General features: G+C 41.5%; 2 protein-coding genes across 4 annotated transcripts; both read left to right on the top strand.

Moving 5' to 3' along the window:
* The first annotated feature begins 48,029 nt into the window (after positions 1–48,029).
* On the top strand, positions 48,030–114,547 carry LOC135554385 (protein shisa-6-like). Of its 3 annotated transcripts, none has more exons than XM_064986669.1 (8): positions 48,031–49,020; positions 55,025–55,173; positions 65,661–65,753; positions 66,552–66,623; positions 107,159–107,224; positions 108,361–108,381; positions 109,294–109,461; positions 112,697–114,547. In XM_064986669.1, the coding sequence occupies exons 1-8, from the start codon at positions 48,476–48,478 to the stop codon at positions 113,323–113,325; spliced, it is 1,743 nt and encodes a 580-aa protein (XP_064842741.1). In that variant the 5' UTR covers positions 48,031–48,475; the 3' UTR covers positions 113,326–114,547. The 3 variants fall into 3 exon arrangements, with proteins under 3 accessions (XP_064842742.1, XP_064842741.1, XP_064842743.1); XM_064986671.1 differs by having other exon boundaries at positions 48,032–49,020; positions 109,294–109,434; XM_064986670.1 differs by lacking the exon at positions 108,361–108,381 and having other exon boundaries at positions 48,030–49,020.
* Positions 114,548–140,211: 25,664 nt separating this feature from the next.
* LOC135554384 (phosphoinositide-interacting protein-like) lies at positions 140,212–142,456 on the top strand. The gene is made up of 2 exons (XM_064986668.1): positions 140,212–140,730; positions 141,342–142,456. The coding sequence occupies exon 2, from the start codon at positions 141,367–141,369 to the stop codon at positions 141,769–141,771; it is 405 nt and encodes a 134-aa protein (XP_064842740.1). The 5' UTR covers positions 140,212–140,730; positions 141,342–141,366; the 3' UTR covers positions 141,772–142,456.
* The last annotated feature ends 1,723 nt before the right edge of the window (positions 142,457–144,179 follow it).

The raw sequence follows: 144,179 nt of genomic DNA, 5'->3' as shown, positions 1-144,179 counted from the left end.
TTTGTCTTATTTCTTCTTTGTTTCATCCCAAACAGATTTTGCATCTTTAAAGTGGTAGGCATGTTGTGTAAGTCAAATGATACAACCCCCAAAAATCTATTTTAATTCCAGGTTGTAAGGCAACAAAATAGGAAAAATGCCAAGGGTGGTGAATACATTTGCAAGCCACTGTACTTTTACGAACTCTCTCTGTCCCTCTCGTCGTTGGGTTGTGTAGGCCTACATTCCTCTCTCATGTGGTCTATGCGGTCTGTGTGTATCTAACCTAATGTGCAGGCATAAAAGTGTAGGCCTATCCGTCCAGTGATCTGTAGACAATGATGAGATGCTCATGTCTATGCTTTAACAATGTTAGTCGTTGCCCAAAAGGCGGGAAGGCAGGCTTTGTACACAGAGACGCGTACAAAGCTCTACCTCGCCCTCCATTTGGTAAATCTGACCACAACTCTATCCTCCTGATTCGTGCTTACAAGCAAAAATTAAAGCAGGAAGCACCAGTGACTCGGTCTATAAAAAAATGGTCAGATGAAGCAGATGCTAAACTACAGGACTGCTTTGCTATCACAGACTGAAACATGTTCCGGGATTCGTCCGATGACATCAGTAAGTTCATTGAGGACGTCGTCCCCACAGTGACTGTACGTACATAACACAACCAGAAGCCATGGATTACAGGCAACATTCGCACTAAGCTAAAGGGGAGAGCTGCCATTTGAAGGTGCGGGACTCTAACCCGGAAGAAATCCCGCTATGCCCTCCGAACCATCAAACAGGGAAAGCGTCAATACAGGGCTAAGATTGAATCATACTACACCGGCTCCAATGCTTGTCGGATGTGGCAGGGCTTGCAAACTATTACAGACTACAAAGGGAAGCTCAGCCGCGAGCTGCCCAGTGACACGAGCCTACCAGACGAGCTAAATCACTCCTATGCTCGCTTCGAGGCAAGCAACACTGAGGCATGCACGAGAGCATCAGCTGTTCCGGACGACTGTGTGATCACTCTCTCCGTAGCCGACGTGAGTCGGGTCAACATACACAAGGCTGCGGGGCCAGACGGATTACCAGGACATGTGCTCCGGGCATGTGCTGACCAACTGGCAGGGGTCTTCACTGACATTTTCAACATGTCCCAGATTGAGTCTGTAATACCAACATGCTTCAAGCAGACCACCATAGTCCCTGTGCCCAAGAACACAAAGGCAACCTACCGAAATGACTACAGACCCGTAGCACTCACATCCGTAGCCATGAAGTGCTTTGAAAGGCTGGTCATGGCTCATACCCTCAAAGCTCATCACTAAGCTAAGGATCCTGGGACTGAACACCTCCCTCTGCATCTGAATCCTGGACTTCCTGACAGGCCGTTGTTGGGGGAACATACATGTATGTATGTTGGGGGAACATACATTTCTGATTTCCCATTAGTTCCAGGAACGAAGCCATAAGTTTCCTGACACTTAAAATTGTATGTTTTTTAATTTGCGGTGAGATTCTGAAAATGTTTAACTATTGTTCCCAAAAAAGTTTTCCTGGGAGGTTTAATTAACATTCTGAGAATGGACACTATAAGTCATTTGAAGGTAATAAAATAACATTCTGAGAACATGTTTCAGCAAGACTTTTAATAACACTGCTAGCTTAGTTTGGGTTAAATGTTTTGAACTCCAAGCACAGATAGAACACATGCAAATTAATTTGCATAGGCATTAATCATGCAAACATATTTCTTTTTTATTGTGGCACAGCGTCAGGGATATTGAAACCAATGATCTTCTGTTCTATTTCCATGGAATTAGTCCACTGTGCCACCAGTATGGAACTAGCATACCATGTTTTCTTAACTCACACAAAGCTGTTCATTTTAGTCTATTCAAACAGACCCCATTTCAAAGGAAACAATCACTCATTAAGATCAGATCTGGCCAATTAGTGGGCACAGCCAACACACCTGAACATCGCAAGATTGAGGATAGAGAGTTTTGTTGATGCTGAGAACAGATTGTATATGATTTTAAATAACATTCTTAGAAGGTTCTCTGTGCGTCACTAAAGTTTTCTTGTGGTTTTTACGGAAAGTTTTCTTATTGTTCTGAGAACCGAATGTATGTTTATAAATTACTTTCTTAGAAAGATTACAAACATTACAAAACTTTTGGGTGGTTATTATGGAAAGTTTTAACGTTCTCGGAACAACTTGAGAACATTATTTAAAAAGAACTATGAGGAAACCTGTTGGAAATGGTACTGAAATTCTCAAATAAGTACGTTGCTTCTTAACATTCTCAGAACAATGTGAGAACATGACTTCAAATAGAACCATTGTAGTGGAAGAATGAAAGAAGGTGATACTCGCGAATAACGACTTGCTGGCGCCGAGGCCCAACATGATGACTCAATCACAATTTATGACATTGTTTGGATGGCTGACCATTTGTGGGCTATCACGGGGGTCAAACACACCTTATGTGTGGTTTTCTCCTGGGAGGGACCTTCCCACAGAACCCTGGGAGCAAGGACACCATTGGAGGTGTGAAGACAGATGAAAACTTGTTACTGTGAATTAACATTTAATGTTTGGATTGTTTTAAGAGTTCATAAAGAGCTATAAATGTTGATATGTTTTATTGTACTGTAAGTGCTATGGATTTACAGGGAAATTGTGTTATTTTGCGGACAGTTTAAAAAATAGCAACACTGGTGCGCTTTTATCATTTAAATTGAGTTGATTAGATTAGAATCTGGGTGTGTTTTCCGGTCTTTTGTTTTTACTAGCAAAGTCCAAAGAAATGTTAATTCAGGTTGGGGGTGAGTTTCTGCTTGAATTTGATTAAAAGGACAGTGAATTTGTTCGTACTTTGAGAACTTGCTACCAAGCTCCTGTCTGTATTACGCACATCATTTTTTTTCTCTTCAAGATCTTTCTGAATTGAAGAAACGTGTAACCACGTTAAGTCTTAGCCTATTGGTGATCATTTACTCTGAGTAGTCTGTAATGTATCATGTATTTCATGTACACTGTAATTGTTTGAGTGTTAATTCTATCGTGACTAATAGATTCTGTTAGTTGAATTGAGTAAATTCATTCCTCATTTTACAGAGTAATTCTTTGATTGACTATGCGTTCATAATTTAGTAGGTCTATTGGTAGTTGTTATATAAACTACTTGGGTACCACCTTGACATCTCTGATTTGCTTGCCTCAATAGATTAATGCTAGAACATTGGTCGTAAGGATAACCATTTTGTATCTAGTCTCTTGCATAACGGTGCAAGTTAGACACATTCATTACAATCATACTGAGAGGTGATGCAAGGCTCCCTACCTTGACTAGATCCTCCAGAGACACACAGGGCCTGTTGCATTTATTCACGTAATAAAGGAGTCAGGTTGATAAATGTAGTTTATTATTATATTTAACATAATGTCTACACCCCTACACAATGAGCAAACCTGTAGGAAAAACATTATGCTGAAGTACTGGAATTCCCACAGTTCTCAGAACAATGTGAGAACATGACTTTAAATAGAACCATGAGGAAACCTGTAGGAAGTACTGGAATTCCCACAGTTCTCAGAACAATGTGAGAACATGACTTTAAATTGAACCATGAGGAAACCTGTAGGAAGTACTGGAATTCCCAAAGAAGAACATTGTTTCTTAACCTCTTGAAACTCCCCATCCCGGATCCGGGATTGTGACTAAGCCTCAGGCTCATTAGCATAACGCAACGTTAACGATTTCTGAAAATCGCAAATAAAATTAAAATAATGCGTTTGCTCTCAAGCTTAGCCTTTTCTTAACAACACTGTCATCTCAGATTTTCAAAATATGCTTTTGAACCATAGAAATTGACTAATTTGTGTAAGAGTATGCAAAGCTAGCATAGCATTTTGTGTAGCATGTAGCACGCAACATTTTCACAAAAGCCAGATAACCAAATAAATAAAATCATTTACCTTTGAAGAGCTTCTGATGTTTTCAATGAGGAGACTCCCAGCCACATACCAAATGCGCAGTGTTTCCTGAAAGCGTCTGTGTGTAGGAGAAATCGTTCCGTTTTCTACATTGCGCCTGGCTACCGAAACGAACCGAAAATGCAGTCACCTACAACGTGAAACTTTTTCCGGATTAACTACATAATATCGACCGAAACATGGCAAACGTTGTTTGGAATCAATCCTCAAGGTGTTTTTTCACATATCTCTTCATTGACATGCAGTTCGTGGAAGCTTGCTTCTCTCTCTGTGCCCCATGGAAAAATACTGGCAGGTGACTTTTGCGCACCAATTTCGGCGCAGGACACCGGGCGGACACGTGGTAAATGTGGTCTCTTATGGTCAATCTTCCAACGATCTGCCTACAAATACGTCACAATGCTGCAGACACCTTGGGGAAACGACAGAAAGGGCAGACTCATTCCTCTTGCGTTCACAGCCATATAAGGAGATCATTTTTACATTTACATTTAAGTCATTTAGCAGACGCTCTTATCCAGAGCGACTTACAAATTGGTGAATTCACCTTCTGACATCATGAAAGTCAGAGCCTCAAAAATCCTTGTCATTTCCTGGATGCCAAGTCATCTTGGTTTTGCCTGAAGCTCACGTTAAAGGGCACGCACAGAGAAGATATTTGTATTTCTGGACACGTCAGAGTGTTTTCTTTCGAACAGTAGCAATTATATGCATAGTCGAGCATCTTTTTGTGACAAAATATCTTGTTTAAAACGGGAACGTTTTTCTTCCAAAAATGAAATAGCGCCACCATAAGTGTAAGAGGTTAAAATATTTTACTGCAGTGGGCTAAATCAGGGTCACACCGTGTGTTTCTTGGTAATCTTAAACAAATCTGCTTTGAAACAAAAGTATATACCTCACACACATGGTTATGGGCTTAAAAAAAGAAGACAGAAGACATGTCAGATATAGAGTTGTAAATGTATTCATTGTTGAGTTTGCTTCCCAAAACTTAAACTTGATATACATCACAGAAGACTGAAATACCATTTGACATAGAAATGTCAGATTTTCGTTGGTAAAAAAAAAATACTGTTTATTAATTATTCAATTATGAGTGTTTTTTAATAACATTCCACCAATGAGGCCGCTACCTATTTGAGAACATTCCCAATGTCAAACCAGTTGGAGAATGTTCCTAGAATATTAACTACATTTAAATGAAATGTAACCATGTTTGAACTTTTAGGAAACGTTCTGCTCAAGTAATGAAATACCAAGAAAATAATGTTTTTTTTTTTGTCAAGCTCCTTAAATGTGCTGAGTATGTTCCAAAGCCAAGCAACTATCCTGCACCATTCCCACCAAGCTCTAAGAAACATAGGGTTCTCAGAACGTCATGTACTATCCGGTCTACCACCAACTGGCACTCTCCCAAGGTGCACTGAACAAGTGTGGACCCTGGACAGGACAGCAGCAGAGGACCCTGGGAGAGAGAATGCTGAGGCGGCCACTGTGGTGCCTGCAACTGATTAACTCCATTTCAGGAGTCATTAACATTCCTGCCGGATCATCACACGCACACTTGTTGATGAAAATCACTACTGACAAGTCTATAATTATGGGACACTTTGGAATTGGCCTGGCCGACCGACTCCTTTCAGACTGGGGCCGAGAAAGAGAAAACCAGCGGCTCAACAAAGAGAGAACAAAAATGACATTACAGACGTGGGCCAATTTGCATTGATTGCTTGTCAACACATAATCTCAATGTGATATTGGAAGAGGAAGGTCGTACGTCTGTGAGGGCCCGCAAGGAAATCTCAGAAATGTAGGTAGCGTAGGCGACCACCACAGAAACGTAATGACGGAGGGAACACAGCCTTTTTCTCTCCTCTCTTCCTGGTCCTTACTCCAGTGCCCTTGTCTTCGCCTCTTTTCCCTCAGCCTTTCAGCATGGCCCACTTTCACAGTGGGCAAGATTTACCCGTTTTTAAATGAGGAGAGAGCACTCTCACTGAGATGAAGGCTATTTATTTCCCCCCTTCAGTGCGTGGCAGATTGAGAGCTTGATATACAGGTTATCAGTGGTGTATCTAGGTTTCCTCCGCTGAGGCTCACAGCCGCATACTGTACTTTAGCCCAGTTCTATCCGGGGGTTGCACTGCCTGGCTACACGCCACCATACACGTGACTTGTAAAGTTCTCTCTCTCTCTCTCTCTCTCTCTCTCTCTCTCTCTCTCTCTCTCTCTCTCTCTCTCTCTCTCTCTCTCTCTCTCTCTCATTTGCAGAGGTAAAAAAACACAAGTTGAGTGGCTGCATGCGAGGCAAGGGAAGAGTACAACACAATGTCAGTCTAGGAAATATCCCACTGGGCACAGATGTTAATTCAACATCTGTTCAACGTAATTTAATTGAAATGATATGGACACAACGTTGATTCAACCAGTGTGTGCCCAGTGGGATTTGTCTGAGTATGACTGGAGTATGTGAAGAAGCTATTCCAGTCAGCTACATATAGTCTCATTGGAATTACCATTCATGTCAAGTGGGAAAGAGATACCTTTCATTTGGGAAACCTTGACTAGCAGATGTCCACTCTGACTCCCAGGCATGAGCTGGAGGATGAAACAGATGCCCTGGACCTTGTCTCACATTGGGCACTCTGAACTGTGGCATGCTCACACATCCTGTGTGAATTTAGCACATGCACAACCTACAACCTACAGCTAACAGCCACTGTTGGAGGCTGTTTGAATTGGAATCTACACAACCCTGACACAACTTGACCAAATATCAATCCTTTCTGCCCGTGAGAGATAATAGCAACTCTTAACTGAGATTTGGCTTGAGGTTTCTTTGTATTCAGAGCAGTGACTGTTTCTGCTTTAGCTCATCCAAGCTCTCCGTGAGTGAGCTGGCATCACCCAGAGAACACAAGGCCAGACACCAATCAGCAGAAAGCGCCATAACAATATCCACTACAGACACTTACAAAGCTCAAAGGAGGGGAAAAACACTTCATTTGGAGTGTGATCTGGGCAGTGTCATGAGAAAACCTAGCTGTGACTGAGAATTAAGATTCATTTTCAAACAAATGGATTACAGACATACCAGCGTTTCTGGATATATTCTTAGAGGCATTATAGATATAGGAAGACAGATATGTTCCAGCCTTCTGAATAGTGTGATTTGTAACTGATAATAAAGACGGTTGGGAGGTCTATAGTACCTGGCAACAGAGAAGACAGCTTTATAAGAGGAAGTAAATCTTTGTGATGATGGAGAACTCAGTTGTGGGTGACTGGAGTGGAAGCCTTGAGGTGATCCTGTATTTTCCTGGATCTACACAGTGTGGCAAGACAGAAATATGAATGGCATCAGTGGTTGTGTGGTGTATCGTATTAATGCAGCACCTTAATGCATCACACTGTGGCCCTCTGGACTGGACCGCTGCCCAGAACAAAGTGATTGAAAGTAATTTGGATCCATGGTGCGAAGCAGAACTTATATGAAATGAATGCTTGCAACTGCACCATCAATGAATACTAATGAGGAAGGCCCGGACGTGCTGTTGAAGGTGGAGAGAAGATGCACAGCGTCGTTCTTTTGGAACTGCAGCTGTGATTGGGTGTCGATGCATTCTGTCTCTTTCTGTGATGTGTGTGTCCGGTACAGTGCACCTGTAATAACAACAGAGACAGACTACTGTACTGTACTGTATGTGTCAAATTTGTTAACAGTGTGAAACGGACCAGAGACACTGTACACAGTGGGCTTTTATCTCTCTCTTACTCTTGGTGTGTTTGGCAAACTAACAAATGTTTCTGTGCTAATTGAATGTTGCCCTCTGATAGATGTCTAAAATAATGAGGCCTATTTTACTCTCATTTTCTCCCTGTGGAAGGATCCTCTCTTCCACTTTGGTCCACATCAAAGCACCTTATCAGCATGGAATCTGGGTCTGAGGCAATTATTGATCACACTGAGTGCCCAGGCCTCCATTTTCTCCAGCCCTGCACTGTGTGACATTATGATGATGTGGACAAAAGTGACTGGACCACAGAGATACTCTCATCTAAGCTAATTCAAGGATCTATTACATCACAGGAGTCATAATAGTCCGTGCAAAGAGAGTAAATAGACTCAGGTAGAGACTGGTAGTCTCTGTTTGTGACACTTGTTTTTTTAATCAACAGTGAAAGGAGCAGAAATTCAAAGTTAGTTTGAATAAGCTCTTGACAATAAGGCTAATAACAGTTGACCTTATGATTGTAGCAGGCAGCCTGTCTTGAGAATGATCAGCACTCTACAATGACTTTGCTTTACGGCACCCGGCTTTCTTAGAGATTTGCAATACTACTTTTTAAAGGTTACTATACGTCATTGCTTGATTCTGTTTAATATTTTAGCTAATTTGTTCATGTTTACAGACTGCTATTACCAAACGTTGTTGCAAGGACAAATAGCTGGTGAGGGAGAGTAGAGAGCAGGTCACCACTCATGTTCCTGGTAGATCTGGAGCCTCAGCCTGATCTGTTGGTGTCTGTTAGCTCAGGCAGGGAGGGAGGGATGCTCTGGGGTAATGACCTATTTAGTGTGACTCACCTAAAACACCATAATGAGACTGATGGATGATTTACTGGGGCCACAACTACTGTCTACTGATGTAATTTGTGTGCATGGGGTATTACTCTCTGAAATAGATGTAAATAGTCATTCAGCAGGCCCTTGACACATGGAATTATGGAAATGTAATTGTTTTTAGATGATGAGCTACCTGGAAGCAGATCTCTGGCTGGGTGATACAGAAAGAAAATGTAGTCAACTAAATGGGATGGGGATTCTCCAAATAGGTTTATATAGGTTGATAGTGTTAGCACTACAGGATCAATAATGAGACACAATAACACATTGGGTAAAATTGTCTGCTAGTAAATTCCCAACATGAAAAGTTAGTTAAAATTACGTCATTACAACCTGTTTACAATCTTGTCATTAGAAATATTTTGCCGGTTGGGTTTTGGCTGGCTAAATAGCCATATCATCATCACAGTGAAGTCGAAGAACAAACAATAAAAAAGCCAAATTCTAGCAGACAGAGATCATGATAGAGGGCACAGAGATTGACATAATAGGACAACACAGGCTGGAAAGAGCAAGAGACTAATTACGGCCATGCAGAATAGGCCTATAAATAGCTCTGAAGTCAAAACCAGTATGACGCAGGTAGATATGAAGGAGGCACAATGGAATGCATTAATGAATGAGTAAGTGGAGGTTCTGAGCACCCAATCATACAGGCTTTGAGAAGGCTGTATCTCCATCTCCTATATTCCAACCCATTTCACCATAATCCAAGCCATCCCGAATGGCACAGCGGTCTAAGGTACTGCATCTCAGTGCTAGAGGAGTCGCTACAGACCCTGGTTTGATTCCAGGCTGTATCACAACCGGCTGTGATTGGGAGTCCCATAGGGCGGCGCACAATTGGTCCAGCATTGTTTGACCGGGGTAGTCCATCATTGTAAATAAGAATTTGTTCTGAACTGACTTGCCAAGTTAAATAATTAAAAAATATATATTCTGGCCCAAATCCCTCACTGTGTTTGGCTACAACTGGCTGTGGAGCCCCTTCATCCTGTGGACTATGCAGGGAAGGATAAGGAGTGTTTTTGGGATGTCAGTAGAAAACCGCAGCGAATCAATGCGGTCCATTTGGAGCAGAATGTCAACCACTGCTCTGCCGTCTCCCAATACTCTGTCTAAGTGTATTGATGTACACCCAGGACACAAGGGACTTACACCATGACAAATAACCCTTGTGCATTTGCCTTAAAACTTGAGAAATGTACCTGTCAGAACCCAGGGCACTGAATGGCTCACATCAAAGAGTACATTTGCCAAAATGCACAATGAAATGTGTGACGTTTTAGAGCAGGAGTAAATATCTTAGTATGCTGATCCATCAGTTATATTTAGCTGTGTTCTGTTGTCTTACCCAATCGCAAAACTTTTGCTTTGGTCAGCACCAATGCATCGTCCTTTCAGTCTCATTCAGTCATACTCAGGGACAGCATCTTTCATGTGCTGTTGTGTGATTGTTGATTACCTTTCCCTCTCACTGAGATAACTCTCGCACTGCAGAGAACGGAAGTTATTGAAGGGAAATGGAAGTCAGCCACTAGAGAGAGAAAAGTATAGAAAATCAAGTACATGTCTGCAAACATGCCGCTGAACTTTTTAAAAGTAATTCATTCAGCAGACAGGAGCTGAACAAGATTGATGTTCATATTTCACCCATCAATGGTTTTCATAATTCAGTACACTGGTGCGTTGGGCAGTCAGAGCTTGTCATTAACTATACCAAGTAGATTGAATAGCTGGCTTATTGACAACCAGATGATACAAATAAACATGCCTAGTGGCATCAGCTCATGATCAGGATAAAACCTCTGGCCTGGTGGACATGGGGCCTTGGATCAGTGTCTAAAAAGGGAATGATGTGATATCCACGCTAGCTGACAATGCTAGACAATGCTTTCTCCACTATCATGTATAATGTACATCTCAACACTGCTTACATATAGTAATAACACACAGTCGCCAAACCTCTCTAGACAGACTTCTTACTGCATTCAGGCCTTACTGCATACAGGCCTCTGCTATCCACAGATACAGGCCAGGGATACAGGCCTCTGCTACCCACAGATACAGGCCAGGGATACAGGCCTCTGCTACCCACAGATACAGGCCAGGGATACAGGCCTCTGCTACCCACAGATACAGGCCAGGGATACAGGCCTCTGCTACCCACAGATACAGGCCTGGGATACAGGCCTCTGCTACCCACAGATACAGGCCAGGGATACAGGCCTCTGCTACCCACAGATACAGGCCAGGGATTCAGGCCTCTGCTACCCACAGATACAGGCTAGGGATACAGGCCTCTGCTACCCACAGATACAGGCCAGGGATACAGGCCTCTGCTACCCACAGATACAGGCCAGTGATACAGGCCTCTGCTACCCACAGATACAGGCCAGGGATACAGGCCTCTGCTACCCACAGATACAGGCCAGGGATACAGGCCTCTGCTACCCACAGATACAGGCCAAGGATACAGGCCTCTGCTACCCACAGATACAGGCCAGGGATACAGGCCTCTGCTACCCACAGATACCGGCCAGGGATACAGGCCTCTGCTACCCACAGATACAGGCCAGGGATTCAGGCCTCTGCTACCCACAGATACAGGCCAGGGATACAGGCCTCTGCTACCCACAGATACAGGCCTGGGATACAGGCCTCTGCTACCCACAGATACAGGCCATTGAGCTCCTTCTGTCAGTGAAGGTAGAGCATGAACTGCTATCCACAGATACAGGATGCTTCTTACGTCAAGAGGTAGAGCACCACCGTCATCCAAGCTTATCATCCAGCTTTTCACAATCTCTGCTTGCAGGTCAATTGTTCAGGTAATGATGAATTCCAAAACTATGGAAATGAATTCCGCTTTTTGATTTGCATTTATTTGAAATGTACTTATTGGCACACGGTAGACTGTTTGTACTAACCACCTACAGTGCATCTCCCAGAAATAAATATCTAAATAATAATCATTAAAATGCAAGGGAGCTCTGGACAGTCAGTTAATATTTAATGAGCAATACGCAGCCTCGCTCAGAAGAAAATGGAATTATTGATGGAATTATTTTCTCTCTCTTAATATTTTACGGAATGACAAAGAGGACATGGTGTGCAGGAGTCTCTCCTAAACAGAACCTTAATGTTTTAAATATGAGAACTTTCTCGGAAGTTGTACTTTCAAGAATGACTTAGAAATGTCAAAGGTCAGCAGCAAAGCGAGTCCTCAGGGTTTTGGCATTGTCCCAAAGCCTGTCTGGAGAATGTGTTACATGCTTTCCAGCCTATTTTTTCAGTTGTCTCCTTTTGTAGAGACCAGCAGGGTTCTGTCTGACTGGGGGATTCTGGAATAACTTGTGTCATCTCTTTGTCTCTCTTTTCAAACATTATTTTCATCTTGTGGACAATTAATTGCCTAAACCAACGTCAGGTATTTTTTTTATCATAAAAAGCCTTCACACATCAAATATGCAAATGAGGAGTTATGCCACAATGTTTGCTTTTTTCCAGTTATGCTCAGGCCTGTCAACTCCTCTCTATTCAACCCTGAGATGCCATTACCTGCGGATGGTTCAGGCGATTTATCACTTTCCACAAGTTCCAGTTGTTTTGTTGAATGGATGTGCGTATAAGACAAATGATAACAAATTACTGGCATCAAAACTGAAGATCTATATTCTTGGCAACTACTTGCACTTCTGTGGAACTCATACCAATACATTTAGCTTAATTTTCTCTGACATAATTTCACCCCCTTTCGGAGATAAATGACAGTATACGTTCACGTCTTGCCAGTTATAGTATTCGGCAGTGAAAATACTTGGACCTGCTGTCTCTATTTAGATATATACTTCTGTTACACTCCAAATGGTCCACTGCTGATTTGCTTACCACTAAATCTCTCCATGCCGTCAATCTTACTGCAAGTTTGTTTTTCATATATATTTTATCCTAGGCAACCATCGTAATTACGATACATATCTAATTCACTTCATCTTCTCAGTGCCTAGATAACAGCCTATCTGGAGAAAGTATCCTTAGGTAGACAACTTATGAGTATCCAAGATTGTAAAATTATACCAGACCGTGGAAAGAAACCAAACTCTTTCCTAATGAGGAGAAAAGGCCACTCAGGGCAGAGCTTCAGTGTGAAACCCAGGGAGGGAGGAGAGGAACTACTGGTGCATGCAGCAGCACGGTGGTCTAGTGTCTCCAGGGCCATGCAGTCTGCGTGCCTCCTATCCCGATCACTGGATGCAGCTCTGTGGGGCCCATCTGTATCTGCTGAAAATAATTTGACGTTGCAGATCATGATATACTGTAGAGCCGCTTTCACATCTGTGAGAATGTCATGAACTTTAAAAGGGAGTACATTTCTGTACTGTACATTTCCTATTGGCAAGGTATCACTACTATGTAACAGGATGTCAATACTGTCCTGTTATATCCCTTTCATACACAGACTAAAATCCCACAAATGTATCTCGCCTGCTTTTTTATACCAGATTTTTTCATACAGTATATCATAAGGGGTGGGTAAAAAAGTGAATCAATTAAAACATGCCTTAGGGAGACTGTTGTGGTGGAGTACTGAGTAGGCAGACAAGATGCTGCTAGTGCAATGCCCAGGATGAGGGTGAAGGAGAAGCTGACTGTACACTATATAGCTGACTGTACACTATACATATCACAGGAGGTTGGTAACACCTTAATTGGAGAGGATGGGCTTGTGGTAATGATTGGAGCAGAATCAGTAGAACGGTATCAACTACACCATTCCATTTGCTCCAATTTTATGAGCCGTTCTCCTCTCAGCAGCCTCCTGTGGAACATACAGTCATGTCCATAAATATTTGACCAGGTTATTATTATTTTAGCTGTTTACAACAGCATATTGTAGTTGAAATTAAATAATGAATATGAGCTGAAAGACTTTCATCTTTAATTTGAGGGTATTGTGGCAAAGAAGGGGGTCGAGTGATAAATGGCAGATATGTGAGAGCAGAACAGATAAACGGGCTCTGCCCGATCACTAAAATGGCCACCCTTATCAGAACTACAGATCACAAAATGGCCGACCGCCAAAACTACAAGTCCCAGAAGCAAGGGGAACCCTCAGAAGGTGGAGCCGACCCACAGATAAAGGGTCAAGAAAAAACAGGAAGAGGGAGAGAGAGTGCTGGAAGGATCTATGAACAATAGAGAAAGAGATTGGCTGGATTTACCGTGTATGAGCTGGATTGTTTTGGACTTACCTGTTGGCGTTTGGACCTGGACCTACCGAGAACCCGATTTGTGTCCTGTTCGAAAGAACTCTCATTCTTGGGTGATTTGATGACAGTTTACCACTTAATTTGTGACAAATGCTCCTAACTTTGAAGAGGTGGAGAATGCGGGCATGGACTAACCATACCGCTGGTTAGGTAGAAGAAAAAGAAAAATGTTCAGTTAGCACTCCAAAGGGGAGTCAGTTTTTTTTGTGGCTTTGTTTGGTTAGGACAGTTTCTCAGGAAAATGAGTATGGAGGGAGCCATACAGGCCCTGTTACAAGCGGCGGCCGCCCAACAAGAGGCAACTAGAGCTCAACAAATAGCTCATCAGGATGCAATGCGAATGTATCAGGACACGTTACAGGTCCAGCACCGCACCAACCAGCTGCTCAGAGAAGAGCAAGAGAGAAACACCCGGGAGTTAAGAGAAGGCCTGAAGGGGCTAGCAGACCAAATTGGGGCTCAATTACCAGCTGCAAATACCCAGAGGAGGGCCAATCATTTTCTTCAAAAAATGACAGCACAGGATGATGTGGAAGCATATCTTACCACCTTCGAAAGGACGGCGGAGAGGGAGAAGTGGCCGGAAGAAGAATGGGCAGGGCTTCTGGCACCATACCTGGCAGGGGACGCTCAAAAAGCGTATTTCGACTTGCAATTGAAAGATGCACAGGATTACAATAAACTAAAGAGAGAGATTCTGACTAGACTGGGAGTGACCAATACCGCGTGGGCACACCGCTTCCACCAGTGGTCCTACCGACTTGGACAACCCCCACGAACACAGACGTTTGACTTGATTCACCTGGCACGGAAATGGTTGCGACCAGAGACCCGTTCATCCGCCGAGATCATCGAGACCATCGTACTCAACCAGTTTCAGCGAGGTCTACCCCAAGAAGTGAGACGATGGGTTGGCCAGAATGAGGTACTTTCCGCCGACCATCTTGTGGGCCTGGTTGAACGGTATTGTAAGGCAAGAACAGCTGAGCAGGCACAGGAGGAAAGATTCCCGTTCCCCAGGCCTGGGCGAACCAGTGGACAGGGTAAGGCTGTCCCAACATATGGAGGGGGAAGAGAGCAGCGTGGGGTCATGAGGAAAGAATCAGAATCAGGCCAAGACACTAAGGGAAAAAACGGAAACCGGGACCAGGTGTCGAGGGGGTCTCCCCCCCGAACCCCTATTATCTGTTACAATTGTAATCAACCGGGACATATTGCAGCCTACTGCCCTATTAATGAAGAGCCAATGCAATGTAACCTCGATGAAAATGAAGATGATATATGGTATGCATGTCCTGTTGTAACCACTGTACTTGAAAGATCAAGAAACAAACATATGTGCAGGGTGAAGGGTGAAGGGAAAGAGGTTGAAGCACTGCTGGATTCAGGCAGTATGCTAACCCTGGTCGTTGCAAGCCTAGTGCCGAATCATAAACTGGATACAAGACAGGATATCAGTGTTACATCTATTCATGGGGATACCCGTCTGTACCCCACGGCCTTAGTGAGCATACAAACAGAGGACGGTGTGCTGGATTATGAGGTAGGCGTGGTCCCAAAGATGCCATTTAATGTAATATTGGGTAGATACTTTCCTAACTTTGCAAAGTTAGGCCAAAATAATGGCATATTTGAGAAGCCAACATCCCTGACCAAGCAGGAAGAAGCATGGGGCCTTCAACCAAAGCCAAGAAAAGAGGTCTCCCAGGGGCCAACATCACAGGTGCTAGTAGGGGAGGAGGATGAAGTGGCAAACCTCGTTGATAATGAACAGCCCAGTACTAGTGGGGCTGGGGTCGATCTGAATCCAGAGGACGACGATCTACAACCAGCAGACCTGGCAGGGTCCTTGACTAATTTCGGGACGGCCCAAAACCAGGATCCAACCCTGCAGCAAGCCAGAGCAGACGTGCAGGTCGTAGATGGTACTCCCATAAATGATGGGATGATGCCTAATAGTTTTCCCCACTTCATCATGAAAAAGGGTTTGGTGTACAGAGTCTCGAAAATAGGGGGTGATGTGGTGGAACAGTTGTTGGTCCCCACCCGGTACTGGAGGACAGCACTGGATCTAGCTCATGGGCACCTTGGTATCGATAAAACCCGAGACCGGATTGTAAGGAGATTTTACTGGCCAGGAATTCAGGCTGAAGTGGCTCGGCATTGTGGAGAGTGCCCGGAGTGCCAGTTAACAGCTCCCCGACCAGCTGTTAGAAGCCCATTAGTTCCACTCCCCATAATCGAAACGTCATTTGAGAGGATAGCGATGGATATAGTGGGCCCACTACCCAAATCCGCCAGAGGGCACCAATACATTCTGGTCATTCTAGATTATGCCACTCGCTACCCAGAAGCCATTCCCCTTCGGACGATGGTTTCCAAAAATATTGCGAAGGAATTAGTGCTCTTGTTCACCAGGGTAGTGGTTCCAAAGGAGATCCTTACCGACCAGGGGACCCCCTTTTGTCCCACCTTATGGCGGACCTTTGTAAACTGTGGCAGGTGAAACATTTGAGGACATCAGGTTACCATCCTCAGACGGACGAGCTGATTGAGAGATTCAACCGGACCCTGAAGTCAATGCTCAGGAAGGTAATCGATAAGGATGGGAAAAACTGGGATTGCATGTTGCCGTATCTGATGTTTGCCATTAGAGAGGTTCCTCAAGCCTCGCTGGGGTTTTCTCCCTTTGAGCTGGTATATGGGAGGCATCCCCGGGGAATCTTAGACATCGCCCGGGAAACCTGGGAGCACCAATCCACCCCGTATACTGGTGTCATAGAGCACGTGATGGCAATGCAAGACCGGATAGCCACAGTCATGCCCATCGTCAGAGAGCACATGAGACAAGCACATGAGCACCAGCGGCACACTTATAACCGGCAGGCTACCCTGAGGGAATTTCAACCGGGAGATAAGGTGTTAGTGCTGATCCCCATGGTAGAGTGCAAACTACTAGCCACATGGAAAGGACCATATGAAGTACTGGAGAGAATAGGAGAAGTAAATTATCGGATCCGACAGCCAGGTCAACGGCCCCAGGAACAGATCCATCACATAAACCTGTTAAAATCATGGAGAGAGAGAGAAACACTAATGGTCACATACCCCACACACACTCAGGAGACAGCCGAAGTAAATATTTCACCCACTCTGTCCCCAGCACAAGTACAGGAAGTAAAGACCCTGATCCAGAAAAACAGGGATGTGTTTTTAGAGGTACTTGGCCGAACTGAGGTTACGGCTCATGATATTGTTTCCCTACAAGGGAGAAAAGTGAGCATGAGGCCATATCGGGTACCCTAGGCTCGACAGGCCGCGATTAGAGCAGAGACGGAGAAAATGTTGACAGCTGGAGTGATCGAATAGTCACATAGTGAGTGGTCTAGCCCAATTGTGATGGTCTCCAAGCCTGATGGGTCTTTTTGGTTCTTTCGCAAGGTAAATGAAATCTCCAAGTTTGATGCCTACCCCATGCCCCGAGTAGATGAACTACTGGAGAAAATTGATAATGCTCGGTACATTACGACCCTTGACCTGACAAAAGGGTACTGGCAAATTCCTTTGACCCCCAGGGCCAAAGAAAAAACAGCCTTTGCAACACCTGACGGTTTGTTTCAATACACCATCATGCCATTCGGCTTACATGGGGCCCCAGCCACCTTTCAACGGCTTTGTGCGGTTTCAACGGCCAAGTCAAAGTCCAGACCTGAATCCAACCGAGAATCTGTGGAAAGAACTGAAAACTGCTGTTCACAAATGTTCTCCATCCAACCTCACTAAGCTCGAGCTGTTTTGCAAGGAGGAATGGGAAAACATTTCAGTCTCTCGATGTGCAAAACTGATAGAGACATACCCCAAGCGACTTACAGCTGTAATCGCAGCAAAAGGTGACGCTACAAAGTATTAACTTAAGGGGGCTGAATAATTTTGCACGCCCAATATTTCAGTTTTTGATTTGTTAAAAAAGTTTGAAATATCCAATAAATGTCGTTCCACTTCATGATTGTGTCCCACTTCTTGTTGATACAGTTTTATATCTTTATGTTTGAAGCCTGAAATGTGGCAAAAGGTCGCAAAGTTCAAGGGGGCCGAATACTTTCGCAAGGAACTGTATTTATTGATGATGAGACTGCTGACAAAAGCAGGATGAATTCTGAAATGTTTAGGGCTATATTATCTGCTCAGATTCAGCCAAATGCTTCAAAACTCATTTGACGGCGCTTCACAGTGCAGATGGACAATGACCCGAAGCATACTGCGAAAGCAACCCAATACTTTTTTAATGCAAAGAAGTGGAACGTTCTGCAATGGCCAAGTCCATCACCTGACCTGAATCCAATTGAGCATGCATTTCACTTGCTGAAGGTATAAGAGCTAATGGGCGTGTTCAAGCGGATACATGTTGCAAAGTCCTTGACATAGTCTGTAGCATTATGAGGATACAAATTGCCCGACTTTCGCCTACATGTCGACTGAATGAACATTACAAAAAACGTGAAGAAAGGTTATCAAGTCATTGCAGTTTCTTCTCACCAATTGCACCATTGCAGCCATTACCTGCATTTTGGGAGCCACTATTTGTCAACCAATCATTAGTGTTTTTGGTCGACCCACACGAATGTGACCAAAGACATGACTGGAACATGAACCAACTTTGCCGCAATTCTAAAGCTACAGTGGATACAAATGAAAGTGATATTTGAGACCTCTTTCTAACAAATTAATTGTACAGGCGTTATGCTTTCAGTTTGAGTGCGTGATATGGGAGTATAGAGAAGTTAATTTTGACATTTATAAAGACAAACTTTTATAAACAATAGCAGATATGTTGACACTGAGATTTTGATCTGAGCCTTGCTGTTTGGAAAACCACTACCATGTCTGACTTTTGGCTGTCACAGATGTGCCTCCTCCGACTTCTCTCGCCAATTTCCATTTATAGTCGGTATCGTTAGCCTTTCTGCTAAAACACACCCAATATTAGCAGAGCAACAAACAAATAGTTTGCCACTAAAACAAAATGAATGTTGTCATGCCGACTACATACTTCTAAAAAGCCCCTTTGGATAGGCTACTGGGGAGATTTACCTTTGTGAACTCTATACTTAATAAACTTTATTTACATAATACTGTATACAGTAAATGTTTTCTTAATGATCCAGAGTGCTCTCCAGGATTAACTCACGGACCCACACATTTATAAGTTGATGTCAGTGCTTGTCAGGTGGGCTGCGGTTTCTTTAGGATAGAAAGCCCATTTATTCAATACTTTGACTTTTTAAAGAGTTTAGGATTACTTTCCTTGGCCTTTTACTTAGAAATGCAACACTAGTGGCCTGTGTTGTCCAATGGCTAGTTCCGCATAACCTGGCACACATGTACAGGCTAGGCTACCAGAGTTTGAATCTGCCCTAAGCCCTTCTGACTCACAATCTATCTTACCATTCCTGTCTCACCTTTCCTGTCTCTTCTTCTTCACTGTCCTATCTTCATAAAATACATTAACATATACAGTACATACACTGTCTGTACAGTGCCGTGAAAAAGTATTTGCCCCTTTTCTAATTTACTCTACTTTTGCATATTTATGATACTTAATGTTATCAGATCTTCAACCAAAACCTAATATTAGATCAACAGAACCTGAGTGAATAAATGACACCACAATTACATACTTATTTCATGAACAATGTGAAAAAGTAATTGCCCCCTTACACTCAATAACTGTTTGTGACACCTTTAGCTGCAATGGCTGCAACCAAATGCTTCCTGTAGTTGCTGATCAGTCGCTCACATCGCTGTGGAGGAATTTTGGCCCACTCTTGCATACAGGCCTGCTTTAAAGACATTTGTGACTGACCGCTTCGTTTCGGTCTTATGTAGCAACATTTGAAATGGTATTTTTTACGTTGGATAAAAGTAGAGCTAAATGGTATATCATACACTTCAGTTGAGGAACAATGGGAAAGTAATTCTGCTTTGAATGTTGATAAATTTGTAACCACTTTTGAGAAAATGGCCCTTAAAATATTTGGTACACATGCTGAAGAGGTCTTCTTTGTCTACACCCATTCAGCATCATTCACTCCTCTTAAGCCTTAGCCCCACCCATCTCTTTAAGGATTCACATGTGAGGCCATGTGGTAAACACGAGCTATATCAAATAAAATGTATGTTTATTTGTCACATGCACAGGATACAGTAGGTGTAAACAGTACAGTGGTAGTACTTGCTTACTTTCATAGCAGCAATATAAAAAACAGAGTGTACAGATGTTCATGAAATACAATCAATGGCCGTAATCACCCCCAGACACACGTGTTAATTTGATGGGTCATGTAATAATAATTTGGCCGAAGTGGAGTCTTTTGTTTAGACATGTAGCAAACTAGGTAGCTAGCTAGCTAAACAATGAACTGGCATAACCCCAACTCATACAACTACCAATGCAAAAATTGTCATAGCTGTAGTGTGAATCTGCAGGTAGCTAACGCTAACAAACTCGGTTCAATGTTAGCGAGCTAACATTAGACTATAATTAGCAATGCAAATTAATTTCTGATTCAAATAATATTACTACACAGATTATATGGGCGGCAGGGTAGCCTAGTGGTTAGAGCGCTGGACTAGTAACCAGAAGGTTGCAAGTTCAAATCCCGAGCTGACAAGGTACAAATCTGTCATTCTGCCCCTGAACAGGCAGTTAATCCACTGTCATTGAAAATAAGAATTTGTTCTTAACTGACTTGCCTAGTTAAATAAAGATAAAAAATACATGTAATGTAAGCCAGCAAGCTAATGTTTGCTAGCTAACTAACAGCACGCTTTAACTTGCAATAAAAACAAAACTTAAATCTGGAAAATGTAGGTAGACTCTTACCTGTATACATAGATGATCACTTCACAGCAGACTGGAACCATTTAACTCTGTTTTGTTTGAAGCTACATATTGTTTGGCCAGCTTTGTGTCAAGTCACTCCGGTTCACACTGACCGTGGCGTGTAGCCCATCACTTTTTTTCCTACTGATCTGTCAAAAGCGCTGCTAAATTAAATGTTGCTGAGAAAAGTAGCAAAACCTTTGTAGTTCTCGATGGCTAACATTATATCTTTCAAAAACGGCATGGTAGAAAGGACTGTCAACACATACTGAACAGTTCAAGTTATAGACAGAAGCATGCTACATGGCAGGCCAATCCAAACTCATCTACTGACATGTCCAGCCCATACATTATCTCAGCCAATCATGGCTAGTTGGAAAGTTCCTGCCTTTTCCATGGCTAAACCAAGTAGGCTTGTAATATAACAGTTGTATTTATGGATGGAATATATGTTTGTTATTAAGGCACATTACGGTTCACATGTTCCAGAAGGAATTTCAGCCCAAAAACAAATGTTGATAAAAAAACAAATGTTTACATTCAAATGCTGCTCCTGTGAAATACTGTAGTGACATACTGTATTCCTAGTTTCCTGAAACAAGTCACATTTGAGGTTTTCCAAGCATGAACTGCTCGTTTCAAGGCCTGCTACAACATCTCAATTGGGTTAGGTCTGTACTGCTTTTAAACCATTTTCATGTAGACTTTATTGTGTGTTTTGGATCATTGTCTTGTTGCATGACTGCTGCGCTTCAGCTTCAGCTCCAGCTCACAGCTGGATGACCTGACATTCTCCTGTAGAATTCTCTGATGCAGAGCAGAATTCATGATTCCTTCTATTAAGGCAAGTCGTCCAGGTCCTGAGGCAACAAATCATCCCAAAACCATCACACTACCACCACCATGCTTGACCGTTGGTATAAGATTCTTACTGTAGAATGCAGTGTTTGGTTTTCGCCAGGCATAATGGAACCATTGTCATGGATGATGACTATGCGAATGCACTGTATATACCATATATATAAAGTACCAGTCAAAGGTTTGGATACACCTACTCATTCCAGGGTTTTTCTTTATTTTGACTATTTTAAACATTGTAGAATAATAGTGAAGACTTAAAAACTATGAAATAACACATATGGAATCATGTAGTAACCCAAAAATTCTTAAACAAATCAAACTATATATTTTATAGTTGAGATTCTTCAAAGTAGCCACCCTTTGCCTTGATAACAGCTTTGCACACTCTTGGCATTCTCTCAACCAGCTTCATGAGGTAGTCACCCGGAATCCTTTTCCAACAGTCTTGAATTCCCATATATGTTTATCACTTCTTGGCTGCTTTTCCTTCACTCTGTGGTCCAACTCATCCCAAACCATGTCAATATAAAACATTAGGAACAGCTGCTCTTTCCATGACATAGACTGACCAGTTGAATCTAGGTGAAAGCTAAAATCTATTATTGATGTCACTTGTTAAATCCACTTCAATCAGTGTAGATGAAGGGGAGGAGACAGGTTAATAAAGAATGACATTTAAGCCTTGAGACAATTGAGACATGGATTGTGTATGTGTACCATTCAGAGGGTGAATGGGCAAGACAGAAGATTTAAGTGCCTTTGAATGGGGTATGGCAGTAGGTGCCAGGCACACCGGTTTGTGTCAAGAACTACAACACTGGGTTTTCACGCCAAACTGTTTCCCGTTTGTATCAAGAATGGTCCACCACCCAAAAGACATCCAGCCAATTTGACAGAGGTGTGGGAAGCTTTGGAGTCAACATGGGCCAGCATCCCCGTGGAATGCTTTCAACACCTTGTAGAGTCCATTCCCTAAAGATTTGAGGCTGTTCTGAGGGGAAAAGGGGGTGTAACTCACCATTTATGTTTTGTACACTCAGTATATAAATATAAAGGATTGCAACAGTGTATGCACTTACTCTAGAGTGTAGGCCTACTGTACACCAAGCAACTGTAGGCAATGATGAAATAATTATTTGAAATAATTGCAATACATTTACACTGAATCAAATCAAATACAAGTGTATTGGTCACGTACATACACTTTTGCAGATGTTATCTCAGATGCAACGGAATGCTTATTTTTCTAAGTTCAACAATGCAGCAATATCTAGCAATACAATAACAAAACACACATAATCCAAAAAGTAAAAAAAATCATATATATAATTTTGACAAGACAGAATGAGCAATAGCAGAAGGAGCAATTACAGAGTACGGAAACTAAATATACATGCATGTGAATGGTGTGTATTAACAGAATGGACAGTATATGAATAGAAAACGTGTGTACAGCAGTAGTTATATAGGATGAGCCATGACGAGATTACAGTATATACATATTAAGTGCTATATAAACATTAAAGTGACCAGTGTTCAATGACTCCAAGTACAAGGATCATGGTAGGGTACTGGGCGGAAGCCAGCTATTGCTGGCCTGGAGATGATCAGTCTCTCTGTCCCAGCACTGATGCACCTGTACTGTCTCCGTCTTGTAGATGGTAGCGGGGTGAACAGGCTGTGGCTCAGCTGACTGAGGTCCTTGATGAGCGTCTTGGCCTTTCTATGACACTGGGTGCTGCAATTTTGTTCTCACAACATCTACAATATTAGGGTATTATAATGTTGTTATTGCATCAAATCGTTATTTTATGCAACAGAATAAGGGGTTGTTAGAACGCTCATCTGTGTGTGTTCTACTGAGAATGGGCCTCTGGAAGATTTACGATGTCTTTGGGTGATAGCGCATTCCAGAGCATGAGTTAATGTTTCTGTACTCTGGTACCAGGGGGAGATGGCTCCAGTATAGAGTTGGGTGTCTCCACACAATGAGGACAGTTTTTACAGCAGATCCTTGTGACCCATTCCATACATCTGATGTTTGTCATGTCGACTGAAGGAGGATTGACTTTGCTATAAAATGCTGTGGCTCAAACCAGCTCGTTGAGTTCTCAGTGATCACCTCCAGGGGGATTACTGACCAGCTCCATTACTGCAGTAATTAAATAATAAAGTTTGATTGTTTTGAAAAAATCTAAAAGACTCTCCTTTTGATTATAATAATTCCAGCACAATGTCCCGGAGGGCAGGTAGTGTGCTTCCGGTGATGGGTTGGGCTGACCGCACCACCCTCTGGAGAGCCCTACGGATGTGAGCCTTGCAGTTGTCGTACCAGGCGGTGATACAGCCCGGTAGAATGCTCTCGATGGTCTCTGAAAGACACGTGTATGCAGTCACTCAATCTTTCAAGTAGTGACAGAAATCCTGTAATGCTTGTGGGGCCTACTGCAGGTAATGCTTCATAGTTACAGTATAATGATTACGACTTCCTGTACAGGTTAGCCTGTAAAGAATAGCCATTTTATTAGCCCTGATTATTCAGCCCATGCTTTTCGCTCCTAATTAAACTGCATATCTTTAAGTTCCACTGCATTGTCTTCCATTGTCTTCGATTACTTTTACATTCATGGTTTTTCTTTCTTTCTGATTCAATACTAGTTTAATTGACAGTTTCGTGAAGGCAGCAGAAACTTAGGATGTATTTTTAACAAGAGAGAGAATGTGAAATAGAAAGGGTCAAAGCTAATTGAGTAATTTGTTATGAAGTGTTGCTCATCATGAAAGGATCTGTCTTCCTGTGTCCTCTGGATGTGTGGTGTCATGAAGTACTCAAAGGAAAACCCCATTGTTAATATAGTATTTGGCGCTGGAGGATTCCCCTTTATTTCTGTATACTTAAACATTTATCTCTCTGTCTTTGTGTCTGCTCCAAGCTGGATAGACTTTGCCCAGCATCGCAACTGGCGAGCTAACAGTCTAGCTCTACATATGAATATAAAACTGGAATAGAGGTAAATCCCAAGTTTCTGCTGCCTTCAAGAAACGGTCAATCAAACTAGTCTTGAATTTGAAAGGAAGAAAAACCATGATTGTAAAAGTAATGGAAGACAATGGGAAACAATGCAATGGAACTTATAGAGATATGCACTTTAATTAGGAGCATGAAAAGCATGGGCTGAATAAGCAGGGCTAATACAATGGCTATTCTTTGCAGGCTAACCTGTACACGAAAAATGAATCATTATACTGTAACTATTAAGCATTAACTGAACAAGCAAGACAGCATTACTGTCATACTTGTTAGATCAAGTGGCTGTATAAATCAAATCACATTTTATTGGTCACATACACATGGTATGGGGCGGCAGGGTAGCCTAGTGGCTAGAGTGTTGGACTCGCAACCGCAAGGTTGCAAGTTCAAATCACTGAGCTGACAAGGTACAAATGTGTCGGGCTGCCCCTGAACAGGCAGTTAACCCACTGTTCCTAGGCCGCCATTGAAAATAAGAATTTGTTCTTAACTGACTTGCCTAGTAAAATAAAGGTAAAAAAAATGTTTAGCAGATGTTAATGCGAGTGTTGCAAAATGCTTGTGCTTCTAGTTGTGACAGTAATATCTAACAAGTAATCTAACACATTCACAACAACTACCTTGTACACACAAATGTAAAGGGATGGAATAAGAATATGTACATATAAATATATGGATGAGCGATGGCCGTGCGGCATAGGCAAGATGCAATAGATGGTACGAAATACAGTATATTTACACATGTGAGATGAGTAATGTAGGATATGTAAACATTATTAAAGTGACTAGTGATACCTTTATCAAATCCATTCAGTATGTATACACGTGTCCTTCAGTGTAAATGTATTGCAATTATTTTTTAGCCACTATTTAATCCTTGTCTACAGTTGGTTGATGTAGAGTATGTGCATACAGGGTTACATTCGTTATAGATTTATACAGTATCTCACATTTGTAAATGTATCGAATGCTCCCTTAGCTCTGTTCCACCATTTATGAGTTCAGTCTATGGGAAGTTGCCCTTCAAAGTTCTCCTGAGGTAAAGCTGAGAATGTATGCAGTTGATAAAGACAGTGGGCCTATTGCACTTGTCCTCCACACCATCACAGCCGTGCTTCTTGTTGCAGAGATAAGGAGGCGGTTGCCTTGTGAGATCAGACGCCGTCAAATCACAGATCAGGAAGAGGCTGTCGAGCAGGAAGAGGAAGACAGGGCAGGGAGTGTGTGTGTGTGTGTGTGTGTGTGTGTGTGTGTGTGTGTGTGTGTGTGTGTGTGTGTGTGTGTGTGTGTGTGTGTGTGTGTGTGTGTGAGTATTCACTCTGGTAATCATGAAGAGACACACCTATTGATAAGCTGCTGTCCTTGTCCACTGACACTGAACATCTGGCCTGACCTAGTATCCCCCAGCTAAGTGAACAGGGCTGAATGATAATCATGTTTTACCAGCCTCCCCACCCACATTAACCTTTATGAACAGGTGTTTGTACAGACCTCTGTTTGTTTGTCTATCCTTCTGCATTGTCGCTAACATTGTTCTACGAGGTCTAACTGCTGTCTGGGGGCATTTTTTTAGTACGTACTGTGACTATTAAACTCTCATACTTAGTGAGGATGAATGGAATTGTAGTACTTAAATAGGATTATACAAGTAAAGAGGAAATAGCTGTAAAATATGATCTTGCCTATTGTTTTTCATGGTGCAGCATGTTGACAGAATGGGCCAGAACAGGAGCACCTGTAACTTGGCAGCCGTGGAGGAGAGGTTTAAAAGAGGATGGTCTGGATGTGCCTGTCCTGGTTCTGCCAGCCTAACAGTGACGAACAGCTACATTAATCAACCCTGTCCAGCAGACAAGGGGTGAGTCCAAAATGAACACCACCAAATTTAGCCGCTACTGAAAGGTTGCTTCCGCCTCCCCAGGAATACCCTGACCCACTTCTCCCTCTCCCTCCATATGTTTCCCCCTGCAATCTCCCTCTCCATTCTCTCCCCCTGTTTCTTTATTCAAGAGAATCTTCCCTTTGTTGATATTACGGTTCACTTCCCTGAACAGTCACTATGGGAAAATATGAAGTTGGTTTTGGCAGACTGAAGCACTATATGGTACTGTTATGCTGATGACTTTGTCGTTGGATTGATTACACAATCTAGGCTACTTTGCATTGCTGCTTGTCATATCGAAATAATAGAGACTACATTGCCAGGGTCAAAATACTTAACCTGTAAACAAGTGTATAGAAGAAGAGGATCTGATTCACCAATAGGATGCCATTTAGAGTGTAAACACATTGGGTAGGTTTGGTGCTGCAGAGCCTGGCTCCAGAGTGATGGGCCTGATTGTTCTGGGGAGATAAGACTCAGGCTTCTCTGATGTAGACAGCTTCCTTTCACACAAAGACACAAAGAAGTGGACTGCATTGATTTAGTATCGATTCAAGGACCCAGACTTTGGCGATCTCTTCAGTTAGTTCTCGTCTAGCTGGGAGTGTGTTGAAGGAAGCAGATAATATTGTGAGAGAGTGAGACAGCCAGATAACACAGTTAGAAAGCAATAGAGAAGAATTATATTATTGTGGAGCTATGATTTTCTCGCCCATCTAAAGGCTCCTGGTAGCGTCCCAATGGCCAATGAGATGTAATTTTGTCACGGTAGAATGAGCACCTGTTTGTTGAGCCTACAGGCTGCTGGTGGCCCGCTAGTTATGGTGAGAGAGAGTATGGCCATTTATCAGCTTGGGCGATTTCTTAAATGAGCACATATTGGGGCAGGTGACAGAGCAGCACGAGAGGAGATTAGGCCTGTAAATCGGCTGTAGCCAGAGAGCCGAAGTGACAGCAGGCATCTCCCCTGGATCTAATAGGAGCTAGGCTGTCTGTCTGTGGGCTCCTACTGCACAGGGTCTGTTCCACTATTCACAGTCAATTCCTGGTGCACTGGAGAGCAAGGTGCTGGTATCACGTTCTGAGGTATGACCCAGGTGCAGACAGTGTTGAAGAAACAGCTTATTCTTTAAACTGGGGCAGACAAATGACAGGTCAAGGAAACAAAACGCTGGTAGATTCTACAAACTAAAACAAATTGGCAACAGACAAACAGAGAACACACGTATAAATACACAGGGGATAATGGGGAAGATGGGCAACATCTGGAGGGGGGGAGACGAGCACAAAGACAGGTGAAACAGATCAGGGCGTGAGAGCTGGAGTACCTACGGTATCCACGATAGGGAAAACTGGGGACAGAAGGAAGGGAGTTGTCGCTGTTGTAATAATGGCATGCATGAAGGGGCCCTGGCAGAATTTTTGTAATGGTTTCTAATGCTAAATCAGAACAAGGGAAACAGACAGTCCATCATGACAATGACCCAAATATAGAGACTTTAATTCTGCACAACTTGGAATTCAAAGAACTGTGTATCCCTAAAAACAAATGCAAAAACAGGAACCTCATTGTATAATGGATGTTTTCATATTGCCAGTTTTGTGACTGTGTCTGTTTACAGATGATAAATCCCACACTTGTATTTTGAGTATGACTGCAGTCAGCCTGTTATTAATTGGCGTAGGTTTTGCTAAATGGGGTTACTTGAAGAACAGCACAGCCTTGGCCATGCAGAGCATAAGAGATGTGACAAGGCCACTGATGAATTTAAAACAATAGAGTCGACCAAGGAAAGAGGATCATATATTAAGTCATACAGACAAGATAAGTATGGGGGATCAATTATATTTGCCGCAGATAAAAAGGTTGATGGATAATGGCTGTTCCCAAACAGTAAATTAAAATGCAATATATTTACCTCTCCAAGTGCCTCTTCTGCAAAACATGTGATTGGGGCAGTCAGCAGGATGGAATTATGTGTCTTTGGCGGTTGGTTAAGACTCATTAAAGAGTTCCATAGTTGGGATCCTACTGAGTCTGTGTGCTTCTGAATAGCCCAGAAAATAAATATTGTGTTTCACCCATAATTTTTTTCTCTCCCAGGGATTTATATTAAAGAGAAAGTGGGCGTGCGGCAATCAGCTAATGGCTTGGCTGGCCGCAAGCTGAAGGCTATTAGCTGTGGTGTTGCACGGCAATTAGCTTGTGATTGCAAGAGACAGCTGAGACATGGCTGGTTTTCTCTGTGGACGATCTACTGTAGCGTTCCACTTAATGGGATGCTACTTAAAATGTTGTCCTTTATTTTTACGAGTAAAACTTTCCCAAACGCCATAACATGGACAAAATGTGTATTCCTTCACAGCTCAAAGGGATATTTGCAGATCTATTTCACAAAACAGCTATGAATTGGCAGTAATCATTTAGAACTGAAAAAACATTCCCTGATAATAGTATGTTGTTGACCTCCCCTGGTTCATCATGACTCTGCCATCCATATGGGTCATTCATGTTCACTACTCTCCATTCTCCCCCTGCTCTCTCCTTCTCTATGCCTCTGAACATAACATGTTCTCTGCCATCGAGTTGTCACCACTCAACTGTAACCATGAAACATTGCAATTTCTGCCTTTTAGAAACGTGCAAGCGGTTAAAAAAATATATATATATACATATGTATATATTTATGTGTATGTATGTATGTATGTATGTATGTATGTATGTATGTATGTATGTATGTATGTATGTATGTATGTATGTATGTATGTATGTATGTATGTATGTATGTGTGTGTATGAATGTATGTGTGTGTGTGTATGTACAGTTGAAGTTGGAAGTTAACATACACCTTAGCCAAATAAATTTAAACTCAGTTTTTCACAATTCCTGACATTTAATCCCAGTAAAAATTCCCTGTTTTAGGTCAGTTAGGATCACCACTTTATTTTAAGAATGTTAAATGTCAGAATAATAGTAGCGAGAATTATTTATTTCAGGTTTTATTTCTTTCATCACATTCCTAGTGGGTCAGAAGTTTACATACACTCAATTAGTATTTGGTAGCTTTGCCTTTAAATTGTTTAACTTGGGTATAAATGTTTTGGGTAGCCTTCCACAAGCTTCCCACAATAAGTTGGGTGAATTTTAGCCCATTCCTCCTGACAGAGCTGGTGTAACTGAGTCAGGTTTGTAGGCCTCCTTACTCGCACGCGCTTTTTCAGTTCTGCCCACAAATCTTCTACAGGATTGAGGTCATGGCTTTGTGATGGCCACTCCAATACCTTGACTTTGTTGTCCTCAAGACATTTTGCCACTACTTTGGAAGTTTACTTGGGGGCATTGTCCATTTGGAAGACCCATTTGCGACCAAGTTTTAACTTCCTGACTGATGTCTTAAGATGTTGCTTCAATATATCCACAGAATATTCCATCCTCATGATGCCATCTATTTTGTGAAGTGCACCAGTCCCTCCTGCAGCAAAGCACCCCCACAACATGATGCTGCCACCCCGTGCTTCACGGTTGTGATGTTGTTCTTTGGCTTGCAAGCCTCTCCCTTCTTCCTCCAAACATAACGATGATCATTACAGTTCTATTTTTGTTTAATCAGACCAGAGGACATTTCTCCAAAAAGTACAATCTTTTTCCCCATGTGCAGTTGCAAACCGTAGTCTGGCTTTTTTATGGCGGCTTTGGAGCAGTGGCTTCTTCCTTGCTGAGCGGCATATCAGGTTATGTTATGTTACTGGATATAGATATTTTTGTACCTGTTTCCTCCAGCATCCTCACAAGGTCCTTTGCTGTTGTTCTGGTAATGATTTGCACTTTTCGCACCAAGGTACGTTGATCTCTAGGACACAGAACGCGTCTCCTTTCTGAGCTGTACAACGGCTGCTTGGTCCCATAATGTTTATACTTGCGTACTATTGTTTTTACAGATGAACTTGGTACCTTCAGGCGTTTGCAAATTGCTCCCAAGGATGAACCAGACTTTTGGAGGTCTACAATTTTCTTTCTGAGGTGTTGGCTGATTTCTTTTGATTTTCTCATGATGTAGAGCAAAGAGTCACTTAGTTTGAAGATTGGATGTATTTCAAGGTCTCAGGTACACCTCCAATTGACTCAAATTATGTCAATTAGCCTATCAGAAGATTCTAAAGCCATGACATAATTATCTGGAATTTTCCAAGCTGTTTAAAGGCACAGTCAACTTAGTGTATGTGAAACAGTGAATTATAAGTGAAATAATGTGTCTGTAAACAAATGTTGGAAAAATGACTTGTGTCATGCACAAGTAGATGTCCTAACCGACTTGCCAAAACTATAGTTTGTGAACAAGAAATTTATGGAGTGGTTGAAAAACGAGTTTTAATGACTCCAACATACAGTGGGGCAAAAAAGTATTTAGTCAGCCACCAATTGCGGAAGTTCTCCCACTTAAAAAGACGAGAGAGGCCTGTAATTTTTTATCATAGGTACACTTCAACCACGACAGACAAAATGAGAAAAGAAATCCGGAAAATCAAATTGTAGGATTTTTTATGAATTTATTTGCAAATTATGGTGGAAAATAAGTATTTGGTCACCTACAAACAAGCAAGATTTCTGGCTCTCACAGACCTGTAACTTCTTCTTTAAGAGGCTCCTCTGTCCTCCACTCATTACCTGCATTAATGGCACCTGTTTGAACTTGTTATCAGTATAAAAGACACCTGTCCACAACCACAAACAGTCACACTCCAAACTCTACTATGGCCAAGACCAAAGAGCTGTCAAAGGACACCAGAAACAAAACTGTAGACCTGCACCAGGCTGGGAAGACTGAATCTGCAATAGGTAAGCAGATTGATTTGAAGAAATCAACTGTGGGAGCAATTATTAGGTAATGGAAGACATACAAGATCACTCATAATCTCCCTCGATCTGGGGCTCCACGCAAGATCTCACAGGTAGGGTCAAAATGATCACAAGAACGGTGAGCAAAAATCCCAGAACCACACGGGGGGACCTAGTGAATGACCTGCAGATAGCTGGGACCAAAGTAACAAAGTCTACCATCAGTAACACACTACGCCGCTAGGGACTCAAATCCTGCAGTGCCAGACGTGTCCCCCTGCTTAAGCCAGTACATGTCCAGGCCCGTCTGAAGTTTGCTAGAGAGCATTTGGATGATACAGAAGAAGATTGGGAGAATGTCATATGGTCAGATGAAACCGAAATAGAACTTTTTGGTAAAAACTCAACTCGTCGTGTTTGGAGGACAAAGAATGCTGAGTTGCATCCAAAGAACAACATACCTATTGTGAAGCATGGGGGTGGAAACATCATGCTTTGGGGCTGTTTTTCTGCAAAGGGACCAGGACGACTGATCCGTGTAAAGGAAAGAATGAATGGGGCCATGTATCGTGAGATTTTGAGTGAAAACCTCCTTCCATCAGCAAGGGCACTGAAGATGAAACGTGGCTGGGTCTTTCAGCATGACAATGATCCCAAACACACCGCCCGGGCAACGAAGGAGTGGCTTCGTAAGAAGCATTTTAAGGTCCTGTCGTAGCCTAGTCAGTCTCCAGATCTCAACCCCATAGAAAATCTTTGGAGGGAGTTGAAAGTCTGTGTTGCCCAGCAACAGCCCCAAAACATCACTGCTCTAGAGGAGATCTGCATGGAGGAATGGGCCAAAATACCAGCAACAGTGTGTGAAAACCTTGTGAAGACTTGCAGAAAACGTTTGACCTCTGTCATTGCCAACAAAGGGTATATAACAAAGTTTTGAGATGTGTTATTGACCAAATACTTATTTTCCACCATAATTTGCAAACAAACTCATTAAAAATCCTACAATGTGATTTTCTGGATTTTTTTCTTTCTCATTTTGTCTGCCATAGTTTAAGTGTACCTATGATGAAAATTACAGGCCTCTCTCATATTTTTAAGTGGGAGAACTTGCACAATTGATGGCTGACGAAATACTTTTTTGCCCCACTGTAATTGTATGTAATCTTCCGACTTCAACCGTACATACAGACACAAACATACATATACATACAGTACCAGTCAAAAGTTTGGACACACCTACTCATTCAAGTTTCTTTTGTTTTTTTTTACTATTTAAAAAATAATAATTAAATGTCAGGAATTGTGAAAAACTGAGTTCAAATATATTTGGCTAGGTTGTATGTCAACTTCCGACTTCAATTGTATATATATTTGCAAAAAATATATATGGGGGATTGGAAGTGACGCAGACATTGATGGAAGCTCTAATCTATCTGCAATATTAAAGCTGATCTACCCCCTTAAAAAACAATCAAAAAAACATGCAAGCTGTTAGACTCTTTCAAGGAACCATTTTTTCTATGCGCAACACCAGTGTGTGTGTGTGTGTGTGTGTGCTTGTGTCTTTGTGGCTCTGATGGACCAACAGTACTGTAGTGGAGGGACCAGGGCTCTGATGGACCAACAGTACTGTAGTGGAGGGACCAGGGCTCTGATGGACCAACAGTACTGTAGTAGAGGGACCAGGGCTCTGATGTACCAACAGTACTGTAGTGGAGGGACCAGGGCTCTGATGTACCAACAGTACTGTTAGTGGAGGGACCAGGGCTCCAATGTACCAACAGTACTGTAGTGGAGGGACCAGGGCTCTGATGTACCAACATAACTGTAGTGGATGGACCAGGGCTCTGATGGACCAACAGTACTGTAGTGAAGGGACCAGGGCTCTGATGGACCAACAGTACTGTAGTAGAGGGACCAGGGCTCTGATGTACCAACATAACTGTAGTAGAGGGACCAGGGCTCTGATGTACCAACAGTACTGTAGTGAAGGGACCAGGGAATTCAAGTCTTCCTGTTTTATCTCCAACAACTAACTTGGCTTCAAAGATAATCTTGAGCTGAATGCAAAGAGACCAAATTAATACTCTTCTTGAAGCTATTGTATTGATGATAATCCGTGGTCTCTGTGTAAATGTATTTTTCTTGTTAAAAAAGTTAAACTCTTTCCAGTGACTAGAAAATGACCACCTCTACCTGAACTGTCTCTTAATCTATATTCCAATTTCACAGTGACTGGTGATACCTCAATACTGTATTATAAATCATGCTTTATAGGCATAATCTTTTATGGGTACCACAAACTCCCTAACACAAGCACACAATTATACGTGTATGTACTGATTACCGAACCCGTAGCACTCACGTCTGTAGCCATGAAATGCTTTGAAAGGCTGGTCATGGCTCACATCAACACCATTATCCCAGAAACACTAGACTCATTCCAATTTGCATACCACACCAACAGATCCACAGATGATGCAATCTCTATTGCACTCCACCCTGCCCTTTCCCACCTGGAGAAAGGAACACCTATGTGAGAATGCTATTCATTGACTAAAACAAGGCATTCACCTCCATAGTGCCCTCAAAGCTCATCACTAAGCTAAGGACCTTGGGACTAAACACCTCCCTCAACTGGATACTGGATACTGGACATCCAGCCGCCCCCATGTGGTAAGGGTAGGTAACAACACATCCCCAACCCTGAACCTCAACACGGGGGCACCTCAGGGCTGCGTGCTCAGCCCTCTCCTGTACTCCCTGTTCACTCATGACTGCACGGCCAGGCACGACTCCAACACCATCATTAAGTTTGCTGATGACACAACAGTGGTAGGCCTGATCACCGACAACGATGAGAGAGCCTATAGGGAGGTCAGAGACCTGACCATGTGGTGCAAGGACAGCAACCTCTCCCTCAACATGATCAAGACAAAGGAGATGATTGTGGACTACAGTCCGGAGCTGTCGTGGAGCAGGTCGAGAGCTTCAGGTTCCTTGGTGTCCATATCACCAACAAACTAACAGGGTCCAAGCACACCAAGACAGTCGTGAAAAGGACACAACAAAACGTATTCCCCCTCAGGAAACTGAAAAGATTTTGCATCGGTCCTCAGATCCTCAAAAGATTTTACAGCTGCACCATAGAGAGCATCCTGAAGGGTTGCATCACAGAGGGTAGTGCGTACGGCCCAGTCCATATACCAGGGCCAAGCTTCCTGCCATCCAGGACCTCTATACCAGGAGGTTTCAGAGGAAGGCCATAAAAATTATCAAAGACCCCAGCCACCCTAGTCATGGACTTTTCTCTCTGCTACCACACGGCAAGCGGTACTGGAGCACCAAGTATAGGTCCAAGAGGCTTCTAAAAAGCTTTTACCCCCAAGCCATAAGTTTCCTGAACAGCTAATCCAAACGCTACCTAGACTATTTGCATTGCCCCCCCCCCCCTCCCCCAGTGCCCCTGCACATTGACACATTGACTCTGTACCGGTACCCCTGTTTATAGCCCTGCTATTGTTATTTACTGCTGCTCTTAAATTATTTGTTATTCGTATCTGTTGCTTTTTGGGGGATTTTATTAAAACTGCATTGTTGGTTAAGGGCTTGTAAGTAAGCATTTCTCTGTAAGGTCTACAACTGTTAAATTCGGCACATGTAATAAATATAATATAATTTCATTTGATTTTTATTTTATTTATCTCCAACAACTAACTTGGCTTCAAAGATAATCTTGAGCTGAATGCAAACAGACCAAATGAATACTCTTCTTGAAGATATTGTATAAAGCCCTCAAAGCATTAAGTCATGGTTTGATTAAGTCGTTTAGATATTAGAAGTACATGAGATTTTGACTTGATGATAATCCGTGGTCTCTGTGTAAATGCATTTTTCTTGTTAAAAAAGTTAAACTCTTTCCAGTGACTAGAAAATGACCTCCTCTACCTGAACTTTCTCTTAATCTATATTCCAATTTCACAGTGACTGGTGATACCTCAATATTGTATTATAAATCATGTTATGTAGTCTTAATCTTTTATGGGTACCAAACATTCACTAACTCAAGCACACAAATATAAGTGTGTGTACTGTAGCTCATTATTCATTTAACTGCCTAGTTACATCTTTCCCCTCACGGCTGCTCCACACCATTCTGTTCTTAATGTAACCGAAAAGGTACACTTAGAGAAAAGGCTGTCCCCTTAGGAGAACCCTTTTTTGGTTCCATGGAGAACCCTATATGGTTACACATAAACCCTTTGGGGATCCATTTAGAACCCTCTGTGGAAAGGGTCCTACATGGAACCCAAACTGGTTCTTCAAAGGGTTCTCCTACGGGGACAGCCGCAGAACCATTTTAGGCTCTAGATAGCATTTTTTTCCCCCATTGATGTTACATGGTCTGATTGATTGAGTCATGTAGGCTGCGTTTAGACAGGCAGCCCAATTTTGCTCTTTTTTTCACTAATTGGTCTTTTGACCAATCCGGTCAGCTCTGAAAAAGATGTTAAAATATTTTATGTGATTTATGAAAAGACCAGTTGGTGGAAACAAGATCAGAATTGGGCTGCCTGTCTAAACGCAGCCGTATAGACCTGTTTATTTATCTGCATTGTCTTCTCAGTAAATATTGTAGTTGTAGGAAGTAGAAGAAACCCACAGTGTCTTTACTCTAAATGCGAATCATCAGTGAGAGCCATCCATCTGGGACTTCTCAGTGACAGAGGTAGGGGTGTGAGTGACTTTCTTCAATAGGATCCACAAGATTCCTGTCTCTGTTGATGATTCCTGGGGATGTTCCTGGGGAAATTACCCACGATGCAGCCCTTATCCTTGAGGCTAGTGAAGAAACCCAGATATTGTGTTTATATATACTTTTTTGTCTACATTCTACATTTCGTCCCTCCCTCTTCTTCCAGTGTGCCATGTTGAGGTGCCTGGGAGAGCAGCTCCATTGCCATCAGCTTCATTGTGTACCTTGAAAAGAGTGTACATGAAAAGAGAGTGAGATGCCTCCCCTGCGGTGGATTAATGATTTATTGCACAGCCTTCTTGCTCTTCTCATCTCACTTGTAAGGGGGGGAAGAGAGAGTTTAACAAGCACACTTGTTTTCACCCAGCCCTCAGATAGTTCCCATTTAGAGCAATGAGAAATGTGCCATGGTGCCACTCTGTGCAGCTGTGACCCAGTTCATAGACTCTCACCAGCATAGTGTCAGTGGGGAGGACACCAGATCCAGAGTGGGCACACACATTTGATTTGCTGGGGCATACACACCATCCCCCTACACTGGAACTGCCACAGCTTTCTATAGTGCCAACCTTCTAATGACAGACGAAGGCAAAAACGGCATTTGTTGACTTCAGATGTGGCCATCATATCTTGTAAAACAAAAAAGTGAACTTAGTTCTTTTTAATTTCTTAGCTTGTCAAAAGACTTGCTGTATTTAACAGCAGATAATTCTGTATAAGACTAGTCATGGCATCCATTTTGGCAGAGGACCTACAACCTGGCAGAAGAACACTGCAATTTAGAGAAAGACTGTATTCATGGTATCTGTGCCCAGGTACTCCAAGTCGGAGAAAGGAAGCGACTGCACCTGATGAAACCGAAAACCCCATTGGGATTCTCACTAGCTGACAAGATTTAGCACTTAGACTTTGTATGAAATCAATATGCAGTATTCTAAGGGATTAGGGCAACCCAATTTCACATTTTGAAAGGAACATCAAATAAAATGAGCTTATTAAAAAGAAAAAATACTTTCAAAATAAAGTTTTAAATAGATTTTAACAGTAAGAGAGATGAACAGGGTAATATAGCACCTTGCTGCTATGTCTGTGAACGCATATCTACCTTGCTAAAATGTTAACAATTAAGTCCATATTTTCCCTTTGAAAGTTTGAGATCTTGAAGTTGAATGCAGTCTTGACCATTCACTCTGTTTTATCTTGTCTCATTCTGTCCTCAACTTCAACTCTTCTGAATAATAGTTGCTAGTGAAATATTGAAAATTATTTCCTTACCAGCATCTGATAACCATCCATTCTAATCCTTTAGTGTGATTAGACCCAAATTCAATCAGTTTTCTGGCTAATTATCTTTCATTCATTGTGGGAACATCATATATTTCATCAGTAGTTTAGAGAGTCTCCATTATTAGAGCCTTAGAAACAGCTGGCCACAGGGTTGGTTTACTATGGGCCTTTGCATTTAAACTGGGGGATAACATTACTGACTCTGGCACAGGTTGATTCTGTGTCAATACACAATTACACTTGCGTGGATGTACTGTCACAACTGTGTTGGAGCCAAAACCTCTCAGCATTTTATAGTTTACCCAATGACGCAATACAGTGCTCTCTAAATACCAAATGAATTCCTAGATCTATTTTTTTGCTTCTTAAAAAAATACTTTCCTACAATAGCAATACAGTGATCTCCCTCATCTCTATATGAACTATGACCACACCATTCAACAGATTCAACAGTGCATTGGATATAGGAACAGCTTGTGTGTAGAACTCAGTCATCCATGGGGACAGAGTTGTTGATGCACCTGTCAGTTCTGTGTCCTGTGCCTGGAGCTGTCTGAGTGGAGATACCTGCCCTTATTAAGACTCATGTACAATCACTGCGTCTGGCTGATGGACCTTTGGGTTTTGATGTCATTTCTCCATTCCATACAACACAGGACTCCCCCTTGATGATCTTTTTCATATGACATTGATTTATAAGGAGGTTATTACAACTGACAATGATGGATAATGCTCCTGTATTTATGATAATTATATTGAGATTGAACATGTTTCAGATATTTCAAAAGTCAAAAACGATTAAAAAGTAAAAGAAGTGAAAGAAAGACCTGTTGCTATGGTTCCTTGAGCATGAATTTATTTGAAAGTAAACATTTGAAGAATGTGAGGTTTCCTCTCAGGATATTTCCTCTTTACCCAGATACCATTTTCTTCTATTGTGTCTTGCCTGTAGTTGACAGCCTTCCAACAACTTCCATATGGCATAGACAGCAAAACCTATCCAACAACATATCGTTTGTAAACACATTGCAATTACATGAAAATGACTCCTTAGTTTGCCTTGCCTGTCATGTGAAAACACAGTTTGTCACGCAGTTCAAGTTTCGCAATCAGAAAATATCTAGCTCTCGAAAGGTTTCAAACAGGCTGTGTGATTGAAGTCTGTCAGAGCTTCAATTACTAGTGCAGATAAATGTAGAAAGCAGTGACATGGGAGCAAAGAAAAGACTGAAGTGGACAAGCCAAGACCGCTGGGCTTCAGTGAGCCTGTCAATGAACCACATACTTCAAGAGAAAGCCTGAAAGTTTCCCGGGCTGAGAAATCTTCCCCTAGAATGGCATGGTCTTAGTACCTAATTGGGCTGATTAAAGGAACTCCTAAGCCGGCACTTTGAATTAAGTGGAGTGATGGGGGTGATACAGCCTGCCTGTCAGGTGGGCCAGGCCTATAAGATGGACAGAATGAAGGGGAGTTCACATTTTCCTCCATCACCACATCACAGGGAGAGAAAGAAATGAACACATTAATCGTTATGAAATCATTCTGGGCTGTAGCCATTAAATGTACAGTTACATCTACAGTATATACATCTACAAATATGAAGTCACATCTACATCTACACATATAAAGTTACAGCTACAGTATCTACTTCAACAAATATAAAGTCACATCTCCACGGTATTTACATCTACAAATATAAAGTCACATCTACAGTATTTACATCTACAAATACAAAGTCACTTCTACAGTATCTACATCTACAAATATGAAGTCAAACTACAGTATCTACATCTACAAATATAAGACACATCTACAGTATCTTCATCTCCAAATATAAAGTCACATCTCCATCTATAAATATAAAGTCACATCTACAGTATCTACATCTACAAATACAAAGTCACATCTACAGTATCTTCATCTACAAATATAAAGTCACATTTACAGTATCTACATCTACAAATATAAAGGTACATCTATGGTATCTACATCTACAAATATAAAGGTACATCTACGGTATCTACATCTACAAATATAAAGTCACATCTACAGTATCTACACCTACAAATATAAGTCACATCTACAGTATCTACACCTACAAATATAAGTCACATCTACAGTATCTACATCTACAAATATAAAGTCACATCTACAGTATCTACATCTCCAAATATAAAGTCACATCTACAGTATCTAAACCTACAAATATAAAATCACATCAACAGTATATACATCTATAAATATAAAGTCACATCTACAGTATCTACACCTACAAATATAAGTCACATTTACAGTATCTACATCTCCAAATATAAAGTCACATCTACACCTACAAATATAAAATCACATCAACAGTATATACATCTATAAATATAAAGTTACATCAACCGTATCGACATCTACAAATATAAAGTTACATCTACAGTATCTACACCTACAAATATAAGTCACATCTACAGTATCTACATCTACAAATATAAGGGTACATCTACGGTATCTACATCTACAAATATAAAGGTACATCTATGGTATCTACATCTACAAATATAAAGGTACATCTACGGTATCTACATCTACAAATATAAAGGTACATCTACAGTATCTACATCTACAAATATAAAGTTACATCTACAGTATCTTCATCTCCAAATATAAAGTCACATCTACACCTACAAATATAAGTCACATCAACAGTATCTACATCTACAAATATAAGGGTACATCTACGGTATCTACATCTACAAATATAAAGGTACATCTACGGTATCTACATCTACAAATATAAAGTCACTTCTAGAGTATCTACATCTACAAATATAAAGTCACATGTACATCTACAAATATAAAGTCACATCTACAGTATATACATCTACAAATATAAAGTCACATCTACAGTATCTACATCTACAAATATAAAGTCACATCTACAGAATCTTCATCTCCAAATATAAAGTCACATGTACATCTACAAATATAAGTCACATCTACAGTATCTACATCTACAAATATAAAGTCACATCTACAGTATCTACATCTACAAATATAAGTCACATCTACAGTATCTACATCTACAAATATAAAGTCACATCTACAGAATCTTCATCTCCAAATATAAAGTCACATCTACAGTATCTACATCTACAAATATAAGTCACATCTACAGTATCTACATCTACAAATATAAAGTCACATCTACAGAATCTTCATCTCCAAATATAAAGTCACATCTACAGTATCTACATCTACAAATATAAAGTCACATCTCCATCTATAAATATAAAGTCACATCTCCAGTATCTTCATCTCCAAATATAAAGTCACATCTACACCTACAAATATAAGTCACATCTACAGTATCTACATCTCCAAATATAAAGTTACATCAACCGTATCTACATCTACAAATATAAAGTCACATCTACATCTACAAATATAAAATCACATCAACAGTATCTACATCTCCAAATATAAAGTCACATCTACAGTATCTACATCTACAAATATAAAGTCACATCTACAAATATAGAGTCACATCTACATCTACAAATATAAAATCACATCTACAGTATCTACATCTACAAATATGAAGTCACTTCTACAGTATCTACATCTACAAATATAAAGTCACTACTACATTATCTACATCTACAAATATAAAGTCACATCTCCATCTACAAATATAAACTTACATCTACATCTACAAATATAAATTCACATCTACATCTACAAATATTAAGTCACATCTACAGTATCTACATCTAGAAATATAAGCTTCTAGGAACTGACAAACCACATTTCATTCCTGAGCTGATGCTAGAAGGTATCATTCATATAATATGCATAATCTAAAAGCTCTCTAGTACATCTAGTTTTGGTCAACTCTTCACTATTCGCTGTATTTTTCTCAAGTCTTATGATTTGAGAATAATCTTCTTTAATCCAACGTTTTTCATGGCACAATACAGCACTTGTAGTTGGCAGATAGCATACCATTTTCTTTGAAAGATATTGGAACAAAAATATGATTCAATTTAAAAACAATAACAAGAAAAGGAGAGGAGAGGTTTCTATGAGATCCTGAGGGCATGTGCCATAATTAAATTTGGATGCCACAAAAAGAGTTTGTTACTTGGCTCTATTCCAATGACTTACTGTATGTGTGCTGTGTACTCTGCGACTTTGTCAGTGTGCCCCTGCACCCCTGCTGGGTCCGCCTGGTCCCTGTAGGCCAGAGCCTGCATGATCTTCTGGCCATCTTGATAGGACATTCTACGTTGCCAACACACAGCAGGGCACACACAGACACACACACACTAAACACAAGGGGCAGGTTTCTCTTGAAAGGCCGGGATGAAACTGAGCCTCTCAGTATAATTTAGGAACAGCAGTCTCTGACATTGGGTAGTTGGAAACTTGGAATTGACAGGTTGGGGTGGGATGAAGATTTGACATGTGTGGAGAGAGTCACATTGAGGCTGTGGGTCTAAGGTATCTCTCACACCTGGTTTAATTAGTCATTTCAGATCAGATTTACCCTGAAAAATGTGCCTGCTAGTTTTTACACATTTTGTAGTGTGAAACTCTTGCAGGTAAGTTGGGTAAAAATATCTTGACCTCTGATCTGATCAGGACTTCAAATCAAATCAAATCAAACTCAGCAAATGGTATGTGTGAAAGCTACATTAGACCAGAGAGGATGTGCTCTCTCTCTCTCTCCTTTCCTACTATTCATCTCATCCACTGTCTGTCTTAAGTAGCACTTTGAAAACTCCTCCAGATGCATTTTGCAGGAGCTACTTAATAATGCCTTGTAATCTGACGGAGTGGGAGAGAAAGAGTTAGAGGAAGAGAGAGAGAGAGAGAGAGAAGAGAGAGAGAGAGACTGGGGTATAAGAATAGCTGGTAGTTCAGGATTAACAGATAACTACTCTTTCATATGAACCATGTCATGACATGATGCCCATTACATGAATCATTGAAGTTTCAAAGATCTGTTTTGCTACTGCCGCAGACATTGAAAAAGCTAAGTTAAAAATTCAGTCCAAGAACAATCTTTTGAGAAGACATGAGAGGGTATGGCCACTATGGAAACAGGCCTATTCCTAGTCATACTACTTTAGCGGCTTGGTACAACCCTCTAAACTATCTTACTTCAACACCTCCTTACAATAACCATTGGCATTTCCCTCAGTTAACTTCCTTTTCTTAAATTCATTGACAATGCATGTCTTATGAAATTCCTTTTGGCCCTATTTTTTCTACACCATTAATTATTCATATATAAAGGCAGTGTCTTTTGTAAGGTTTTGATATGTACATAAAATCTAAGGAACTACCAGGGCTGGTCATGGTTACTGTCGCTCCAAGTGCCAAGGTAATTTGAGATGTATACAGTTTCATGCATGTTAAACTGTGTGCAAATTCCCCCAGAGACTCTCTTTCCACCAAGCATTGGTATCCTCTCAGTCCTGGTCCAGCGACAGTTTGTGATGTAATTCCAAAGCTGTGACATTTACGTCCAAATGGTAATTGATTCAGAGGAAGCTGTTGGTATGCAGCTACAATTTAACAACCCGTCTCAGGGGGTGTCAAGCTGTGGGAAGGAGAAACAGGAAATGAGTTGTACTGAATGTTTACCGAATGCCAATTTGAGACAGCCCACGTTCCACACCACAGAGAGGGCAGCCAAGCCCGAGGAACTGTGTAAGAGGAGATTGGAACAGATTTCTTGTTCTCCACGTTCTGCTTAGCGGCTTACCTTACTATACAAACATCCAGGCCCAGCACAACTCTGGTAGTGAGACAACCCTGGTAGTGAGGCTACTATTGATTGGGGCCTGAAGGAAAAAGGAACCTAGTACACGCTATCCAAGCTCTGTGCTGTGTTTACTGGTGCGGCATAGACTCCACCACTGCAAAGCCAAGCCGCCACAACAGGGACAGACAAGCAATAGTGATCCCCCAACTTCCACAGATGCTGTCAAGCTTTTCCCAAGGAACGTCTGGCATCAACCTCAATACAAACCACCCAGGATTCCAAAAAATGCTAAAAGAGTCCCTCACAATTACTTCTCAACAGTATTGACCATGGTCATTTATAAAGCTGACATCGTACAGATGAATGCAGTAATGACGGGCATTAAACATGACCCTTGGCGATCATCAGCAGTGGTCATTTTGTGCTATTGTCCTCATTACACTTCTCTATAACAGCTGTGTATACCAATGTGCTTATAGCTACTCATTTATCACAAACCACATTAAGAGGCAATTAAGGAAACATAATGTTATCACGGCAGAAGAAAATTGTATATCTGTTCTCTTAATGTTGTTCAGAGTGATAAAAAGAGAACACTCATAATGGTCCTGTAGACATTTTCACTGTGTTCGTGTGTCTGTTGCCTACTTGTGCTGGAGATAATGAAATGTCAGTCTCAGTTAGTGAAGGATCAGGTTAGTGTACAATTGTCTTTCCCTACAGTGGGGGAGTTATTAAAACAGTGTTTTCCTCCATACAACAACCAATCTTAGCTGCCATGATGCCTTCCCAGAAATGCATGTTTGTTCATCCAAAAGCACTGTGACACAGTGCTGCCTGTCCTCTGTTCCCCCACCCTCCCCTATAACTGTCTGGGGGGTTGTTTCTGTTTTACTAGTGCTTTTTACACTCACATATTTTGTTTCCTTTCAGTGTGTTTTGCTGCACTGAGATTCCACCATGTGTGAAGATAAACTTGTATAATGTGTTCTACCATTACAGAAATAAAATGAACCCCCAAGGTCGACAATATGTCCACATCCAATATGTCCACCTCGATTGTGCAATGATGTTGTTATGTCTCCATTAACTGTGTCCTGGACTTATCATGATGTTCAATACCCAAATGGTGAACTACATCACACAGTGTCAAGTAAGCAACAAAGCGGTCCACATGGAAGTTTAACCGACCCTTCTACTATGCCCTTCCTCTGAATCACAGAGCACTGACGTGTTGGAGGGAGATAAGGTTTTGCTGGCGTTAACCGCTAACAGCACACCACACAGACAGCCACTCCTTTCATGGTCTGAGCGTGCCAGCAGCAGCAGCAGTTGCCTCAGTCAGTGCTGGCTGTGCAGCTTTGCTGGGGCTGATAAAGCGAAAGAGGGAGAGAGAGGCAGTGCTGCTACAGCTTTGCTCTAATTTCCCCCAGACTGGCTGCTGTTCCTCTTTACTCTGTCTCTCTCTGATAGCATGGTGTGGAGGAACAGACACAGGCCAGAACCGCCTCCTCCTCCTCTCTCTAACCATAACACTCTCCCTCCGTCCCTCCATGCTCACTTTCTCTCCACATGCCACATGGGTCTTTCTTTGACACATTCCACTGGACCATGTTGTGGTTCTTTACTATGTGCCGGTGCATTTCCCCAAAAACGGCATGAAAGCAACCGTATAGATACGGCAAAAGTGTTTGAAGTCAGTAACAACTATGCCGTTCTGGCTTTACTCTCAAATTGGAGATAAGGAGTAGGCCACACAGAAGCTGCCTAGTATGCCCCAAATGACTAACTTTGATAACATCAGCGTTGATAACATCGGCTAATTTCCCCATGCCTATCTGCTCTTGAGAGGAGATCGCTTGGGCCTGTCAAAATGAGGGAGATAGAGTGCCATTACATATGTTCTCATTCAATTGAAAGGTGTATTGGTAGTTTGAAGTGGGTTTACTTCTGCATCTCAGAGGACATTCATGTAGATTTAGCATAACCCTTCCAGACTCAATGATTTTGTGACTTTGGAATACACGGATGTGGGCTGATGGTACTTCTAGGAATTCAAATCTTATAAAATCTTATACAAATGCCTTAAACAATTCATTTTTCAAAGAGTATTTGCTTTTTTGATAAAAATTTGGACAGTTCCATTAACTCAAAAATACCCAAACATTTCAACATTACACACTACTGTCACGCCCTGGTCGAAATATATTATGTTTATTCGGTCAGGCCAGGGTGTGACATGGGTTATTGTGGTGTGTTTTTGTCTTGGGGTTTTGTGGGGTGTCTAGCGTAGTCTATGGCTGCCTGAGGCAGTTCTCAATCAGAGTCAGGTGATTATTGTTGTTTCTGATTGGGAACCATATTTAGCAGACATATTCTTTGAGTGTTTCGTGGGTGATTGTTCCTGTCTCTGTGTTTAGTTTCACAAGATAGGCTGTATAGTTTTTTCACATTTCCGTCTGTTGTTTTTGTACATTACAAGTTTTTTCATGTCAAGTCATTTTCCATCATTAAACATGAGTAACCACCATGCTGCATTTTGGTCCGCTCCTCTTCCACCAGACGAAAGCCGTTACAACTACTCTGTTTAGCATAAGAACTGGGGCAGACATTTTGGTTATGCTCTGAGCTGAAGCCCAAAAAGAGATCCACATACAGTCCCTGATTGAAAGAGCCGGTTTTTAGACACACAGCAAACAGATGTGGTACAGTAGGTGGGGCATATTCATGATGTCATAACAATGACACCTCATTATTGTCACTTAGTCTTCTGTTTGGAGAAAATATTACATTAGACAGTATTGCTTCCAATTAGTTGTTGTTTCAAGATGTTGCTCATTCCACTTAATTGGGAGAAAACAAGAGAGCAGAATTCCCAGGTTGGAACCCTAATGATTTCATTCTTCGGAGGAATAGTCTCATTATTCCTGAGCCAATGTCGACCCAGTCGTTACCTGTCAATGCTTTTTGCTGAGGCTGGCTTTCTCCACACTAAGCTGTTAAACATTAATGGACAATCCTTCTTCCCTTTGTGCTCGATATGACATCATGTGTCATTTTGACTGACAGAGAGTTGGGGGGCTAATTTGCAAATGCTGCCATCCATAGCATCCAGTGAAGAAACACATTTATCAAAAGCCCTGTGCCCTTTTCTTGTCTCCTTGTCATATTAGCTTCTGAACACTGTCAGGGCAGCGTGGAGTTTATGGATTTCATTTCAAAGGCCTCGCTGTTTTCAACATGCAACTCAAAGTGTGGACAAGGTTAAAAAAGGCTACCTCATTAAACCATGGGCCACAAAGTAACTTAATGTGCTTGGAGAGTAATAGTATCTCATCATAGCGTTATACTCATACTGTAATATGGGTCAAACACAACTGAAAGTACACAAACCGGTCAAATGAAAAATGAGGTGGGAAAGTACATCAAATATGTAGAGTTCTCTGAAACGATAAGGATTGTTAGATTTAGATTGCACAATGTCTCCCAGGAACCTCCACTGAACTAGGGACTGAAGTCAATTATGTAGGCCATTGTTCTTTTTCAGTCTCCACTGCCTCTTCCAAAATTACATGGAGGTTGAACATGATGCAGTGTCTTTCATTGAAAATTAGGCTACTGCGGTTTCTGGAGCCTCCTATAAGTAAGTGTGTTAGCTTTAATGCAGCTTTTTCACTGAATATTAACCAACTGCTTTCTGGTGTAATATATGCTGTCTCTCCAGCGAGCCACATTCCAGATTAGATATCAATGTCTTAGGAAATATAGCCATTTTTCTGAACACCAGAATGGAACATTCCAATAGCCTGGAGACAAACTCTGCTATCATGGCATGTTAAACTGTGTATTACCAGCATATTGTGGCATGTTATTGTATTACCTAAAGCAGATCATTCCCAATCTCTCGCATAATAGGGCATAATAAAAGCCAACTACATAGAAGCACCAACAATTGCAACATGCTGCTGTTACATGGTATGAATGAACGCAGCATTGTGCAGTAGAGCGAAGATTTACACCACCAACGTCGCACTCTGAAAGAGAAAGCTCTAATGCAGTTCTAGAATGATCCAGATTACTGAGTACAGCCTGTAGGCATGACCGAGCACACTGCTGTCAGGGGCCGATTTCTAATTAACTGAGGTACCTGTATTGGTGACGTAGATGCGCTCATGTGGAGGGGGGGGGGTGAGGGATGGAGTCGGGTCGGAGCAGAGCGGGATCTCACGCGGAGCTGAGGTACTTTGGTTCAGTCTGTGGCAGAATCGAGAGAACCAGTTGCCGGACACCATCAACGGGTAAGTGCTTATCTGTTTCGTTGCTGTGTGATTTTGGTTGTCTTGTTTGTGCAAAAGTTTCGTCAGATTCGCCTTCTTCTCTCCATGGATAGAGCTGGAGGAAAGTAAACTTCGTAGAAGAAAAGAGGGGGGAAACTACCAGCATTGAATATGTTAGGCTATTTCTCTGTAACATGAGTTACGACGTTTTATTTGTCTGCGTTATAACTTTGAAGTGGACAAAAATAGAAAGCATAGCACCAAGAACTACTCAAGGATATATCCGCATAGTGTCCGCGTTGGGTTGCGCTGTCCATGGTGCTGAAACAGTTCGCGCGTCTGCGAGGGAACGTTTGTTTGACTGAGCAGAATTGTTTTAGCGCGTTCATTTCCGTCTGTTAAGTTGGCATTGATACGCAATTCATAAAATTAGATTTAATTTGGTGCAGATGGTTATGTTATTTTTCTTGTGCAAAATGTTTGTTCCTTTTTTTATTTTAACAAAGTATTTTTTTTACAGTAGAAATTTACTGAATCCTCTGTCTTTCTCTCCTGCTTTCTCTACAGAAAACAATCAGCGTTCAACTGTGCAAGATTTAGAGCTTTGCTAATAAAGATACTCTTATGGTAGATGGCATTGTCGGAGACAGCCGGAGGGGATTCTTCAGCCCATTTCTCAAGCTGAATCCAAATGACACTTCCTCCACCCAAAAGTCCCCCGATGACCACAGAACTCCACTTATAGTCGGAGGATGCTGCACAATGTGTGACACGGTCGTCCGACCGCAATTGATTGGTGCAAGAAGCGTCCTTCCCTCAACCAGAGCATGACACTCTCAGCAATGGACAGTTGGAAAAGGGCTTCGGAAATGAACCCCTGTGGACAGCCACAAGACTGGGTCAGTGGCAGGAGCACGGCTAGGTAAAGAAGCAGAGGTCTTCGTGTGAGGAGAGAAAGCATACAACTAAAAAAGTGGGGGGGCAAACGATCGCATCGGCAAAGACATACAACCTCAAATCATGGGGATACAGCATCTTCTGCTTCTTTTGATTTACTTGGACCCTCTGAATGTACTGTGCGCGGCTACAGCAAACAAGAAGAAAAACGCTCCAAAGCGGAATCAGAAGATGAAGGAGGTGAACGGAACGGAGGCGCCTACTGCGGTTCCGCGGCGAAACACACAGGTCCAGGCACCTTCGATCGCTACCCATGACACGTGCCTGGGCTACTATGACGTGAGCGGAGCGTACGATAAAGTGTTCGAGTGCAACAACACCGAGCACCGCTACTGTTGTGGAAGTTGTTTCCTGCGCTATTGCTGTGCAGAAAAAGGGAAACGCATAGAACAGAAAACTTGCACAAATTATAACACCCCAGATTGGATCAAAACGCAGCCTCCCTCCCCGGCACCAACAGGTGACACTTACGACCCTGACTTGGATCAGACGAACACAACGGTATACATCACCTGTGGTGTCATAGCTTTTATCATCCTCATCGGAGTTTCTGCAAAAGTTGCCTACGACAAAGCAACCAAGCCCCCTCAGGAAATGAATGTCCATCGGTAAGTCACTCTGACATTTAGGTTAAGAAATAGTCATTTATTATGGGGGCCACTTTTTTTCCTCTGTGTGTGTGGGGGGGGGGTGATTGTGTGTGCAATCACTGTTATGAAACACCAGCTTCAGCTTTCACAGACATGAAAAGTCAGCTGATGACAGTAAAGAATGTGTACAGTGGGTATAGAAAGCTAAATTAGATTTGTGAATAGACCAAATCATGAGCACTTCATCACAATGATGCATAGAAATCTGACCGCATATATTCTCAACTTTTGAATAGGGATGAAGGCATAATTCACAATGATGCTCAGTTTCATTCCTCTCTGGAAAATAGTGTTACATCACCTGCAAGCCATTACGCAAAGGACAACTGATCATTACAATCAAATCCTTTTCAAGTACCTCTCTTATGCAGATATACACAACCCCCAACTGACAGTCAACAGTCACTACCACCACCACTACTACTACCACAACCACCACCATACATTGGAACATTAAATGTCTCTTGTTAACTAAAGTATTGTTCCGTTTTCATCAGCAGCACAAACAAACCTCCATGAGGCAGGTGTGGAATTGAATGGCCCTGTCAAAGAAAAGGCATCACATTCATGGTCACAGTATAACATTCAGACTAGGAGCAAGGTTGGGTTGCTTCACTGCTAACAACCCAGAGGACATACTGTACAGATGTCACTCTCCCTTCTTTTGATTGGCTTTGTATCTTACGGGATAATGACCCATGGATGGACTGCAGTTGGGAAAGTATGAGATGAAACACATTATGGTGGAATACATCTAACTGCCGAGGAATCAATGTCTCAATGTATTCATTATATTATGTCCCTATGAATGGAATGAATGCATACTGTTCCACTAATCCTTATATTCAGGCACTCTGAAGTCCAACAATTTCTAAGTATTTGGATAGGTGCTGAAAATAGCGTATTGCCTTCAAAATTATTGAAGCTGGTGATTTTTTCCATGACACATTAGAAGCCTTGACTATATTTTTAAGCACATCCTAGAGCTAGGAGAGTAACTAGTGTACCTTAGTCTGAATTGAAAGACAGTTAACCTTCTGAAGTGGAGGACTATGTTAGGGATTTTGTGCTCTGACATCAACCCGCCATGATGAATTTAGCAGATTAAGCCAGCAGCTATCTCATTCACTCACAGTGTTATATGTGAGTAGTATACCTATGCCTTGCAATAAAAACTATAACAAGACAGTACCCAAAGAGATGGTTTGGGTGGCGAAACCACATGTGGTTAGCCAATCATTGTGGTTGTCTAATGGTGCCCATAGCAGAGGGGGTTATCTACCTGTTCAGCCAAAGCTAAGATCTTGTTTAAAGCCCATGGGAGGCTAATTGTGCCTTGCTAGGACTGGCTTCTGTACCCTCGTTACCTGCTGGCTCCATAAAATCAAGGTAGTGATTGGAATTCAGATGGATTGTTCTCAGAGTCCATGCAGAATTAATTTGTCCCCATTCTTAAGCAAGCCCCTCCCATGGCCTCAACCCTAGATAGAAAATGCATGTTTCTCCACTAGAGATCATTTGTACCACAACCCTAATGGATATAGTGGCTGGTCTAGCAGACTGGAAGACCTTTGTCTGGAGTTAAATGCAGCTTGAACTGTGGCAGTGGCCAGATGTTCAGTATGGGGTAAGCTCCAAGGATGACACTGTCATCTTCTCATGACAGGGATCTACAACCATAGATCTGTCTCTCTTCCACAACATCCATTAACCTTGGCACCTGTTTTCTGCATTAATATTTCTGCTGTTAGATGAGTCCCACTCACACTGTTGTTAGAAGTCCTGTCAAATGTCATTGACTCCTAGCTGAACAATGCATATCAAAGCATTAGAAAGGAAACCTTTTTGTTCCCCTCAGTTTATTAAACGTCTGGTTCTGAAGAGAAATCTTTCAGGTGGACGGTTCTGTCGACAAAATATAGATACGAGTACAAGGCTTGGATAAGTGCCCCCATTCATTTTTCTTTCGAAAATTCATGGTTATGTCTACAACCTCAATAGCTATTGATTTAATAGTCACACCAAAAGATGGTGTCAAGTACAGGTCTTTGGTTTAAGAGATAATGTTCTCAGACACATTTTTCTGCTTGTAGAGTGACATTCAACTATACAATCCTTAAATGCAAGCCAAGCCATTACCTTGACAGTTTCAACGATGACAGTACAAGTAGAAATATGATACCAATATATGTCTGTCTCTAGTGTATTCCTACAGTTCTAGTCAAAGCTATTTCATGCAACCTACCAAACGACTCACTTTGATCCCACTAAAAACTGTTAGACTTCTGAGGCTGTGGCAGTACTCAGAACTGAGGAGACTGTGAGGATTTCTGGCCCCTTAATGCTCTCCTATCCTAGCCATGGGGCATACTTTCAAATGGAGATGCTTACTGCCACCACCACATCAGTATGAGTGGTGGTGAGAGAGATGAGACAGATGCTGCCCAATTCTGATGTTTTTCTTTACTAATGGTCTTTTGACCAATCAGATCAGCTCAAAAAATATTAATATGTAGGGCCTCCCGGGTGGTGCAGTGGTCTAGGGCACTGCATTGCAGTGCTAGCTGTGCCACCAAAGACTCTGGGTTCGCGCTCAGGCTCTGTCGCAGCCGGCCGTGACCAGGAGGTCCGTGGGTCGACGCACAATTGCCTAGTAGGGATATCCTTGTCTCATTGCGCACTAGCGACTCCTGTGGCAGGCTGGGCGCAGTGCACGCTAACCAGGTCGCCAGGTGCACGGTGTTTCCTCCGACACATTGGTGCAGCTGGCTTCCGGGTTGGAAGCGCGCTATGTTAAGAAGCAGTGCAGCTTGGTTGGGTTGTGTTTTGGAGGACGCATGGCTTTCGACCTTCGTCTCTCCCGAGCCCGTACGGGAGTTGTAGCGATGAGACAAGATAGTAACTACTAACAATTGAATACCACAAAATTGGGGAGAAAGGGGGGTAAAATTCTATTTAAAAAATATATATATAATGGAAAATATCGAAAATATCTCGTGACTGGTCAGAAGACCAATTTTCAAATAAAATCACAATTGGGCTGCCTGTGTAAATGCAGCCAGAGTAGGGATGACTAAATGAGGAGACATTGCATAGTGGACATTCAATAGCTTTTAAAAAAAATGATTTATTGCCAGGGGAAAAAATGACTTGAGACATCCATGCTGATAACCCTGTCGAGAAAGCTGTATTGGAACATGGAATTAACTATATACTAGGGAATGGTTTAAATGTATTTAGCCCTGTGAAGTGACTCAGAGTTTTATCTCAGTGACTGGGGATGGATTGTGAGGGGAATGCTAAGGCATTGGCAGTCCTTTGTTGTTTCTTCTGTGACCTTCACGGAGGCACAATAAATGTTGACTGAAAGCCAAAGCCAGGGATTTGAGTGGTCTATATTGATCACTTTCTCGAAAGCAAACCTGGATGCAATTTAAGATGGATCTGTTGCAAAAAAAGTATCTACTCTCAGATTGAGTACGTATTAGGTTTTGTTAGGCTGGTGAGAGTCAGTTCCAATACATTCAAAAGGGATTTCTAAATTGACCTGCATGCAGTGAGATTGAATATGTCTTTTTTGAGTGATTGTACCATAATATTGGGCAGAGAAAGGTAGGGGTAGGTGAGATAGTATGACTTTGCAATGTTTCTTGTATAACTTTAAAGCATGTAAAGCACACCTACATGGATCTATTTAATCTCCAGTTTCTGCTTCTACTCCATTAGTGGTTGGCATGTCAGTGATATCCTTCTCTCTGCTCACATTGGGAATATTCATTCTTTTACTGTTCCTGTCAACCTATTCTCTCATGGACCGACTATGTAAACCTAATTGGTACTGGTACTGGTCCTCAAGCATCTGACCAAATTACAAAATATTTTATTTCTGCGTCAACCGAGATTACTGACAACCTGATAGGCAGGGTCAATGCTGCAATACTTTTTTAACATGTTCATTCAGCCATAAATGCTTGACAAACATTTTGTGGAGTTCAGGATCCAAGGGGAGTAGAAATTCACTTTGGTTTCCATTTTTGTCTCCCCAATGCTTTTGAACCTATTTTAATTGGAAAATGGCCCGGTGCAGCAAAGAAAGACCTAGCAAAGCTGTAGTTGGCTCAAAACAAAGCAGCACGCCTTGCCCTTGACTGTACACACAGAACTAACATCAACAGCATGCATGAGTCTGTCATGGTTGAGGGTTGAGGAGAAATGTGTTAATTCTCTTCTAATCTTTTTAAGAAATGTGTGTGTGTTGAAAATGCCTAACCACTTGTATAATCTATATGCATACACTTCAAACAGACATACTGTACATACTCCACCAGATACGCCACTATGGGTTTCTTCACAGTACCCAAACCAAAGACAGATTTAATGCATCGCTCAGTTACTGTATGTTTAGAGCCATGTCATTGTGGAATGCTCTGCCACAAGAGGTTACTCAGACAAAAAGTATGTTTAGCTTTACAAAATGGACAAAAAATGTATGTTGTATCACATAATTTCTCCTATTTCTTGTATATAAGAATATGAATATGTATATACTGTATGAATAGTGTGTAAATACTGTTGTCTCTTGGTCCCATTCAAATATATAACTCTTATTTTTATGTGCATTTTTCATTTGGATTTAATGTAATATCTTGTGTTTTTCTTGTCTATTCTGTTCTGTACTTCGTCATGAATTTGTACATTGTATGTGTACCCCAGGAAGAGTAGCTGCTGCATGTGCAGTAGCTAATGGGATCCTAATAAACTAAACTAATCCGTTTAGAATGCAGATGATAGACTTATTGAACATCTAATGCTCATAATAATTCAATATCTGTCTCAGTCTGAAATAACAGACTGAAATAACTGTCAACACATTCTAGGCTTCCTTATCTCTTTTGACAATGTAGAAATGTGTTAAAATAGAAAAGAAAAGAGAAGAAAAAAATCAAATTTCACTGCGGAGGCAAGTCCCTCTGATAACCAACAAGACTGAATTACATCCTCTGTCATGTGCTGCAAGTGCAGTGTAAAGGAATTACAATTTACTTTCACTTCTCTTCTTTACAGTATTTACTTCACTCCCTCGATGGATGATGGGTGTATCGTTTGAAGATTATTTTATACATTCCCATTTCTTGTAGATGTTTTTTCCCTTCCCATACATAGGAATGTACTGGTGCTATTGAAACATGATTTACCTAATAGATTTTGTAGGGGAGGAAACTGTAACTTTGGGGCTTTCAAACACAATATATTTTTTAAAAGCACCTCTATTCTTCCACTGTGTGGGAATGGTTGAACGTGTTCCTGCCATACAAGATGCAAAGTAGTCAACTGGGGCGATGAAAAGCAGGTCGCCTCAGTCTGTGAAAAGGATATGGTTAAAGTGTGCCCATCCTAGAAGGGAAAGGCTATTAATACATAGCTCCCAAAGTCACAGAGAGTTATGGAAAGAAGTTGACTCAGGTCGACTTTGACACAGTTACATTACCCTTTCAGCTCTTTGAAGAAACCAATATGTCCACCATCCTCATCACTATACTTCAATGGGGACCAATGTTGAAAATGGTGATAGCAAGATGCTTTGTTAAGAGCCCTTGAAAATTGGTAACTTGGTAGGAGTTAGATTCCCATTTGAACCTTAGTAGTGGGGGCGTATAGCTCTAGCAGAACATTCTTCAAGGAACATTGATGAATGGCTTTAGCTGTTTTCCCTTGGCCTGAAGGGAAAGGCCCATCTGTACTCAGTGTGGCTCAGTATTGAAACCTGGCCTATCGGCCACCTTGGGTGTAATTACACTTCACACTGTGCCTGGTTCTGGAGCTCCACCAACACAATTGGAGCTGTATGTAACTAAATAAATTAAGTAGACCTTCTGGGGATGTTGAGAATAATAATTCTAGTTCTGTTTGTATAGTCTGAAAACACTAAAATTACATCTGTGTTTTTACATTTCTTTTGCAGAGCCCTTGCAGACATTTTGAGGCAACAAGGACTAAATAAGGAGAATGAAAATATTGCAGCATTGGAGGGTTCACCCAAAGACATGGACACACCTCTCCGAACGTCCAAGAACCATTACACCCCAGTTCACACCATGCTAGCAAACCACGGTGGGTACCTGCACTGTTTTTACTTCACATATCCAAGAATATCTTGCAAAAATGATTCAAACTGTATTTGTCCTAAGCATAGGGTCTGAAATGGTCTTTACCTTTAGTAAGCTGCATGGTGCACTATGAGTTGAATCAAAGTCCTTTCTCTGTATAAAATCGATACCCAAGATGACAGAGTTACTATGGAAACAGAGGTTATGTTAAATAGTTACATCAAATGAAACGAGGTTCAATGTAAATGTCATGAGAACATAATAGAGAAGGTGTTATTAAAGCCATATTCTTTGCCCTCAGTTACCTTCTCTGAGTGGTGGAGATCCAGTCTGAATTTCATATCGACAGTAGTGATTGGTAGGAATTGTGGAGGTAGATTATAGAAATCCCATAGAAACGAGACAAGCAGGGATGACTGAATAAGGAGACATTCTATTATGGACTTTCAATAGTTTTTTATGACTTCATAGTAATCTCCACTGTACACGCTTCTATGTAACAGTATATATAACTACTGTCATTATACTTGGCTGACATGTGTACAACAATGTTATTTCTATGGTATGCAACCTTTGCATGGTAAAGTGGGACCTTATTGCTTTCATTAATGGTTAAAATGGTCTTTGACACACGCACTGAAATAGATGATGGGCAGTGTTGGGGAAGCTACTCTGAAAATATAATTAACAAGCTACCAGTTATTTCACACTATTGTAAGTTAAATTACACTAAAGCTAACCTTAAAGTTACTTTTAAAAAGTAGTTCACTACAACCAAAAAGTATCATACCTGAATCTGAAATGTCACAGACTACAAATTGCCAGAACATATCACTCTGGAGTCAGATGTTAACAGAATGTGTATTCTGGCCTATTAAACTCAAACATGTGGAATTAGGCACACAGAAAGTGTTTAAAGTGAGAATTAGGCAGGTTTGATGCTGGAAAATAAGGGAAATTCTTGCCTACTTCACCAATATTTTATTTTTGAAAAACAAAAGTAGTGTGTAGTTCCAGTAGTAAGCTACACCACTACATGGCAAAAAAGTAGTGTGTAGTTCCAGTAGTAAGCTACACCACTACATGGCAAAAAAGTGGTGTGTAGTTCCAGTAGTAAGCTACAACACTACATGGCAAAAAAGTGGTGTGTAGTTCCAGTAGTAAGCTACACCACTACATGGCAAAAAAGTAGTGTGTAGTTTCCAGTAGTAAGCTACACCACTACATGGCAAAAAAGTAGTGTGTAGTTCCAGTAGTAAGCTACACCACTACATGGCAAAAAAGTGGTGTGTAGTTCCAGAAGTAAGCTACACCACTACATGGCAAAAAAGTAGTGTGTAGTTTCCAGTAGTAAGCTACACCACTACATGGCAAAAAAGTAGTGTGTAGTTCCAGTAGTAAGCTACACCACTACATGGCAAAAAAGTGGTGTGTAGTTCCAGTAGTAAGCTACACCACTACATGGCAAAAAAGTAGTGTGTAGTTCCAGTAGTAAGCTACACCACTACATGGCAAAAAAGTAGTGTGTAGTTTCCAGTAGTAAGCTACACCACTACATGGCAAAAAAGTAGTGTGTAGTTCCAGTAGTAAGCTACACCACTACATGGCAAAAAAGTGGTGTGTAGTTCCAGTAGTAAGCTACACCACTACATGGCAAAAAAGTAGTGTGTAGTTACCAGTAGTAAGCTACACCACTACATGGCAAAAAAGTAGTGTGTAGTTCCAGTAGTAAGCTACACCACTACATGGCAAAAAAGTAGTGTGTAGTTTCCAGTAGTAAGCTACACCACTACATGGCAAAAAAGTAGTGTGTAGTTCCAGTAGTAAGCTACACCACTACATGGCAAAAAAGTTGCCTACAAAGTTGCCTACTCCATGACAACACGACCAAGATTTTGGTCAACTACGACAAAGCTGCTGCAAAAATGTATTTAAATTGCTAGTTAAACCACATGTAGTTCACTACTCCCCCAAACTGATGATGGGGGCCCTGCTACTTAAATATATTTTTTTAAAGACTGAAAACGATATAGCAGTTTAGACAAAGGGCCTCGGCTGAGTCTATTTTCATGCTGGGTTCCATAAGCCTAATCAGCATTGGCTCAAAATGGAGATGCAACTTAACATGTTCTTCGGGAGACACATGGCTTTTGTCCTGAGATAATTCTGTCTTGCATCGCTGGTCTCCAGATCCCTGCTCCGGGGATCGCTTGCTAAGTGCCCTAGTATGGTGTCCCAGATTCAGTGTTATGTTTCACTCTCGTGTCAAAGTAGACACTCTTCCTCATCCAGTGATTGTGTCAGAGGAGAACTGTTACGTGCTACACCATGGGATGTGAGCCGCTTTTCTCAGACTTGACTCGAGCCATAAAAGCCACAGCTGCTGGTATGTGCAGTTTATTAAATGAAACTACTGTAAGGGCCAGCCAACAGAGGTGGTTACAGTTATGTTTGCCTGAATTCCAGCACTTGACACTTCAATAATTCTCATTGGAATCAATAACCACTTTGACTGCCATACAGTTGCCCAAAAGTAGGATTGTCTAACCCCTTATCGGCTTTCATCCCCTCTAACAGCTTTCACTGTGCTTCATTAATCAATAATGTTAACCCTGAAGTGACCTGAAGACTACCATGACACCCTGGTGTTTACCATTAAGAGATTGTGGACTATGGTGGATACTTACCTGGTGTTTAACATTAAGAGATTGTGGACTATGCTGCATACTTCCCTGGTGTTTAACATTAAGAGATTGTGGACTATGCTGCATACTTCCCTGGTGTTTAACATTAAGAGATTGTGGACTATGCTGCATACTTCCCTGGTGTTTAACATTAAGAGATTGTGGACTATGGTGGATACTTCCCTGGTGTTTAACATTAAGAGACTGTGGACTATGGTGGATACTTCCCTGGTGTTTAACATTAAGAGATTGTGGACTATGCTGCATACTTCCCTGGTGTTTAACATTAAGAGATTGTGGACTATGGTGGATACTTCCCTGGTGTTTAACATTAAGAGACTGTGGACTATGGTGGATACTTCCCTGGTGTTTAACATTAAGAGATTGTGGACTATGCTGCATACTTCCCTGGTGTTTAACATTAAGAGATTGTGGACTATGGTGGATACTTCCCTGGTGTTTAACATTAAGAGACTGTGGACTATGGTGGATACTTCCCTGGTGTTTAACATTAAGAGATTGTGGACTATGCTGCATACTTCCCTGGTGTTTAACATTAAGAGATTGTGGACTATGGTGGATGCTTCCCTGGTGTTTAACATTAAGAGATTGTGGACTATGGTGGATATTTCCTGGTGTTTAACATTAAGAGATTGTGGACTATGCTGCATACTTCCCTGGTGTTTAACATTAAGAGATTGTGGACTATGGTGGATACTTCCCTGGTGTTTAACGTTAAGAGATTGTGGACTATGCTGCATACTTCCCTGGTGTTTAACATTAAGAGATTGTGGACTATGGTGGATATTTCCTGGTGTTTAACATTAAGAGATTGTGGATTATGGTGGATATTTCCTGGTGTTTAACATTAAGAGATTGTGGACTATGGTGGATATTTCCTGGTGTTTAACATTAAGAGATTGTGGACTATGGTGGATATTTCCTGGTGTTTAACATTAAGAGATTGTGGACTATGGTGGATATTTCCTGGTGTTTAACATTAAGAGATTGTGGACTATGGTGGATATTTTCCTGGTGTTTAACATTAAGAGATTGTGGACTATGGTGGATATTTTCCTGGTGTTTAACATTAAGAGATTGTGGACTATGGTGGATACTTCCCTGGTGTTTAACATTAAGAGATTGAGGACTATGCTTGACACTTCCCCAGTGTTTTACATTAAGAGATTGTGGACTATGCTGCTAACTTCCCCAGTGTTTTACATTAAGAGATTGTGGACTATCCTGCTAACTTCCCCAGTGTTTTACATTAAGAGATTGTGGACTATCCTGCTAACTTCCCCAGTGTTTAACATTAAGAGATTGTGGACTATGCTGCTAACTTCCCCAGTGTTTAACATTAAGAGATTGTGGACTATGCTGCTAACTTCCCCAGTGTATTACATTAGGAGGTTGTGGACTATGCTGCATACTTCCCCAGTGTTTTACATTAAGAGATTGTGGACTATGCTGCATACTTCCCCAGTGTTTTACATTAAGAGATTGTGGACTATCCTGCTAACTTCCCCAGTGTATTACATTAGGAGGTTGTGGACTATGCTGCATACTTCCCCAGTGTTTTACATTAAGAGATTGTGGACTATGCTGCATACTTCCCCAGTGTTTTACATTAAGAGATTGTGGACTATGCTGCATACTTCCCCAGTGTTTTACATTAAGAGATTGTGGACTATGCTGCATACTTCCCTGGTGTTTAACATTAAGAGATTGTGGACTATGGTGGATATTTCCTGGTGTTTAACATTAAGAGATTGTGGATTATGGTGGATATTTCCTGGTGTTTAACATTAAGAGATTGTGGACTATGGTGGATATTTCCTGGTGTTTAACATTAAGAGATTGTGGACTATGGTGGATATTTCCTGGTGTTTAACATTAAGAGATTGTGGACTATGGTGGATATTTCCTGGTGTTTAACATTAAGAGATTGTGGACTATGGTGGATATTTCCTGGTGTTTAACATTAAGAGATTGTGGACTATGGTGGATATTTTCCTGGTGTTTAACATTAAGAGATTGTGGACTATGGTGGATATTTTCCTGGTGTTTAACATTAAGAGATTGTGGACTATGGTGGATACTTCCCTGGTGTTTAACATTAAGAGATTGAGGACTATGCTTGACACTTCCCCAGTGTTTTACATTAAGAGATTGTGGACTATGCTGCTAACTTCCCCAGTGTTTTACATTAAGAGATTGTGGACTATCCTGCTAACTTCCCCAGTGTTTTACATTAAGAGATTGTGGACTATCCTGCTAACTTCCCCAGTGTTTTACATTAAGAGATTGTGGACTATCCTGCTAACTTCCCCAGTGTTTTACATTAAGAGATTGTGGACTATCCTGCTAACTTCCCCAGTGTTTAACATTAAGAGATTGTGGACTATGCTGCTAACTTCCCCAGTGTTTAACATTAAGAGATTGTGGACTATGCTGCTAACTTCCCCAGTGTATTACATTAGGAGGTTGTGGACTATGCTGCATACTTCCCCAGTGTTTTACATTAAGAGATTGTGGACTATGCTGCATACTTCCCCAGTGTTTTACATTAAGAGATTGTGGACTATCCTGCTAACTTCCCCAGTGTATTACATTAGGAGGTTGTGGACTATGCTGCATACTTCCCCAGTGTTTTACATTAAGAGATTGTGGACTATGCTGCATACTTACCCAGTGTTTTACATTAAGAGATTGTGGACTATGCTGCATACTTCCCCAGTGTTTTACATTAAGAGATTGTGGACTATGCTGCATACTTCCCTGGTGTTTAACATTAAGAGATTGTGGACTATGGTGGATATTTCCTGGTGTTTAACATTAAGAGATTGTGGATTATGGTGGATATTTCCTGGTGTTTAACATTAAGAGATTGTGGACTATGGTGGATATTTCCTGGTGTTTAACATTAAGAGATTGTGGACTATGGTGGATATTTCCTGGTGTTTAACATTAAGAGATTGTGGACTATGGTGGATACTTCCCTGGTGTTTAACATTAAGAGATTGAGGTCTATGCTTGACACTTCCCCAGTGTTTTACATTAAGAGATTGTGGACTATCCTGCTAACTTCCCCAGTGTTTAACATTAAGAGATTGTGGACTATGCGGCATACTTCCCCAGTGTTTAACATTAAGAGATTGTGGACTATCCTGCTAACTTCCCCAGTGTTTTACATTAAGAGATTGTGGACTATGCTGCATACTTCCCCAGTGTTTAACATTAAGAGATTGTGGACTATGCTGCTAACTTCCCCAGTGTTTTACATTAATAGATTGTGGACTATGCTGCTAACTTCCCCAGTGTTTAACATTAAGAGATTGTGGACTATCCTGCTAACTTCCCCAGTGTTTTACATTAAGAGATTGTGGACTATGCTGCATACTTCCCCAGTGTTTTACATTAAGAGATTGTGGACTATCCTGCTAACTTCCCCAGTGTATTACATTAGGAGGTTGTGGACTATGCTGCATACTTCCCCAGTGTTTTACATTAAGAGATTGTGGACTATCCTGCTAACTTCCCCAGTGTTTTACATTAAGAGATTGTGGACTATGCTGCATACTTCCCCAGTGTTTTACATTAAGAGATTGTGGACTATGCTGCATACTTCCCCAGTGTTTTACATTAAGAGATTGTGGACTATGCGGCATACTTCCCCAGTGTTTTACATTAAGAGATTGTGGACTATGCTGCATACTTCCCCAGTGTTTTACATTAAGAGATTGTGGACTATGCTGCATACTTCCCCAGTGTTTTACATTAAGAGATTGTGGACTATGCTGCATACTTCCCCAGTGTTTTACATTAAGAGATTGTGGACTATGCTGCATACTTCCCCAGTGTTTTACATTAAGAGATTGTGGACTATGCTGCATACTTCCCTAGAGGCTGACTATTTTGTTTGGGTTCATGTCAGTCCTGCAATTGGTCTTCATCCCTTGTGGCCTCCTTCTGACACGACTCATCTTTCTGTTGTGAAATACTGTACGCATCTCCCTCAAGTCTGGCATCAGCTGTACTATATTGGGTTAAACTGGCCTTGACTGAACTAGCCTCAACACATACAGTAATTCATTACATACTGTATTACAGTGCTAGTTGGTGTCTTTGGTGGCTCATGTAGATTATATGTGGATATACCTGGGAATCTGCAGTAATACATGAGATCCTCATATGAATATATCTGTTTTTCACAATTCAGATTGTATTCTATGTTGTTTTATTTTTACACTTGGAAATATATTATGTTCTAACATAATTGTCTCATTGATGTTGGTTGGTCTCTGCTTGGACCCTAAAGTCTTCTGCTAAAGGAAAATCAGTTAAATGACCCTTTCAAGATAATGTATCTGTAACAGTTTTCTTGTGGTGAAGGAGAGGTGGACCAAAATGCAGCGTGGTTTCTATTCAAGGTTCTTTAATGAAGAAAACTATACATGAATAGACTAACAAAACAACAAACGTGAGAAAACCTAAACAGCCCTATCTGGTGAAAACACAGAGACAGGAACAATCACCCACAAAACCCAACACCAAACAGGCTACCTAAATATGGTTCCCAATTAGAGACAATGACTAACACCTACCTCTGATTGAGAACCATATCAGGCCAGACATAGAAATGGACAAACAAGACATACATACAAAGCAAACTATGGTCAGGGTGTGACAGTATCAGTGTATTTCAGCATAAGAACATAGTCAACGTCTCCTACAGTAGAACCTGAATTCAGCCCTTCGGCGCTGTCCTTAGAGTAGACCAAGGTTAGAAAGCTGATTATCCCCATCACAGTTTGTCAAACACTGGCAGGGATACAGTGCATTCTGAAAGTATTCAGACCCCTTCACTTTTTCCACATTTTGTTACGTTACAGCCTTATTATAAAATTGATTTGTCCACCTCTGGCTGGGCCACTAAGGGGTATTCAGAGACTTGTTCTGAAGCCAATCCTGCATTGTATTGGCTGTGTGCTTAGGGTCATTGTCCTGTTGGAAGGTGAACCTTCGCACCAGTCTGAGGTCCTGAGCACTGTGGAGCAGGTTTTCATCAAGGATCTCTCTGTACATTGCTCTGTCCATCTTTCCCTCAATCCTGACGAGTCTCCCAGTCCCTGCTGCTGAAAAACATCCCCACTGCATGATGCTGCCACCACCATGCTTCACCATAGGGATGGTGCCAGGTTTCCTCCAGATGTGACGCTTGGCATTCAGGCCAAAGAGTTCCACCTTTGTTCTCATGGTCTGAGAGTCTAAGCAGGCTGTCATGTGCCTTTTACTGAGGGGTGGCTTCCGTCTGGCCACTCTACCATAAAGGCCTGATTGGTGGAGGGTTTCAGAGATGGTTGTCCTTCTGGATGGTTCTCCCATCTCCACAGAGGAACTCTATGCGCTTTCAGAGTGACCATCAGTTTCTTGGTCACCTCCCTGACCAAGGCCCTTCTCCCCCGATTGCTCAGTTAGGCTGGGCGGCCAGCTCTAGGAAGAGTCTTGGTGATTCCAAAATTCTTCCATTTAAGAATGATGGAGGCCACTGTGTTTTTGGGGACCTTCAATGATGCAGAAATGTTTTGGTACCCTTCCCGAGATCTGTACCTCGACACAATCCTATCCTTGCAGCTCTATGAACAATTCCTTCGACCTCATGGCTTGGTTTTTTCTCTGACATGCACTGTCAACTGTGGGACCTTACATAGACAGGTGTGCCACGCCTTTCCAAGTCATGTCCAATCACTTGAATTTACCACAGGTGGACTCCAATCAAGTTGTAGAAACAACTCAAGGATGATCAATGGAAACAGGATGCACCTGAGCTCAATTTCGAAGTCTAATAGAAAGGGTCTGAATACTTGTAAGGTATTATAAGGTATTTCTGTTTTTTTATGGGTTATTCTGTGTAGTCTGTGTAAATTATTTAATCCATTTTAGAATAAGGCTGTAATGTGGAAAAAGGGAAGAGGTCTGAATACTTTCCGAATGCACTGTATGTGTTGTAGTTGATTTCCCTTTGGTGTTATTCTAAGCCAAGAACACTTCATGAAGGCATACTTTGAACAGATTTTTAAAAAACTTGCACATATACGCCTCTTTCTATTCAGCATAAATTGGACACAGTCAACTTCTTAAATCCTGAGAGTCATTAAGTATTTACTAGTTTCTTAGTATGAAAATCCCAAAGTAACAGTGATGGATAAAATGTTTCAGCAATCAGTTTACAGTATCCATTGGGCTTGAAAACAGAACCAAACAGGCTTTAGAGAGCTCGGGCCTGTGTCAAACGTCAGTGTAATGAAGACCAGGGCTAATTGTCCCAGGTGTTCCTTCTCATTATGATAATTTGAAATGCTGTTCGATCTCTGCCTCTATGGCCCAAAGGTCTGAGTGACACTATTGACTTTGAAGTTTCTCCATTGAGATGAGGCTGTTGAACTATTTGCCAGCTAATGCAGACTGGCACTAACAGGAAGGAAGAGAGCTAGGGGAGGGGAACTCAATAGGCCTTTGTAAGACAGATCGTCATGTTGTTTCTCCTCTATTTTCAGCTTAAGCTTTCACTGCCTGATACACACTCACTTTCTCAGCCTACCTGCATCTTTTTGTGCACAACATTTTGGTGTTCGATTGGCAGGACAAATGGAGGTTGTCAGACTGCTGGCCGGCACTTTGACGGTCCATTGTGGACCTCTGCTCTCTCAATTACAGGACTTGTTCCAGCCAGACACACTATATCATCTTGGAACAAATTATGTTACATAGTGATCTTTAAGACCAAGGAAATTCAGGATGAAATGTTTTGTTGCAAGGCACATTTTTTATAAACTGACGTTTCATAGATACAGTACTGCAATGCAGCTGTCATGATTATGAAGATAGATCCAATTACACAGTTTATGAATCAATTATATAAGGTCCCTCCATAGTGTAGGTCTATGTGGGGTAAAGGTGTTGTACTGTATAAGTTGAGGATGGAATTAATCCGTTTTAAAACACAGGAGAGTGTCTCGGTTAGAAGGGTTCTTTAGAATCTCTACACTGATCTTCAGGGTCAAGTGCCCACGCCTGAAAGACATTTTGCCATCCAATTAAAGTTTGAATGTTTTACCTGCTTTGTCAAAAGGGCAGGGCTTTTGACCCTGAATGGGCATCTTTGTTTAATTTGTGAACGATATGAGAAGGGAAGGTCTTCACTAGCTCCCCCAGCTCGCAGCTTTGGGGAGACCTTTTGCGGTGGTGATGATCCTGAGTGTACATCAGACAGCATAAATTGTTAATGTGAAACCTTCCTTTCCCTCTGTGCCCCTGTTCCTTTTCCAGTTGTCTGAGCCAAAGAGGGGCGGCAGGGTAGCCTAGTGGTTAGAGCGTTGGACTAGTAACCGAAAGGTTGCAAGTTTGAATCGACCGAACTGACAAGGTACAAATCTGTCGTTCTGCAGGCAGTTAACCCACTGTTCCTAGGCCGTCATTGAAAATAAGAATTTGTTCTTAACTGACTTGCCTAGTAAAATAAAGGTAAAATAAAAAAATAAAAAGAGGGAGTGAAATACAGAGGCCTCCCTCACTATCTTTCAGAGTACTGGCTGAACTAATGCATCATATAATACGTTCATTAACTAGGGTGGTTGGAGGTATTAAGAGTTTCCCAAACTCTGATATGTGTACAGAGTTGTTTGTGATTTCGTGTGTGAGGGTTGGAACGAAAATCAGCAACGGATATGCTTAGTGAATTGTCTCGGTCAGATAAATGGTATTGGTCATCTCATGCTATCTTAACTCTGCATTTCTCCCACAGGGCACTACGGGAAAGAGAACTTCCGCCAAGGCCAACTTGATCACAACTTCATCTCCTCTGGGTTCGTGACACTGGGACGACCGCATCTAAAAGGTATTGTCTGTTGGTGTGATGACAATTACTATGTCTTCAAGAGTAAAGACAGCGTTGACGTACAAACTTCTAACACAAATCTCACTCACATTTTGACCTTGCCTCTCACCTCCACACATTTCCTCCACTCTTTGTCCAAAATGTCTTCCTCTGTTTTTCAAACCACTGTTTGAGTAGATCAGGGGGAAACAATAGCCCATCCCAATTATTTTACTTGCTCACTTCTCATCTGGCAGTCACCTTGGGAAATGGGACTGAAGCTTTTGGCAGAACAATAACGGCATTTCTCAAAGCTAATTGAAAAGAGAAAAGCCTCAACAAGTTCCTGCTTTGTTCAGATGTGAAAAGTACTCTCTCCTTTTTGTTATGTTTTTCCCCTTGACTGACTCATAAAGGCATTTACACAATGGCCATGTGTGGATGAAATAACACTCAGCATTATCAGCACTGCATGCTGTACTTGTCACATCCTCCAACTGTTCTTCGTGCCAGATCACTGTGTACAGAACTGTCTACTGTACGAGAACAATGGAGTCAGTTGAGCTGACAGAGTCTCGTCTCCGCTCACTAAGGAGGCTTAAAATCATTGGTGATAGTTGTACATAAGTGACTTCCTGTCAATTGCCAAGAAAACTACATTATGATATACACCTATTGAATTTATCAGTCGAAATATAAATAGACTGAATTGCAACATAGAAAACAAAATGTTCTTAATCTGAATGTATAGGATGATAATAGCTTGAGTTGGTGCATAAAGCTAAGTACTAAACAAGTGGCTGTTCTCTGTCTTTGCAGCGCAGCACTCTGTAGACGATTTAGGGCAGCTGTCATGGCAGGGAGATCTGGACGTTCCTAATATCTCCTACAGTATGTAACATATTCTCACTATGGAGACCCCTGCTTCCTGCCGGAGAACAGCCACACACCTGCTTTCTGCTCCCGTCAGATAAGACCACTCTCACACACTTCACACACCTTGACCCTGGGCCCATAGAGTGGGTTTGGCGGCTAATCGCACCAGCTCCTCATAATGCAGGGCATCAGAGCAGACACCCTGCCACTATCATTAACCAGCCCAGTACAGCTTTCAGAAAGCATGGCTGTCTGGTGTATCTAATGCTGAACATAGAGAAACAACTCCACAAGGAGGAGTGGAAAACAGGCTTGAATGTCTGTGCTGGTCTGTTCTCCAAAGTATGAAGCAGTCATGGGTTCTGTAGATGATTAGGATAGACAAGGAGGGTGACAAGCATTAAAATGGTTGCGATGTCATGATTAACAGTGTGTGTGTGTGTGTGTGTGTGTGTGTGTGTGTGTGTGTGTGTGTGTGTGTGTGTGTGTGTGTGTGTGACGAGACACACTCTGATCCTGTTATTGTGTTTGCAATTCCATAACCACGTCTTGTAAATTTTAGGTGTCTGCAAGGTAAGTGGTATTTTACCAAGTGACAAAAACAAATACTGTTTTACATTTGCCTCTAATTCAAATTCAAATATTTCCTTGCAAATCTATATAGTTGTTCAATATGTTCATGTCTTTATACAACAAATGTATGTGAAAATTAGGTAGGCTAATTGGGGTTTGAACAGCAATCCTCTGCCTTCCTGTTAGGCCACATCACTGCTGCCTGGTGTTACAGTAACTGTCGTTACAAAGCCGAGGGCTTTTCCACCTCAAACAGCTGGCTGTCAACAGGCTCTCTGTCTGCTCCCTGTACCCCCTGTTACTATCACCAGTTTGACATCCAGTATTGGCACTGACCCAGTATATAGCTTACTCTCTTATTTCTTATTTCTCCTGTTTTCTTTATTATATTTATATATATTGTAGTGACCTGCACAGACAGCTGTGTGTTATGTGTTATGCTGTTCGTTGGTTGTGTTGTACTTACCAGTACCCAGTGTTCACGGGGTCCGACATGCCAGTCAAACTGCTATCTGCCAACCACGGGAATGCCTGGAATGTTCTGGTGCCGGGCATCCTGATGGTTGGTGGAGCGGCGGGTGGCGGGTGTGGGGGAGGTTGGCTGGGGGGTGGAGCATCACCAGTTTAAGACCATGCTTAGCCATTGTTCTCTTTCTTACATTTGGTCTTATCCAGAGACAGTCACGGTTGATTTATACGGGTATCCTTATTTGGCGTGGGCTATGGCCAAACAGTAGCCTGTGTTGAGTTTGGTTATTAAATTTGGAATTTTTAAACTCAATTCTCTGTCTGGACAATTGTTCATTTATGATCTAGCCAGGTCGTTACGATTTATACAGTGCCTTGCAAAAGTATTCACCCCTCTTAGCGTTTGTCATATTTTGTTGCATTACAACTTGTCATTTAAATAGATTTTTATTTGGATTTCATGTAATGGACATAAAAAAAATAGTCCAAATTGGTGAAGTGAAAAAAAAAACTTGTTTCAAGAAAAGAAAAGAATAAAAAAAGGAAAAGTGGTGCATGTATATGTATTCACCCCTTTGCTATGAAGCCCCTAAATAAGTTCTGGTGCAACCAATTACCTTCAGAAGTCACATGATTTGTTAAATAAAGTCCACCTGTGTGCAATCTAAGTGTCACATTATTTGTCACATGATCTCAGTATATATACACCTGTTCTGAAAGGCCCCAGAGTCTGCAATACCACTAAGCAATGGGCATCACCAAGCAAGAGGCGCCATGAAGACCAAGTAGCTCTCCAAATAGGTCAGGGACAAAGTTGTGGAGAAGTACAGATCAGGGTTGGGTTATAAAAAAATATCAGAAACATTGAACATCCCACGGAGTACCATTTAAATCCATTATAACAAAAATTGAAAGAACATGACGCCACAACAAACCAGCCAAGAGAGGGCCGCGCACCAAAACTCACGGAACTGGCAAGGAGGGTATTAATCAGAGACAACAAAGAGACCAAAGATAACCCTGAAGGAGCTGCAAAGCTCCACAGCGGAGATTGGAGTATCTGTGCATAGGACCACTTTAAGCCGTACACTGCACAGAGCTGGGCTTTACGGAAGAGTGGCCAGAAAAAAGCCATTGCTTTTATTTAAAAAACAACAACGTTTTGGTGTTTGCCAAAAGGCATGTGGGAGACTCCCCAAACATATGGAAGAAGGTACTCTGGTCAGATGAGACTAAAATTGAACTTTTTGGCCATCAAGACAAACGCGATGTCTGGTGCAAACCCAACACCTCTCATCCCCCGAGAACATCATCCCCACAGTGAAGCATGGTGGTGGCAGCATCATACCGTGGGGATGTTTTTCATTTGCAGGGACTGGGAAACTGGTTAGAATTTATGGAATGATGGATGGCGCTAAATACAGGAAAATTATTGAGGGAAACCTGTTTCAGTCTTCCAGAGATTTGAGACTGGGACACAGATTCACCTTCCAGCAGGACAATGACCCTAAAGCAACACTCGAGTGGCTTAAGGGGAAACATGTAATGTCTTGAAATGGCCTAGTCAAAGCCCAGACCTCAATCCAATTGTGAAGTTGTGGTATGACTTAAAGATTGCTGTACACAAGCGGAACCCATCCAACTTCAAGGAGCTGGAGCAGTTTTGCCTTGAAGAATGGGCAAAAATCCCAGTGGCTAGATGTGCCAAGCTTATAAAGACATACCCCAAGAGACTTGCAGCTGTAATTGCTGCGAAAGGTGGCTCTACAAAGTATTGACTTTGGGGGGGTGAAGAGTTATGCATACTCAAGTTTTCAGCTTTTTGTCTTATTTATTGTTTGTTTCACAATAAAACATATTTTGCATCTTCAAAGTGGTAGGTATGTTGTGTAAATCAAATGATACAACACCACCCCAAAAAATCCATTTTAATTCCAGGTTGTAAGGAAACAAAATAGAAAAAATGACAAGGGGGTGAATACTTTCGCAAGCCACTGTATATATTCACTTTTTAAATTAGTTATACTATTTTGATATTGATTGCTGCACTGTTGGGTAGAGATGGCAAATTAAGCATTTCACTGTACTTGTGCATGTGACAATAAAACGTACATTTGAACTTGATATACATGTTACGTGTCTCCACCACATGATTATAACCCTGCTACAATACACCATACAGTAACCCTGCTACAATACACCATACAGTAACCCTGCTACAATACACCATACTGTAACCCTTCTACAATACACCATACTGTAACCCTGCTACAATACACCATACTGTAACCCTTCTACAATACACCATACTGTAACCCTGCTACAATACACCATACTGTAACCCTTCTACAATACACCATACTGTAACCCTGCTACAATACATCATACCGTAACCCTGCTACAATACACCATATTGTAACCCTGCTACAATACACCATACAGTAACCCTGATACAATACACCATACTGTAACCCTTCTACAATACACCATACAGTAACCCTGATACAATACAACATACTGTAACCCTTCTACAATACAACATACTGTAACCCTGCTACAATATACCATACTGTAACCCTTCTACAATACACCATACTGTAACCCTGCTACAATACACCATACTGTAACCCTTCTACAATACACCATACTGTAACCCTGCAACAATACATCATACTGTAACCCTGCGACTAAACACCATATTGTAACCCTGCTACAATACACCATACTGTAACCCTTCTACAATACACCATACTGTAACCCTGCTACAATACACAATACTGTAACCCTGCTACGATACACCATACTGTAACCCTGCTAAAATACATCATACTGTAACCCTGCTACAATACACCATACTGTATCCCTGCTACAATTCATCATACTGTGACCCTGCTACAATACACCATACTGTAACCCTGCTACAATACACCATACTGTAACCCTGCTACAATACACCATACTGTAACCCTGCTACAATACACCATTCTGTAACCCTGCTACAATACACCATACTGTAACCCTGCTACAATACATCATACTGTAACCCTGCTACAATACACCATACTGTAACCCTGCTACAATACACCATACTGTAACCCTGCTACAATACACCATACTATAACCCTGCTACAATACACCATACTGTAACCCTGCTACAATACACCATACTGTAACCCTGCTACAATACACCATACTGTAACCCTGCTACAATACACCATACTGTAACCCTGCTACAATACACCATACTGTAACTCTGCTACAATACACCATACTGTAACCCTGCTACAATACACCATACTGTAACCCTGCTACAATACATCATATTGTAAACCTGCTACAATACACCATACTGTAACCCTTCTACAATACAACATACTGTAACCCTGCTACAATACACCATACTGTAACCCTTCTACAATACATCATACTGTAACCCTGCTACAATACACCTTACTGTAACCCTTCTACAATACACCATACTGTAAACCTACTCCAATACACCATACTGTAACCCTGCTACAATACACCATGCTGAAACCCTGCTACAATACACCATACTGTAACCCTGCTACAATACATCATACTCTAACCCTGCTACAATACACCATACTGTAACCCTGCTACAATACACCATACTGGAACCCTGCTACAATATACCATACTGTAACCCTTTTACAATACACCATACTGTAACCCTGCTACAATACACCATACTGTAACCCTGCTACAATACACCATACTGTAAACTTACTCCAATACACCATACTGTAACCCTGCTACAATACACCATGCTGAAACCCTGCTACAATACACCATCTTGTAACCCTGCTACAATACACCATCCTGCAACCCTGCTACAATACATCATACCGTAACCCTGCTACAATACACCATACTGTAACCCTGCTACAATACATCATACTGTAACCCTGCTACAATACACCATACTGTAATCCTGCTACAATACATCATACTGTAACCCTGCTACAATACACTATACTGTAACCCTGCTACAATACACCATACTGTAACCCTGCTACAATACACCATACTGTAACCCTGCTACAATACATCATACTGTAACCCTGCTACAATACACCATACTATAACCCTGCTACAATACACCATACTGTAACCCTGCTACAATACATCATACTGTAACCCTGCTACAATACATCATACTGTAACCCTGCTACAATACACCATACTATAACCCTGCTACAATACACCATACTGTAACCCTGCTACAATACATCATACTGTAACCCTGCTACAATACACCATACTATAACCCTGCTCCAAAACACCATACTGTAACCCTGTTAAAATACACCATACTGTAACCCTGCTACAATACACCATACTGTAACCCTGCTACAATACACCATACTGTAACCCTGCTACAATACACCATACTGTAACCCTGCTACAATATACCATACTGTAACCCTGCTACAATACACCATACTGTAACCCTGCTACAATATACCATACTGTAACCCTGCTACAATACACCATACTGTAACTCTGCTACAATACACCATACTGTAACCCTGCTACAATACCCCATACTGTAACCCTGCTCCAATACACCATACTGTAAACTTACTCCAATACACCATACTGTAACCCTGATAGAATACACCATGCTGAAACCCTGCTACAATACACCATCCTGCAACCCTGCTACAATACACCATACTGTAACCCTGCTACAATACACCATACTGTAACCCTGCTACAATACACCATCCTGTAACCCTGCTACAATACACCATGCTGAAACCCTGCTACAATACACCATACTGTAACCCTGCTACAATACACCATACTGGAACCCTGCTACAATATACCATACTGTAACCCTGCTACAATACACCATACTGTAACCCTGCTACAATACACCATACTGTAAACCTGCTACAATACACCATCCTGTAACCCTGCTACAATACACCATCCTGTAACCCTGCTACAATACACCATCCTGCAACCCTGCTACAATACATCATAATGTAACCCTGCTACAATACACCATACTGTAACCCTGCTACAATACATCATACTGTAACCCTGCTACAATACACCATACTGTAACCCTGCTACAATACATCATACTGTAACCCTGCTACAATACACCATACTATAACCCTGCTACAATACACCATACTGTAACCCTGCTACAATACATCATACTGTAACCCTGCTACAATACATCATACTGTAACCCTGCTACAATACACCATACTATAACCCTGCTACAATACACCATACTGTAACCCTGCTACAATACATCATACTGTAACCCTGCTACAATACACCATACTATAACCCTGCTCCAAAACACCATACTGTAACCCTGTTAAAATACACCATACTGTAACCCTGCTACAATACACCATACTGTAACCCTGCTACAATACACCATACTGTAACCCTGCTACAATACACCATACTGTAACCCTGCTACAATATACCATACTGTAACCCTGCTACAATACACCATACTGTAACCCTGCTACAATATACCATACTGTAACCCTGCTACAATACACCATACTGTAACTCTGCTACAATACACCATACTGTAACCCTGCTACAATACCCCATACTGTAACCCTGCTCCAATACACCATACTGTAAACTTACTCCAATACACCATACTGTAACCCTGATAGAATACACCATGCTGAAACCCTGCTACAATACACCATCCTGCAACCCTGCTACAATACACCATACTGTAACCCTGCTACAATACACCATACTGTAACCCTGCTACAATACACCATCCTGTAACCCTGCTACAATACACCATGCTGAAACCCTGCTACAATACACCATACTGTAACCCTGCTACAATACACCATACTGGAACCCTGCTACAATATACCATACTGTAACCCTGCTACAATACACCATACTGTAACCCTGCTACAATACACCATACTGTAAACCTGCTACAATACACCATCCTGTAACCCTGCTACAATACACCATCCTGTAACCCTGCTACAATACACCATCCTGCAACCCTGCTACAATACATCATAATGTAACCCTGCTACAATACACCATACTGTAACCCTGTTACAATACATCATACTGTAACCCTGCTACAATACACCATACTGTAACCCTGCTACAATACACTATACTGTAACCTTGCTACAATACACCATACTGTAACCCTGATACAATACACCATACTGTAACCCTGCTACAATACATCATACTGTAACCCTGCTACAATACATCATACTGTAACCCTGCTACAATACATCATAATGTAACCCTGCTACAATACACCATACTGTAACCCTGCTACAATACACCATACTGTAACCTTGCTACAATACACCATACTGTAACCCTGCTACAATACACCATACTGTAACCCTGCTACAATACACCATACTGTAACCCTGCTACAATACACCATACTGTAACCCTGCTACAATACACCATACTGTAACCCTGCTACAATACACCATACTGTAACCCTGCTACAATACACCATACTGTAACCCTGCTACAATATACCATACTGTAACCCTGCTACAATACACCATACTGGAACCCTGCTACAATATACCATACTGTGACCCTGCTACAATACACCATTTTGTAACCCTGCTACAATACACCATACTGTAAACCTGCTCCAATACACCATACTGTAACCCTGCTCCAATACACCATACTGTAAACTTACTCCAATACACCATACTGTAACCCTGATACAATACACCATGCTGAAACCCTGCTACAATACATCATACTGTAACCCTGCTACAATACATCATAATGTAACCCTGCTACAATACACCATACTGTAACCCTGCTACAATACATCATACTGTAACCCTGCTACAATACACCATACTGTATCTCTAGCATCTCTCTTCAGTCCCTAAATTCCTTTCAAGTGTGTGTTATGATATTCTGGATCTTTTCCCCACGCATTCACGTGGAACTGTAAATATGTATTAATGAATATCCATATGCTAATAGGGAGATATAACGGAGTCTACAATCAAGATAGTTACAAGAAAAACAACTGCTTAGCACAATAGGAATGTCCTCAAATTTTATTGAGCAAAATCCTTTAGTTCTCTGTGTGGGCGTACACTCTACTCATACAGACACTATAGGACTGCAGGCTAACGTACAGTAGCAAGCTCATATAGCTCACGGTAGATTGTTTATGTGGCTGGCTTGTGAAGTGTCTGTTGGAAGGCTTGTGCAGTGAGTGTGATTTCTAAATTATATCAGTGAGTGGTTTGAATTGGCAATGTCTATCCATCTCCACTCTTCCATGATGGATTGGCCAGGCAGACGTGTCCCATAAGCCACTGTGGACCACAACAGATGTATTAGACACAGCTAAAGGCCAAGCCGCTGCCAAACAGGAAATGCTTCAGGAGATTCCACTTCATTCATCTAAATGACAAACATTGAATTGATAAAAAAGGTGTGTTTGAAGCTGGTGAAGATATCTCTGCCAGCTGATATAAGAATCTCCATTTGGAGGAGTTTCCGAAGAGGGGTGAGGTTCTTCCTGCATTGTTTGGAGGTCATTGCGAGGTTGTTGGAGAATTTGAGAGAGAGAATCTTATTGTTACAATAAAACTATCCAAGATGTCTGACAGATTAGAGGTATGTTGGAGTGGAACAGCCATAAATCAGAGTTAGAAATGATTTGTCCTCAAATGAGACATTAACCTTGCAAATGTCTAATTGGTTGTGAAAATACAAATCTTGCCAAAGCTAAGTTGTGTTACGAATGTAATAAATGCTAATCTGTTTGTCATAATTGACTTAAGACAATAATGTGAGGGCATTGCCACTGGGCGTAGACTAATGTGGGTCAAATATTTTATAATATTGTTTCAAATGTATTTTCGTCATTCTGAACCCCAGGCCTTCTCCCTTCAGAAGTACCTCCTTTCACAAAACTGTTTTTGAGGTCAACAAAATGTATCCTTTGTCCATCGTGACAATTTCAGATATCAAGTGAACAAACATTACCCTTGTCTTAAGGATTTTTTTTATGTCCCCCTTCACCCTCACCCCTCTGGCTGTGACATCCAATGATGTGCATCCTGCTTAATTATATTTTCACAAGTTGCTCCCTGATTTTGTCCCAGGGGGAACTGGTTTCTTCTCATCCCAATCCATTTAAGGTGACCTTGTCACATAGGGACAGTGCTGCAGCCCTCCCACTCCCTTTGTCTCTAATCCCTGAGGCTCCACATTGGTAGGGGAGGTCAAGTACACCAAGCAGGTGTCACCTGCATGACAACCTCCATTATGGGGATCTCTCCAAGTCTCAGGTCTAAAGGCAGACATTTCAGCTAAGTGATATCCCAGAAAGGAGGGGTACTGAAGAGGAGACTATACAGTATATTTTTATTTAACTAGGCAAGTCATTTATGAACAAATTCTTATTTACTAAGACGGCCTGGAAACAGTGGGTTAACTGCCTTGTTCAGGGGCAGAACAACATATGTTTTACCTTGGCAGCTCAGGGATTCGATCTAGCAACCTTTCGGTTACTGGCCCAACTCTCTAACCGCTAGGCTACCTGCTGCCCCACTATATCACTAAGAGGGACAGTCAAAGACCCAGTGCAGAGGAGTAAGACAAGTGGAAAAGGAAATGGCTGGGCAGAGTGTCTTAGCTGTGACCTCTACTGTTCACTCCAGACTGGGAGGGTGTTAAAAGCTTGACCCCTGAGTAACCTCCCAGTAGCGTGAGCCCCCCAGCCGTCCATCGCCCCTCCTGACCAGTCTACTGTGACCACTTCACTGTGTCTTCGGCTGTGTGACAGCCAGGGGAGGAGGAGAGGCATGCCACGCATGGCCCTGCCAGCTAGATCCTAATGGACAGGCCTGAGCACCAAGACGGACTGTAATCCAATAATAGTTGGCCATTGTGACGGAGGCACAGAACTCTCTACCTTCACACGCATACGACTCTCTCCCCACTATTGAGTTTTCTGTCTAAAAAAATACAGTAAGAAATTCTAAAGGATTTATTCATGGTGATATAGTTGATGGGAGAATATTCTCTTTGTTGCCTGTCTTTGGAAAGAGGCGCAATCCATTTTTATTTTAAGAACCAGGGCACTATTCAGAGTTGGGGCTCTTGCAAGACATCTAAAGTGCTTCTTGTTAAGGTCATGTCTGTTGTGACATAACAGTTTGTGTCATAGCATGCCAAATGTTGCATTAGATATGGAAATGTGAACAAATTGTTTGCAACTGGTAGTTTAGATAATCTTGACATTATTTTCGATCGTAATCCAAAATTAATCAGTCAATCAATTCAGCATGGTGAAGGTAAATCATAGATGAATTCAAATGTATAAAAGATACTTGTGAATAGTTCACAAACCCGTAAAGGCTATCGAGCGACACTGCTCTCACTGACCTCGTTCCTTTCTGTTCTCAGCAAGAGCCACATTGGCACAAGCTGTGTTTTCCTTCTCTCTCCTGATGAGCATGTCTCTGAGCAGAGTCCAGCCTCTGCTCTGTGCTGTAGGAATCTGGAACAGTCAAATGCACAATATGAATTGATTATAATTCTTATTCAGCCTGTCTATTAAAGAAGCAGGCTAAAGGAAGTGATTAGGTAGGCTTCATGAGTCTCATGCTCCCTTAGTCCCACATGCCTTTAACAGTGGCCTGGGTGGCTGTGGGCTGGGACTCAGCTCTCTATCCACTAGCCTTCTGATTTGTATGATTTATTTGATTAGTTTAATTTTATGTTTATTTAACTAGGCAAGTCAGTTAAGGACAAATTCATCTTTCTTTATCTTACTGATAAACACACTGATACCCTCACATCACCTCTAGTGATCCATGGTCATTTCATGCATTATGCACTGCTGTTGTGTGTGTTTGTCCAGTGAAATCACATTTGAAGGGCCGGAGATGGATCAGCATGTACGGTGTGTGTGTGCGCGTGCAAGAGCAATATGCATATTGATGCCATCTGAGTTTTGATGGTACTCTGCATTATGAATTGGCATGGAAACAGATAGATGTGCATTAATTCATTGCTTACTTAGCCCAAAGTGTCTTTATGTCAAATTGGAAAAATAATGATCTTTCTCCCATCTCCATATCAGGAGTTGGTGCATTTCTTCTTGAGAACGTACCACTTCAGAAAATAATCGCAGAGCCTCCTTGAATTCCAATGTGCCTGTTGAGCTTGAGTTAGGATTCAGTGTGTACGACAGTGTTTACTATTCAGTTAAATGATTTTCACATTTGTATCATATTGTGTGAATGTGCTTTGTGAAAATGATACACCAACTTGCACAGCAATACAAACATAACTGTACAGTCTTTTGTTGGGAATTTGTATTTGTGATCTCACACATTAAAGCACATGTTAAGTGTGATGCAGGTAAAAGTCCTTGGGAGGCTAGTATGCCTTATTATATATATATATATATATATATATATATATATATATATATATATATATATATATATATATATATATATATATATATATATATATATCACACAGTTGGTGATATATATATCACGCATTTTTGATGTAAACAGGGAAACAGTCGGACACTAGCGAGAGATGAGGGGACCACGCAGCCTTCAGCTTGGGGGTTGAAGTAAAGATGAAGTATAAGACCACTGGCAGGGCTTATTACCTGCCGGGCTGGAGTACGAGGAACCAGAGAAGAGAGGAAGGGTGACAATTACACAGCCATTCAGCTACAGGGCACGGCGTATGCTAGCATGAAATGCTATTAGCGGGCCGACAAAGTTGTGAATTGAATGCTATAATGATGAAAAATCGCTCTATGACATATCCAATCATGTTAGGATGGAGATTAGTGTTATCTGCACTCCACCTGTCAATATCTATTATGAGGAGAGAGCAGCACAGGGCAGTGGTGGACATGGAATTGCTTCTGTCAGCATGACGCCAACGAGCTAGCCAACACCAGAAGAGCAGCAGTGACCATACCACACCTGTCTGAATACTAATACCAGGGAGAGCAGATCTAGCATGCATAGCAGGACAGCTACAGTACTGTGCTGTATGTGGCCCAGACACTCAGTGCTGCTATTGAAGAAAGGCTGTTGTTCTGTAAAGGGAGGTTCTGCCATTACTTTGAAGGGATAGCTCATTCAAAGCTGGACCAAAGCTGACACAAATGGAGCAAATGGCTGAGAGATACAAACCATCTGACACCCAAATGCCAAAACGCTGCAAGAAGCCCAGGCGGGGCTGTGTATTTGGTGGTTTGTTGGCTGTGATGTGTACAGGGAGGGACAATGTCTTAGCTAATGTGGAAAGCCGATGGAGTGTCTACATTTTTCAGAATGTATTTACTCATAAATAGAGGCACAGGTGCACGCAAACACACACGCACATACACACACACACGCACAGGAATATCCACAATCATCTCATCAGAGAGAGAGAAAACTGCAGTGAGTGCAAATCAGTGCCCAGTAGGGTGGAGAACTAGCAATGAGATGTGTGTTTTGTTATGCACATCAAATCCTCTAGCTTTTCGGCATAATGGTGGTGGTGGTGGAACATTGAGCTGCAAGCGACAAGCTCTCATTCCAGCCACAAATGGCTGGTAATTGCAGCTCGGTGGGAATGTCGTCCCAAAATCACAATTGCGGCTGATCCATAGTCATCACACACTCTCCGCTGGCTGCTTCATTAGGCAACGCCTCAGAGTAGATTTAGTGTGACGAGAAGAAGAAGGACAGGCCCATACACACACACACATACATATATATATATATGAATATATATATATATACACTGAGTGTTCAAAACATTAGGAACACCTTCCTAATATTGATTTGCAGCCCCTTTTGCTCTCAGAACAGACTCAATTCGTCGGGCATGGACTCTATAATGTGTCGAAAGCATACCACAGGGATGCAGGCCCGTGTTGACTCTAACACTTCCCACAGTTGTGTCAAGTTGGCTGGATGTCCTTTGGGTGGTGGACCATTCTTGATACACATGAGAAACTGTTGAGCGTGAAAAACCCAGCAGCATTGCAGTTCTTGGCACACTCAAACCAGTGCGCTGGGCACCTACTACCATACCCCTTTCAAAGGCACTTCAATATTTTGTCTTACCCATTCACCCTCTGAATGGCACACATACACAATCAATGTCTCAATTGTCTTGAGGCTTAAAAATCCTTATTTAACCTGTCTCCTCCCCTTCATCTACACCGATTGAACGTGATTTAAAAAGTGACATCAATAAGGGATCATAGCTTTCACCTGGATTCACCTGGTCAGTCTATGTCATGGAAAGAGCAGGAGTTCCTGATGTTTTGTACACTCAGTGTATATCCTCTGTATCCTGTGCTGTATTCTGTAGTGTTCACTCATTCAGGGAAGCACAGCGTGTTTACTCTCTCCCAGACCTGTAACACGAACATAGTATTGACATCCTAAACAAATCCATAACCCATTCAGAAACACAGCTCTGTGTTGTTCACATTGAAGACACCCTGATGAAGGGAGTTGTTGCTTAGGGAAATTAAAAATCTAATATTTGTGGCATGAAGGAAAACGCGGGTTGACTTCAGAACTGTGTTATTGAATAAAATCGAGGTGTGAGAGCCGAGAGTGGGCCGGTATGACAGGCCTGTTATCAGTAGGCTGTCCCTTGGGTGTTGTCCTGGAAAAGAAGGACCCAGGCTTCAGCAGCAGGCAGTACTGACAGAGAGAATGAGAGAGAGGTAGAGAGAGATGGAGAGAGAAGGAGAGGGATAGAGATAGGGAGAGAGGGCAGGAGAACCAGGCAGAAGACAAGGGTTTTGGAGTTCTGAGGGGTGCAATCCCCAATAATGTGAGACATCAATCAGGACCATTTCCTCGTGCTGTGTGGACACTTTCTATTAAAGCTCATTAAGAGTGCCAGATAGAATGCAAGGAGTCTTTTATGCTAATTACCCGTTCATCATGTTGCAGTGTGATATCGGCAAGAGGCTGGTCCCATTAATCTGGCAATGGAGAACAGTGGCTTTGAAGGCCATATCTTATAATAGCAGCTATTTGTCTTCAAACAAATCATTGTGGTGCACGTACTCATGAACTGTCGACACCGCCCATCAGTAATGGCATTTTCTAACACCAAAATCTTGAGAATCTTTATTTTTTTATATAGCCAAGTTGATTACAACGGCAAACTATGATTTACTGGCAAAAACAAATACCTTTCAACTATAATTATAAGTCAAATTACAGTCTTATGCATCGGCTTGGGTTTAGATTATCACATATCAGAATAGTTTTGGTGTGATAGTGTTCAATAATAGAGTAAAATACAGAAACATGACTAAAAACATCTAAGATCTGTGTCTGGACACTTGTAATATGTGGCAGACAGGCAAGCAGGAAGGCAGGCGAGTGCAGGCCGGTAGGCGGACGGGCGGGCGGGCGGGCAGGCAGGCAGGCAGGCAGGGATGCAGGCAGGCAGCACAGCGGTTCTATCAGACCAGATCTGTCCCTGGGCGAGTTGAGTCTTCATGGGGAGAGAGACTGCAGCTCGAGGCACATCATATTCTTCCATCTCTCTCCAGCCCCAGACAACAGGCTGAGCAAAAGGACTGTGGGTGCTGCCAACTGTGAAATGAATTGAACTTGTGATCCGAGGGGTAGAGACTAGTATTCACCCTGAGGAGGCATGTGTGTGTCCACGCAAACATTAGCCCATGACAAAGGAACAACAGAGCCCAGAGGCAATGCATCCCAGGTCAGTTTCTTTCCACACCAAGATGACTACGGACATGGCTGGATTACTGCTCCAGTTGACTTGGGTGACATTGCAGCTTTTTCATTTGGCTCTTGTGAGGGATAACATTTTGGGGAAAAAAATTGTGTTCAAATCTGTAGTGTTAAACATGTCAGATATTTTTCAATCATTAATATTCTCTCAATGATAATCTTTCAAAGAGCCACATTATTGTTGTAGGAATAGACTTTCAACCAGTAAATCAATGATTACACAGGGGACCAGAAGGTTAAGAAAACCGCCTGAACACACGCTCACCATTTTGGGGATATAATATAATTTTATCAGTGGACTCAAGAATTCAATTACAGTACAGCCTGCTTCTGGACACAATGATAAATATTTGTAGGGGGCTGTTACATTTTAGTGGAAAATATATTTTTATTGTCTGCCCACCTGACACAGACGGGATGGATGGAGGCTTGAAACAGACTGCCGATGCATGCAATACGGAGAGTAGGCCATCACAAGTGCATTGCTTTAAGCAGTTTGTGTCCCTCCAAAGGGTCCCAGAAATGCAGTCTCTGGCAGGCCCCATGGATACAATGCAATCTCTGCTGCCCCACATTAGATAACTACCCTGAAACCTACTCTGAGTTCAAATTGCACCAGTCACACAGCAGCAGCACTGAAATCCTTAAGGTGGATGGTTGTGGTTTAGAGTTTAGAAGTGACAAAAGGCTCTCTTCGGTCAAAAAAAGTGTCTAAAATTGCAACCAATAGAGCATGATTTCACTAAGTATATATTTACATCCACTGAATCAGCTCAGTGTAAAGTACTTTAAAGCAAGGATACATGGTGAGAGGAGCAATAATATAACAGCTATCTAGAACCTGGAAGGTTTTTTTGGCTGTCCCCATAGGAAAGCCCTTTGAAGAACCCTTTTTGGTTCCAGGTAAAACTCTTTTGGTCCCAGGTAAAAAAAAAACTATTGGGTTCCATGTAGAACCTGTCATGACTTTACCTTCATTAATCTGATGATCCGATTAAATTAATCATGTAACAATTAACTCATTAGGATTTGGGGCACCACGGAAGAAGTTGTTAAACAAGTAACCATCTCCTGAATTAAACTCGAGAAGATATATAAGTTATATATGGATAACAGTCATTTATTAATCATTACCTCATATCAGTCTCATAATTCTGAACGGTCGCAACCTTCTTGGATATGCAAAAACCCCAGCCTTGAGTACTATACAAATTGGTTTAAATATTTATTTACTAGCTAACTAAATAATAACACAGAATACACATATACACTTCCATGAGACAAAGGTCCCTAGTGGACTGACAAGATATGATGGCTTGTTACATATATGGAGAGGGGGTGGGTAAAAGAGTGAGAAAAGGGACATTTATCATGGATACATTCTAGGACGGTCCTCACATTAATCATATACCTTGCATACGAACCACCGGCCATTTGGAATAAGAAGTAATGAACGTATTTACGTTTTGGCGAGTAAAAGTCTTCTGGAGACAAAGGACATCTCAATCCCAATACTAGAGAGACAGAAAGATAGTTCTCTCCTGCTTAAATTTTACGACCAGGGTGAAGGTGTCAAAACCCCCACCGTTCCCTTCACCCCCCCCTCTCCCTTTGCAGGTGGGAGAGGGTCTGGTGATTGTCAGTCTTTGCCAAGCTGATATGACCCATTGTGATCCTCGCGTGTAGAAATGACCTTCACCTGGAACCGAAAATGGTATTCTTATGGGGAAAGAATAACTCTTTTGAAACCCTTGAAGGGTAACATTTTGTTGAAAACTGTCAAACCTTGCAAGTAAGAGCATCCTGATGAAAAAGGGTAATGCAAATATAATGAGACAAGCCTTTAACAACTCTAAGTATAGTGGAATTAAAACATAATTAAGACAAACTAACAACAGTGTGTCACGTTCTGACCTTTATTTCCTTTGTGTTGTCTTTATTTAGTATGGTCAGGGCGTGAGTTGGGGTGGGCAGTCTATGTTTGTTTTTCTATGTTTGGTTTCTGTTTCGGCCTAGTATGGTTCTCAATCAGAGGCAGGTGTCGTTAGTTGTCTTTGATTGAGAATCATACTTAGGTAGCCTGGGTTTCACTGTTGGTTTGTGGGTGTTTGTTTCCTGTGTCAGTTTTTGTGCCACACGGGACTGTTTCAAATATATTCACTTTGTTATTTTGTATTCTGTTGTGTTCAGTTTATACTATTAAAACATGGACACTTACCACGCTGTGTTTTGGTCCGATCCCTGCTACTCCTCTTCAGACGAAGAGGAAATCTGTCGTTACACAGTGATAAAAAAAGCTGTGACATTAGACTGGAGAATGAGTGGTAAAATACCCCTCTACCTCAATATTCTGTACTCCAGGCTAGCCTACAAGTCATGATTAACAACCTTACTGCTTCTCCCTGATCTGAACAGTATTTCAGTTCAGAACTGACCACAGATCATTTGTCAAGGAGAGATTTTTACCTCCAAAAATGGCTTGTGCATACATCAAATATTTATACCTCTCCAGAATACATTGTTATGGAAAATTTACAGGAAGGTAGTGAATGAGTTGCTTTACTAGGCATATGATGTTCATGTCTCAAGGCGATGCTGGTCGAATATCATCTTGGTGTTAAATTTCCAGGACTAAGGAAAGGCAGCATGACATTCATTTATATACAGTACATTCGGACCCCTTGACTTTTTCCACATTTTTTTACTTTACAGCCTTATTCTAAAATGGATTAAAAAAGTAAAATCAATCTACACACAATACCCCATAACGACAAAGCGAAAACAGAAACTCGAAATTTAGCTCAGGTGCATCCTGTTTCCATTGATCATCCTTGAGATGTTTCTACAATTTGATTGGAGTCCACCAGTGGTAAATTCAATTGATTGGATATGATTTGGAAAGACATACACCTGTCTATATAAGGTCCCACAGTTGACAGTGCATATGAGAGCAAAAACCAAAGCCATGATGTCGAAGGAATTGTCCGTAGAGCTGAGAGACAGGATTGTGTCTGCAGCATTGAAGGTCCCCAAGAAAACAGTGGCCTCCATAATTCTTGAATGGAAGAAGTTTGGAACCACCAAGACTCTTCCTAGAGCTGGCTGCCCGGCCAAACTGAGCAATCTGGGGAGAAAGGCCTTGGTCGGGGAGGTGACCAGGAACCCAATGGTCACTCTGACAGAGCTCCAGAGTTCCTCTATGGAGATGGGAGAACTTGAAGGGTAACAGAACCACCAATCAGGCCTTTACGGTAAAGTGGCCAGACGGAAGACGCTCCTAAGTAAAAGGCACATGACAGCCCGCATGGAGCTTTCCAAAAGGCAACTAAAAGTTACTCTCAGACCATGAGAAATAAGATTCTCTGGTCTGATGAAACCAAAATTGAACTCTTTGGCCTGAATGCCAAGCATCATGTCTGGAGAAAACCAGGCACCACTCACCACCTGGTCAATACCCTCCCTACGGTGAAACATGGTGGTGGCAGCATCATACTATGGGGATGTTTTTCAGCGGCAGGGACTGGGAGACTAGTCAGAATTGAGGGAAAGATGAACGAAGCAAAGTACAGAGGGATCCTTGATGAAAACCTGCTCCAAAGCACTTAGGACCTCAGACTGGGGCAAAAGTTCACCTTCTAACAGGACAATGATCCTAAACACACAGCCAAGACAGCGCAGGAGTGGCTTCGGGAGATGTATCTGAATGTCTTTGAGTGGCTCAGCCAGATCCCGGACTTGAACCTGATTGAACATCTCTGGACAGACAAGAAAATAGGTGTGTCCTGCAACGCTCCCCATCCAAGCTGACAGAACTTGAGAGGATCTGCAAAGAAGAATGGGAGAAATTCCCCAAATACAGGTGTGCCAAGCTTGTAGTGTCATACCCAAGAAGACTCGACGCTATAATCGATGCCAAAGGTGCTTCAACAAAGTACTGAGTAAAGGGTCTGAATACTTATGTGAATGTAAGATTTCATTTTATTTAAATTATTTTTTGAAAACATTTTTGAAAACCTGTTTTTGCTTGTCATTATGGGGTGTTGTGTGTAGATTGAGGAAAGGGGGAAAACGATTTAATCCATTTAAGAATAAGGCTGTAATGTAACAAAATGTGGAAATCAAATAAAAAAAAGTGAAGGGGTCTGAATAATGACCAAATGCGCTGTATAGCATTCAGAATATTTAATTAGAAGGCTTGAATATGGCGTTCAAATATTATGACCTTCATGACCACAACCATCTGTGTTGCAAATGGAGGCTGCTTTACTTAATCAATTATAACGTCTAAGCTTTTAAGCCACATTCCTCCAAATATCTGAGATATGCATAATAATGACCTCATTACAGAAGGCGCGGCAGAGTTCTTGGGCATTGTGTTGGGGAGATTGGATGCAAAACCCACTTTTATCATTTGTAACCTATCCTTCATAGGACCCCGAAGAAAATGAAGAAGAAAATGGAGGAAGGCAGATTGTAGGGGAACAAGAAAGCGTCAGGCTTTTCATTAAGAAACCAGCCAGTCAGTTCAAAATTGAAACCAGACTGATTCATTCTAGGAACGAATGCAGCTCCAGCCATCTACGGTGTTTGTGAGGCAGTCTATTGCAAGGTTCATGAAAAGACGCTTTATCAATGACATGGGCTACAGCATCTACAAATAAAATGTATCAACTGTTACCAATTTTGAAAAAGAAAATATATCAGAAGAAAATAGTGGTGTTCAATGAGAATATCTTACATATTTCCCCTTTCCCCCTAGACTTCTCCCAGATCTTTAATTTCTCTAACTTTAAATGTTTTGCAGCTGTGTTTTGGTCTTAAACATTTAAACCATTCATTGAGATGTGCACATTTGATTTGACATCACACTTGTATTACTCAAACAACAATTGGTAGTTAGAGTCTTGTCCCATCGTTGCAGCTCCTGTACGAACTCGGGAGAGACAAAGGTTGAGAGCCATGCATCCTCTGAAACATGATCCTGCCAAGCTGCACTGCTTCTTGACACACTGCTTACTTAACCTGGAAGCCAGACGCACCAATGTGTCAGAGGAAACACCGTACAACCAAAGTCACACGGAGTCACTAGTGCATGATGGGACAAGGAGATCGCGGCCTGCTAAACCATCCCCTAACCCGGACGACGCTGGGCCAATTGAGCGCCGCCTCATGGGTCTGCTGGTCACGGCCAGCTGCAACACAGCCTGGAATCAAACCCGGGTCTGTAGTGATGCCTCAAGCACTACAATGCAGTGCCTTAGACCGTTGCGCCACTCAGAAGTCCTAACAACAACAAATATTATTGTACCACAGTAACTATAGCTTGTGGATAGATATGCTCTCAGACCTGAGATCAGCCAGGTGACATTTAAACATTGATACATAGAAGAGTAAAGGAGACTTAGTTCTCATGTATTCCCCATCATGTGTCACCCTCAGTGGGAGGTTGAGGTCATCTGAGATAATATTTCAAATAAATTGCATACAGCGTAATGCTGTGTTATATTCGGGAGGAGATAATCCTCTCAACAGCTCTCTGGTCTTACGCTGCATGATGCCCGATTTCCACTTACAAGTCTGTGTGTTTGTCATATGTGCAGTGTGGTAATGTAATATATAAAAAAAGATGTATCAAAAGTTCCTGTTTTTCTGCTTTACTTCGAGGCTGAAACATCTCCACGAGCCGAACTAAACTAAACTAAACTCCTCTTCTCCAATGCCCTCTGACTCCAATCATCTCTTCACCACATCTATCTCCATAACATTATTTCACCAAGTGTTCCACAGAATACCAGGTATGGTTCACATACTTCAAAGTCTTGTTACTTGTGGTGCGTAACGTGTGGTGCTCAATGACCACTTTAAAGTCTTTCATACACAGCAGGAGATTGACAATTGCCAGACGTGTTAGACGAAAAGTGATCATCATCAATCTGTGCCCTATTTTGATCAGATGATGGAAAGGCCTATTCATTGTGGTGGAGGGAAGTGAATAAGAGTATCTTTCTTCAGTCATCTCAACATCTCAGTACAGAAGACAATCACCCCACTCCTACTCCACTTCTAAAGCTTAATCGTCATTTCATCTGCTCCATTAGCTCCAGTCAGCAGATGAAAAGTCAACCTGAGGCCTGATCCAGTTGACCATGCCTTAACATGTCTCCTAATGGGATCTCAAACATGAATCACTTTCACATTCATTCCAGAAAATGACATTTACAGTATTATAGCTTAAATGCCCAATGCAGTCATTTTTATCTCAATATCAAATCATTTCTGGGTAGAAATTAAGTCCATTACTGTGATTGTTTTCAATCAAAAAGTCAAAAAGAAACAAAAATAACTTCTTACCAAGAGTGGTCTGGGAGTGTTCTGAGTGGGGAGGGGAAACTTGTGAAAACTATTTAACTCATTTACCACCTGGTGATGTCACCAGGCAGGCCAAAACTCCATCCCACCAAAACAGTCTGACATTTCAGGTGGTCTTTTCAAACAGCTCTTACACTAAAATGGCATTATCATCGTTTTCTTTGTTTTTGACTGCACCAGGTTTTTGTGTGTATACACACACACACACACACACACACACACACACACACACACACACACACACACACACACACACACACACACACACACACACACACACACACACACACACACACACACACACACACACACACACACACACACACACACATACACACACACACAGTACGCAGCATTCCAAATGATTTACAGAACTTGTTCTGGAGTGTTGAACTATTCATAGTAGTTCTTGCAATTAGCCGTAAATGGTTGGCAGGGATCCAAGATGAATGGAGTAGAGCATCTCATCCTATGATCATTTGTTCTGCATCCCATTGCAGTGATGTCCTAGGTGACAACGTAAAGTTTGATCAGCAACATTGTTGTAATATCATAACCATTGACAAACAGCCAGGGTTGCTCATGAGAGAGTGTATTTTATTACAGAAAGACCTCCGGCTGGCCTACATAGAATAGTGTATCACAACACATCACATTCAACCCCATCTGACGAAACCAGTTATGCTCTGCTGGTTTTAACATGATTGTCTTCTCTTTGAAGACATCACCATTCTCTATTGGACTTGATATTATAACCTTAAAAGGCCTCAGACTGTGGCCAAAGTTTGCTGTTAGCCCAAAAAGTCAGGCAGAGCGAACAGAATTTCATTAGCATCTGTCTGTTCACGTCTTCTGAAGTTGTATGCATTAAGGCACTGTGCTGTAGTCGTATAGCCGTGTGGGCATATCTTCTCTGAGCCTGGCATTGCATGCACAGTTAATTAAATGTGTACACACCCTGGTTTGATTAATCTGCCCACAGGAGTTTGTCAACGTTATTTATGATAACCAAAATAATGCAGTTCAGCTCTTCACATCCATGTTGGAATGTAAGAAAGCAGAAAAAAACATTTGAATATTGCCTAGCATTTTAAATGCATAACATTTTATATAAGAAACGAGTAGTAGACCAACAACAAGAAAGACTCCCTCAAATTGTATAGACTTACTGATTACTGCATGTTACATCAAAGCGGTGTTGGTCTTTATCAAATTAAAGCCATTTAGAATACCATTACACACATTACGATTTAAAGGACTTCATCGGGATGCATAGGTGTCTGACATTTTGCCTTGGCAATGGCAGCACTCAGTGGAAGTGACTAGACAGACAATTAAAATGTCAGAGCCAAAGAAAAGGATTAAAAACGCAGACTGACAATAAGACGCAATGAAGCCCAAGCCAGATAACGAGATCAGGGAGAGGAAATGAAATCTACAGTGAGTGCTGTCACTTGACCCCATTATTCAAAGTGAGCGGAAAGGTGTGTCTCGGCTTTATTGCCCTTTGCACTGACTGCGTTCATTTGAGAAAATGATATGATCTTTGTTGCTGTTCATGGCCTAGTTTCAACACTGAAGCGAATTAAGTTATGATTAGACACATCATTGGAGATTTTTATTTGAAATTACCTCCGATTGGATTGTTTTAGACTGTTCAAAGTTGTTCTGTTTTACCACTCGAATCTACCAAACTTTCTGATTCATGTGTTTTTGAGGAAAGTTTTAAACCTAACAATTACCAACAATGACATAACTTGTTTATTTAGGTGTGTGCATAGAGATCATACAATTTATTACATGTTTTTATTTATTTCTGTGTGTGTGTGTTTTTCAGGGTGCAGACTATCACAGCAGCTGCGTTCTTATATCAACACCTCTATCAGAGGCTGTCATCATATATGAGGTTACCATAGAAACACAGCCCAGGAAATTGTGTTTTCATACTGTTTTGCAATAGATTGATGTTTGATATACCGTACTTGGGGTTGGGTGTGGACCTGAAGTTTACACTCAATATGCATGGTAATATCCCTCTGGTCCTGCCTGGGTTGTGTGCCGAGAGGCTCCAAGACATGTTCTCACAGCTGCAGCCAGCCTGTTGACATACTGTGTGGAATGGCTGGATTCTAATGAAACCAGGGGATCCACAAGCTTAATGAGGTGGAGAAATTATTGAGTTTTCACACCACGCTGCCAGGGAAGACAGATGCTCAGTAGGCAGAGGTTTAGCTTTTCATGTCGGGAATGCAGAACACATTTCAATGCACACTACGTTGTCTGGAGTGGTTATTGCATGAAACATATTCTCATTACCAGGTCTTAATGGAAGATAGAGTGATCTGATGATAATTGACATTCACGTTGGCTGTGTTGCATCGGCTGAACAGGGGTACATTTTTGGCAAGGTTTGGTTACTGAGGGACCACAAATCCATTAAACTCTTCAATTGGTTGAGAGCAGTTCTTTTTATAGCCTGCCACAAGAGATCATTCAGCCAGCTGAATATGACAGATCTGCAGATTTTCTACATTTGAAGGTTCTTATTATTATGTGGCCAAACAATTATCCTAAAATAAGTCCCTCTGTAAATTCGATCTGATGTAAACAAATGTTTTTATTATATATTTACAAACGTATTATAAAAGTAAACACATTAAATTAATATTTATATTAAACTTTATCTTCTTAGAGTTACCAGCACCATGCTCCTACCAGTGGAATCATTTTGACCTAGTTGATCTTTGAAAAGGACTGGTAAGAATTGGGTGGGTGTTTTTGTGAATCTTAGGTAATGTAGCAGAGGCCAGGACCAGCCCATGGCTGGCACTGTGTGGAAGACAAGTCAACAGAGTTTTGTGGAGTGTAATGCCAGGCCATTACCTGGAGCTGGGGAAAGCATGACTCACATTAGATTAGAACAGTCCTCTTTCATTGTTCCCAAAGGAACACATTTGTCTTGTGGCAGTCACAAAATATTGGCTAATTGTGACAAATGCGTCCTGCACAGCACAACACTTTACAATTTATACTGTATTCTCCTGTACAGCGCCCGTTCATTACTAGAGTTCATTATGCACTGTGGACAGGCCAGGCGGACAGGCCTGGCGAATTGAAAGGTCCCAATTTACTTTAACAATATGCATATCCATAATCCCTTGCTAGACCTCATCAATGAAATGGATGGCTGTGAATGCGGAGCCCATGCATCTTTAAACACCCTACTATATCAGCTGGGTTTAAAGGCCTGATTACAGAACTTGCTTAGTTGGCAACCTAAACTTTAAAATGGAAGTGCCAGACTTTATATTTGGCTCTTCCCGGTCGCTTTGGGGGCAGCTCACTTGTATTTGGGTTCCAAAGTCATGACATCTGTGAGTGACTCGTGGCACTCACCCCTCCCATTGCACCTTTCTATGGACCATAAGGTCCTGAGACGTGGTGTGTGTTATGTAAGTGCTGTCCTGGGTCCAGACAAATCTCGAAATGAGCTCGTGAGATCAAGTTGCTGGGTCTGTGGACAGGTTGTTGGCACTGCGGGTCGATGCGGGTAGTGGTAGTGCAAATCGACCCCAAGCCTCCTCGCGCTGCACAGGCTGCCCTAGTTAAAGGGGTATTTTAAGACTTCCCAGACGTGTTTATTTGCCCTCTAACCGCGGTCTGTCTCTTTCTTAAGTTCAGCCTCTTCTTCCATCTGAATCATCCATCTCCTACAGATTGAAGGAATCAGAGTAATAAAGTCAGCCTTGTTGTACATATTGTGGCACCATGTACCTGTCTTCTCTCAGTGAATTGTATGCTACAAATACTGCTACCAAAACAGAAGGTCTCCCACTGGGCACACACTAGTTGAATCAATGTTGTTTCCACATCTTTTGAATGAAATAACGTTGAACCAACGTGGACTAGACACTGTGCCCAGTGAGCTGTCGCTGTCAGTGATTATCTGTTCTACTCAATAATATTGCTCTCTGCTAAACAAAGAAATCAAAGGAAGTGCATATTACAAGAGTGAGATTGGGAAGGCGACATTGTCTTGCAATGTTGAAGTGCTTGTATGATTAATGGTATGAAAAGTAATTGAATGACTTGCAAAAACTGCATGACACATCAATAACTGAATCCGAATCAGAAGAAACATGTTTGATGCTGTGAAACCCTTTTAGAGGGTAGTTTCTATAATAAGTAGATAAACGTGCACATTTGTTGTTGAATACTGAGTCATCTGGGTGAAAGCCCCTGCATTAAGTATCCTGATGAAAAAGAGGAAAAAGTGAATTGATGATCGTCATGACCCAACACAGCAGTGGCTTTCAGTTCAAGTATTTCACATAGCACCATTTTGTCTTCTGATGAGTTTCAGACAAATGTGATTTAAAAATCAAATCAAATCAAATTGTATTAGTCACATGCGCCGAATACAACAGGTACAGTGAAATGCTTACTTATAAGCCCCTAACCAACAATTCAGTTAAAAAAATACGAATAAGAAATAAAAGGAACAAGTCATTATAGAGCAGCAGTAAAATAACAATAGCGAGACTATATACAGGGGCTACCAGCACAGAGTCATTGTGCGGGGGCACCGGTTCCATAACGCCACGGGTCCATATTGCACGGGTCCATATTGCACGGGTCCATATTGCTGTCATTTTGAATAGCCTTTACCAGACTTACATAAGAGAACATTTCATTAGCAGGGCGTTGTTTGAAATGGTCTCTCCCATGGAGCCCTGTTATTTGTGTCTGTTTCCATGCTCAACTCTCTCTCCTCTGTGAATGATGAGCCGCTCTCCGTTTTTTTTTCACAACAAACGGGGATGTGAATGATGAATTTCCATATCTACCGTTGATTGTTTAATCTGACAGACTGAAAATAGATGTTTAATGGCGTCAGCAGAGAGGGCGGTGTCAGCCAGTTTAGTTCTTAAAGACCCATTGTCTCTAACACACTTATGATCAGCGTTTCCAGAACGTTTCTGAAGACCTTTTGTAATTGGATTCACATCGCCTTGCTTGACTATTTGGAAGTCCTGACAGGTGTGGAGTGTCAGCTATGTCATTTCCAACACTGGTGTTTGGAGTGGTGTATTCTGTACCCTATGAGACATGCTGTGTGTAAGACTGACTCAACAGGCAGTTCTTTATTTTCCCCCAAGTTCCCCTTAGTACGTTGTGTTCTAAGTTCTAAGGCAGGAGCAGACAGCACAGCTATGAAATTGAATGACCAGATAGATCATTCATAGTCCTTTTATGCCTGTTGACTATTCATCTCCGAGGAGTCAAAACCCACAAAACCAATGGATAGATGTGCCTTACACCACAAAATGTGCAAAAAGGAGTGTGGTGGAAATATGGGACTTTGAGGAGTACCTGTAAAATCATCCCACTCATAGTCATAGGGGCGCTTTCGCCTCCAAAACCCCATGCCCTCAAGCCATTTTAGACCATACAGTCTGTGTTCAAAGTCATCTCACCTCGATGAGGTGTCATTTCCTATTAACACAGATTTGCAGCACCCTCTATCTCTCTCTGATCAAAACATATTAGCTACAGACCTATACTTTCTGTAAACAGTCTGAAAACTACCTTGCTGGGCATGGTCTCTTTTCAGTGGAAATGGGTTTTTCAGGGACATCTTGAAACAAGCAGTCTTGAAAAGGCACAGTGAAATGATCTCTTCCTGTTGTCTAATTAAAGAGCTGAGGTGTCTGGCTGGAGGAAGAGAGTGAGGGAAAGAGAGAGGGAAAGACAGAGAAAGAAAGAGAGACATAAAAGAGAAGAGCAACATTTGACCTGTGCAGGCATATTGACAGCAGAAGTCTTCAGATGGAAGACACAAGAGCAGTGTAGAGATAGCAAGTACTTCAATTACCCTGCAGTTTGATGCCTTTCTAAACACATCACAGCTCAAAACAAACCGTTCCCTCAAATTGTTGTTTCATTTCTTCTATATGTGTGGTTAACCCTTTACACTCCTGGAAATTGGCCCATGTGGACAGTGACTAATTAAAAAGTTTCTAACAGGAAAAACTACACAAAGCATATAAACGACCATGGTAGCAATAGAAAGATAACACTTTGGAGATTATAGGGAAATGATCCGACCAAAGGTTAGGACACAACAGTTCACCTGACGCAAGACTGAATTCAAACGTTACACTGTTGATTTCATGTGCGTTTTACATTAACTATACTTTTCACAGCATTTGTCAATAACGAAATCTGAAAATTCTCTGGATACATTCAGTAACATAATAAGACCATTTATTGACATTTTGGAGTAGGTGCAAGATCAGAAAAAAAACAATTACAAGGGTTTGAGGGAGAGGTCTAACTGGTGGTCCAAATGCCCACACTCCAAACTTCACATTTCCTGAGTAATTCTAACTCACTATTATGACAAGGGAAGAGCCTTCAACTATAAGGTACATTTCTGTCTAGCTTTCCCATTGAGGAACTGAAGCAAGCATCCTTGTAACTCCTAGCTTTCCCATTGAGGAACTGAAGCAAGCATCCTTGTAACTCCTAGCTTTCCCATTGAGGAACTGAAGCAAGCATCCTTGTAACTCCTAGCTTTCCCATTGAGGAACTGAAGCAAGCATCCTTGTAACTCCTAGCTTTCCCATTGAGGAACTGAAGCAAGCATCCTTGTAACTCCTAGCTTTCCCATTGAGGAGCTGAAGCAAGCATCCTTGTAACTGCCCACACACACGGGTTGAATCAACTTTGTTTCATCGTCATTTCAATTCAATGTGTAGGGGTTGGTTAAAATAATTATGTCAAATTAGGTTATATCTACAGTAACTTTGATTGGACTGATACTTTCAAAATCTTACCTAGCAGTCATCATCATGAATCAAGTCGACAATCTACTGGCAAATCCTTTTTAATCCTTGTCATATGAAGATAAATAATGGAGAGAAATTATAGACAAAACGTATCGGTGCTCATCGGCCATTGAACATAAACATTACACAACAAGTTTAAAATCGCAAATTCAACGATGAGTGGTTTGTAAGGAATCAGTGGCTAACTCCAAGCCTTGCAAAGCAATCACTAGCCTGCTATTTAGTGTAGTGTTTGTGTGGGACCCAAGTCTGGTTTTAAGGGGTGTCTTTTCCAAGCTTAAAATGATAAACATTCAACATTGGTCATGCTGTCAATCCAGCATGACTTTTGAGACGCTCAAAACAACTGGAAACTGGGAACTGGGAAATCTGACTTCAGTGAGTTCAAGACAACTGGGAAATCTGAAGAAAAAAAACGAGCTCTGACACGCTTTGAACGGCATCCAACTCGGAGTTGTAAGTCAGGAACTTGGGCCTCTTTCTAGAGCTACGACCTGAAGATCACTGGCATAATCATGATTCAAGTTTTTTTTTCTGAGTTCCTAGTTGTCTTATAAGCACCATAAATCCAGAGAATGCTAGACTTTGATGACAAAGTTTGATTACAAAATTTGACCATGAAGGACCGCCGCCCCACCTTCCTGTTCAAGTGAGCACAGCACAACAAGGTGAGTCCAACAATGTATTGTATGCTGCTACATAAATGATGTAATATGCCAGGGAGATATGTATACTGTCACTAAGAAAGTAATCATAAGTGTATGTTGTGTAGTAAGCTGTTAGTAGTCCATGTGCCTCACCCTAATAATTTTTGTTCTATTGCCTATTGCTCTGACTTGGTGGTGCACAAGTAGCCTATAACCTGTTTTAGAGAAACATAATCATTGAATATTGTAAGTGCTTTCATTCTCTGCTTATATGTCCCCTTTGTTTATCCTACAGTTCTGACTTGGTGTACAGGGAGAATACTGTAAGAACGGCCCATGTTCTGAATTCTGTTGCTGTACATTTCAAAATTGCTGAACAAATAGTTATTTTGACTACGTCCGTCCTAGCTTGCTCATTAATGTTAATCGAAATTACAGATTGCCTCTTATCTGCTCGTCATCACCTTATGCATAGTTTGTACATCTCAATTGTCAGTAGAAACCACATTTGTTTAAGCAAGTCAGCTATATCAGCAATGTTTTTTTAAAGAATAAATTAGGCTGAATGATTTGTTTCGGTGCCAGACAAGGCTCTGCTGATGGGCAGGTGTAGCAGTGGTACGGTGTTGGGACTGTTGTTGGGACTCTGCTGTTGGGACAGCATTATGTAGGCCCTAACAGTTTGTGGGAACTATTTGTCACCGTTATATAGTGTTGTGTTGTGATGTGTGGTGGCTTTGCTGGCATGCAAAAGAAAAATGTTTGGGGGGTTTGCACCACCAAGATTTACACTCTAAAATCGCTACTGGCGGGAGGGATGGGGACATCACCTTGTCGTGCACAGTGCCCAAGTTTAGAACTTGGGACGGCAGGGAGACTAGCGATTAGAGTGGTGGGATATTAACCAGTTGCTTGTTCAAATCCCTAAGCCAACAATATTCAAAATGTGCCGTTCTGCCCTTGACCAAGGCAGTTAACCCCCACAACAGCTGATCCCCAGTTGCTGATGTTGTCGATTAAGGCAGCCCCCTGCAACTCTCTGATGCCTAGGGGTTGGGTTAAATGCGGAAGCTGTGCAACTGACTAGGTATCCCCCTTCCCTTTCCCTAATGGCTGTCAGTCAAACCCAGATGAGCAGAGAACCTGAGTTCTGATGTTATGTATATCATTTTATTGTACAGCCACTGCGTTCCAATTAAAGCGCCTATTAATGACACAATCTGCCATTTTCAACCCGTATAAAGGATGACAAGGGCTGTGAATGGAAAGGGCTACTGAGCACTTTGGGGTCTCCCAGTGTAAGCAACGTGTACCTTTCAGGTAGAGACTGGTATGCAGATAATTATGTGCGATGAGTAAGCATGGTTTGTTGTAGCTCATAGGCATTGCTCAAAATGGTGTACCGCCACATTTATAAGTTTAATTTAACGCCTAAACTTACGCTCATCATAGAGGTACCTTTATACGTATATTAAAGAACATTATTTAAATAGCCGCAATCACACAGAACATCACACAGATTTTTTTTTGTGATGGGATGTCTGGCTCAATCTGGAGGTGAAAAAAGCCTCTCAGAAATGCTTTTAGGGCCACTTTGCTCTTTGATTTTCCCATTGAGTCGCCACATCAGGTATCTGACTCAGGCTCTCCTGAAGAAGAAAAGAAGGTTGCAGGGGGGATGTGGTGATCAGAGAAATGCCATTACTAGAGGAGAACATAACAGAGAATGCTCGATTCACTGAAACTCACAAAGAGATGTGGCTTCTGGGGTTTTCTTGTTAGACATTTTGATCATTTTCAGACAATGTTTAAGTAATATGATCAAGAACAGAGCAAAGCAATAATGGAGACTGACTGCTAATCATTGACATCAATCACATTAACTTCTGTTTGTGAACTGACATAAGCATAATATAGATCATGACTATAGCTAGAGGGTTGTGTAAATTACAAGGTTCCAAAGTAATGTATGATTTACTCCATTCAGAGACATGTAGACATGAGTATTTCTGCTTTTTTCACAATCAGATCACATTTCATCCTCTTCTCTATTCATCCCCCTTAGCAGACAGCAAGCATATGCTCAATGTATTCACCTTCTGGCATCTCACCATAAATCGAAATTGCCTTTAGCTTCTCTATGAATGTCCCCTTATATTGCTGATTGACTTGGCTGCCCTCATCCGCCCACAAATATTTCTGATTCTCTTCTGACTGCCCTCATCCCCTTCACCTCTCTCCTCTCTGATCCTGTCAAACTCTCCTCTGCTGCGATGCACAGCCGTCCACCCACATCAGTCTCTTTCATGCACTCCGCCCTCCTTCTCATCATTTCTCTAACCTCTCTCTCTCTCCTATCCCTCATCTTGTCCCTTTTCTCATCTCAGCTTCTCTGATTGAACCTTTCACATTTCAGAATAAAAGTCTTCTCATGATACGCTCTCCCATTTCATGAAAGCTAATATTTTTTACCCCCACCCCTCAACTCACCCTCAATCTGGCAGGGCCTATCTTTTCCTGTATCCCTCGGAAATATTGTCTGTCCATCAACATCTCGGCTTCAACATGCATACATTTAGATAAGCCTCAACCTAAGAACCTAAGAATCTTCTCTGATGTTATGCTAGTTAGATTTTAGACTAATGCAGTCCTACTATGAAAACAAAAAGGACAATGTTACAGTGACAATGTTCTATGTGGATGGAATCAGTTCGTATCCTACCAGTCTGGTGTGAAAGCCCCTAAAAAAAATCACTGCATTTATCTATGTTAGATCAATATCTCCCAGTGCCATCTATCAATGTTTCTCCCTCGAATATAATCCACCACTGGTTCAATCACTTCCATCTCCATCTCATCCATACCATATCTTGAGAAACAGATTCTCCCTTTCGGTCTCTGCCTCCCCATTGGCAAGGAGATCATGTGATTATAAGAACTGTTATGAGGAGAGGAGTGGTTAGATATTTGAACAGGTACCAGGCCTGTGTTTCTCAGAGCTACTCCGCTGTTATTTAATTAGTTGTCACTCCTCAACACAGCATCAGAGAAGGGGTTACTGGGTAGAACACTGGACACCCAAACAAACACTCCTCCACCAAACAAGTCAATTAATGAGCCGCCTCTACGAGCCGACAGTAGCCGATAGTTATCACCTTGATGTATGCACATTAATAAGTGCCTCATGATGCCAAGTTTCTGTGGTTGTACATTTAGAAAGCATGGGGATAGATGGGTGACACAACCCTCACCATGGGATGTGGAATGCCAGACGAGCTGCGGCGCATTGTGCCACCACCCGCTACGGTAGCATGGGGGACAGGCATATGGCGTCAATTATTTCCCTAGTATGCTAATTAAAGGGAGACCCACCACTTTCCCAAGAAGCCTCTCCAATCCTGCCAGTGTGCAGGATCTGTAATTAATATGGGCAGAACTGCGCTGGAGTGCAGATTGCAGACACCGTTAATCTGAGATATGTAGACGTGCGCTCATCATTATGGGCGAAAGCACATGGAAAGGCAACTAATCAACGTGGTCCATATTTTCTCGAGCGGCGCTCAAGTGTGGCCTTCTCTCCATCACTCGAAGTCTGGGGCTGCAGCTCTGGCTCTCACCCTATCAGAGGACAGCACACCATTAATCACGAGTGTCTTAATAAACGCTAGGAGACAAATCTCATCCAGTGCAACACGTCACACGTAGCGCCTCACTGCGTCCAACGACTATTAATTAGCGTCATCAGCGTCCCCAAATGTTTGCGGGCTGTGAGCGATCATTTCATTAGCGAACTTTAGATGGGAGATACGAGGTAAATATTTTGAAGACGGGATAACAAGACGAACAGCAAACAATTCATGCAGATACTTGGCCACGATAAACAAGCTTAACTCTGTAGGACTAGTATCTATCACAGTCCTTATGTAAATAGATACAATCACCTCGTGTACTCATCTTGTGGATTGATTGTTGCAGGATTGGTTACTCGCAGGAGGGCTGGGTAAGAAATTGGGTTGGGTAGGAAAAGAAGGCTGGGTTAAAAAAAAAAGCGAGATGAAGCGACTGATAAACAAAGGGATACTGAGCCAAGTCATCTTTCACTGCCTGAAAAAGTAGTAAAATAACATGAAGCTTCCTGCTAAGAGTTTCTATAAGTTATTGTCAAACGGTTGGGCATTGATGGCATATCACCATCCTTTATCGTGGCGTGTCAAGGTGATTGAATACTATTTTTACTAAGGGGGCTAAAACGTCCACATTGCTCTTAAAGTGCAGTTTAAAAGCTATTCTGTCCCATGCTCAGCGTTAGATGTGATTACATCCAGTCCAATGATCAGTGTTAGATGTGATTCCCTCCAGTCCAGGGCTCAGCGTTAGATGTGATTCCCTCCAGTCCAGGGCTCAGCGTTAGATGTGATTCCCTCCAGTCCAGGGCTCAGCGTTAGATGTGATTCCCTCCAGTCCAGGGCTCAGCGTTAGATGTGATTCCCTCCAGTCCAGGGCTCAGTGTTAGATGTGATTCCCTCCAGTCCAGGGCTCAGTGTTAGATGTGATTCCCTCCAGTCCAGGGCTCAGTGTTAGATGTGATTCCCTCCAGTCCAGGGCTCAGTGTCAGATGTGATTCCCTCCAGTCCAATGATCAGCATTAGATGTGATTCCCTCCAGTCCAGGGCTCAGTGTTAGATGTGATTCCCTCCAGTCCAATGATCAGCATTAGATGTGATTCCCTCCAGTCCAGGGCTCAGATGTGTCCAGTAGGGCTCAGATGTGATTCCCTCCAGTCCAGGGCTCAGTGTTAGATGTGATTCCCTCCAGTCCAGTCCAGGGCTCAGTGTTAGATGATGATTCCCTCCAGTCCAGGATTCGGTGTTAGATGTGATTCCCTCCAGTCCAGGGCTCAGTGTTAGATGTGATTCCCTCCAGTCCAGGGCTCGGTGTTAGATGTGATTCCCTCCAGTCCAATGATCAGTGTTAGATGTGATTCCCTCCAGTCCAGGGCTCAGTGTTAGATGTGATTCCCTCCAGTCCAGGGCTCAGTGTTAGATGTGATTCCCTCCAGTCCAGGGCTCAGTGTTAGATGTGATTCCCTCCAGTCCAATGATCAGCATTAGATGTGATTCCCTCCAGTCCAGGGCTCAGTGTTAGATGTGATTCCCTCCAGTCCAGGGCTCAGTGTTAGATGTGATTCCCTCCAGTCCAAGGGCTCAGTGTTAGATGTGATTCCCTCCAGTCCAGGGCTCAGTGTTAGATGTGATTCCCTCCAGTCCAGGGCTCAGTGTTAGATGTGATTCCCTCCAGTCCAGGGCTCAGTGTTAGATGTGATTCCCTCCAGTCCAAGGGCTCAGTGTTAGATGTGATTCCCTCCAGTCCAGGGCTCAGTGTTAGATGTGATTCCCTCCAGTCCAGGGCCAGTCCAGGGCTCAGTGTTAGATGGGATTCCCTCCAGTCCAATGAGCAGTGTTAGATGTGATTCCCTCCAGTCCAGGGCTCGGTGTCAGATGTGATTCCCTCCAGTCCAGGGCTCAGTGTTAGATGTGATTCCCTCCAGTCCAGGGCTCAGTGTTAGATGTGATTCCCTCCAGTCCAGGGCTCAGTGTTAGATGTGATTCCCTCCAGTCCAGGGCTCAGTGTTAGATGTGATTCCCTCCAGTCCAGGGCTCAGTGTTAGATGTGATTCCCTCCAGTCCAGGGCTCAGTGTTAGATGTGATTCCCTCCAGTCCAGGGCTCAGTGTTAGATGTGATTCCCTCCAGTCCAGGGCTCAGTGTTAGATGGGATTTCCTGTACATGAATCACAAGGTCAGTCTGAAGGGGAGAGGAAGGCTTTAGCCTCCAGTTGACTGGAAGCAGTATGTCACCAGAGCATGATTCACCTCAGCCTAAGACAGTCTGAAGGGGAGAGGAAGGCTTTAGCCTCCAGTTGACTGGAAGCAGTATGTCACCAGAGCATGATTCACCTCAGCCTAAGACAGTCTGAAGGGGAGAGGAAGGCTTTAGCCTCCAGTTGACTGGAAGCAGTATGTCACCAGAGCATGATTCACCTCAGCCTAAGACAGTCTGAAGGGGAGAGGAAGGCTTTAGCCTCCAGTTGACTGGAAGCAGTATGTCACCAGAGCATGATTCACCTCAGCCTAAGACAGTCTGAAGGGAGAGGAAGGCTTTAGCCTCCAGTTGACTGGAAGCAGTATGTCACCAGAGCATGATTCACCTCAGCCTAAGACAGTCTGAAGGGGAGAGGAAGGCTTTAGCCTCCAGTTGACTGGAAGCAGTATGTCACCAGAGCATGATTCACCTCAGCCTAAGACAGTCTGAAGGGGAGAGGAAGGCTTTAGCCTCCAGTTGACTGGAAGCAGTATGTCACCAGAGCATGATTCACCTCAGCCTAAGACAGTCTGAAGGGGAGAGGAAGGCTTTAGCCTCCAGTTGACTGGAAGCAGTATGCCACCAGAGCATGATTCACCTCAGCCTAAGACAGTCTGAAGGGGAGAGGAAGGCTTTAGCCTCCAGTTGACTGGAAGCAGTATGCCACCAGAGCATGATTCACCTCAGCCTAAGACAGTCTGAAGGGGAGAGGAAGGCTTTAGCCTCCAGTTGACTGGAAGCAGTATGTCACCAGAGCATGATTCACCTCAGCCTAAGACAGTCTGAAGGGGAGAGGAAGGCTTTAGCCTCCAGTTGACTGGAAGCAGTATGTCACCAGAGCATGATTCACCTCAGCCTAAGACAGTCTGAAGGGGAGAGGAAGGCTTTAGCCTCCAGTTGACTGGAAGCAGTATGTCACCAGAGCATGATTCACCTCAGCCTAAGACAGTCTGAAGGGGAGAGGAAGGCTTTAGCCTCCAGTTGACTGGAAGCAGTATGTCACCAGAGCATGATTCACCTCAGCCTAAGACAGTCTGAAGGGGAGAGGAAGGCTTTAGCCTCCAGTTGACTGGAAGCAGTATGTCACCAGAGCATGATTCACCTCAGCCTAAGACAGTCTGAAGGGGAGAGGAAGGCTTTAGCCTCCAGTTGACTGGAAGCAGTATGTCACCAGAGCATGATTCACCTCAGCCTAAGACAGTCAGGAGGTGATAGGGGAGGCGATACAGAATCGATGGAAATGGATCAAATAGTCTCATTCCCGGGGGCCCATAATGGGATGACGTCATGTGGAACGCTAGACCAGCACTCTCAACCCGCTGTCATTGACCTCTCTGAGGGAAGGGAGGATATACAGAGAGCTTCAGCGCCTCACAGAGTCAGAGACACACTGATCTGTCATTGTAATAGATGGACCTCACAGCGCAAAGCTGCAGTAGAGGTGCTCAGAAATCTCAATACTCACGCTCAAGGTTGTTGACCGGTCTACCTTAGCTACACAACTGACTTTGTCTCTTCAAAATGTGGGTGAAAACAAATTAGCAGAGCTAAATGAAAGCAAATTGAACTGAAACGTGTAAATGTTTACACTTTGCATTCCATACCTTCGTAGTCAACCCAAGCTCATAATTGCAAAGTCATTTCAGTCGTTATTTTTCCAGCTTGTTGTGTCTTCACAAAGCCTGGCATTTCTCCCTCATTAAAATGTTTCCTCACCTTCCCCATTAACAATTGCCTTATGCTGACAATACAAATATAATTGCGGGAAAACATAGAGAGTAATTATTCAAACAAAAAAAATAAAGAAAGGGAAAATAAAAGGGAAATTAATTGCTTTGTATTCGGTGGGATTTTTACATCTTTCATGAAAAACCGACTCCTTTTATTTTTAATTAGCGTCACTGAAAATGAAATGAATTTGGTTGTTGAGCATTCTTGAATATGGCTTATTCAATGAATATGAGAGCTCTTTAGTATAGACATCTGTTAGTAATAGAAACAGCCATAGAGAGGGTGTGCAAAAGGCTGATATTAGTCTGTTATCCTCTAATCTTATCTGGGGAAGGTTATGGGAGAAATGTTCCTGTATGTAAAACATTTGGTCGGTTCTGGATTACCACTTAATACGTAGAGCTCAATGGCAAATTCTGTGTCTTTGATCTTCATGCATTTCTTTTCAGAGTTTGAAAATAACCTTTCCATTAGAACTGATCCAATAGCATCAATTAATATCATATGACTCTGTTTAGCCATTATAATTGCAGTTTTTTAAATGTTTGTTTTTGTTTTTTTACTCACATATCCAATCTATAGAGAACTGTTTTTGCAAGTGGATACTGTATGTTTCTCTCCCATGACTCCTACATGATTCCAGGTGTTGCTGTTCCATTCAACTTGGATCCTTCAAGAAGATGATAAGATGCTAAGGCAGGGATAAAGGCAGCTTTGAATGATGTTACTTCTTTCCAATTGAAGGAGACATCAGATAAATCTGTGCTTATCCTTGTTAGCAAGTCACGAGATCAACACACTTCAGGCCACCGAGGAGGTTTGGTAAAGTTGCAAAATGTTTTTGGTTAATGTCATGTAACTGTTGGTTTTTATGTCTCTCCCAATATGGTTGTTACTTTTTTACACTATGCAATTGTTGTATCACTGGGATCTCTTTGCAGTATGTGACGCAGAAAACTAACAGACGTTGTGATGGCATTGGCAGATGAGCTGGATGAAGAATGGCCTGACCCCCTAAAGATTTGTCAATGTAGGGCAGATACAGTTATAGACCAGCATTAGTTCAAGCTCATGTGGCTCAGTGTTTCTTAAAGCAACAGTGATGTATCCAGACATGCCTTGCAACCTGTTCAAAGTGTCATCTTTCATTGTGCCTCATGACGTGTGCCACATGAAGTGAGGTTTACTCTCACAATATTGTTTTGTCTTCTCTTCCGAGCTTTATTGTTGTTTTGTCTGTAGAGTGACTAATATTCTTTCTTTGAAGCACAGGGATTCAGTTAGTCATCTTGAACTTAACATTTAGAAGTCCTGGATTTGTGAAGAGCTGGAATATTCACTTGTTCAGAATTGTAGCAACAACTACACTGCTGTACACTGAAACAAAGCAGCGCCTGCAAACCATAATCCAAAAATATCCTGCAAGCATTGTGCGCAATAGAACCTCTGGTCACAGCACATATTTTATTTATTTATTTAACTATGCAAGTCAGTTAAGATCAAATTCTTATTTTCAATGACGGCCTAGGAACAGTGGGTTAACTGCCTGTTCAGGGGCAGAACGACAGATTTGTCAGCATGGGGATTTGACCTTGCAACCTTTCGGTTACTAGTCCAACGCTCTAACCACTAGGCTACCCTGCCGCATATGGATATAAAGCCCACATCCATGCAGAACCTGTCTGCGTTGATGGTAGGTTCTTGCAGTGCATCTTCCCCAGCAGGCTCCTGTCCCTCCCTCTACCATCGCAGGGTGTAAGGGGGAGAGATGAGTTGAGGTGAGCCCCAGCCAGCCACCCTGCAGGACCCACATGGCACTTTACACACGGCCAGGGTAATGACACAGCGTGGGCTCTCATCGTTACAGGCAGTCCATCAGGTTTCACTGACAGAGGCAGAGTGAGGCTTTCAAAATGGATCTGGGTAACAGTGGGATCCCTCTGTCTTGTCCAGCCACTGGAACCTGGAAGGGTTTCACTCAGTGGTGCCCAAAATGCCTGCATTATGTTCAACCAAGCATGTTTGACATGTTGAGGTGATGTTAAACCATTAGATATGTAGTATGTATGTAGTTCCTATGTAATAACGTTTATTCATTATAATTACCAGAGATATCGGTTTGAGGGTTATGACAAAGTACAATGTGGACTCATAATGAGTAAAAGCGAACAATTGTTGGTATCAAGTAAAGCATTGACCTGTCACATCTGAATGAAGACTTTCACACACCAAAGCCATTCCAAATGAGCTCTATTACAGTAGATATACATATCTGCACTTCAGGTGTAGTCTAACTCCAACAATACTGTTTTATGGCATTCATTATTTCAAATTCTCACAAAGCCCCTCCACTGACAGGCTCCAGAGCATAGAAATATGAATGAATAGAACGGGCTTTCCCATTCAAGCCAATGATGGCATTATAGGGTGGGCATGGCAGTCTTTGCGAGTGTAGCCAGGATTTTACCAGTAAAATTGCCAGATTTAGAGGTTCCAAGCCTGTTCTATTCATGGTTATTTTTATGACCCAGAGCCCTGCAGGCAGTACAGCTGTTCATCCAAACATTCCTGTACCTGTTTCTGGACACGTTACAGACTGGAATGAAATGACTGGACACCTCTGAATTTCTGAGAGTCGTGTGACTTTTCTACTGTACATCTGTTTCATGAGTTGATGCATTTACATAGTGGTGGGTGGATATGGGAGTCCTGGGGCATGACATCTTTCCACCTCCTTACACACAACAGACAGGATGTGGGTGTTCTTCAGCAAACAACATCATCTGCGGTTGTTCACATTTGCTTAACTTTTTAAGGCGTGCAACTTTAGGAGATCCACTCTGAGAAGATAATCAATGGTGATGCAATGCAGAATGGATGCACATACTGTATAAGAAAAACGGAATGTTACCAACATTTATGAAAAGTCAAAGGAAAGCCAATACAACAGGAAGGCAGATATAGGAGCAGTCACTCCAATCAGTTTTTGAACAAACCTGAAGTATTCCAACATGTTTTTTTGTGACGGCCTGATTGTTAGACAGTTTGTAGATAGCAGGGAACTTCTTCTTTTCAGTGTAAAACGTTTTCCCTGGCAAGCTCAAAGCAGGTTAATTTAGCTCAGCCATCTGAAGATCGTGTAATTGGTCCCTTGATCAAACAGGGTGATTGAACAGGGCAATACAGCTATAGTGTGAAGGGAGATTGGGCACAAATCTTGTTTTATGTTCGTAAAGGATATTGGGATTTGGAATACCGGTACATTGCCATTTAATTGGATGATGTTGTCTATTGGTTGTTGTTCTACTCTGTTGTATTGTTTCTAAAAAGCTATTCCTTCAGAACTGTGGTAAAATCCAGTTTAACAAGGTACTTGACCCTACTGTGCTGATTGCTTTGACATGAATCTCTCCAACAGGAAGCAATTTTCCCTGTAAAATGTATGTTATGCGCAGTTCCAGCTACTTATCCGAAACCAGAAGATGAAATGAAGGCTTGTGTTGCCACACATCTTTTTTGTAACTGTCACAACTCTCCATTAGCAAGTCACAGTAACGGAAAGAAAGCAACTGTTTTTCTAACGCCACGGAGATGCTCTCCTGTCACTTCACGTTAAACATTTGAAAGAGTTCACATTTTATTTGAGTTTCTTTTGTGTTTAGGGTTCTAATGAGATGATCAATGAGTTTGTTGAAATGCAAATAAGGTACAGTGTCCTGCATCTGCTGCTGTAGTAGAGGAGAAACTGTGCTCTACATTGACCAAATAGACCTCATTGAAAAAAGGGAACATATTCACTCTGTCACATGACATTTAGTCCCACAGATGTCAGGAAGTTGACGATTCTGATGAAATCTGTCTTCCCTCATTCTTCGTTGCTCAAAAGGGAATAGCACAAAATGCCTGCCTTAAAATGTGACTGTGTAGTAGAGTAAATATGCACAAAATCCACTTTAATCAAAGCACACCACTGCTATCTCTGGACAGATCTCTTACTTTAAATTTGGTATTGCAAAGACAATTTACTGAAATGTCTGTCAATGGGACATAGGTTTATGTGATCATTCACAGTGGAGTCCAGTCAGCCTGCATTAAAAGAGTCAATGATCACAAAAATGAGGGAAAAGTTGATAATATTGTCATGTATCAACAGCCATTTATTTGACATGAAATGCACATAATGTGAATCTATGGTAATGTTTAATTTGATTTCCAAACCTAACCTTTTCATTGTTTTCCCAATAGGCAACCACCAACATGATTATCAACATAGTCACCTGGATCTTACCCAGGCCCACACACCTAAAATTGGTAAGGATATTTACGTTTTGCATGTTCACATATAATATGACTGTGGTTGGTTGCTAATATTTCACTCTTTCCAATGAGTAATAAAAATGTTTAGATAGTAACTAACCGTCTGTCGAGATATATGGTAGATGGAAAGTACATTATGGATACTGGCCATGCCCTTTTAAGTGTGAGATTATACTGCCACACAACACACAGTGGCTCTTGGGTATGTGACAAAGATGTCTTCATTTACCCCAATAAAGGTGAGGAAGGATTAAGTCATATTGATTTCCTGAATGTATGGTTTTATCAGCTCCAGTACGACACATGAACTTTGACTAAATTCGAAATAAGTCAAAATATGCTTTTTTTTTAGAATTCAAACGAGGACAAAACCATTTGTCTTGACGGGAAATGAATAGCTTGGAGAGCAAATGAAACGGGGTCTTGTGGAACATGAATTAAAATGGCATCTGTACGGCTTCCTCAAGTTATTGAAAAACTTCAATTACTTATATTGTGCCTTATCTATTTTACTGAATGAGACTTTCTATGAAAAGAGAGGTGCTTTTTAGCATGAAATAATTGAGTGTCACAGCTCTAACACTGCAGTGAAACACCATGATTTCAGAGAGAAAAGCTATTTGTGCATTGTTGCTAGATGCCTCTCCATCTATCCTACATAATTGGCTAAGAACAAAGTTCATATTTTGATATTTTTACGCTAAGAGGTCTGCACTGAAACGCTACACCATGCTACACTGTCTGTTTCAACATCAGTGGAGCTGTGGACTCCAACCTCACGGCAGGATAGTTTTCCAATTGTATGTTTTGAGGCCAACATTTTCAAAGGCAAAGGGCCTTTTGAAAGTACCCATAAGTAGATAGATCTCTCCAACACAGACACCAAAGGACAGCTTTCAAGGTGAATCAAACCAGAGCTGATTATGAATAACTACTATTGAGAATGGCCACAATACATAGGAATCTGATTACTTTATTTGACTAGTACGATCATTATAAATAGCATAGACTTTCAACAACTAATTTGAAACAGAAAATGTCAGACACATTGGTTTGGTTATTAATACATACTATGAATAATGTTTGTTATTGTACTGATCCATTTTCTCTTACTTGGATTTGTTATGTAGCCCACAGACAAATGAGACATGGTAAGTAATACACATATACACCTGCTGTACATGTGTATTCCCTTTCTCTTTTACGTACTGTATAAGTCGACCTCTTGTTGTGACAGTTGGTGACAGTGACGTCTTGTATATTGCTGGGGTCAAGGCGGGGGGGTCACTCTTCCTTTTGGTTCAGACTGAATGAACCAGAGTTGACACACCAAACTCTCACTTACCTTCTCACTCTGCTTTGCCCTCTCTCTCTCTCTCTCCAGTATCTCTCTTTGTTGGGTTATCTGCAACACACTGTTTGCAATGGTAGAGTCTCATTAAGATCTGTGGTAACGCTTCAGAACCGGACCTTTGTTACACAAAATACACATTCTACTCCCTTCCATCGTTTCTTGCTCACACTCACACTCTCTTTCACTCTGTCTCTGTCTCTCACAGAATGCATCACTTCTGTTCCACATGGTCCTTGGTGTTGTGTGTCCCTGTCCTCTCTATCACAGTAGTCATCCAGCCCTATTTTTAAACCTGCCACCGCTGACCAGCACCTCAGAGGACTGGCAACGCCCAACCCCACCCTAACGCTGCTAACGCTCCAGCTGCCTCCAGCATAGCCACCCGCAATGGTGCCACGCATACTAGTGACAGCTAGCGTGGCGAGTGCACTTACAGTCGCAACCAATCCTAGCACACCAAAATTGCACATGTTAAATCCCGGTTAGAAGAGTCGAACATAACAGTCCCCACTTCATCTATCCTCATCCACATACCCCCACCGCACCCACCGCACCCACACACCCTCCTCACACCCACACTCTGTATCCCCCTGTCTCCTCCAGTGAAGACCCCCTGTGTACGCGCCCCTCTCTGTGGCATCCTCCAGACTGTCGGCTGTCTGATTGTAGCCTGATTGCACTGCGTCAATCTCTCCTGTCTCCCCTGCAGAGAAGCCCCAGCGCATGAACAACATCCTAACCTCGCAGACAGAGCCATACGACCTGGACATGTCCTTCTCACGCTCCTTCCAGAACCTCACCCACCTGCCTCCCAACTACGAACTGGCGGCAATGAGCAAAGCTGACTTAAGTAAATACTCCTCTCTCCACAAATTAAGTAGGTGGTCTTTCATTACATACACCATCATGTTTGTTTGATCTCCTGCCTGGACCCCGCCAGTCCACAGGGGGGAGAAAAGGTTGATCTTAACACATTGTGTTGAAGTCCACATTGCATTCTAGTACTGTGATGCAATAGTAACCCTGTATGGATGCCTAGTACAGGGATGCAAACATAAGTCATGAGCACAAAGTCATTGAGGTTATGATCTGAATCCAGAGGAAGACATCTCTGTGTGTGAGATGGGTTTCTTGAAATGCACAAGCACATGTTAAAGTCACTGGATTCAGCCCCATTGTCCCCATCTACCGACCCATTGACTGACATCTAATTGTCGTGTAATTTGGCTCCATCTGTGGCCCGTGTCATGTAGCTAACGTCTGGTAATGACATATTAACAGCTATTTCTCCATACCCACATGAGTATAGACGCCAACAAGATGGGACTAATGTCTCTGAGATGAGATCTGGGTCAGCCCGGTTATTATCATTATACTTCCTCTGCATGATGGCTTGACTTTCACCATTCTCCATATCCCCTATGACAGCTGCATGTTCTACAGTATGCTCCTCCTCTAGTATCCTGTGGTTGGTTGCGTTGCATGTGTCATGCAAAAGCATTAGTTCCTTCCTGCTCGAATGTTCAATAGTGCTGTATTAAAATAAGTAGGGTGTGGTATTCCAGTGCAGGCTTGTATGTTATGCTCAGTGTGGACACAGAGAATCAATGTGACGAAACCTTTGACGTGGACAACATTGATAACATCTGAATTGTCTATACTCAGCAATGTGTTGTACTGCTTCTTCATCTAGTACTGCTCAATAGAAACATTACCCACTGGGCACACACTGGCTGGATCAACATTGATTCCTCCTCAATTCAATGTAATTACGTTGAACCAACGTGGAATAGACGTTGAATTGATGTCTGTGCCCAGTGGGTAGATAGAAGACCATAAAATAATCCAACACACTGAAATCACAGAGAGGAATAAAATTAAACAAAAAACTGTTTGAGCTGGGACCCATAAACCCTAAAGTATTGGTCAGAAAAGGGAATATTTCAGTTCTCTACCTACCTAGAGTACAGTGACAGCTCTTCTGAGAGGAGAGTTCCCTCATACCTCTGATAGATGCTGTGGCTTTGTGCAAGGAGAGAGGCTTTGGAAAAACGCCAAAAACGTATATAATGAGTTGCTTTTTTAATGAAACCATCTGGAGAGATGACGAAGAAAATCAAATTAATATGGTTCATTTGTGATTCTAAATGCACATACTGTAGTCTGTGTGTGATCCCTCCTCCTCCTTCGTTCTCCCCTGTCCGTCAGACAGGACTGGAGGGAGCCGGGGATGGAGATGGAGGACACAACTCTAAAATAACCTGCTCAGACCCTCCAAGGAGCTAGCGGGTGGAGGGAAGGGGAGGAGGCAGGAGGAATCTCACTTGGCTCGGTCTTCTCCTTCCCTCTGTAATCACCTTAAAAGGCATTAGAACACTCGTCAGAACAACAGAGCCCCTTTAATCCCCATGCCAAGCTAAAAGCTAAATGATATTATTGTGGGCCCCTTTCTCTTACCACGTCTTATCTTAATCCCCTCTAAAGATCCCTTTATAATTGATGTTTCACCAGTTTTCTACAAGTCTATGTGCATTATGTGATTACTGCTCCATCTGGGCCAGATGATGGCGTATTGGGATCAATAGCTACCACAGATGAATATACTCACCTCATTGAATTGAATCTGGGTGACTGGAGACTTCAGTTGAATTAAGGGTAAGGAAAGGGAAAGGGGATACCTAGTCAGTTAGCCTCAGCTAGCAGGTTTGTGGTTTCACCTCACCTTCGAGACCCCGTGCCCTCTCAATATCGAATGCAAGTTCAAGTGCAACGTCTTATTCGAAGCGGCAAAGAAATGAATCCAGCATATATCTCTTTAACATAAAAGTAAAAAGGAAGGAAATACCTTTGTTCTTTGTAACATCATGAGCCACAAAACACACAAGGTTGACCTGCCTATGGATTGCCTAGTTTAGTGAGCTGTCACACTCCATGCTCACCATGATAAGAGTTACAAAGTTGCATCTTTCATACTAACAATGTGGCCTAATGCCCTATGTGAATTATTTACAAAAGGCCTAACATTTTTAACAGCAGTTAAAATGTCCAATTTAAATTGATTTTGAAATGTCAAAACTAGAGTTGGTGGAAATGTCTCTGAGTACAACATGAAATCAACTCCTATTTCAACATGGCATAGTATTTTCAATACAATGATGTCAATTCTAAATATTTGATCTATAGGCTTAGGATAAACTGAACCCTAATCCTTATAACTCTTGGCAACGAAGAGGAACTTAAATGAAACTCAGGGACATGTCCTGTCTATTGTGGGCAAGCTATAGCCTCTGGGTCAGTGTTGTTGACATTTCTTACCATAATGTCACACCTAAAGTGACCCCTGGAGAAGAATACAAAATGCTATTGCCAGAAGCCTAACCCAGGTCTTCTTCATTAGTGATGCATGCTGGGGAAAGTAAATCCCTTATGGAGAGAAAAAAAGGTGATCTTCTCTATCCAGGCGTGGATAGGAGGGTTTAAATATCCATACCAAAACAAAATCCTTATCATCCAAATCTTAGTCAAGCACAGTCTTGTCCCGACATTTTTAGACCACCTCTGTGTGTTCCTGAGGCCTTGGGAAATTAGCTTCCGCTGAGGTATCTAACCCCCAGAGATGACAGTTAGTCACAGTAGTTTCAGGGTGCCATCAATCTGATGTTTCCAGGCCCAGCCGGTCTAAAAGCCTGTTTAAAAGTCATTTGAGAGGAGCCCGCCGCTTTCCTCATGCAGATGTAATGACTTTAACATCAGGAGAGTGTTGGCACTCGCTGTAGAGCCCCTCTGCTTTTGGCAGAGTCAAACCACTGGCTACCCTGCAGTGCAACACTCGCATCACTGACAGTTTGATTGTTTTGCCTCGCGGCTGGTGTGTCGTCCTTTCCACACCAGAACAAGAGTGGAATTATTGTGATGCGAGAGAGCCCCTGCCTTCTCCCATGAAAGCAGGACAGAAAATGCAATCATAATCAAAGGGGAATGGTAGGAGTTGTCACAGTAGAACTGCTGAGCTGATCCACTCAGGAAGAGGTATAGAATCATTCTTTATATAGAGTGTAATGTTTCTCCTGTCCTTCTCCCTCTCTCCTCCCCCTCCCTCCTTTCACACTCAGGTGATAAGGACATAGATGAGTACTACATGCGGAAGCGACACCAAGACTTGGCAGGTCGGCAGATTCTGCAGCCGCCCCACATGGTGAAGCTGAACACAGAGCCCCACCAGCAGCACCGTCAGCGGCCTCACCGTGTCCAGAGGGCCATGTCCCAGGACCATGTGCTGTCCCCAGAGAGGACCCCACGCCATGGCTACGGCCTCTCAGCCTACAACATGGGCGTCTCTTCCTATGGCAGCCGCATTCTCTCAGAGGAGCAGCTGCTCTCCGCAGACCGCCTCCAGTCCCAGGACCCCCTGCTCTCGCCGGACAAGATGCTGTCGCTGCGGCGCTCCAACTTCCGGGAGAAGGCCATGTCGCGGGCCATGTCCCATGTAGACATCAACTTTGTGCCCACCACACCTGTCATAGACCGCAGTGAGCGCTACGCTAAGATGCAGAAGATGCACTCCCATCCCACTACCATCAACGACTCATACAACACGCTCACCGTCAACCACCCGACCACCAACAAGAGGCAGCAGTTTGCCTCGCGACGGACACACACCGTGGACCATCTACAGTACATCCCAGGCCACCAGCAAAACAACCAGTACCGCACGGCCAGTAAGAACGAGGTAACTGTTTAACGAGAGGGTGGCTGGCCAAGGATTCCTGTGTCAACAGACTGTCAACAGATGAAAACAGCAGATACTTCCAGAGGTGTGCAACCTCACCTTAGGTCTTCTTTTCAAAGTAGCCAACAACTAACCCTTCTTGCTTTCAGCTCAAGCTCTCAGTTTCATTCAGATTTGGATTATCACAACTAGAATTAACAACCACAAACACATCTGTACTTTCTCTATAGGGCAACATAAGGGCTTTGCATGTTGACACATAAGGAATACTTTATGTGAGGTTATCCGGAAGAAGACAATATTTTTTAAAAAGTGGAATTGGAAAGGAACTGGATCAACTTTATAAATATATACATATATTTACTATTTGTATTTTCAGTCCTTGTTATAGCTTTAGAAATTCTTATTGAACTTAACTGGTGTTAGAACTTCAAGAGGTGCCTCTCGAAATTGTTCCCATTTCAACGATGAAGTGGATTTGTTGGTTAAAAAGCACAATTAATGGGTTTCTTTCTCCATTGATTTATTCTTGTTTTTTGGTAACGGCCAGCACATATCAGCTTATTAGTGGCTATAGTGGCAATTTCCATTGCATAAATGATTGTAAATAGGCTATATTAGCAGAATTATACACTAAATGAGAAGAGATGGACAAGTGGAATTGTTGAGTTTCTACCCAAGAGTCTACAGTCTTTTCACAATTAAAGATCACAATTTCAGATTAGTCCAACCCCTCAACAAATACTTGATACTAACAAACATGTTCAATAATGTGTGTGCGTATGTGTGTATATTTTTGGAACTGTGCTTGTAGGATGATTGTGTATGGCAAGGGTTGAATCAACCTCATGCCACTGTTAATTAGCAGCTTTAGACTGTAGGCACACTACTCCACAGGTGACCATGTAAACTAATTCTTCTTTCAATAGCTTCATTTTCTGCACTCATTCCCTCGCTATATAATCCAAGTGGATGACATCCATTTTGTTTTCAGTTCGGAAAAGCTGCTTTCATTTTGATATACAGTATTGTTGTATATTTGACTCCAATCATCAGAGTTGAAGAATAATAGTTGTTGTTATGTGTTTACAATTGTTACATTGTTGCAGGTGTGTTGACGTACCTGAAACAATCGACAAAGAGGACATCAATATAATCACTAGCTAAGCAAGGATTAAAACTGTGATTTTTATGTCCAGATGTTTTCATTAAAGCAATGCCTTATTGTGTGGAAGCCCATACTCATGTTCTTAATTGTACAATCACGCTTGTGTTTTTATGTCTTGTGTCTAACATGTTGATGCGTAACCAGATTTTTATGTCATTTCTTTATCATGGATGATTTACCAGCACTATAGAAGGACAGAATCTGTTTATGTGATATACCTCAGAATCTATAGGGCACACATTTTACAAGGATGAAATTCTTAAATTAACAAAATGTTCTTTGAAAAGAAGCAAAGGAAGTGATTATTTTAAGCAAAAAAATTAAGAAACTAGAATTGAACAAAATATTTCACATGATAAAAAAAAATGTCTTCCACATTTTCAAATTCATCCAGACTTCCTTGGGGACTCCCACTGTGTCCTCTTATACTTATAGAGTAACAGACCCATCAAGTACATGATTTGTCGTTGTTTTTACTTTTCAACTATCTCTTCAGTTAACAAGAAAGTCCAAATATTATCGTAAAATCCTGGGTCATGGAAATGTGTATATAGACATTTACTGTAGAGATGTTGTTATATAAATTTGCTGGTCATTGACAATTTCAAACATTGTCACTGGTGTACTACCTTAAATGTTAGGAGCTTGCATAATATTATTACAACTTGTGCAGTGTGTCCATATTTAAGACTTGATTTTGCTTAGAATTTGTCATTACAACAGAGGCTAACATTGCAATTTTTTTATCAAATGATATGCTTATATCATTATATGACTAGCTATACTATACTGTATGTTCACATGCAATGTAGACACAGTAGAAATGGATGCACTTGAAATATTAAGAGCAATTATTACACTATTTTCAAACCCCTGTATCAGCTAAGATATTGAGAGGATGGCAACTAAAATGTAATTTATTTTGAGGTTCAATTTAAGGCCAGAGTACCAAAAGAAACCGTGATAGTTCAATATGGAGTTTCATAGTCCTTGTCAAGCTCCAATGATAGCTACAACAACAAAAAATGGCTATAAAACTATGTCAGAACAACAACAAAATTGAGCAACAAAAAATGACATTTGATGGCCCTGACTCTGACATGGTGGGAGCTGCAACACTATGTTCTTCTGATGTTACACCACCGGAATCTTACAGACATGTCTCTAAGCAACCATCTATCTGGCTCAAATACATCCACCCCATCGCAGAGCTCCGGTTTTACTTTCCAGTCAGTCAATGATATTGTCCACAAGAAGCTTTTTCCACACACATGAGGCTAGAGCTCCGTTTTTGCCATAGGTTCTGAGACTAACGTGCTGCGTCCTATGATCTACCTGCTGTAAAAGCACTGTTTACTTTTGTTGCAAATATTCCTTGCCATTTATTAAGCTTGTATTTTTATGTGTCAATGTGGTATGAATGAAAATTCCTTTGTGTCTTTGTTGCATAAACAATGGAGGACTCATTTAAAAAGCTTCAAAGCAAGCAGTATAAGACTGTTCCTGTGCAAATGTTTTTGTTTACAAATGAATTATTAAAGCACATCCCATGTGTATTGTACAAAACAATAATCAGTTTAGTAAATATGGAGTCTGGGGGAATTTTTCACATGTTCATTTAAACAATATTCATGAATTAGAGTGAATTGGTAATATTGGTGTTGTGTTTTTTTTATGGCTGAGTTATAAACATATATTAACTGTTTGTAAAGAATGACAGAGAAAAATAACCCACATCTACTGTATATATGGAATTATACAACTTGTTTGACAGTCTAATAAATGTATAAACCTAAACATTTCAACATCAAATTAGCATATACCCCATAGATATAATACTATGGACCTCCAGGTTAAGTTACAAATCGTTGTTATCCTGTCACCTATATTAACGAGACTAAATGCTACTCTGAGATTTTTGCAAGAAGTTGCCCAAATTGCAACCTCACCCACAAGGTCTTAAACGCCACACATTTGGAATACACATGAAACAAGATAAAGAAACGACATCTTTATCCAATGCAGTGCATTGATGACAAGACATGCTATAGTATATCCCTTTGTCATTAAATAAAACTTCCAGTCAATTTGCCGTTTGCTCTTCCACTGCCACAGTTTGCATAATTCTATTGGTATGTAAAAGTTGTTAACTACACATTAATGATTCAAATCAATAGGGGAGCATTATCAACTCTGTTTTCCCCTCCTCTTCTTCTGAGAGCTTGAATCTACTGTACTGTACTATCGACAAAGGTCATTGACCTAATGGCACTCACCGTAACAACAGATACATTATGACTGCCATTACTCTGATGACACACATATTAATACCCACGGTTTCCAGAACAGCCTGTACAATTTCAAAACCTCTTTAAATTCATAGAGTCAGAAGAAAACATTTCCTCGCCACATGAAAACAAAAGCCTTGTGGTTACAATTGTGTACAGATAAATGGGAAACAGCTATGTTTTTCACTTTGTGTAGGACCCTCCCATTTGCATTTAGATGGGGAAAGGTCATGGCTATTGGAACATGTGAGGTAAGAAGGAAACAGCAGTGGCCAGACACATTAACAGTCAGAAAGGAAAATGAATAAGCGCAAATTGGTCCATGGCAGAGTACATTAACCAACTGAACTTGTTTTTACACTAATAGTTTTTCAAATGAAAAAAAGGTCCTGCCAAAAACTAACTTAGGATCAATTTGATCAGTCTTTTGTTGCTGAGAATTTTCCTGCACCGCTTTAGGATTGACATATATTCACTGAAAACCCACACCAACAGTATTGCATTTTCATGTAGTCTACTTTTGACCAGATAATAGCCTAACCAGCAATCAAGCAACATTATAGAATAAATGTTCAACTCCTGTTGCTGCAGGATTATTTTGCTCTGACAATATAGGTCAAACATCTGTATATTCTAAGCCATACAACTCAAGAGAGTTCTCTGATATCAGAGAAGTTGTGGCTTTACCTCAGGGTAAACAGTTCAAAGGAAATGCCACTGCCAACAGGAAAACGGCCATGTTGTTTCTGCCATGGCACTTGTCATTCACTGCACATTTCGCCAGACTACTGCTTTGAGGCCAGGTTTTTTATAGAGTGACCTTTCTATCCTTCTGGGAAGAATTTGAGCAACATGACAACTTAAGAGCATGACAGACTTCTCGCTGTATTTCATTCCTCTGTATTAGAGTTGGATCTGTTGGTTAAGCTGACTTGTGAGGTGAAGGAATTCAGAGAACTGGGGTTGACCTTCTGTCTCAGCACCTACGTACCTGATCAGATCAGAATCCACAACACCATGGAGAATAGGTTGTCTAGGATTGATAGCACAGTACAGGGAAGGAATACAATGAGGAATGGAGACGGGGGTACCACACTGCCCTGTCACTTACAGTAAAAACAAAAATGACAGGTGTTGACCAACCAGAACGTAAATAGTAGCCATTTCCTCTACAGCAATTACACTTTAATAACCTATTCAGAAACATAGCAAAGATTGGACAACATTTATTGGATGTGTGTAATGTATGGGTCACCACTGCAGCTCCAGGGCACATGGGTATAATGTAGGCTATGAATGTGGGCAACATGTAAATGCAGAGAGTAAGTGTCGGTGCTAAGGGAGGCCTGTGTGTGAGGAGTGTTAGCAGCATGACATTCAGCGCTGACCAGCCCACCATGTGTGTCAGATGATGAATGCACCTAACGGGGCCCGGCACTGCTCCCAGCACTAAATCCCCAAAGCTCACACACAGCCCCACACATAGCCCCACACAGCCCCACACAGCCCCACATAGCCCCACACAGGCTGAAGGTATTGATCCCCCCCCCCCAACACTGCCTCGCCACCACTTAAATGAGAGCAGTCAATTGGATACCGTGCAGGCTCGTAGGCGGCCAAGGTATTCTCTCTTGGGAATGGTGTGGTTGGGTGGAGGAAGGAGAGGGGAGAGGGTAGAACGAGTGTAACTACAGTTGGTAAGGTTTGGTGTTGTAAAAGCCTGTAGGCATCTATGATGATGTTCGACTTTCAGTTAAACCAATAATGAACCTTCAGTCAACTCAAGTCAACGGCCACTCAGTTGCTTAGCCAGCCAGAACTTCCCCTCATCGAGTGGTAAATTAATGGACGATCATGAGAAGTGGCTGTATGCAGGTAATGATACATAATGGATATACTATTAGGGTCATTTCATGATGAGGCTTGACGAAGCGCCACCAGACAACGGGCGGCCAGCCATGTTCTCTCATATCGTTGATCTGGGACCTCATCACCTTGGCTGCTTTCAGCCACAGTGTGAGGTTAAGAGCCTACTGTGAGAGAGGACTAAGTGGGAAAGGGCATCTGCCCAGCAAATGATGATGATGATTACTGTAATAACCCTAATTACAACAATCAGGGGAGTAATTATGGAAAACTTTTCTACTGTACAGCTCATGAGAATAGCTGTTCAATGGAGCACTGCAGTAAGAGAGAGGGGTTTAGGAGAAACCACATTACATAGACCATAATAATAAATAAAGCGTCATCACATAAACATTACAGCTGTGGGTTTCATCCTTGTAGCTATGTTGGTTAATATATTAAAACCTTTGCCTTGGGGTAAGTTGAGCCAATGGCCATATGGTGTAAGGTGAACCAATGTTTGAGCCAATGGCAAGTTGAGCAAATTGAAGTGTTTTCTTCCCAGGCGTAATGTAAGGCATTATCGCTGAGATATGAGGTAACAACTGGGCCTGGCCTATGTGAAAAGTGTTTTTAAAAAGTACAATGTCTTTGTTAGGTGTTAATCCTGTGTTAAAAGATGCTTAAAATGATTAAAAGACCAAAAAATGATTGTGGTCGTGTTGAATTGTGTCTGGGAAATAAAGACAGACATGGTTTTAAAAAGGTTGATTTAAAATTGAATTCAGCACAGACATTTGTACGCGACTCAACTCACCCTGTCCTAGGCTCAATTTACCCCGTACCCAGAGTAAGTTGTGCCAATAGATCACTTTTTGGGGATATGCTATGTTTTCAAAACTGTAATGTTTCCATTAAATCAGATTATTTCCAGCGATACACAACATCCTGCAATATATATAGATATCGCTTTTAGAAAAAATATAATATTTCCCTTGACGGAGTGATTCTGAATGTACAAAATGGTTAAATTTACCCCACTCTCCCCTACCTATTTCTTTGGCGTTGCACACAACAGACTGCTATTACATAGGCTATATTACATAGACGTGTACACCTAAATGTAGGCCTACAACGTTTTGTCTGCATTTTTAGAATCCTCTGCTTTGTCACATATGCTTTATTTGGCACGAGGAGGATGAGCATTACAAAGTGTACGAAAGGTAGGATGGTTAGTTTGCACTCTAGTTAACGTCCTACAGATGGCAGGATTGCAGTTATTTTAAAGAAGTTTATCGCAAATCCAAAGGACTTGAATCGACAGTCTTAATGTAGGAAAACACTTCCTATTAGTAGCAAGTAACCAAGTCAAAGACGCATCAATGCAATGTTGGCACACACCATTCTGTTACAGACCAATTGAACAAAAGTTAACCTTCAATTTGTAGATTTTAAATGTTCCTCTAGTGGCCACGGTTGACCTTTTTTAAGAAATTCCATTGGTTGGTCAATATAAAACCTCAGATCTTTGCTAGGCTGATGAAGTATTTGTATAGGGTTAACATACAGTATGTCATGTCATCTGATGGGACCAGCTACAATTTAGCGTTCTGTCACATGCAAGTAAATCAAGTCTGCAATGCATGTTGTACAGGAGAAAATGTTTAAATGTTAATGTTTTCTTATGTTCGCAAGTAGGCCTATGGACCTCATGCATTTGGGTCAGAACACTCATAGAGATATATTACATCATATGGTGTTACATTATATTAGCACCTTTCTGACACATGAAATGACTATATCAAATACAGCGGAGGGGGAGGTTTTTGTCAATTTGCCCTTGGGCGGGGCGCTTGACCCTGGTTGCTCCTGTGGGTTGCTCCGGATGAGTGTCTGCTAGATGACTGAATGTAATGTAAATGTTGAGTGGCTTCACTGCAGGTAGATTGTATATTTTAAAATTCCCCCCACCCCACCCCCAAAAGAAAATAAAAAATAAATGCATCTAAATATATGCATGTTCATCTCTGTTTCAGCACCAACTGGTAGATTAAAAATACTCTGATTTTGTAGATTATTGAGGCACATTTTGGGGTGAGGAAAGTATGTATGAATCATTAAAAAAATAGGTTTGGTGAGCCTTTCAACACAAAATATACTGATTAATCAGAAATACAGTGTTTGGCTCATCATGAAAGTTGTCATATTGAAGTTCAAACCATTAAATATTGGAAGTTGGAAAAAAGTGTACAATAAGGATTGAACAATAGTTTTATAAATCTACCTTAATCCTCACTAATCATGGAATAGTGACGTCAACGGTCCAGTAGTTGTGAACTGTGCACCAGGCTCCAGGTTTAAACTGCTACATGTGGTCTGAGTTCCATAATGATTCAAATAGGCCATTTATTGCACAACGTTAGCTTAATATGATCCAGTATTGCTAGCAATCCTCAGGAACATGCACAGGTTGACAGAGGAAAGAAAGGTAAATGGAATGGAATGATGCCAAATGTAAGCTACGAATTGAAGAAAACTAACGCTAAAGTCACAGTTATAAATGTATGTGGGTATTACTGACAGTGGCTCCTGATAGTGGCTAACATTTAATATGATATAAATTGTAAAATGGATTAAAGTCCGGGCATATAATTTTAACATTCTAAAGTGCATTCATCAACTCGGCAGGTTCAGCCCTACAGAAGCCTCTAGCTTGGGTCTCCGAAATTTCATCCACGCAAATTATGAGGGCATACAATAAAAATTCTGAATAATGGCACAGCTATTTATAGCCGACTTCACTTTGGATATGGGGCCGCCACACATGTCATGTTAATATGATTTTCAGTTAGCTTCCATATGACTGGTTTCACATTAGTCTCCAGGGATCATAGGGAAGAATCATCTAAAACAATTGCTATGTGTATTTACAATCCCCTTCTCCAAACAGATTACTTATTTAACTAGCTCTTATCAACAGCTCTTATCATTTTATAAATTACAGTGCTGTTATTTCTATCAGAAAAAATAAAGTAGATGCTTTTTCCACCGCTTTTTCTACAAAGTTGGTGGAATTATGAGGGAATTAAGTCAAGGTCAGAATATGACGTATCTGTAGACACACCTCCACCACACCTTCATTTCTTAGATCTCCACCCCGACCGAATAGTGTGTGAATAGCATGCTATTATTATGCTTCAATTCAATGTCAGAATAGGCATAGAGAGAAAAGTGCAGTGGCGACCCGTCATTCGGGGCAGGTGGGGCAGAGCCGTCATTCAGGGCAGGTGGGGCAGAGCCGTCATTCGGGGCAGGTGGGGCAGAGCCGTCATTCAGGGCAGGTGGGGCAGAGCCGTCATTCAGGGCAGGTGGGGCAGAGCCGTCATTCAGGGCAGGTGGGGCAGAGCCGTCATTCGGGGCAGGTGGGGCAGAGCCGTCATTCAGGGCAGGTGGGGCAGAGCCGTTATTTGGGGCAGGTGGGGCAGAGCTGTCATTCGGGACAGGTGGGACAGAGCCGTCATTCGGGGCAGGTAGGGCAGAGCCCCACATGTTTTGAGCACCACATTTTTGGGTTACCTGTTTTGTCACATATCAGTTTGCAAACAATGTAAAAATATATATATATATAAAAAATCATTGAGTTAATAAAACCGCATACAAAGATGGTCTATTTTATGCCTTCTTTAGTAAGGCAGCTCAAAATGCAGGTGTTTCAGCCTAGCTCAGTGCTTTATGTGGTGTTGGGGCAGCCAGTGGAAACTATGGAGCATAGGGGTTGGTAATGTTCTCTAGTTGCATCGTGATTGGCTCAGTGTTCTGTCACTCATGGGGACACTACGTCACAGCCAAATCTAAGGGTAGGGCTCAAAAATTCAAGCCCTTTGGGTGCTGCTATAGAGTTACATTAGAAGTGCTCAAGGTCATTGGTCGCAGAAAAAATAATAATTCAAATCACGTTATATCTACAGTAGCTTTTATTGGACTGATCATGTCAACATCATACTTTCAAAATCTTAGCTAGCAGTCATCATCATGAATCAAGTCCACAATCTACTGGCAAATCATTTTTAATCCTTGTCATATGAAGAGAAATTATAGATAAAACGTATCAGTGGTCATTGGCCATTGGACATTACACAACAAGTTTGAAATTGCAAATTCAACAATGAGTGGTTTTGATGCAATTAGTGGCTAACTGCAAGCATTGCACAAAAATCACTAGCCTGCTAATCAGTGGAGTGTGGGGTCCTAAGTCTGGGTTTAGGGATCTCTTTTCCAAGCTTAAAATGATAAACATCCAACATTGGCCATGCTGTCAATCCAGCATGACTTCTGCTGCGCTCAAAACAACTGTTAACTCTGAACTGGGAAATCTGACTTTAGTGAGTTCAAGACAACTGGGAACGAACTCTGACTGGGAAAACAAGTTTTGAACAGTTATCCAACTCGGAGGAATTGTAAGTTGGGAACTTGGGCCTCTTTTTAGAGCTACGACCTGAAGATCACTGGCGTCATCATGATTCTACCTAGTTTTTTTCCTTCAAATTCCCAGTTGTCTTGAAAGCCCGATAAATCCAGAGAATGCAGACTTTGATGGCAAATTTGCACCATCCTCCTGTTCAGGTGAGCACAGCACAACAAGTCCAAAAATGTATTGTATGCTGCTGCATTAATGATGTAATATGCCAGGGAGATATGTATACTGTAACTAAGAAAGTAATACTAAGTGTATGTTGTGTAGTAAGCTGTTAGTAGCCCATATGGCTTACCCTAATCATTCGGTATTTTTTCCCCTCTTAATTTCACCTGCTGTTCTGACTTGTTGGTGCACATGTAGCCTATAACCTGTTTTAGATAAATGTAATCATTGAATATTGTAAGAGTTTTCATTGTCTGCTTATTTGCCTCCTTTGTTAATCCTACGGCTCTGACTTGGTGTACAGGGAACTCTGTAAGAACGGCCCATGTTCTGAACTCTGCTGCTGTTCATTTCAAAAGTGCTGAACAAATAGTTATATTGACTACGTCTTTCCTAGCTCGCTCATTAATGTCTTAATCGAAATTACAGATTGTCCCTTATCCGCTTGTCATCCCCTTATGCCATAGTTTGTATATCTCAATTGTCAGTAGAAACCACATTTGTTTAAGCAAGTCAGCTATATCAGCAATGTTTTTTTAAAGCTGTAAATGAGGCTGAATGAACTGTTTCGCTGCCAGATAGGCTCCGCTGATAGGAAGGTGTAGCAGTGGTAAGGGACTGCTGTTGGGACTCTGCTGTTGGGAGACCTTTATATAGGCCCTAACAGTTTGTGGGCACAGTTTGTCACCGTTATAGTACAATTAATGTATTGTTTAGTGTTGTGTTGTGATGTGATGCATTCCCCCTCCCCCCAAAATGGTTTGCCCCACCAAGATTTACATGCTAAAATCACTACTGGAAAAGTGCATAAAAAGGGAATTACGTTCCATTTACATGCACTTAACTCAGGTCGGAATTCCCCCTTAAGGGTTAACTCATGTTTAACAAAGTCAGTCATGAATTCTGTAATGTTGTGACTCAGAGCCTGTCAAAACAACTGCAGTCATATGGATTAATTATGCATGTACTGCTGAAGTCAAAAGTCTCGCAATTGCTTACATTTCTCCACTCTCGACTTCTCCACTACTCAGGAAGTGTTTTTAATTATTGTCAGTGGTTTCTGCCACCTTAATGAATACGCTGTCTGCTTTGTCTTATTGACAACCGCTTTCATTAATCACCACACATACATACACAGTCCACAATTCACTCTCCATCTGGTCCTCCTCCTCTCCCTTTCTCTCTCACTCTCTCTATTTTTCTCTCTTCTCACTTCTTTCTTTCCTTTCATCTTTTTTTTTACCACAGCAAAGTCACTTTGAATTTCCGTGCTAAACTTCAAGTCAGGAGCCTCCCCTCCCATCCAGACTTCACATGGCCAGGGTCAAGAAACGGATCGATGCACCTCAGACTGGAGATGAGGCAATCCCTCAAGTCATTGGTGTGTGATTGGCAGATATTTCCATTTATCAAATGGCAGCAAAAATCATTCAACGAGAAGGCCCCGCTCACCTTATGATGCAGGAACATCACCAGGAATGTGTTCAACCACTAGCATGCTATTTTGTTAACAACAAACTGATAGGTGTCATTCCTTGGTGGGTATTTTTTTTACAGTTTCTTATGTAATCCCAGGCAGGTAAATACATAAAAACCCATTTGGAATACTATAAAGTGAGCTCCAAAGGTATTGGGCCAGTGACACAATTTTTGTTGTTTGGGCTCTGTACTCCAGCACTTCAGATTTGAAATGATATAATCACTATGAGGTTAAAGTGCAGACTGTCAGCTTTAATTTGAGGGTATAGCCTAGTAAGGCATTTTTCGTTTCATTATTACTTAACTCTGAGTAATTATTTATAGGCATGTTGTTGAAGTGCTGTTGTTGATGTGTTGTTGAAATGTTGAGTTCTCCTGCCAGCCTGTAGCGCGTCACAAATGCTTCACAATTGATTTCTTAAATGGCAGGCTATAGCCTTGAAATAATAATATCATAAACACAATGATTTATTTCCGTTCCTTCTTAGGCTACCTGGCTTGCTCCTGACTGATGTAGAGTCAGTATGTTGTTATATAGCCTGTTGAAATGTCAAACATCAATTGATAGTGACAGAATCACACATTACTTCCCAAGCAAAGTACATGTTTTATCTCCTATCAAAGGTTGTAAGTGCAGCCTCTGAATATCATAGAGACAAATCCTAGATAGCTTATATGCATCTGTCACGTCTTTCGCCACATTTTACAGCTTGTTTCTTACTTTAAACATTGCGGATTAAAGTGTTGTTACAGATCGCGTTATATAATCAGCCATTTCCTCACATGCCCCCTCAATTCAGCCCTGGTTTTAACTCAACACACCAAGCTCTTCACTGACACTGGGATATTAAAGGAATGCATGGAGACTAGGGTTGAATAGCAGGAACTGGGGTACCGAGATTTACCACCCAAACCCAGCCCCTTTTCCAGGAATAAATATCTGAGAAAATGGTAAATTATAATACATTATTTATATGAACAGCATGATGTAAAATAGAACTGTTAAATCATTAGCAATGTCAAAATCTGGCTTCTCAATGGCCTTCTCTCTGCTATCTGCATGATCAGTCATCAATGCCCAGGGTGGGGACAGAAAACACATCTCAGTCTGGAGCGCAGTTCACTATGCATTTAACCTACCATCTCATCATGGTAACTTTTTTCTTGTGACTGGTAGGCCTGCATTTTCTGCAGCATGGTCTATGCTACAGTAATACAATATAATATAATATTGTAAACATACATTTTTTGATTTTAGCTGCAGAGTTTTAAAACAGCCTATCACCCCCCGGCTTCCACCCGGTTACGTAACCCTGCACCTTAGAGGCTGCTGCTCTATATACATAGACATGGAATCACTGGCCACTTTAATAATGGAACACTAGTCACTTTAATCATGTTTAAATAATTTTTACATACTGTTTTATTCATCTCATATGTATATACTGTATTCTATTCTATTGTATTTCAAATCCACTCCAACATTGGTAAACATTGGTAAATCTAATATTTATATATTTTTTAATTCCATTCTTTTACTTTTAGATTAGTGTGTATTGTTGTAAACTGTTAGATACTACTGCACTGTTGGACCTAGAAACACAAGCATTTCGCCACACCCGCAATAACATCTGCTAAATATTTGCATGTGACTAATAAAATAAAATATGATATGATTTTAGTCTTGGATGCAATTCCATTCAAATTGCATCCTATATATATATATATATATATATATATATATATATATATATATATATATATATATATATATATATATATATATATAGATGTCCTAGATGACCTCTTTCAGGTAATACATTCAATGCAGTATTATCATAATATTTAGCTAATAAATTATAGGTTATGCATATTAAGCTTCTAACTTCTCTCTCTTTCTCTTTCTCTCGGAGGACCTGAGCCCTAGGACCATGCCTCAGGACTACCTGGCCTGATGACTCCTTGCTGTCCCCAGTCCACCTGGTCGTGCTGCTGCTCTAGTTTCACGTGTTCCGACCCTGCTGACCCTGCTGGTCATCTATGAACATTTGAACATCTTGGCCATGTTCTGTTATAATCTCCACCCGGCACAGCCAGAAGAGGACTGGCCACCCCTCATAGTCTGGTTCCCCTCTAGGTTTCTTTCTAGGTTCCGGCCTTTCTAGAGAGTTTTTACAAGCCTCCGTGCTTCTACAAATACATTGCTTGCTGTTTGGGGTTTTAGGCTGGATTTCTGGACAGAACTTTGTGACATCAGCTGATGTAAGAAGGGCTTTATAAATACATTTGATTGATTAATTGATCTAACATTCTCAGCCCTTCGGCATAGTTAGGATTTGCATCGCTGCTGAGGTCAGCGATCAATCTTTCAGTGGGTGAGGGTTCACTTATTAGTGAGGGAATGGGTGGCACCACATCTGACAGCTTGCTCATTATTATGATTACTAGCAATTTAAATGTATGTAAAGTTTGGTTTGTTGGAAGCAGTACAAACCATTTTTATCAGTTTATAGACGTCAATGAATCATCAATGCTGGATCAGTAATGTGGGAGTAGGGCTATTAATGAACTTGCAAAATACATTTTAATTGATTAATCAATGTTATTGATTAATCATACCTGTATAGGCCATTTGGGAATTAAACTTTAATTAACCTGAAAGCATCGCTGTATCTAGGTTAATGTGGGAACGTTTAAATTGTCTCATTGGTTGGAACAAACTAATTTGGTCCTTATCCAAATGATCAACCTGGAAGAAGGTTTGTTTGGCAATTTAACTTCCTTGTTAAATTAAATGAGACAACATATCCAGTCAGTTGAGATGTGTTGGATATTATACAGTGTAACTCGTTGTAACAGAGGTGAGAAGACGTGACCTCACATGAAATGTTTTTTTTTCAAAAATGACTGGCGAACCTTCACCGCCAGTGGTCACTTATCCCTGAAAGCTGAAATCAAAGGGATTTCCACACAGTGAGGGATTTCAGTGTAAACAAAGGAAAGATGGCTGCTCTCCCTTTTTTTAGCTTCGCTACCAGTACAAAGCTCGCGCTTCTTGTACAGGAATCTCACTTTCAAGCACAACAGGGTTCCCTTCATCAGACTCAGGTAGCATCAGGCTGGAATTTTCATGCCAATCGAAGCTCTAATCAAATCCAAATGTACAGTAGTTATTTGCTTTTGAATGACACTTCTGGTTTTGTCAGGAAATACCGGGAGAAAAGTGATTTATTTTCAGGGTGGAACATTTGTAAAATACCGGGAAAATATTCAACCCTAATGGTGACTGAAGGCATTGGCTGACAAAATCTATGGATAGTCGATTATAACTTTGTCTGTGAAATATTTTCTTGAATAGGAAGAAATAGACTCCTTCACAAAGCCCTCATGTTGTTAATAGCCTAAAGTCAAATTAAAATGAAGACTGTTGAAATGAATTAGGCCTCCTCGAATTAGCCTACTTTCAGCACCCATGTGCTGTCATCTCAGCGACTGCCGCTTCATAGTAATGTAAGTTATGTAAAATACAAGAATATGGCTTATTGTCAATAACTCTGATAAATAGCTTCATTGTGGGCAACGAAACATATTGTTTTTATTTTAATTCATTATAGGTGTAGCATGCTTACCTTCTTCTCATCTTCACACTCTCCCTCTCCAACTGAACAGGACATCAGTCGGCCTAGTCAGCGTGCACAGATATTGTCTCCTTTTTTGTGTGCAAATTGCCTCGCCTCCTGAAGTGCCACCATACACAGCACAATCATTGGATTGGCAGCACAAAGCAAGAGAAGGGCAGGCTGAGGCTCATGATTGGGAATTGCAATGTGTAACGTAGTTTAGCCTATTTTATATACACGATCCCAGCAGCTCAAAAACTCGGGAAGGAAGTACAATTTCTTAGGAAATGTCTTCTCCGAGCATGCTCTTCGTATAACCTAGGCCTATAGCCTATAGAATAGGCTATGGATCATTTAATTGAGACCACACTAGGCGCAGTTGATATTGCGCGCCCAGTCGAGAATCAGGGATGAGGGGCATCATCGGGCAATAACCAACTAATTCTCAAACCCTGAGCATTTAAGTGGGCTCCTGAGTGGCACAGCAGTCTAAGGCACTGCATCTCAGTGCAAGAGACTTCACTGCAGTCCCTGGTTTAAATCCAGGCTGCATCACATCTGGCTAAGTCCCTTAGGGCAGCGCACAATTGGTGCACAGTGTCATCTGGGTTTGGCTGGGGTAGGCCGTCATTGTAAGTAAGAATTTGTTCTGACTGACTTGCCTAGTTAGATTTATAATGTTTAATCAACTACATAATCCTCCCCCGGACTAAATTTAAAAAATATCATCTTCCTCCAGGTAACTGCTGTGTAAATTTCCATCTCTCCTTAACTAAGCAGGATTGTTTAAATCAACTACACTCTTTATGATGGTAACAGAGGAGCAGGGGAGCTGGGACCTGTTTCCTCTGTCTAAAGAGACAACTAAAGTCCAGGCGTTGGCCTCCATGTAGTTTATTATGCTGTAAATGGAGCGTCCACAGCACCTTCCTCTGTCAACAAGATGCGGGACTAACCACCAACAGAGGTGTTTTTCATTGTGTGTGTGTGTGTGTGTGTGTGTGTGTGTGTGTGTGTGTGTGTGTGTGTGTGTGTGTGTGTGTGTGTGTGTGTGTGTGTGTGTGTGTGTGTGTGTGTGTGTGTGTGTGTGTGTGTGTGTGTGTGTGTGTGTGTGTGTGTGTGTGTGTGTGTGTGTGTGTGTGTGAAGAGAGAAAGAGAGTGAAATCCTCTCATGACTCACTGTATTACATAACTTCTTGTGGTTCCACTTGTGTGCACAGCATGCAACAAACACATTCTCATCAAGGGCCATGAAGGTCTTAAGAAGTGTGTTAACTCTATATTTTTTAATATTTGCAAAGGGGGCAATTTACTTTTGCAAGAGCTCTCTGCTAGTTTAACAGCTCCCCTCTACGGCAGAACAATTTAATCTAGGGAACTAGGCTGAGATCCCTCAGAGGAATTCACTGCGGGAGCACACAAAAGGAAAAATACTCTTGTTCCCTTTTAAGTTTCTCTAAAACAAACAATGCTGAAATGCCTCCAGCAGATTGGTAGTTTAAAAGTTCAAATCCAATCCATTAATCAACAATGCTGGAGTGGAGAGTACAACATGAGGCCTAAGACACATTCACCAAGCACTAGGTATATTTAACACACACACACGCACACACAAATGCACACACAGGTTTATGAAATTCAGCTAGAATGGTTGGCATATATGCACAAAATTCCACTTCAATCTATCAAAACTCCTATCAAAGTCCCCATGTCCCATTTCACTATTCCCTGTGCAACAAATATCCGACTAACATTTGAACAGATTGCATAGTAAACTTTGAGGCGGTCTAACCATTTTGCCTACATAATGAACATCCTGTAATCTCCCCAATTGTAACTGACATAGCTGTATTGTGGTACACACGGTCTACACGTGTTGGACCCACCACACTATGATAATAGGTGTGAGATGAACGGCAGGTCTCACAGGGCGAGGCGTCCTAGATTCTGAAGACACTCCGTGACCTTGATTTCTGCAGGAGTGAAATCCATGGAGTGCGGATTATTAAAAAGTCTAAACACCACCGCTGAAAGACTCAACCTTCCTTTGTCACTCTTTCACCATTATGAGTCCACAATGGAGAACACACCTTTCATCTTATCTTAATTATTGAATGTGAAGAATCCCTTTAGTATTGAGTCAAAGTACACTGAAGCTGCTCCGTCAACTCTGGAGGGAAAAGGAGAGGGTAAAACTTAAGATCTTCTGAGAATAAATTGTATACTGACCTTTAAACTGGGTTTGTAGCTATGACTAATATGTTATTTGATAAACACCACAACACCACAACACCACAACACCACGCAGAAGTAATGAATGTGCGTTTTCCATTGTGAAAAGATAACAGTGTTAAGGTCAAATTATGTTTTTATTATCATGGCTGAGCTGTCCCTGAAGTCTGAAGAGGCTGAACAATGCTTAAAATGCAGGAAGACAGTTTGTAGAAGGCAAAATCTGATACAAAGGAAGAAAAACACTTATGAATTATTCAGTATCTTAGTCCCTCAGTAAACACCACTTTATAATGAACTGTGAGAGGAGAAAAATTAAGGCTTCCTAGAATATGTTAATAGTGACAATGTTCAGCACGTACCACCAAAAACTGTTTCTCATAAACAAATCCCCAGAGTACATTGACAAGGCTATGAATCAAAACTCTGTGACTATCATATTTTAACCCAATATGAAATGTGTTACAGTATGATACTTAGATTGATTGCATGACATACATCAGTTATATTCAGATTAAGAAACAGATATATTATGTAATAACATGAGGAGATTTGACATGAGGGGTCACTGTGATGACATTTTCATTCCCTTTTTGGTAAGGATATAAAGAAATCTATTTTCTCTCAAAAAAAGGATGAAAATAAGAGACAAAATCCATATTATCGACATAATCCTGGGGCATGAGTGTTCCTTTGTCTGGACAGATCAGAATTGGAGCCTGAACAGAACAACAAAGTCTTTAAACTAAAATATGAGTCTTCCACAGCCAAAGGAATTAATCAATGTGAAATATTATCCAAAAGGTTCAATGAGTAGATCAAACATTGGACCATTCTTGATACACAAGGGACACTGTCGAGCGTGAAAAAAAACAACAGCGTTGCAGTTCTTGACACCCCGTTGAAAGGCACTTAAATCTTTTGTCTTACCCATTTACCCTCTAATGGAACATATTGTATACACAACGCATGTCTCAACTGTCTCAGGGCTTAAATCCTTCTTTAACCTGTCTCCTCCCCTTCATCTTCACTGATTGAAGTGGATTTAACAAGTGACATCAATAAGGGATCATAGCTTTCACCTGGATTCACCTGTCAGTCTATGTCATGGAAAGAGTAGGTGTTCTTAATGTTTTGTATTCTCAGTGTATACATTTCATGGTGTTGTCCAATAACCGACTTGCCTGACAACATCCACCATTAGGCTATACAGTATATCTTGGAGGAGGTTGATAGTTACCCGTTTTGACATGAGGCTATTGGTGCGATCTAAACACTTTGTAAATGGTTGTGAAAACAGTCTGTGAAAATCTGTGAATGTCAACCACATACACACTTCAAGGATGAATAGATGCTGACAGCAATAGTTAGACTTTGCTGAATGGGAAGACCAGCATAATCTAACAAGATGTGAAAACAATGTAATGAATTCACCTCATGAGGACACACGTCGGTTTGTGGGGACAGAGAGCCACATCACCGAGCCACCTCTTATTGTTATTGAAAGCTAGTCTCCAGGGTTTCTGTCTGGGCAGTGTAATATCCAACTGCCATGTTGCCTCTCACTTCAAAATGGAGGAAGTTGCACTTGGAAACAAGGATGAACCTTCCCCTCAGACTGACATTCAAAAGCATTTGAAAATAAAATCATGTCCACTTACAAATCTATTTAGAGAAGCCATTGTGACAGAGGCCATGTGTTCAATATATACCAAAATGTTGCAAATTCCCTTTAAAAGCAATACTTTAGAGTGAAAACTTTATATTACTTTCTACATACTAACATAGGTATTTTTCTAACAGTTCCCTGTTAATGTAAATTCTGCAGGGCTAAATACCCCACAGAGAATACTAACAGGTAACAGTCTAGCTGCCATATTGGATTTTAAGCATGAGGCAAAATAGGCCTCCTTTGTCTTTATTAGGCTTCAATATCTGCACTGCCTTAGCCACCAAGCTGTCATTGAAGGTTAGCCCTGACTAAACTCTGAGCACTCCGTGCCCCTTTTGGTACATACAAGTCATCGAGGCCTGTAAGAATAAGGAGGGATGGTAGAGCACTCTCCCATGAGAACGAGGGACCTTCTCCACAATGCTGATGGGCATGTTGGATCAATACCATCGACTGGACCCACCACTCACAGGGGGATTAGCATTTCAAAAGCTTCTATAGTTACGGCTGGGGGGGGGGGCTGTCCAAGGTAGACACATCCCTCGCCACAGTTTGGCAGTGTCGAGACAAACAACCCCTCCTCCCCACTCGGTTGGTAATATACTGTACCCTTTGACCTCTAGTGTCACAGGCAGACCTTTCCTCACTTCATGGGAATCCTTCAAGAGTATAAATTCACAGCACTGGCTGTAGTGTTGTTGGTCAGAGAACAGAGATATTTACAGGCAGAGATACATACTTCTGGGCTGCCTGCACCTTGTTTATCTCTTTGACCCCTTATCGATTGCTCTTATTTCCCATGGCTCAGGATGGTCTGACCCTTTGATACCATTAGCCTTTCTCTTAATACCTGGAATTAGAGGTCAGATTCTCATGAAGCACAATCATAACTTGCAGTATATTGCTTTACCTGACGTGGACAGCTTGCAACCTCTGAATGAAACTCTCTCAACCGCACTTTGGTGCTGACACCATACCGGCTTTATTGCTTTTAAGGGGATTACATAGAGCAGAAAGGATGGCAGACAATAAAAGTTTGTTAACCACCAAAGGCCATCCAATATTTTTGTTTGGGACTCAGAGTGGACTCAGGTCTGTGTGAACGGGAGTTGGATGTACGGCAGTCCTCTAAAATCGTATTGTCTTTGCTAAATTCATTTTCAAGTGTAAGGCTGCAGAGAACATCGGCATCGGCACTCTTGAAAGCGTCTTGACCTTAAATGACATCCAAGGGATGCTGACAGTAGTGTAGGTTGAGCTGACTAGAGCTTCTCAGCCTCTTGCTCCACATGTCCACCAACACTGGGGCCAAGTGGTGCAACTGACAGTAGGAGTATATCCATGGCCCATCTCAACCACTATGGAAGATGTCGAGTCACCACCGACTAATTAAATGAAAATATTTTGAATCTTTTAACTTTAGAATCTTCCGGAGTGAGTTAATCTAGGACTCTGATGGTGCGATACGGGCATAGCCTCTGCCATAAAGAAAGTCTTCTGTGCTGCCTGAATGGTTGTATTTCTCATTGAAAGAACTGCACTCATGCAGAACAGCAGTGACAGAGTTTAAACTGAGATGACACCTACAGGGCACGTCCCAAAAAGTTACCTAAGAAACTCACTTTCAAAAGGCTATTTAGAATCTCTGGAACTCAAAACTGACTATGACCTGGAATCAAACCTTTTTCATAACTCTGTTTGCATAATGATTCTTATCTTCTTTGTCGAAGATCCATTCAGAAAATGTAATCCGAGAGACAACCTGAAGGGTTTGGTTTTACCCATGATAGTAACCACTCAGCTAGAGAGAGAAAAAAAATGCACTGACAAAGATGTAGAGATGGGTCTGATCCTTCACCATTACTAATAGATAAGGCCAGGCTCGTAAGAGATTTAAAGATTCAAAGAGGATATAACGAAAGACAGCTTTCTTAAACTTAATCCTCAGTGAGCCCCCATACTTTAATATAGAGCCAAACCATGTGGCCAGTCTCAGTTCAATCGGAAGCCATCAACAACCTTCAATGAACAATCCAAGGCAGACATCAGCGAAGAAGGTAAACAGAGCACCTTGAGATCAACCAGGGAGTGTGGCGGGCTCCATCCCTGCCAATTACCAGACTGGGAAAACAAATCTGTCAGAAATAAGACCTGCCTGAGCTATTGATCTGTTTATACAATTCACACATTCCCAACTGCATGCATTAGTGCTCTCTCTCCCTCTCTGTTTCTCTCTCTGTTACTCCCTCTGTCTCTCTTTCTTTCTCTCTCTTTGTCTATCTATCTCCATGACACACTTTAGCAGGGGTGGCACAGTGCAAGACATTGACTTCACAATAGCATGGGAGCCAGGAACAAGAAGCATCAGGAAACTACATATGCCCCCCTTTGAGTGCAACCAGGTCTCAGAGCATTTAGCATTATTCCTTACGTAAACCCATGATAATCCATTTACTATGATATGTTACATTTCGTATGGTATGTATTAATTTGTGGATGTCCATCACCCATTTCGTATGATATGCTATGAATTACAATTTGTATTATATGTTACGAATTTGCTAAACTTATGATATGTTATGAATTCTAGCTAGGTCAATAACGTTAGCTAGGGTTAGGGCTAAGGTTAGGGTTAAGTTTAGGAGTTAGGTTGAAGGGTTATGGTTAGGGGAAGGGTTAGCTAAAAGGGTTAAGGTTAGGGGAGGGGTTAACTAACATGCTAAGTAGTTTCAAAGTAGAAAAAAGTAGTAAGTAGTTGAAAAGTTGCTAATTAGCTCAAATGCTAAAGTTGTCCATGATGAGATTTCAACATGCAACCTTTGGGTTGCTAGATGTTTGTGTTATACACTTACCCATCCACCCCGACAAACCACCCACCTTAAGTTTTTGCCTTAAGTAACCATCTGTCTTGTGTAACCATACCAAACGTAACCTATCATACTAAATGGAGTGTCCCAGATTTACATACACAATAAAACGAGACTGTTGAGTGGTGTGCTACGTGTTTCTCTTCAGTAGCGATTCATAAATACGAAGGCCTTGTCAAAGGATATGGGAGAGAATTAGAGTTTAAGTAAATCCAGCCTACCAGATAAATGTAATATGATCTATTTCCTTTGAGGAGAAGGTGAGACAGAGGGGAAATGCCAAGTTTGGATCAAATAAGTATAGGTGTACTTGGTGAATAAGAGACAAATGAATCTTCAAAACCTGAAGGGTCTCCTCCCATGCAGCTTCTCTCAGCAGTCGAGTGGATAAGTGTGGATAAGTTGTATTAATGCTGTGGCTGTTGTTTGCCATCAACCAGGGTGCATGGCTCCTCCTGCGGCCTTTCTAGCAAATGATGCAAACTTGCCACAGAGAATAATTAGTCACCTGGGTGACCTGGGTCTGCAGTGATAGTGAGACAAATCAATGTATTCTTCTGAATGCTATTTATGTCTTGGGCTGAGTGGATGTAGCTGACTCTGGAGGGTTCATCAATATTTAATGATGAGCTGTTTAGGATCAAGAGTCAGTCTTACTTTATTCGTCCAAATGTATTTTTCTCTTTCATCCTCCCTCCCCAAAAAACAGGGAGTCTTACCATGTATCTTTGATGCGCATGTCTGCAAATAGTATACACACTACAATTGACCAGTCAACAGTCATGTCTTTTCTCTCTTCATCCATTTATTAACTAAGTTTATTGAGAGAATATGAGGTAATAATAAATGAATGTCAGTGTGTGACTACTCTAGGTGTCTACGACCAACGTAAATGGACCATTTAAGATAGATTGAACACATCATAAGCAGAAGCTGGCACATTAGATGCTAATACATGTCTCACATATAGAGGTGCACAAAACTGTTACATTCTGAGTAGTAATTCTGCTAGGTAGAGAACGCAAGTATGAATCCTGGTGCACAATCTCTACTGCAGAGCCGAGATAGCAAAACCTAGTAAAGACCAGCATTGCCCTCTAGTGGGAAATAATGCCTACTGCACTACAAATACATTATTGATGACACAATATGGTATTTTTGCTTAACATTGTAAGAACACACCCAGTCAGGGAGCACGAGTCATTCACATGGTCCAGTCACGACTCACGACAGAGAAACATGAGAATAATTCAATAGAGAGCACTTGTGCAAATTTAGCTTTTCTATAGCAAATTCTAGCCAATTCGAATGAGCCATTTTCCCTGCCAAGGAGCTCTTTGTGAATCCTGATTGAATTAAACAAAGGGATTATCTTGCAAAGATCAATCGTCACCAACTGTCACCAAGTTTTTTCCCAAGTCAACATACAATGTGCCAAGCGAAACTAACTGTAAGCGATGAGATCATAACTGGGCACTTCAATGGAACACCAGTGAGGAAAGAATGTATATGACTCAACAACCTGACTAAAGTCAATTGTTAGCTATAGATGGGTGCATTACAAAGAGTTTAGACATTGATCAAGTATTGAAAATAACATTACCTACACTCTAACAGAAAACTGGCATTTATACCGTAATTTTTGTTATTATCGACAGTAAAAAAAACAACATTTTACTGCATCATACTCTAAATGATGATGCATTGTGAGAGGCAAAAAACTTCTGACCACTAGTGGGTGCATGGTATTGTTGTTTCTGGCTCATTAACACATTATGAGGCGGGTCTTGTAAGAGGCTATATTTGTTGCACCCACGACTGAGAATGCTGTACCAATATAACTCGTATGTGGTTATAATGCCCTATGAACTTAAAATGTTTAGGGGACAGATTGGAGTCTTAAACCTTAAATGCCATGTCATTTTGGTCTGTTTGGCACTGTAGGCGTAACCAGTTTGGAAGCTTTTCTTAAGGCTCCTAGAAGTACAAGTATTAATTGATATGCTGTAATGTGTAAACACTTCACCTAGCAGCTAACCAAAATACTCTGAAATACAAACCCCTCCCCTCAATGAATTCTAGTTATCCATTCATTCATTCTGATTACGCCAGCATTTACTTTTTTACATTATAATACAGTCACTTTACAGTATTGTACAGTGTTATTACACAGTACTTACTTCGATACCATATTTATATACAGAATTTTACTTGCCACGAACTGCCTGTAAGTTACTGTCAAATTAATGGAAACCACTTTACACTGTACCTTTAATGAAAACAACACAGAAATTAGTACAGTTAACATATATTTTTGCACCTATTGATGCATCTGCTGAGTCTTAGGGCACTTTCTCCAGTCTGATAATATATTTAATTGATCCTTTTTTCCCTGAGCAATATTTGCATCCTCCAATATATGGATATTGTTTATATGCAAGCCTCATCCAGCACCCTTAAGATACTGGACACTGTGTATCATGAGGCGCTTAGATTTATAACAAATGCATGACCCCTCACCATCGCTGTGATCTATATGACATGGTGAAGTGGCCCTCCCTTCCTATGAAACGTCTGAAGCACTGGTGCATCTTTGTGTAAAAAGCAGTGCTTGGACTATTGCCTACTTACAGTATCTGTGCTCCTAACTCATTTATAGTCTCCAACCTGTTCTCAGCTGATACTATCTTTCAGTTTCTAAGGCCAGGACTGAAAGTGGAATGTTTTTATTTTCCTACAATGCTCCTTGGTCTTGGAAAGAGCTGCAAAATACCTTCAAATTGCAGGAGAGGGTATTTCTTGCTGAGTTTAAAGGTCTGATAGAGTAAAATGTTGATGACCATTGTGAATGTATTGTATTGTGCAGTGGGAACCGTCAAGGCCTTCTACCAGGGGGCCAGGGGGCCAGGGGCCAGGGTTCCGGTCTGGAAGCACACTTTCCACTGTGCTCAGAGGGCACTTTCGGTACTGCAGTTTAGCTGAAGTTGAGCCGAAAAAAAGATATTCCTGTTGATGGTTCCATAGTAGAATAAAAAAATCCACAAAATACATTTTGTTATCACCTTTGTGCCACCTTTGGTAGTGCACAGGCATTATAAGCTTTGTAAAGCATGTGGCAGCATCCACGAAAATGGGTATGCGAACGTGAGTAGATTAAGTTGAAAACAAGGGTGTCCATTCTGGAAGCGGTATTCACTTCTTTTGTACATCAATGCCTTCTACACCTTCAGAGAAGGCCAAGGATTTATAAAATAATTGTTGTGTTTTTTTAAATATAAATGTTGTTTTAATTTCTATTTCGACTCAATAATATTATTATATTATTATTTTGAACGACATTCTGAGTTAATCTCTTCAGTTTGTGTTGGATAGGAAACGGTTAAAGCTGAGGAGAAAAAAAGATCCAATCAGGGTTATTGTTAGTGTTACTGTTAGGGTTTAGGGTAGCGATGTCTCAAGGATCCTGGATAGCACTGATCTTTGGTGTTCTGGGGAGATAACTCTAGCTCGATAGGTCACTATTGGCAAGGCCCTCAGAAGCTTGACAGAAACAATCTACCATTCAACTGAGAGCAGAATTTTGGAGTGACTGTGGAATCAATCAATGACATTTTTATTTGTAGTGTGTGAGACTATTTTTACAGAAACCTATGGAAACTTCCGCCTTCTCAAGAGCAGTAGTTTTCCCAAGGTCTAAACTCGATCGTTTTTGTTGTAGACTGGTGTGCGATGTTGGCTTAAGTAGCAGGTGTTTTCGAAGAGGACTTTGACGCTAATGTGTTAGTGTTGCTCTTCTCAAGATCAACTTTCAACAAGAAGTAACATTTCAAATGATCATCATCTGGTGATTGGAACTGTTATTCTTTCAAATTGCAGCTCACTTGATGTTGTTAGCTATCTCTTTGAAAATAAGGTGTTATGTGTGTGAAACATTGTTGCATTTAAACTTTAGATCACTGGTAACTTTGTGTGCTGAACATGATAACGATGTTTGCAATGGGAAGCAATGGTTGTACACTTAGATTTGGAATTGCTTAGCATAATGTTTGTGTTTTTGTATTCTTATGATTGGGACTTACTGGCATATTCTTTAACTGTGTGTGACTGCTGTCTTTCTGTTGGCCTATGTGTTTTACAAAAAGTGAGCTCTTCCACATGTTGTGTGCCGGTATTACAGTCGCTGTCCGTTCAGCATCACAAGCCTTTCAAACTCGTATCCAAATCAAATCTAATTTTATTTGTCACGTACACATAGTTAGCAGATGTTAATGCGCACGTAGCGAAATGCTTGTGCTTCTAGTTCCGACAATGCAGTAATAACCAAAGAGTAATCTAACCTAACAATTTCACAACAACTACCTTATACACACAAGTGTAAAGGGATGAAGAATATGTACATAAAGATATATGAATGAGTGATGGTACAGAACGGCATAGGCAAGATGAGGTAGATGGTATAGAGTACAGTATATACTGTACATATGAGATGAGTAATGTAGAGTATGTAAACATATAAAAGTGGCATTGTTTAAAGTGGCTAGTGATACATGCATTACATAAAGATGGCAAGATGCAGTAGATGGTATCCTTTGATGTGTCACTGTTGTTGTTTTTGGTGATAGTGTGGTTGTGATGGCTTTAGGCTACCATAGGTTGTGTAAGCAGTGTGGTAGTTGTGGCTGGTAATGTTAGTATGGGTGCTGTCTTTGTGTTTTTCTTAATTGTTTTGTTTGGTACAATGTTTTGGAAGATTTTTTCCCCAACTGAAGGCCCAATAGCCACCGTTTACCGCTGGTATTATGCTCTTGTGTTGAGTGTACACACTGACTACTTCCTAGTGACCTCTTGCCAGGTCCCCGCTGCCAATGAGGTTTCTAACCTCAAGGATATTTTCCTGGTTAAATATAATAAAATAAGAACTACTAGCTGATTTCCATACAGAAGCATTGAGAAGTCACAGTGGTGGGTGATGTCAGCCATTCCAGTGCCCTGCCCTGCTTTCCCCTCTCATCTCTTATAGTCTTCCTGTACATTGATTTCTTCTCTCTCTCTCTCTCTCTCTCTCTCTCTCTCTCTCTCTCTCTCTCTCTCTCTCTCTCTCTCTCTCTCTCTCTCTCTCTCTTCGGGTCAGTTATAAAGGCTTTCAGACATTCAGATCAACAAACACTACCGTGTGGATCTGGGGAAGAGGTTTCTCTAACCACCACATGCATCTTCACATGAATTCTGAAGGCTCAACTCAATACTTGGGAGACTGGAGGAAATCTCTCTAGGGACAGCAAGGCAAGCCCCTAGCCCAGGCAGGAAGCATCATCAGTACTAATTTAATACCAGCCATGGCAGATGCTGTGAGGGCTAGCATGAATAGGAGTCAGAAGGGTCTGTTGAGGAGGTGGAGAAACCATAAAGGGAGGGGGGGGGTTGTTTTCTGGAGGTTATCTGCAGTGCATTCAGCTGGCCACACTGGGCTTGCGGTCCACAAACATCCACACCCAAAGCTTTTTAGTCATTTTTTTTCTCTCTTTTGGAATGGTCTCTAAGATCACTGAGATACTGTTACCACCGCAGGGATAACATCAAAGCAGCAAGTTCCTCAGCATCTCAAAGGTAGGTCTTTATCTGATCTCTTTAGATTTTGGCCTTGAGTTGTATTTTCTCAAGACTTGCCAAGAGCAAATACATTCTAAAAGTTGGTAATATGCTCTGTGCTCGATTTATGGCTTGGAAAGCAAGACGCAAACTTGAATTTGCAATCTGTTGTATCGTATTATATCGCCCCTTTATCATGACATTGAAGTATTAAGTGAAAGTGATATGATACACTGATGTGTATCACTGAGGTGATACGATATTGGCTTCATGTTGAACTCACAGAGGAGAGATCTAAGATAAAATAGGGTGCGTCCAAGAAGCACAAGAGGCCATTTCCTCTTAATGGATGTATTCTAACGCACTGGTGCCGTTCACATTTATATTCATTTTTTTTACATTCCTTTTATTTGAAACAACAAGGAATGTAATGTGAAATGCAGACTTCAAAAATATGACACCAGTATAGATTTTATTGTTTAGAGTAGAAGCTATTCCAACCTGGATCCCTTATCCTTTAGGTAATAATTATTCCCACTCTAAATTCCAGCATCAGGTGAAAATAGACAGAAAGAGATAGGGATGTATGGGTCATTGTTGAACCTTCACCTTCTTCCACTGACTCCCAGGTGAGGAAGGGTAAGGCTAAAGGCTATGCCTGGACTACCAGAGAACATCCCCCTTGGGGAGTGCACCCTACACTCCCAGTCCCAGGAGCAGCTCACTCCCCAGACAGAAAGCACCGTGTTCAGCCTGTCCCGCAGCGAGTCCCTCTGGACCAACGATTCGGCCCGCAGCACATGTGAGATCTACTGGTTCCCATTCCACCTCATGTCCACCGGGGGCAGCATCTTCGCCTGCGGCTTCATCCTGAGTGGCCTGTATTTTGCTGGCTACTGCAGGAAGGCCACCAACATCCTGGGCCCGGCCTTGGTATCCATTGGCCTGATGGTGCTGGTGGTGGGCGTGGTGCTGATCCCCATCACCAAGGAGAACAGGAAGCAGCCCACCATGAAGAAGCCCTTCAGCTACTACAGGCAACCAGTCTTTAAATTATGAAGTGGGTCGAGCGGGGTATCCCTGTCTTGTATGCTGTGATCCTGGAGAGTCCTCAGGCTCAAAGTCTGGTTGTCAGACCATTTAGTTTCCCAAAAGCACAATGGAGGATTTGACACTTCCCTGCTGAGCATGGCTACACGTTCACATGATGAACATGAACCGTTCTACTTTCTTCCACCACTACGGATGTATACAGTATTTTAATATCTGCATGACAAAGTATACATTATAACCAAGTTACAGGTGGTTCTTTGGCATTTGAAAGTACTGGAAAATTACCATGCTGCCAAATAACACAATTATCAATGTAGTCCACTGCTTTTATGCATACTTAGTAGAATGAGTGACAAGCACATTGAGGATAAAGGTGTGTGCATGTGCATTGATGAGAGCAGGATTGAGTATTGACAGCATGCCTTTGTGGTAGGCTACTGATTCATGAATAATTCAATAAATAACACAAGTGCTTATTTTGGTTGGCCTAGTGGTTAGAGTGTTGGACTAGTAACCGAAAGGTTGTAAGATCGAATCCCTGAGCTGACAAGGTCAAAATCTGTCGTTCTGCCCCTGAACAAGGCAGTTAACCCACTGTTCCTAGGCTGTCATTGAAAATAAGAATTTGTTCTTAACTGACTTGCCTTGTTAAATAAAGGTAAAATCAATAACATTTGGTGATGGATGCGTTTTCTTTTCAACAGCAGGCTATACTCATCACATCCACAGCCATTACAGACTTCCAGTGATGTGTGTGTGTTAGATGTCATCTCTGTGATGGCAGTGTGACACTTGACTGGCCCAACAAATGTAATGTTTTTAGTGCCAAGGAGAAGTGAAGACATCACACTTTTCATAGCATTTGAATGTCCTTCTCGTGACTGGACTGAAACTTTGATTTTACACAACCTCAATTTTAGAGAATGAAATACTATTAGAATAATGATGTTTCTGTTTCTGTTCAGAATGCCGTATGTGACTGACTAGGTTTGTCTAAATGTTGCAAATTATATCAACGTGATCGATTTTGTTTATGTATAGGGTAGGCAGACTATTATTTCCACGACATTCCCTTATGTATTTTCACTTGTGGGTGAATACTCATTTGACTGGCAGATTACATTACGTCGAGAGAACTGAGTTGGCCTGCACACAAGCTGCATCATTTGCATCAAGCAACAACACCATATGCAAGACCACCACTTCTGGTGACTAGGCTACTGTAAAATAAGTGCGCCATAAGAAAGTATAGCTCTTTTTGTTTGTCTATTTTATGTGTTTGCTGCTCAATTAAATTATAGTCTGTTATCATGACAAAATTACTTTTTTTTAAAGAAGAAGAAAATAATTGGTGTTCTGCCTACCTTTCGCTCTGCACACGTCATGTTGGGGCGGCTCTCAAAGCAGGTGTGCTCTCTGGGTGCGACAAGAATAGAAGGAACAGAATAGACGCACCTTCCGTTATTTTCAGGGTGTATCGACACAATGATGGACTTTAGACACATAGGCGGCTGTGTGCCGTTATTTTCAGGGTGTATCGACACAATGATGGACTTTAGACACATAGGCGGCTGTGTGCCGTTATTTTCAGGGTGTATCGACACAATGATGGACTTTAGACACATAGGCGGCTGTGTGCCGTTATTCTTTCTGGCTATTGGTTTTGATGTTATTGGTTTTATTATCCTGTTCATTGGAATTTTTGCCAATTTGCGTATCGATGGCAGGTTTTATGGCGATTTCTTGATTTACAGTGGTTCAATTATAACTTTCATAAGTTTGGCTTGGTGGATTATGTGGTACGTGGGACATATACAGGTCTCAAAAGACAGCTTTGGAACAAGCTTAATGAAAAATAAACTGAGTTTTGTCCAGTTGGCCAGAAAGTTGTCAGAGAGGCTTTCCAAAAAATGCAAACATGAACATGTAACCACAAAGTATGCCGAGGAAAACAAGGTTGAAGCTGTGAAACCTTCACCTGTTCACGTCGCCTCTCGAATAACCTGGGGGAAATATCAGAATGGCGGCTATGACTCCAGCTTGGACTCCTTTCAGATGGAGAAGGAAAAACAGACACCAGATATACAGAACTTGGATGTGCAGACCCTCTCTAGGGGTAATGTTGAAAGGCTGTTCTGATTGTAAGTTTTGGGATAAGATGTAGGCTTCTAATAAATTGTGCATAATTTCAGGAAAATAAACTATATTTAATTTTCAATAATGAAAAAGAATTCCTCTCTGATAAACACACTAACCTCATTCAGCTATTTTGCTCAAAAAATATCATAAAACCGGTAGGCCTAGGTAACAATATTAGCTTTACTACAGGTAACTCATATTAGGGCAAGGGTTCCCAAACTCGGTCCTGGGGCCACCCAGGTGCACGTTTTGGTTTTTGCCCTAGCACTACACTG

This window comes from Oncorhynchus masou, chromosome 14 (genome assembly GCF_036934945.1).
Source record: "Oncorhynchus masou masou isolate Uvic2021 chromosome 14, UVic_Omas_1.1, whole genome shotgun sequence".
Classification (NCBI taxonomy): domain Eukaryota; kingdom Metazoa; phylum Chordata; class Actinopteri; order Salmoniformes; family Salmonidae; genus Oncorhynchus; species Oncorhynchus masou.
Note: the sequence above shows the minus strand (reverse complement) of the source record. Positions and strands in the feature narration are given on the sequence as shown.

What these genes read in the sequence shown, in the direction of transcription:
- LOC135554384 (XM_064986668.1), top strand. Translation starts at nt 141,367, where the DNA reads ATGCCTGGACTACCAGAGAACATCCCCCTTGGGGAGTGCACCCTACAC.
- LOC135554385 (XM_064986669.1), top strand. Translation starts at nt 48,476, where the DNA reads ATGGGGATACAGCATCTTCTGCTTCTTTTGATTTACTTGGACCCTCTG. An exon ending in GGCCCACACACCTAAAATTG is followed by an intron (nt 107,225 to 108,360) that starts GTAAGGATATTT and finishes TTTGTTATGTAG; the next exon opens with CCCACAGACAAATGAGACAT. An exon ending in CTCCTCTCTCCACAAATTAA is followed by an intron (nt 109,462 to 112,696) that starts GTAGGTGGTCTT and finishes TTTCACACTCAG; the next exon opens with GTGATAAGGACATAGATGAG.